This window comes from Natrix helvetica (genome assembly GCF_964273705.1).
Source record: "Natrix helvetica genome assembly, chromosome: Z".
In the NCBI taxonomy this organism is placed as follows: domain Eukaryota; kingdom Metazoa; phylum Chordata; class Lepidosauria; order Squamata; family Natricidae; genus Natrix; species Natrix helvetica.
This window is the reverse complement of record NC_138554.1, coordinates 18,139,544-18,283,722: the sequence shown is the minus strand read 5'-3', so window position 1 is coordinate 18,283,722 and position 144,179 is coordinate 18,139,544.

Here is a 144,179-nt window from a genome sequence, read left to right as displayed (position 1 = left end):
TCTCCGTTATCCGTGCAAGGTCCGGCTCCCCCTCTGAGATCAACTCATTAATGAGGGGGGCCTTGTTAACAACGGACCTTGCATTGCAAAGCATCAGCCTCAGGCCCTGGCTCTGTAGGTCCTGACCACCTAGGCTGCGAGGGTTGGTACAAGCGACCGGGCGTGTCCAACAGCCACGGTCTCCCAACCGACTACAAGATTTTATTCGGTCATCGCATCCACCTCTCCCCACGACCGTTGGAATAAAACAACCCTCTGTAGGAATGTCATTTCCCTTCCCCCTCCACACTCCGCTCACTTCCTCCTTGACCTCACCTGTTCGCCTGGCTACAGTTCTCCTCCTGGCCTGATCCCTCCCACCCACCCTGGAACCCCTTAAAAAGGATAAAAAGCATTTAGTTAAAAAAACCCTGAGTCTTCGCTTCCTCCACCTCTTGGGGTTAACAAACCCATCATTAAGGTGGGCCCTTGAGAGGGCGAAGGGCCAGATCTGCGAGAGGGGGGACTCCCGCGGCTGGAGCAAATCCGATCTCGAATATATGCTGGAATGTATGCTAAAAGCGATGCAATCAGGGCCAGGGTGCCATGGATGATAAAATGAGACAGCAGGCCAGGTTCCACATCAGATGGTAAATAAAGGAATAATGAGAAGACAGCAGGAAGATGGTAAAAAAGATGGAGGCCGGGAGGCAGTCCATGATGTAAGTAGGCAGACAAATTAAATAGATGTTTGATGGGTTTTTTTTCCTAGTGGGTTGATGAAAAAATGGTGGGGGTAATCACGCAGGCGCACACAGTAGTTGGCTCAGAGTCAGGTGTAAATAGTCACAAACAAAATGGCAAGTGGGCAGGTAGTTGTACAAAGATGTTGGTGGTTAACGAGGGGCACCTGGGCACAGTCTTAGTCTTAGTCTTAGGAGGCAGATAGCAGATGGCAGGGGTTGATGGCAGGGGTTGCTAAATCCTCTGCCTCCTAGCTCTATGTCCCCTGCCCCTAGTGCCACAGGTGCCACAGGTCTCCTCCCTCTGCCAAGCTCCAGGCTCTAGGCTCTAGGCTCCAAACTCTAGGCTCCAAACTCCATAGATCTTGTCGTGGCCTGCCCACCCCTTATTTCAGCAACCTCACCCTTCCATTCGGCCCTGCTGGCATCACTGATACCGCCGTCCAGCCGCCTGGGTTGCTGGGAGCCACCGCTGCCATTCTTTTCTCTTATTTCTCTTTTCTCTTATTCATTCTGCCTCGCTCTGCCTCGCTCCTCTCCTCCTCTCCTCCTCTCCTCCAGCCGGAGCTCCGATCATGGCTCCGCCTCCAACACCCATCTCTGCCGATCTCGGCTTCAGCTGGGGCAAGGTGGAACAAACTTCTTCTGCTCCTGCCTATATGACCACTCTGGAAAGCCAAATTAGGCTGTATGGAAAGCCAGGGTGGTCGCTGCTCTTAATCCTCAGCCCTCCAGGTGGAAAGAGGGCCGGGGGGCACCCCCCTGCATCTGCGAGCTGCAAGATGCAGAGCTCAGAGACCGGCAGCCATTCCCCTGGAAGCTCCTCCTCCTCCTCCTTGAAGAAATTATAATAAATTAAAAGGTTAACATAAGATGTAATAAGTAATGTCTAACATGTAATGTCTAACATGTAATGTCTAATAAAATCGGAGTGGGAGAGACGACGACGGAGTTGGTCAACATGCCTCCTCCAATTTCTACCATTCTCTAGCTCTAACAGATAAGAGTGAGGCCTGGTGATGCCTATCACCATGGCAGGAATCCACAGAGTCCATCCGGCGTAGTTGTGGGCATATATTGAGCCCTACGCTAAAGTTGCGAATCTTGCTTGTGGAGTCACGGGGCGATGTGGCAGAATAGTTTGTGTGAAACCGGTCTAAGTGGGACCTTAGCTGGCCACCCATCAGAAGCTCAGCGGGGCTTCTCCAAGTGGTGGCACTTGGCGTGATATGTTGGATTAACAAATAGTTATTAACCCGTGTATGCCAATCACCAGGGCCCATTCTGGCGAGGGCCTCTTTAGCAGATTGCACAATTCTCTCCACCTGACCATTGGAAGCCGGATGGAATGGCGCGACCAGGGTTTGTCTGATTCCTTGACTTGCTAAATAGGTCTCGAATTGCATGGCAATGAATTGGGGCCCATTATCTGAGACCAAGATGTCAGGCAGGCCATGTGTGGAGAAAAGTCTCCGTAGCACCTTGATGACTGCCTCTGCCGTGGTAGAGGTCATCAGGGCTACCTCTAACCATTTCAAATAGGCATCCATAACTATGAGGAATGTTTGGCCATGGATGGGGCCAGCAAAATCAATGTGCACCCTAGACCAGGGTGCTTGAGGGCACTCCCACTGCTTAGCGGGCGCCTCTGTGGAAGCTGGTCTGGATTCCTGGCACAGAGTGCAGGTAGCCACCCACTCTTCTATCTCCCTGTCAATGTTAGGCCCCCAGATGTAGCTCCTAGCCAAGGATTTCATCCTGACAATTCCAGGATGCCCCACATGTAATGCTTCCAATTCTGCATTTCGCAGTTTGCTTGGAACAACCACCCTGTCCCCCCACAGTAAACAGCCTTTGATTACCAACAAGTCATCGCGTTTAGTAAAAAAACATTTTAAATTCAGTCCGAACAGGCCCCTTGGGCCACCCCCTCGATACCCAGTTCAAAATCTACTTGATGGTAGAGTCCTTAGCAGAAAAATGGGCAATGTTATTGGACGAGACTGGTCCAGTGTCCAGGCAATCAATAAGTAGGACCGGTGTCTCGGGTGTGGGGTCAGCGAGCAGTTCAGGTAGGGGACAGTGGCTCAATGCGTCTGCATGTCCCAACGTGGAACCAGGGCAGTGAACCAGTTTTTAGGAGTAAGCAGCCAGGAAAACAGTCCACCTGGTCATACGAGGAGAAAAGGATACTGGGGTAGGTCGGTCCCCAGCCAGTAGCCCCAACAACGGCTTGTGATCCATCACAAGTTCGAAGTCCTGGCCGTAAAGGTACTCATGGAACCTTTTGACTCCTGCTACTGCAGCCAAAGCCTCTTGTTCCATTTGGCTGTAGTTTCTTTCAGCGGAAGATAAGGTTTGCGAGTAGAAAGCAATAGGGGCTTCTTGGCACAGCAGTGGCTGAGGACAGAGCCGACGCCGAAAGGGGATGCGTCGCAGGTTAACACCAATGGCAGGGTCTGGCTGTACTGGACTAGCAGGGAATCAGCTGTCAGAAAGCGCTTGATCACGGCAAATGTGGTGGCCTCGGCTCTGTCCCAGGATCACTTGGTGTTCTTCGACAGGAGGCAATGCAAAGGCTCAGCAACGGTAGCTTTCTGTTTGAGAAAAATGCTATAGAAATTATGGAGCCCGAGGAATGCCTGTAGCTCGGCCTGAGTGCGGGGGCGTCCTGGATAGCGATTATTTTTTGTGATGTCTGGTGGATCCCCAAGCCATCAATCATGTACCCGAGGAACTCAACCCTTGGCACATTAATTTTGCATTTTTCTTTTTTGAGCCGGAGGCCTATTTCGTCAATTCTGGTCAAAACAGCTCTAACTCTTTTTAAAGGTTGTGCCTCATTTGCAGCCGATACCAAGATGTCGTCGACATAGGGGATGACTCCTGGTATCCCTTGCAAAAGCTGTTCCATGATGCTTTGGAACAGTCCAGGGGCGATACTAAATCCAAATTGCAGGCGGTGGCATTTGAATGCACCCCTGTGCATCACAATGGTTTGAGCCTCCACTGTAGTGCCATCTACAGGCAACTTCTGGTATGCCTGCGCCATATCTAATTTTGCAAAAAAATTCCCTGAGCGTAGCAAATGTAGTAGGTGGTGTACAATGGGTACAGGGTAGGTGCTGTGTTGTTTATTGTGCATTTATAGTCTGCGCAGATGCGGATTGACCCACCTGGCTTGACCGACGTCACTATAGGGGTCTCCCAGCATGCATGGTCGACTGGTTCTATGATCCCCTGGCTCACAAACTTATCAATTTCCCTATTGATTTTAGGGTAGAGAGAGAAAGGTACTCTCCTGGGTTTAAGCCTGATAGGCGCTATGTTGGGGTCCAAGCTAAAAGAGATTGGCGTCCCCACATACTTACTGAGACCAGAGCCGAAGACATCCTCGAACTCCTTAAAAATTGCCTCGGTGCCGCCGTCCTTCACGGAGTTGATTCCGGTCACTTCCAACCCCAGGGCTTTAAACTAATCGAGCCCCAGGAGGCTCTGTAGTGGTGTGCTGGCCACGTTCACGGGAAGCTTGGCGCTGATGTCTTTGAAATGCACCCAGAAAGTGCCTTGGCCCACGATGGGGACTTGGTTCCCCTGGTAATCACGCAAGCTTATGTCTGGGGTGCAAAGGTGCCACTTTTTCATGCTCGGGATGGCTTGCTTCATGGTCAACCAGGATATGATCATTAGGAATGATCCAGTGTCAATTTCAAGCTCAAAGGGAGTGTCCTCAATGAGGACTGTGAACTTCAGCATTTTTGGCCGCCTTGTGCGTTCTTGCCCTATTGTAATTTGATATGTTACACTTCGTTCTCTCTCTGGGTGCCCTTGTGGTGTCTGCCAGGCCCTGGGCCTCTGTTGGCGGTTTGGATTTGTTTTGGGCTGCCAAGGTGGCAGGGAGTTCGCTCTGGCACACTTTGGCAATGTGCCCCTTCTTGTCGCAATGCTGACAGGTCACGTTGCGAAACTAACAGGTAGACTGGGCATGGTCTCCACCGCAGCTAGCACAGGGCGGCAAATGCGAGTTGAATTTTAGCGCCGGTTTCGTGCGGCTACTGCGCATGCGGTTGCTGTCGTCTTCTAGGCTGTCAGAGGGTTCTTGTTCAGCGGCCACGTGATGTACGCATGTTTGCTTCTGCGCAGTTTGTGGCATGTTATGTTGGCGCTGTAAGGCTTCTGTGGACTTGTCTGCAGATTCGGATGCCCTGGCCTCATCAAGTGCGATCTGCAGAGACATATTCGATCTGGCAAGCAAACGTCTCTGCAGATTAATGTCCTGCATGCCGCAGATTATGCGGTCCAATATGAGGTCATCCAGGTCACGGAATTCACAATACGTCGTTGCCTTTCGCAGGGCCACGACATGTTGGTTGATGGATTCTCCCTCCTTTTGATTTCACACGTTGAATTCCTGGCGACGAACCTGCCACAAGGGTTTGGGCTCATAGTGGGTTTTCAGAGTCTGTTGTAATGCCGCCCAAGGAACTGCTTGGATTGGAGTTGGCTCTGACAAGTCCTTCTTGGTTTCGAAAACCTCTCTACCACAGTAACTCAGAAAAAGTTTCAATTTTGGGGTGTCGGGGACTCCCATAAGGTCGTTTGCCTCGAGGAAGCATTCGAACAGTAACATGTAGGATTCCAGTGTTCTGCCACTGGGTCATACGGAGTTGGTGGGTTGTGCATGGCCATTCTTGGATGAGGTGATTCGAATTTGCTGCTCAAAATGGTAGCTTGATGCCACGCCGATCTCCGGGCTAGATTTACTTGCTGGATGTCTCGTTGTTCATTCTTTGCCTATCTGCCTCTCGATCCCACCTTCATCGCCAGTGTTAGATCGGGCAATGAGAGGACAGGCACAGGCTTAACGCAACAACAGCTCTTTATTATAGTTAGACAAGTATGTACAATCCAGCAACTGTTTGGTCTGACAGCAACCCTTTTATAGGGAGCTGTCAGACCTCTTAGCCAATCAGATTAGAGCTCCATCCCTGCCAGAACAGATGACCAGAGTGGAAACTCTGGTAGCTAATGTTAATATCTAACAGTTGGCATGAGCAAGCATGAAGATCTGATTGCAGTATGAATGTGAGTATGTGTTCCCGATGCCCCAGGGAGTGATAAGTGAAAGGATCCAGTGACCTGTGATTGCCTGCATGAATCTCCTCCCCCCTTTCTTCTGGGTCATTCTTTGGAGGGAAGCAGGAAGAGGGGAGACTGTGAGTGTCTGTTCATTTTTTACCATGAATGTGTGTATGAGATGCCCCCAGTGATACCTGTGAGTGCCTCTCTACATCCCCCTCCCTTCTTTCCCTCCTTCCTTTTGGGTAATTAAAGGCGGCTGCAGTTTTTCTGCTCACTTTAACCACTTTTTTCTCTCTCTTCTGAGACATTTTGAGTAAATGGGTGACCTGCTCCTGCACCTTTACCTTTCACTGTTATGATCTTTTCATATGCATATACAGTAAAAGTTATGCAGTTACAGTTCCTTGTACTGATTAATCAGTCAAAGTCCACATTCCTTTCCCTTAATCCTTTTTGCTTACAAGAAGGTACGTTGGAATTTACACGTAAACATATTCCATGCAGCAGTCAATCATTACATATGGGTCACGTATCTTCATCATGAAGTGTCCATGAGGTGTCCATGAGGAAAAGCATGCATCTATAAACCAATCAATAGTTGCCAAGTGTATTTTCTGTCCAATGAGCTTTTGCTATTCTGAGAAGCTTGACAAAAAAAGGAAACATTGGGGAGATACTCAAGGTGCCTTCCCATGACAATCTTACTCCTGTCTACGTTTGCTTTTCTACGTTACCAACATCTCTTATGATTAAACATTTGAGAGTTTGGTAATGGACTACCATATTTTTTGGAGTATAAGTTGCACTGGAATATAAGATGCAAGAAGGTTTTGAAGAGGCAAATAAAACAAAGTTTTTGCACTCTGCAAACCTCCCCAAAATGGTCCACATTTTGCAAAAACGGGCCTGGGTTTTTTTTTTTAAATAAGGGTATGAATAGCCCTTAGGAAGCTTGTAGAGTGCTACGGGGGGGGGTGCAAAATGAGCAAAAAATGGCCCATTTTTCACGAAAACGGGCCTGTTTTTTGTCAAAAAAAGAGGCATGGATAGCTTTTAGGAAGCTTATAGAAAGCTCCTGGGGCTCGGGGGGGTGGGCAAAATTGAGCAAGAAACAGCCTGTTTTCACACATTTCTGCCTTCCTCAGACCCCAGGAGCTCTTTGAAAGCCTTCTACAGGCTCTGCCTGGAGACTCCTCAGCGGTAGACTCAGGTCAGCGTGAGTCATGGTCCCCTTCGTGTTGGCTCAGGAAGGAGGGGAATGGCATCACGAGGACCTGAGTCTAGTGCTAAGGAGTCTCCTGTACAGCATGGCTCTTCTCTGCAGTGCAGCGGAAGGAGTTGCTGTCCCCGTCACCATGATCCTGGGGTATTTTGTTTGCAGGCGCAAGAAAGAGATGAAAGAGAAAAGAGGAGAAAGAGAGAGAGAGATAGAGAGAAATGAAAGAGCTGGAAGGAGAGAATGGGAGAGAGGGAAAAGAGAGGGAAACAAATTAGAGAGAGAAGGGGGAGAGGGAGAGAAATGAAAGAGAGGTGAAGGGAGAGAGAATGAGAGAGAGAGAACAGAGAGGGAAATATCAGGGGGAAAGAAAGGAAGAGAAAAGAAAGAAAGGAACTAACTTTCTCAGACCTATGACGAAAGCACATTTTTTTCTCCTTGATATTGTGTATATATGAAGTTTCTTACATTAAGAACCCAGGGGGCATAGTAAGAGCAAATTTGCCTCCAAACTATGCCCAAAGCTTTAACTTCTATCCTGAAAGCACTCAAAGTTGACCCAGTATTCCCTCCTTCCAACAATGGAAGGATGGACCCAGATTTTGGGTGCAGTATGCAAATAATGCTTACATAGTAAACCACCCAGACAATACTATAAAGCAGTATACACATCTAAATGTTATTGCTATTAAAATATGGGAGAAGACAACTATTCCTGAATGAAATTCTTTGGCCAATTATTGTCATGTTCCTTTTATAGCGTCATAGAATTCAGCCATCCTTCATGTTGCTCTTGAAATCACACCATTCTTTTTCCTAACTAGCTGCTCTCTCGTATTCAGCTCTGGCCTCAGTATGATAATGTAGCACTTGGGCAGGAAAATGCAACCTAGTAAACCACCAGTTGAGGCCAAGATAGAGAAGACCTCCACAGCCACCATGGATTTCCCCTTGGTGCTCAAGTACGTGGGCACAAAGGACACCCAAACACTGCAGAAGACCAGCATGCTGAAGGTGATGAGCTTGGCTTCATTGAAAGTGTCGGGCAACTTCCGGGCAAAGAAGGCCACTGTGAAGCTGATGAGGGCCAGAAGCCACATGTAGCCCAGCACAACGTAAAACATGATCTCCAAGCCTTCGTTGCATTGCACTAAGATCTCATCCAGCTGGGAATGCATGTCCAACTCTGGGAAAGGAGGAGAAATGGTCCACCAGGCAGCACAGATGCTTGTTTGAATAAGGGAGCAAAAAACAATGACTGAGACGGACAGCCTTTTCCCCACCCACCACCTCATGCGGTTCCCTGGCTTTGTGGCCATGAAGGCCAGAACCACAGTGAGGGTTTTGGCTAACACACAAGACACTGCAATGGAGAAGACAACTCCAAAAACTGCTTGCCGGAGCAGACATGTGACTTTCCCTGGACATCCGAGGAAGAGGAAGGAGCAAAGAAAACACAGCAGGAGCGAGACAAGCAGGGTGCAGGTGATATCCCAATTGTTGGCTTTGACGATGGGAGTGTTCTGGTGGAAGATGAATGTCCCCATCACCCCAATGGTGATGACAGCAAAAGAAACAGCAAAGCCAGTCAGGACTTCTCCCAGGACGTCTTTGTAGGATAAGTAGGTGATAATTTTGGGAATACATTGATGGTGTTTCTCATTTGGATATTGCTCTGCGGGACACCTCTCACATTGATCGGAATCTGAAAACCATAAATAAAATCTCTAAAAAAATCTACACATTGAATAGAATTAAGTTTTGAAAAATTATTCCACCCTGAAGCTGTTTTGGGAGAGAATAAACCTCTTAAAATTTTTGCTTTAAGAACATACTTTTAAATTTTATTTTGTATTCAATGGACTATGTTTCCTGAACAAGAGATTACACAATTAAATAAATAAATGCTTTTACATAAAAAAGAAGAAAAAGAAAAAGGCTGGTGAGAGATCCCAATCAATCCATGCTTTTCTTTAAAACCACCGTATTTTTTGGAGTATAAGATTTTGAAGAGGTAAACTAAAAAAAAATTTTTTTGCACTCTGGAGATCTCCCAAATCTCTGCACACCTCATTGTTTGTAAAAAAAAAATGAGGCATGCAGAGAGCTTGAGGGGCCTACAAAGTTCTCCTGGGGAGGGAGGGGGGGAACCAAGCAAAAAATGGCCTGGTATTTTTGCCAAAAAAAAAAGGGGGAGCATGCATAGCTTTTAGGTGTCTTGTAGAGTGCTCCTGGGGGCTGGTGGGGGGAAATGAGCAAAAACCAGCCCGTTTTTCTCTCGTGTTTGCCCTCCCCAGTCCCCAGGAGCATTTTGGAAGCCTCCCAAACCCTCTGCACATCCATTTTTGTGAAGGGGGGGTGGAGTTTCTGGGGGCCAAAAATGCTGTATTCAATGTATAAGACGGACCCAGATTTTCTCCCTCTTTTTTGGGGGAAAAAGGTGCATCTTATACTCTGAAAAATACGGCATTTTCAAGAATCCAAACTTTGTTAGAAGAAGATGTATTTTTAAAGAAACATAGATCTTTTTTTCTTACCTATCATGGTGGAAATGCTTCCCTCTGAACACTTGACACAGTCATAGCAGCAAACCTGTTTTCCCTCCTCAATTAATTTCCGGTACCCAGGATGGCAGCTTTCTACACAGGTGGCAGAAGGTGGTATCTAATGAGAATGGCCAGAGGAAGACATTAAAATGGATTATAATCAAGCTTTGAATCCATCAGTCAGCAGTCATTTTCTTTAAATAAATCCAAGCCTCCCCCCTTCAGATTCTTGTAATTTCTAATAATGCAAAATTTGGAATTCCTAGGACTGATTGCCAGAATCAGTCAGAGGAGCAGTTAAAATCTGAAAAATCTTTGAACTGCTATTGAAAATTTGAAGATCCAAATCCAGACACCTCTTCACATTACTTAAAGGAACTTGAGATGTCCTAAAGAGGATCATGAAAGAGTATATTTCTCATGACCTTAATGAGCTGTTTTAAATTTGAATAGTAATAAGAAAATCCAAAATAAATTTCTGATGTATGGGAAAGAGTGTTGAAACTGCTGAGCTGACAGCAAAAATATTTCTGTTTAGCATTTGGCATCCTTTTCCAATTATTCCTGTGTTATGTTGCCATTCAAGAGTGGTTCCCCAAATTTCATTGCACAGGATGGGTCAAGCAAAATAAACAGATTGTCCAGCTTCAGTTGCCTCACTTTTTCTGAACATACTCTATTATCAAAAAACCACCTGACAATTAAGACTGTGGCAAGAGTGGTGAGCACAGGACTTGGGTGATGGCCAACTTTGGTATATGTCCACAGTCCATCTGTAGTATTCTGTGACAAACAATAAAATGTGATAACACAATAGCCCAATCTTGCCTGTATTTCAAAATAGCTAAGCACTAGTGCCAGCTGAAAAGTTATTTAGTTTTCTGAGAAAAAGAAGAGGAAAAAAACCCACTGAATCTCTAAATAGCTAGAAGCTGCCCCAGATTTTTGAATTGGCTGTGGGAAGCAAAAGGAGATAGTGGCAAGAAAAATATTTCCTGTAAAACTCCAGGGAAATGAGATGTTTATGTTAGGCTGAAGTAGGAAATAGGTGTCATGATTTTTTCATGTCTCAGCTGATTCAAACATTGACTACAAAGTCAGATAAACTCATCAGTGGTAAGTCAGTCTGTCTGTCTGACTGCCTGCCTGTCTGTCTGTCTCTCTCAGTGGGAAAGTCTGTCTGTCTGTCTGTCTATCTATCATCTATCTTTCTATCTATTTTTCTATCTATCTATCTATCTATCTATCTATCTATCTATCTATCTATCTATCTATCTATCTATCTATCTGTTTATCTATCAATCATTTATCTATTGTCAGTTATCTATCAATCATCTATCTATCATCTATATCTATCTATCTATCTATCTATCTATCTATCTATCTATCTATCTTTCTGTCTATCAATCATCCATCCCTCCATTCCTCATCCCTCCCTCCATCCATCCATCCATCCATCCATCCATCTATCTATCTATCTTTCTTTCTTTCTTTCTTTCTTTCTTCCTATCTGTCAATCATCTATCTATCTATCTATCTATCTATCTATCTATCTATCTATCTATCTATCATCTACTATCTATCTATCTTCTCTCTCTATATATAAAATCTTTCCCTTTCTGTTTGTATTAATGTAACTATAATTTTTCATATATTTTTTTAAAGGAGAAAGGTAAATTGTCCATTCAGTGTTACCTTTCAAAAGTGGAATCCCCCACTTCACTCAGCTCTCAAGAAGCCTCTGAACCCAGAGGGTCCATAACCCCAGTGATCAGAGCTCCCTTTCCCTACAATCTGAAAGTGTAATGTAGAATTAAGAACTTCTTTATTTTTCCAGAATAGAAGAGTCTTCTAAAATCATTAAGAAGATATTGAATAATCTTGGAACTACTCTAAGATTAGTGGCTTAAAATTCTAGAAATTGAGAAAATATCCCCATGTTTTATTTGCTTTGTTTAACTCACCTGCTTAAATTTGGGATTCCATACAATGACAGTTGTATTTATGGTGAAGTCTTCCTTTTGAGAACTCTGAGGTTCAATATGTCCAACTTGGACCTTCTGAAAGGATTGATTGGAGAAAGTAATCAAGTTGATGATATCGTATTCTGCTGCCTGGTTTCCATTCTCATTGAAAGCTATTTCTTCCCCAGCACTATTGTTGAAATGGAGGTTTTTCAGAAATAAACGAAGCTAAAAGATAAGAGAGACAAGTGAGAAATTTGTGTCAACAACAGGCAATACAATATGGGATTTATCAAATGGTGATATTATCAAGGGAATAATTCTGTTTTGCAGGACTATATTCATATTTTTATGTTTAAATACTACTAATATATATATTTGTATATATATTGCTTATTTGCACTTCATGAGGGATAAAAACAATTGCTAAGAAATATAACAGAATAATAGAATAAAAGAGTTGGACGGGACCTTGGATATTTTGTACTCTTCTTCGCCAACTCCCTGCTTAAGTGGGAAACCTTGTACCATTTCAGAAAAATAGTTATCCAATCTCTTCTTAAAAACCTCCAGTGTTAACACACCCACAACTTCTTGAAGCAAGTCATTCCACTGATTTATTGTTCTAACTATCAAGAAATTTCTCCTTAGTTCTAGATTGGTTTTCTCCTTGATTATTTTCCATCCATTGCTTCTTGTCCTGTCTTCAGGTGCTTTGGGAAATACCTCGACTCCCTCTTCTTTGTGTCAAGCCCATTATATATAATGGATATCACAAGAAAAGTTATTTATTGGAGTTCTATTTCATAAAACATGATTAAGAAGTTCAATTATGACCTTGATATATTAAATCAACTTTTCTTCAGGCATGGTCAGAAAATGCCTACACCAAACATATCTTAGAGAAAGACAAGTATTGCCATTCTATCCTCCCCTTGCCTTCCATTTCATCAATTATTATTATTATTTTGCAATATTCTTCCTTCTGTCTGCTTTGGTGAAATTTTCTTCTGCTACTCCAAAATGTTGCAAAATTGTAGTATTTTATTGGATTTGAGAGTTTTTTGGGATTGAAGATTGGAAAGGAAGCAGAACGCCTCTGGAAAAAGATTACTTCCATGTATCTAACATAATATCTGTAAATAAAAATCTAAATTTTACAAGGAATAAGCACTTTCAGAGATTACCATGAAGCCTCTACAGAAATTAAAAATATACATTTGAAAGATAAAAAGAACAAGTATAAAAAGTGGAAAGCGGGGCACCCACTTAAGGCAGAATATCAACAAATAACCCAAGACTGCAAAGATGAAATCAGAAAAGCTAAGGCTCAAAATCTTGTGACAAAAAAACCCTCTTTTAACATGTAGAAAAAAGAAAAAAGTCAAGGAAACAATTGGTCCACCAGTGGGAGAAAATGGCAAGAAGATGATGAGCATCAAAGAGAAAGAAGAACTTCTTAAATCATTTTTTGCATCTGGCTTTACAAGAAAGGAACAAACAATCCAACCTATCAAAAACAGAACCATGAAAAACATATCAGGAATACAACTTAAAATAGACAAGAAAATGGTAAGAGAGCACTTGTCCACCCTAGATGAATTCTAATCATCAGAACCAGTTGGATTAAATCCCAAGATTCTGAAAGAACTGGCAGACATGATCTCACTGAATTATATCTTTCAAAGATACTGGAGTAGTGGGGAACTACTAGAGAACTGGAAAATAGCTGATGTAGTTCCCATCTTCAAAAAAAGGAGCAAAAGATAAATCCGGCAAACTACAGACCTATCAGCCTGACCTCAATACCTGGGAAGATTATGGAAAAGATAATCATGGAATGAATCTGCAAACACACGTTTACATATATAGAAAAAAATAAAATAAACAGCCCAAAGCATGTATTTCAGTAGAGAGAAATATCCTGAAGATGGGCTCCAGCAGGAGTCTAAAAGCTCGGATGAGTAACTCTCTCATCCCATTGACCGACCCAGATTCAATTTATCATCATTATCCTGGGACATGTATATTTGTCTTCATTCATTAAAGTATACTTAGTGAAGTTTGTAAAAATTAAAATAACTGTATTATTATGGCTATGTTCCCATTGAAAGGCAACGTAACTCACCTGCCAAGGTTGGACTTTCAGAAAATTCCACTTCTCTTCATTGCCTCTTGTCTTCTGCTTGGCTCTGGATGAATATATAGCATGGAGACCATGTGCTACAGCATACACAGCATTGTAAATACTGTAGCTCTGGCCAGACATCTCCATTTCAAAGACAGTTCCAGGGAGACTCCCCAAATCCTCTTTCCCAGTGCATTTTCTTTTGCCTGGTGCAAGTATACTGTTTATTGGAAATGAACAGATAAATGCGGTACTCCAGAACATAGGTAGGAAATGCACTTTAGAGTGATATGGATTTAGGTTCTCAAGGTACTCTTGAAAGCCCGGTACCCTGTTTGTGTGTAGGGCAAAGGACAAGCTGCCATTGAAGGACAATTTGGTGAATTTATTTGACTCAAAGACAGAAGTGACATCCCAGAGAGCACTTATGATCCAAACCCTTTCTATTGGGCACCTGCTACGAATTTCATAGCTTTCAAGAAGTATTCGTAAACCTTCTATAGATTCCATGTCCCCATAAACAAGTATTACATTGGTTTTACTAAACCACAGGCGATGTCCTAGGTTATTTAGATTACTCTTCCGTAAGACACTGGGGTTGTAAGTGGTCACTCTTGGAACAAATTGAATTAAAGAAATGCAAATGTCACTCTGGATGAATTTTGGTCTCAGAATTCTGAGAAATCTCTCTCCAGTGGCATCTTCTGGAATGAGAAGATCAATCCAATTCCATCCAAAATATTTCAAGAGCTGAATAATCCCAGCATACTGGAGGTTTTCATTTGGAGTCATCCAAAAGAAAGAAGGAAACTGCTGTTTATCACTCAATGCCAGGTCAAAAGTGCCAAAACTGAGCTGCAGAGAGGGAATAATAATGATGTGCTTTCAGACTAGGTACTGTTTTTGCAGATATGTCAACAAGAAGGAAGGAAGTACATTTCTTTTGGACCTTATTTCCATTAAAAAAATCCTGATGGGAGACATACATGTTAAATCTGGGGATCAACAATTCTTTCCTTATAGCTTTTGCTATAAGACCACCATTAGTATTCCATTCATCACATTTTAGACAAAGACATCTCAGTTTTTGATTGTTCTAAGCAGATATAGACAGCAGATAGGAAGGGGTAAAAAAGAGGCTTATTCATTAAGGATTGGACAGTATTGAGTTTGAGTTTGAGTTTATTAAATTTAGTTTGAGTTTATTAAATTTATAAACCGCCCCATCTCCCCGCAGGGACTCAGGGCGGTGCATAGACATCACATATATAAAAACAACTAAGCACAATATGAAAACCCAGACAAACAACGTAAACATACAGTCTGTATATTCCTAAACCTCCTCTTCCTCCACCTCTCTGGATTAATGTATCCGTCCTCGAGTATTAATTTCACATCGTGATACTCAAATACCTTTTTTTTCTTTACATTATAAGGGTAACGTATCTATTAATTTACTGATCAATATATTTAAAATTGTTATGGCATAAAGAACAAGAGGAAAAAGTGAAATAACAAGAGGCATGCCCAGAAGATTGAGAGACAATATCAGACACACTGCTACAATATCAGTTAATAATGTCTAAGCTTGACACTGAGGAGGAGGAGGAGGAGGAGGAGGAGGAGGAGGAGGAGGAGGAGAAGGAGAAGGAGAAGAATCAAGATAGGAAGAAGGACAGTTACACCATTTCTTACATACCAAATGTAATGTTTGTGTTATTAAGAATTACTCCTGTTGCAATAGTAATTGATGCATTGCATTTCTCTGACAAAATAAACAAATAAAAACTTTATCTACTTTTGAGAGATTACCCCCAGTTTTGGTCCTCCTATAGTTTTTTTTTAAACTACCACCTTTTCCTCTTCCTTCTTGAGCATCTATGTGAGCCCAGATATTTACCTGTGGAATTTTGTAGGCATTTAAGATGTTGGCTATCTGGATGGTGTTCTGGGAAGGAAGATCACCAATGACAGCCATGATGTTTTGGTCCTTTCCCTTTCTGTAATTGAAGGGGCAGTAGCTTTCAAGGAAGAAGAGAGCCAAGAGGTTCTCAGTGGCTTTCATTGCCTGAAAACCATTCTCATGTATCTTGGAGACCAAGGTGGTGTTGGGTAACAAGTCCTCATTCATGTTGATCTCCTGAATGGCAAAACTGAACGCTAGGACGTGCTGTAAGTTTTTAGGCAATGGCCTGCAACAAGAATTTCATTTAGTTCTACAATATTAAAGCTTTTCTCAACACTTAAAATCATGTATTTGTCTGCTTGAATGAGTGCAGGAAGTCCTCAGCTTACAACAGACCATGTAAAGTTACAACGGCACTGAAAAAAAGTGATTTATGACCATTTCTCACACTTAGAACCATTACAGCATCCCCTTGGTTACGTGATTTATATTTGGATGCCTGGCAACTGATTCACATTTATGGCAGTTGCAGTGATCTAGGATCACATGATCACAATGTGGGACCTTCTGACAAGCAAAGTTAATGGGGAAACCAGATTCACTTCACAAAATTGATTAATTTGAGAACTGCAGTGATTCACTTAACAAATGTGGCAAGAAAAGTAAAACGGGACAAAAGCTTTGATTCAGAAGCTAAGACATTCCAGAAGTGAGGAAGGCACAGAATGAGGAACTGAATTGGAGGGTTTGAATCTCACTTGAGGATCTGACAGCATTTGTGCATCACATTTTCAGAAGTTTAAAACAGAAGTTTAATGCCATCACAAGGATTGTTTCATGTATGTAGGGCAACAATGCAACTGGAGGGCAGAAACTGATGGATTGTGCCATCTATTAATGACAATCCAAATACTTAAGATATACTTGCCAAACTGGTAGGGACAGTTTGATGGCCATTCCCCTGAATCAGTTCCCGGTTGCTGCTGCCAGCTTGTTTTTCAGTCATTTTTTCATGTTCTGTGCATGAGCAGAATAATTGACAGCCGACAGTGTGCGAAGCATGTGCAAAGCGAACTGGCAGCAATGCCAGCAGCAGCCAATCCCTGCTTAAGATATATCATTTTTACACATTCCTATATTTAAATATGTCCCTTCTTTGTGTGCCTTAAAGTACCAAGGAGGCTTGCTGCATGATGTGTAGAAAACTCAAGCAACCACAATCTTTATAAAATAAAAGTCTTGGTCTATAGAAGTGTTTTCAAATAAGGAATAAGTGAAGAAAATCCTATCCGTGTCAATATATAGTATGGGAATCATAGATGTAGAGGACTTAGAACTTTTATTAAAATATTCACGCTAAATAGTTTTGATGTGGTTTCTTTTTCTTTCTGTATACTAAATAAAAAAAATAGAGGAACAGTGTAATTAAAATCAAATCTTCTTGTGAACAGATTAATTCATGTATAACAATACATGCAAAACCATGTCTCTAAGGCTACATTCAACAGCTATATTCCAGCACCTGAAACAACCAAGGCAAATGAATAAATAGAAAAATCCTTAAACCAGTTTTAATTCTCATCTAAAGTGGAAAAAATGTAATCAGAATATCTTGAATAGTAAAGTTAAAGGTTCCCCTCGTACATATGTTCGAGTCCTTCCTGACTCTAGTGGGTGATGCCCATCTCCGTTTCTAAGCCAAAGAATCCGAAGGCGTCTCCGTGGTCATGTGGCCACCATGACTAAATGCAGAGAGTGCACAGAACGGTGTTACCTTCCCACCAAAGGTAGTTCCTATTTTTCTACTTGCACTTACACCTGCTTTCAAACTGCTAGGTTGGCAGAAGCTGGGAGAAGTAATGGGAGCTCACTCCGCTACACAGCATTAGGGATTTGAACCACCGAATTGCTGAATTTTCTGATTGACAAGCTCAGTGTCTTATTCACTGAGCCTCTGTGTCCCTTATAACTTTAATACAATCCCCTTAAAAAAAAACCAACCATTGAAGGGCATATCATTTTCTTTCAAAGGAGTACTTGCCTTCCTCTCAAAGATCGTTCTGGAAATTCCATAAAGTGCAGTAAAGGCAATTCAGAATATACAGTAGACACAAATTCTCCAATGACTACATCACTGAAGTGAGCAGGGAAACTAAGCCGAAAAGGTAGTTTCTTTCTGCAAATGGGGTTAAAGGTCTTGTTGAAAGAAGCTTGGAGGATAAAAAGAGAGAGTAGAAACCCATGGCAAAGTATGTGAGTTTCTTTGAGTGCCAAAGTAATTTGGCTCCATTCATAGGAGTGCAGCCACATCTTTTTCACAACACTTTGCCTGGGACAATGAAATAGACACTCTATTGGTTTTATGCATATCTAAAGATGAAGATTACAATAATTATCATCTGAGTGATTCATAATGTCACCTACTGAGCCTCATGGAGTTGTTGCTAATGGTAAACGTAAACTGCACAGTCGCCCTAGATTCTGTGCTTGCCCAAAAAACAAGTTTAATTAATTTAATACTGATAATCATTAGGAAGGCAATTCTCTTTCCCAAAGCTATTCAAATATTTTTTCCAGTTGAATAAATTATAATAAAGTAAAAGGTTAACATAAGATGTAATAAGTAATGTCTAGCATGTAATGTCTAACATGTAATGTCTAATAAGATTGGAGTGGGAGAGACGACCACGGAGTTGGTCAACATGCCTCCTCCAATTTCTACCATCCTCTAGCTCTAACAGATAAGAGCGAGGCCCGGTGATGCCTATCACCATGGCAGGAATCCACAGAGTCCCCTGGGGTAGTTGTGGGCGTATACTGAGTCCCCTACACTAAAGTTACGAATCTTGCTTGTGGAGTCATAGGGCGATGTGGCAGAACAGTTTGGGTATAGCCGGTCTAAGTGGGACCTTAGCCGGCGACCCATCAGAAGCTCAGCGGGGCTTCTCCCAGTGGTGGCACTTGGTGTGATATGTTGGATTAACAAATAGTTATCAACCCATGTTTGCCAATCACCCGGGCCCATTCTGGCGAGGGCCTCTTGAGCAGATCGCGACCATTCTCTCCGCCTGACCATTGGAAGCCGGATGTAATGGCGCGACCAGGGCGTGTCTGATTCCCTGACTTGCAAAATAGGTCTCGAATTGCATGGCCATGAATTGGGGCCCATTGTCTGAGACCAAGACGTCAGGAAGGCCGTGCATGGTGAAAAGTATCCGTAGCACCTTGATGACCGCCGCTGCCATGGTAGAGGTCATCAAGGCTACCTCTAACTATTTCGAATATGCATCCACAACTATGAGGAATGTTTGGCCAATAACGGGCCAGCAAAATCAATGTGCACCCTAGACCATGGTGTTTGAGAGCGCTCCCACTCCTTAGCGGGCGCCCTTGGGGGAGCTGGTCTGGATTCCTGGCATGGAGTGCAGGTAGCCACCCACTCTTCTATCTCCCTGTCCATGTTAAGCCACCAGACGTAGCTCCTAGCCAAGGATTTCATCCCGACAATCCCAGTATGCCCCACATGTAATACTTCCAATTCTGCGTTTCGCAGTTTGCTTGGAACAACCACCTGTTCCCCCCACAATAAACAGCCTTTATTACCGACAACTCATCGTGTTTAATAAAAAAAAATTAAATTCAGCCCGAACAGGCCCCTTGGGCCACCCCCTCCACACCCAGTTCAAAATCTGCTTGATGGTTGAGTCCTTAGCAGAAGAATGGGCAACGTCATTGGACGAGACAGGTCCAGAGTCCAGGCAATCAATAAGTAGGACCGGTGTCTCAGGAGTGGGGTCAGCCAGTAGTTCAGGTAGGGGACAGTGGCTCAAAGCGTCTGCCTGTCCCAACGTGGAACCAGGGCGGTGAACCAATATTAGGAGTAAGCAGCCAGGAAGACAGTCCACCTGGTCATGCAAGGAGACAAGGATACCGGGGTAGGTCAGTCCCTAGCCAGTAGCCCCAACAATGGCTTGTGATCCATCACAAGTTTGAAGTCTCGCCGTAAAGGTACTCGTGGAACCTTTTGACTCCCGCTACTGCAGCCAAAGCCTCTTGTTCCATTTGGCTGTAGTTTCTTTCAGCAGAAGATAAGGTTCACTAGTAGAAAGCAATAGGGACTTCTGTGCCATTAGGCATGCAGTAGCTGAGGAGAGCGCCGATGCCGAAAGGTGATGCATCGCCTTGATAGCGTTTATTTTTTGTGATGTCGGGTGGATCCCAGAGCCATCAATCATGTACCCTAGGAACTCAACCCTTGGCACATTAATTTTGCATTTTTCTTTTTTGAGCCAGAGGCCTTTTTCACGAATTCTGGTCAAAACAGCTCTAACTCTTTTTAAAATTTGCACCTTGTTTGCAGCCGATACCAAGATGTCGTCAAAATAGGGGACGACTCCTGGTATCTCCTGCAAAAGCCGTTCCATGACGCTTTGGAACAGTCCAGAGGCGATACAAACTCAGAATTGCAGGTGGTGGCAATTGAATGCACCCCTGTGCGTTGCAATGGTTTGAGCCTCCGCTGTAGCACCATCTACAGGCAACTGCTGGTATGCCTGCACAATATCTAATTTTGCAAAAAAAAATCCTGAGCCTAGCGAATGTAGTAGGTGCTGTACAATGGGTACAGGGTAGGCACTTTGTTGTAGCGCGTTGTTAATTGTACATTTATAATCCACGCAGATGTGTACTGACCCATCTGGCTTGACCGGCATCACTATAGGGGTCTCGCAGCGTGCATGGTCGACTGGCTCTAGGATCCCCTGGCTCACAAGCTTATCAATTTCCCTATCGATTTTAGGACAGAGAGAGAAAGGTACTCTCCTGGGTTTAAGCCTGATAGGTGCTATGTTGGGGTCCAAGCTAAAAGAGATTGGCGTCCCCACATATTTACTGAGACTGGAGCCGAAGACATCCTCGAACTCCTCAAAATTGTCTCGGTGCCGCCGTCCTTCACGGAGTTTATTACGGTCACTTCCAACCCCAGGGCTTCAAACCAATCGAGCCCAAGGAGGCTCTGTAGTGGTGGGCTGGCCACGGTCATGGGAAGCTTGGCGCTGATGTCTTTGAACTGCACCCGGAAAGTGTCTCGTCTCACGATGGGGACTTGGTTCCCCTGCTAGTCATGCAAGCTGATGTCTGGGGTTCGAAGGTGCCACTTTTTCAGCCTCGGGATGGCTTGTTTCAGGGTCGACCAGTATATGATCATTGGAGATGATCCAGTGTCAATTTCAAGCTCACAGGGAGCGTCCTCAAAGAGGACTGTGACCTTCAGCTTTTTGGGCCACCTTTTGCGGACTTGCCCTATTGTAGTTTGATATGTTACACTTGGTTCTCTCTCTGGACGCCCTTGTGGTTTCTGCCAGGCTCCTGGGTTGAGCCTCTGTTGGCGGTTTGGAGTGGTTTTGGGCTGCCAAGGTGGCAGGGAGTTGCTCCCGCACACTTTGGCAATATGCCCCTTCTTGTCGCAACGCTGGCAGGTTGCGTCCCAAAACTAAAAGGTAGACTGGGCATGGTCTCCACCGCAGCTAGCACAGGGCGGCAAACGCAAGTTGAATTTTAGCGCCAGTTTCGTGCAGCTACTGCGCATGCGGTAGCTGTCATCTTCCAGGCTGTCAGAGGGTTCTTGTTCAGCAGCCTCGTGATGTACGCATGTTTGCTTCTGCGCAGTTTGTGGCATGTTATGTTGGCGCTGTAAGGCTTCCGTGGACTTATCTGCAGATTCGGATGCCCTGGCCTCATCAATTGCGATCTGCAGAGACATGTTCGATCTGGCAAGCAAACATCTCTGCAGATTAATGTCCTGCACGCCGCAGATTATGCGGTCCAATATGAGGTCATCCAGGTCACAGAATTCACAATACGTCGTTGCCTTTCGCAGGGCCACGACATGTTGGTTGATGGATTCTCCCTCCTTTTGATTTTGCATGTTGAATTCTTGGCGGCGAACGTGCCACAAGGGTTTGGGCGCACAGTGGGTTTTTAGATTCTATTGTAATGCCGCCAAAGGAACCGCTTGGATTGGAGTTGGCTCTGACAAGTCCTTCTCGGTTTTAAAAAATTCTCTACCACAGTAACTCAGAAAATTTTCAATTTTGGGGTGTCGGGGACTCCCATAAGGTCGTTTGCCTCGAGGAAGCATTCAAACAGTAACATGTAGGATTCCAGTGTTCTGCCACTGGGTCATACAGAGTTGGTGGGTTATGCATGGCCATTCTTCGATGAGGCGATTCAAATTTGCCGCTCAAAATGGTAGCTTGATGCCGCGCCGAACTCCGTGCTGGATTTCCTTGCTGGATGTCTCATTGTTCATTCTTTGCCTATCTGCCTCTCGATCCCACCTTCGTCGCCAGTGTTAGATCGGGCAATGAGAGGACAGACACAGGCTTAACGCAACAACAGCTCTTTATTATAGTTAGACAAGTCTGTACAATTCAGCAACAGTTTGGTCTGACAGCAACCCTTTTCTAGGGAGCTGCCAGGCCTCTTAGCCAATCAGATTAAAGCTCTGTTCCCGCTGGAACAGAGGACCAGAGTGGACATTCTGGTAGCTAATGTTAATATCTAACAGTTGGCATGAGCAAGCATGAAGATCTGATTGCAGTATGAATGTGAGTATGTGTCCCCGATGCCCCAGGGAGTGATAAGTGAAGGGATCCAGACATCTGTGATTGCCTGCGTGAATCTCCTCCACCCTTTCTTCTGGGCCATTCTTTGGAGGGAAGCAGGAAGGTGGGAGACTCTGTCTGTTCACTTTTTACCATGAATGTGTGTATGAGATGCCACCAGTGATACCTTTGAGTGCCTCTCTACATCCCCCTCCCTTCTTTCCCTCCTTCCTTTCACTGTTGTGATCTTTTCAAATGCATATAAAAGTTATGCAGTTACAGTTCCTTGTCTGCTCCGAATACAATTTTGATTTTTTCTTCTTCTGGAAATTTTTGGGGTTTAAAATGTTTAATTAAACCTATAAAAAGAAATGATTTTGAGATATTTTGCTTACATTTGTAAATGTTTTAACATACTTAATGAGATTTTGCTTCCATCTGAATGGAATCTGATATTTTGGAGTGTTGACTCATAGTACCTCTTTTTAAAACTGCAATATTTTTTAAAGCTGTTCTTCCCTCCCTCTTTTACGCTTGAGTGCATTTTAAAATACGTATGAGTCAAGGTGCTCTACCCTATGATATTTTGTTGTTTGTTTGCAACACAAGTAGTTGTCCCTTTTGGAAATTTACTCATCTTGCTGCAAAGGTGTTTCAATCATAGAGGCATTGGGAATGTCATGTTCCATGAAATTTACATTGTCTGCCTTCTGAAATAATGTTTGGACTTCCACACTTGGACAGAATGGGTGAGATTCAACAACATGAGACTAAAGATATGTCTGTAAAGAACTGTATTCTTGGCCTCTCTTTTTTTTAACCTCAAAAACAAAGGACTGCTAGCTCTCGAATTGGCTGCTGGTGATTTCATCCTGATAAAACCTGACATGAGGAAAAAAAACTTAGCCAAGCCTGGGACAGACTCTACCAAGCCTGACTGACCACTTACCAGCAAGCCAAGCCTAATGCCATCCAGCAGACATGAAAGAAAGAACCCTAAAATGGACAAGAAAGACCAAAAGACTCTCTTCTATCCCCAGTAGACAGCTGTGAAGACTATGGGAGAGGGTGGAAATTGATTGTAAAGTTTTCTTTCTTTGCTTTCTTCACAGAAATTCATTGTAAGGTTTTCTTTTTTGTGTCATTTATATTGTAATCAGTTTAATGTATTCATGTAAGAATTGTATTTGAGAATGGCTAGCACAGCAAGTTCTGAACACCTTAGATTTCTGTTTACTGGGAGGGAGGGAGGGAGGGAGGGAGGAGAGAGAGAGAGAGAGAGAGAGAGAGAGAGAGAGAGAGAGAGAGAGAGAGAGAGAGAGAGAGGAAGAATGTGTATTTAGGAGAATGATCAATATCCTGCCTAATAAAGTATAACAATCTGTAACAAACTGCCCTTCGGGGTTCAGACTCTGCTTGAGCTATCGCTGCTGAACCTTGCACAGTAAACCTTTCCCTTCGACAAAGAGCTGGTTTGGTCTCATTTCTGCAACAATATGACCCATCTCTTGACAGCTCCTCATCAGGGAAGAAAAAAAATGATCTTAGAATCATAACAGATTTTGAGTCTTGCTTTCTCAATCCAAGGAAAGCAATGCTGATTAAAAGAGCAAGACATTGATTCATAGCCAGATAAATTCTCCCCTTCTCATCTCACAATCTCCTAATTCAGTTAAATGCAGTTCTCTTCTGCCCCTCCACTTTGCTGTCACATTTTAAGACATGGTACATGTTGTACCAGTGCCCCCTCCAAAACTATAATGTAGTGCCTACATGATTAACATCCAGTCGCACTCACTTTTCTTATGATTAAACATTTGAGAGTTTGGTAATGGACTACTGTATTTTTCGGAGTATAGTATGCACCGGAATACAAGACGGCACCAAGGTTTTGAAGAGGCAAAAAAAAAAAGTTTTTGCACTCTGCAAACCTCCCCAAAACAGCCCACATTTTGCACAAAAGGGTCCGCTTTTTTGAAAATAAGGGCATGAATAGCCCTTAGGAGGCTTGTAGAGTGCTCCTGGGCGGGGAAGGGCAAAACGAGCAAAAAATGGCCCATTTTCCCTGAAAACGGGCCTCTTTTTTGTCAAAAAAAGAGGCATGGATTGTCAGGGGAAAAAACGCCTGATATCTGAGATCAATGGACCGTGGCTGATTCCCTTCCGCATATCTTTTGAGATATTGAGAAAAATAAAAGTCTTTAAAAGTATTCTAATTAATAAACAAACTTTAATAATAAAATAAAAAAATAAATGAAACAGAAATAACTAATTGGTTACATTTTGATAATGAAAGCTCCGTCTGCCAAGTTGGCAGCCGAACAAAAAAGAAGAAAGGAATTTTGGAATGTGTAACCGCATGCGCAATAAATCACTTTCAGATAAGAACCTTTTTTTGTTTTATGACTTGCGCAATAAAGCTTTCTTAGTTTAACTCTTGAGTGTCAATTCATTCAGTTCAGGCCTAGCAAACTTTTTAACATCGTGACACCCCTTCTTTTGCTAGTCTGGGCTGACGTCATCAAATCATCAATTAAGGCACATCTTCTTTCGCAGATACTCGTGTTGATTTGTGGCGAGTGGTTTGTTAAGCATGTCTGTGATCTGATCATGTGTAGAAACATATTGCAATTTAACAAAACCTTGCTTAACTAATTGCTTTGTGTTTTGATAACGAATGTCAATGTGTCTGGACCTAGAACCTGTGAAATGTGACTCAGAAATATAAACAACAGATACATTATCTTCCATCACGGTAATTGGTCTAATCGGACGTGTCCAGATATCTGTGATCAAAGCATCAAACCACGTTAGAGAATTACAAGCATCTGAAACACAAGCATATTCAGCTTCAGTAGATGAACATGAAACAAAACTCTGTTTTCTCACTTGCCAGTAAACAGGACAACCATTTAGGAACATCATGTAACCAGAAGTGCTTTTGCGTGACTTCTTGTAGCTCGCCCAGTCGGCGTCAGCAAAACAAATCAACTTTGGTTGATCAGTGTGTGTTGGTTCTAGCAATAACTTCATGTGCTTAGTGTGTTTCAGGTATTTCAACAACTTCTTAATGCATGACCAATGAAATTGTGTTGCCTTACCTACGTGTCGTGATAAAAGATTAACACTAAGTGCGATGTCAGGTCTGGTCCAACTACTAATGTATAATAGTGAACCAATGACTGAACGATAAAGTGTTTGATCCTCGAACTCAGGACTTGGTTCATGTGTTAAGTTGTGAAAATCTGTTTGCATGGGTGTCTTTGTTGTGCTAGCATCTTTCATGTTGCAATGATGTAGAATGTGGTCAATTTTCTCCTCTTGTGAAAGACTAAACCCCTTCTGTGTCTTTTCAATTTGAACACCTAAATAAGTGCTAATGTGTCCTAAAGATTTTAGTGTGAAGTATCTCTGCAAACTTTTGGCAAAAATCTCACTCATTTTCTTATTTGGACCAATATAAACAATATCATCAACATAAACAAGAATTATCTCATATGCATTGTTAGATCTTTTTGTGAACACGCATTCATCAGTTTCGGACTTAATAAAGCCCATTGAATTTAGTTTGTCAGTAAGACATAAATACCACATTAAACCTGACTGTTTCAGACCATAAAGACTTTTGTTCAGGAACCAGGTATCCCCTTCTTGCTTTCGGAATCCTGGAGGGCTTCTCACGTAGATCTCTTCATCTAGGTCTGCATGTAGATAAGCTGTGTCCACATCAAATTGAAAAACTTCTAAACCAAGAATAGTTGCAGTGGTTAAAGCAATTTTTACACTTTCAGTTCTGACTGTTGGTGAGTAAGTGTTTGTGTAGTCCTCAGGATAACGTTGAGCGAAACCCTGAGCTACAAGTCTGGCTTTGTATAAAGACTCACCATTTGGTTTCTTCTTGATTCTGTAGACCCATCGGGTGCCAATGACTTTCTTATTTGCTGGAGGTTTTGCAGGTGTGAATACATTAAGTTTCTTTAAACTGTCCATTTCATCCTGCATTGCATCATACCATTTGTCTTGTTCTGAATCAGGAAGCTGCTTGATTTGTGTGAATGTCTCTGGAGGAAGAGTAACGTTGCAAATCAAAGGTACGGGTGTTTTTGTCATGAATAACGTTGTGGAGGGATTCCTTTTGTGGCCCTCTTGGAGCGTCTAGGAACATCGGTCCAGTCTTCTTCTTCTTCTTCATCATCATCCTCGTCCTCACGTTCGTCGCTAGCATCAGCATCCGCGGCTTGCGAAGACGGAACATCAGGTTGTGAAGAACTGGTAGAAGGAATATCTGCCTGCGAATTGTCATCAGGCTGCGTGGCATCTGGAACACCATCTCTAGGAAAATAAACTTCAGGATCATTGGAATGAATCCTGGACCAGTCAATGTCTTCCTCAAAATTAGCAGATTGTGAAATGACAATCACATGTTTAGTATCAATGAATTTGTACCATTTTGAATTATCATCAATACCCATAAATCTCAGTCTCTTTGCTACTATACCTCCCTTTCTTCTTTGACTTAAGGGAGTGTTCACCATAGCATATGAACCAAAAATATGGAGGTTCTTGAGATCGGGCTTGTAGCCATACAGCATGTAGAAAGGAGTTTGATTAATTACACTGCTCCAAGTACGGTTAACAATGTAATTTGCATATTTGATTGCTTCACCCCAGTATGCGTTACTGAGATTGGCATCTTCTAGATGACAACGCATCATGGTTTGTAGAACCCCTTGTCTTCTTTCTACGACTCCGTTATGAGCCGGTGTATATGGAGCAGATGTCTGATGAAGAATTCCATTCTTACGCATCCAGTCCTGGAAACGCTGAGACATGAATTCTGCACCACGGTCACTCTGGATTCTGGCGATGCGAACTTGGTATTGTGTAGAAACAAACGCTGCAAAGTCTTTAAAGATCTGAAAGGTCTCAGATTTCTCTCTCATAGGATATACAAATCCATATCTAGAATGATTATCTACAATTGTTAAAAAATACTTTCTGCCACCAAGTGTTGGTGGGAAAGGACCCACTATGTCAGTGTGTACCAAATCAAAAATGCGTGTTGACCGGCGTGTAGCGTGTTTGGGAATTGCAGCCGCCTTGGATTTAGCCTTTTTGCAAACCGCACAATCCAAAAACACCTTACACCCCTTTAGATCCAAACCTTTTGCGAACTCCGGCATCTTTCTAAGAACACGGAAACTGGCATGCCCCAATCTTCTGTGCCACTTGTAAATACACCTGGAATGTAAAGGTTTACCAGTTAGTGAATTCTCAACATTAACAGTTTCATGAGGACCCTCAGGCTTGCTCTGAGCAATCCGTTTCTGTTTTCTCTGTTTGTTGGCTTTAGGAGCCTTTGGCACAATAACGTTTTCTCTCTCTGGGACAACTCTCTCTGGGTTCACGTTGTGCCTTTTTGGAGTTTGCATACTTGCCTGTGCTTGCCCTTTAGGCTTTGGCTTTAAGTAATAAACACCACCAATCAGCATAGTTTCAGCAACAATATCTCCATCTTTAACTAAGTAACTTGCTTTTTCGAGGTGGTGAACCTGGAACTTTAAATCTCTAGACAAGTGACTTTGACTAAGCAAATTATTGGTTGCTGAAGGTATGTAATAAACATCAGGGATGTGTGTATCGAGTTCTTCAATGTAAACAGTTCCTTTTCCCATAACCTTGCAAGTGTGGTTGGTGAAGGAATACAGTTCTCGATACTCGGGCTCTGGTTCGCCCATCTCTGTGAAAAGTTCCCTTCTGTGGGTAACTTGCACAGCTGCTCCACTATCTAAAGTCCACAAAAGACGTCTGTCGAACTTTGAATCAGGTTGTGGAACGTTGGTTATGGCCAGTGTCACAAGTGGAGCTTGTGAATCATGCCTTGGACCACGACGACCTTGTCTTCCGCCTCTACCTCTGCCTCTGTAATCTGTTCCTCTGGGCTGGTACGTGGCGGGAGCTGGAACTCGTTGGGGACAATCCCGGGTGTCATGTCCCACACGGTTGCAGGTGTAGCATTTTGGCATCCTTGGAGCGTAGCCTCTTCCTCGGAAGGGACGTCTGGCTGGAGCCTTTGATGCTGGAGGCCGTTGCAGATGTGGTGTAGCTAACCTGATAGCTTCGTCTTCCACTAAAAGTCTGCAAACGTGGTTAACTGTGCGTTGAGCAATAGGCACGTAGTTAATCTTTGCAACAGCATCTTTCCATTCATAATTCAATGAGTTAATGATGATGCTAATCATTTGGATATCATCGATTACATGGCCATTTTGTCTCAATTCACTTCTCATTCTTTTCAGTTTGGTCAAATGTCCACCAATTCGTTCACCAGGTTTCAACTTCGAACCATGGAACTCAGACATGAGCAAACATGAAGATTCAATTGAAACGGGCCTGTAGCAATCTTCCAAAATAGCCCAAATTTCTTGGGCAGTTGCATCAGGTGGAAAGATACCTTGGATCTCAATTTCCATTGACATGAGTAAAGTCGTGATTGCTCTGTTTTCGAGGTCTCTTATTGCAGGCGTCCAGGGCTGAGGGGGAGGATTAAAAATCATGGAATGTGTGCCTTCTCTTCGAAGCAAGAGCGCAATTTCACTGACCCAGGCTTTATAATTCTCTCCTGACTCCTTTAATTTGGACTCACCAGTCAAGGGGGTGACTGTGAGTACCTGCTGAGGAACAATTTGTTGCTCTGGTTGCAAATCTGGTTGTTGAACCAGGGGATGCTGGGGTTGCATCATTGGCCTTTGCGTGGCAACATCAAATTGGCTTCCTCGAATTCGCCTTTGGCTTTGCCTTTTTCCATCTAGGGAGGATTCGACACCGCCAGGAGGTGTTGAAGACTTAACCTTTGGGGGCAAAGTTTGGGCTTCTGTAAAACTCATAGACAGATCTCTAAAAATCTGGTCCAACTGCTTCATCTTTTGCTGTAATAATTTTTCTCCGCCAGCAGATGGCAGTGCAGCCTCACTTTTTGGCTGCAGTCATCTATACGTATGCGGAAGTTCAGTTGACTCAAAGGGACCACGTGACCTCGGTGACGTGTACATGTCTCTTTGTTCTAATTGACCAATGAACTCTGTGGGGTGTGTCTTAGGCTGTTGTTTTGAAGACAAGATGGCGTCCTCAGACATTTTGGGAGTGGGGGAGCTCCTCCTACTTCACTTTATTTCCTCAAAGCACATTCTCGCCTCCCTAGCATATCTTTCGAAACGTTCTATTTGATCAAGATAGCTTTGCATTTCTTGCTCATCATCTGGGGAGATTTCATAAAATCTGCTTTCTGCGTGGGAGGATTTTATTTGTGCCGGCAGTTGCCATTCATCAATTGTTTGATAATCTGCGAGGGTCTGGGAATGGAGTGGCTGTGGCAGAGTGGGAAGTTTTGGCTTGGCCCCCCAAAATTCATAATCTCCTGGAGATATTTTAGAAGGAGGAACCACTGACCTCGTTTCGTGGATGTCGCGTCCTGTAGCTCCTTCCCCCACATCTGGCTCGGCACTTTGTTGCTCCTGGAATACGTTTGAAGGTTCTTGCTTCTGTGTGTCCAAGGGAGCCTCCTTGTCAGAGGAAGCTGATTCATCTGTGCTCGCCCCATCTTTCCTTTTCTTTTTTTTCTTTTTCTCCGACATTGCTAATTAGGCTTAGTCGGTTATCTTTAGATAGCATGAAGGGAAAATACAGCCATAAATTGTAGCCATCTCAGCTGGTAAGTTGTCGACCATCCTCTGCATACCAAGTTGTCAGGGGAAAAAACGCCTGATATCTGAGATCAATGGACCGTGGCTGATTCCCTTCCGCATATCTTTTGAGATATTGAGAAAAATAAAAGTCTTTAAAAGTATTCTAATTAATAAACAAACTTTAATAATAAAATAAAAAAATAAATGAAACAGAAATAACTAATTGGTTACATTTTGATAATGAAAGCTCCGTCTGCCAAGTTGGCAGCCGAACAAAAAAGAAGAAAGGAATTTTGGAATGTGTAACCGCATGCGCAATAAATCACTTTCAGATAAGAACCTTTTTTTGTTTTATGACTTGCGCAATAAAGCTTTCTTAGTTTAACTCTTGAGTGTCAATTCATTCAGTTCAGGCCTAGCAAACTTTTTAACATCGTGACATCCTAGCCTTTAGGAAGCTTATAGAGTGCTCCTGGGGCTTGGGGGGGGCACAATTGAGCAAAAAAGAACCTGTTTTTCACTCATTTCTGCCTTCCCCAGCCCCCAGGAGCTCTTTGAAAGCCTTCTACAGGCTCTGCCTGACAGAAGGGGAGGAGGGAGAGAGAAATGAAAGAGAACTGAAGGGAGAGAATGAGAGAGAGAGAAAAGAGAGGGAAACAAATCAGGGGGAAAGAAAGGAAGAGAAAAGAAGAAAGAAACTAACTTTCTCAGACCTATGACAAAAGCAATGGCAAGCTAGATCTCTTGCCAAGAAAACTGCACTTTGTCAGAAGGCACAGATTGGAAGCAAGTCTGATTTTTTAAAAAGAAAATAACAGATGGCAAAAAAATGCATCTGAAAATAAGATTATTAATTAATATAAAGGTTTTTGATAATTAATTGTCATCATCATCATCTCTCTCTCTCCGTCACCTTGGAGGAACTGTCCTCCCTTTTCGAAACACAACAAGGAACTACTCGGCTCCTTGCTCCCCGCCATATCTCTTTTTTTGTTGTTGTTGGCCACGGGTGGTCACCACATATGGTCCTCGGCAATATGCTCTTGCCCACCACCCCTTCAAAATGGGCAAGGAACGGACAAAACAGCACGGATACTTTTATTAAAAACCCCTGTATTACAAAGGCATTTTAATAAAAAGATTGTGATGAAGTCAGTGCCTCAGCAGCCATAAACCTCACCGCACGTCACTGATCTAAATATAAATGAGATAAAATCTTACTTAATAAACAAGATCAGTTCTGGAAAACCCAAGCAGCTTATTTCTGAATAAAGAAGTCTTCATCTAGAAAAAGGTTGTGCACATTTTTTTCTCCTTGATATTGTATATATATGAAGTTTCTTACATTAAGAAACCAGGGGGCATAGTAAGAGCATATTTGCCTCCAAACTATGCCCAAAGCCTTAAGAATGGAAGGATGGACCCAGATTTTGGGTGCAGTATGCAAATAATGCTTACATAGTAAACCACCCAGACAATGCAATAAAGCAGTATACACATCTAAATGTTATTGCTATTAAAATATGGGAGAAGACAACTATTCCTGAATGAAATTCTTTGGCCAATTATTGTCATGTTCATTTTATAGCATCATATAATTCAGCCATCCTTCATGTTGCTCTTGAAATCACGCCATTCTTTTTCCTAACTAGCTGCTCTCTTGTATTCAGCTCTGGCCTCAGTATGATAATGTAGCACTTGGGCAGGAAAATGCAACCTAGTAAACCACCACTTGAGGCCAAGATAGAAAAGACTTCCACAGCCACCATGGATTTCCCCTTGGTGCTCAAGTACGTGGGCACAAAGGACACCCAAACACTGCAGAAGACCAGCATGCTGAAGGTGATGAGCTTGGCTTCATTGAAAGTGTCGGGCAACTTCCGGGCAAAGAAGGCCACTGTGAAGCTGATGAGGGCCAGAAGCCACATGTAGCCCAGCACAACGTAAAACATGATCTCTGAGCCTTCGTTGCATTGCACTAAGATCTCATCCAGCTGGGAATGCATGTCCAACTCTGGGAAAGGAGGAGAAATGGTCCACCAGGCAGCACAGATGCTTGTTTGAATAAGGGAGCAAAAAACAATGACTGAGACAGACAGCCTTTTCCCCACCCACCACCTCATGCGGTTCCCTGGCTTTGTGGCCATGAAGGCCAGAACCACAGTGAGGGTTTTGGCTAACACACAAGACACTGCAATGGAGAAGACAACTCCAAAAACTGCTTGCCGGAGCAGACATGTGACTTTCCCTGGACATCCGAGGAAGAGGAAGGAGCAAAGAAAACACAGCAGGAGCGAGACAAGCAGGGTGCAGGTGATATCCCAATTGTTGGCTTTGACGATGGGAGTGTTCTGGTGGAAGATGAATGTCCCCATCACCCCAATGGTGATGACAGCAAAAGAAACAGCAAAGCCAGTCAGGACTTCTCCCAGGACTTCTTTGTAGGATAAGTAGGTGATAATTTTGGGAATACATTGATGGTGTTTCTCATTTGGATATTGCTCTGCAGGACACCTCTCACATTGGTCGGAATCTGAAAACCATAAATAAAATCTCTTTAAAAATCTACACACTGAATAGAATTAAGTTTTTAAAAATTATTCCATCCTGAATATGTTTTGGGAGAGAATAAACCTCTTAAAATTTTTGCTTTAAGATAATCCTTTTAAAGCTTATTTTGTATTCAATAGACTACGTTTCCTGAACAAGAGATTACACAATTAAATAAAGAAATGTTTTTACTTAAAAAAAGAAGGAAGAGAAAAAGGCTGATGAGAGATCCCAATCAATCCATGCTTTTCTTTAAAACCACCGGATTTTTTGGAGTATAAAATTTTGAAGAGGTAAACTAAAAAAAAAATTTTTTTGCACTCTGCAGATCTCCCAAACCTCTGCACACCTCATTGTTTGTAAAAAAAATGAGGCATGCATAGAATTTGAGGGGCCTGCAAAGTTCTCCTGGGGGGGGGGGGGGGACCAAGCAAAAAATGGCCTGGTATATTTGCCAAAAAAGGGAGCATGCATAGCTTTTAGGAGTCTTGTAGAGTGCTCCTGGGGGCTGGTTTTTCACTCGTGTTTGCCCTCCCCAGTCCCCAGGTGCATTTTGCAAGCCTCCAAACCCTCTGCACATCCATTTTTGTGAAGGGGGGGTGGAGTTTCTGGGGGCCAAAAATGCTGTATTCAATGTAAGACGTATCCAGATTTTCACCCTCTTTTTGGGGGGGAAATGGTGCGTCTTATACTCTGAAAATACGATATATTCAAGAACCCAAACTTGGTGAGAACAATATGTATTTTTAAAGAAACATAGATCTTTTTTTCTTACCTATCATGGTGGAAATGCTTCCCTCTGAACACTTGACACAGTCATAGCAGCAAACCTGTTTTCCCTCCTCAATTAATTTCCGGTACCCAGGATGGCAGCTTTCTACACAGGTGGCAGAAGGTGGTGTCTAATGAGAATGGCCAGAGGAAGACATTAAAATGGATTATAATCAAGTTTTGAATCCATCAGTCAGCAGTCATTCTCTTTAAATAAATCCAACCCTCTCCACCCTCAGATTCTTGCAATTTCTAATAATGCAAAATTTGGAAGACAAATCTAAATCCTGACACCTCTTCACATTACTTAAAGGAACTTGAGATGTCCTAAAGAGGATCATGAAAGATTATGTTTCTCATGACCTTAATGAGCTGTTTTAAATTTGAATAGTAATAAGAAAATCCAAAATAAATTTGTGATGTATGGGAAAGAGTTTTGAAACTGCTGAGCTGACAGCAAAAATATTTCTGTTTAGCATTTGGTATCTGTTTCCAATTATTCCTGTGTTATGTTGCCACTCAAGAGTGGTTCCCCGGAGAGCCAGACGTCAAGATGACACAATGTGCGGTCCCAATAGTCCGAGACCGCCGTTGATTCTTTTACTGCTGTAACGGTCCATTTGGGTCCTAAGCTGTCCAGGAGAGACGGTGAAAGGGAGACAAATCCTTGCTGGTCACAGGGGCATCGCAAAGTCCCTGTTTGACCCAAGGGAAGCTCTCCAAAGCAGTGGTAAATTGACAAAGTCCAGGCTGACAAAGTTGGAGACGGCTCCTGAAGAAAGGCAGTGAAAGTGAGTCTATTTGGTGAGATTTTTTTTTCTTTTAGAATGATCACCCAAAGAAACTTTTTTAAAAGGATAAATTAGTCTTTTAAGCTAAGAATAAAGTGGTGAAATTTATTTCTATTGGACTGCCTTAGAAAGTTTTTTTCCCTTTTTTTCTATGTAACAACATTTTGTGGATTGAAGTGATTGTAATGCTTCCCGTTTCTCCTCTTAAGTGAATGAATTGATTTTTTCTTCTATTCCCTGTTACCTTATTTTTTGGCTGAATTAAAGCCTCTTTTTAATTTTAACAATCCTTCCACCTACTGTTTATTAAATTTTATTAAAGATACTTAGAGACTTTTGCTTTTTTTTTTAAAGCCTGAAACAAATAAGAGAAAGTTGAATCTGCCATTCGGAAGCCAGAACTTGGCTTTTCTTTTTCTTTTGAAACAATGTATCCTTTGTTCTACTTTCCTTGATTTTACTGAAGTTGGAGAGTTTGCAGCTTGTTTGTGGACTGATAACATTTCAAGGACAGGGACTGTTCCTTTGCAGGTGTCTGTGAGAAATACTTTGGGCAAGGGAAGGAAAAGATAAGATAGAACCTGTTAGATTGAGTAATGAAAGGCACAAAAGGCTAAGAAAACAACAGCTCTTTATTTGGTCAAGTACAGGCATCCACTGAGTGAGAGGTCTGGCAGCTCCCTTTTTAAAGGGGAGATGTCCAGCGCTTCAGCCTATCAGGTCTCTCTCTGTTTCTGCCTGAAAAGAGAGGACCTGACTGGAAACTACTATTGTCCTTGCAAGAACTAGAGGGGGGAGTATCTAACACCCCTCCCCTCTAGGGTGGAACATCCTAACGAGTGACGTAGTCACGCAGGTAGGCGGACCTCTGGATCGACTTGCTGGACCTGCGCAGTTCAGATGGTGGGGATTCCCTGTGCTGGGCCGTCGGACCAGTGGCTTCTTGGGACTCATCGGGTGGAAACTCCTGGAAGCTTTCAGAGGCCTCGGCTGGCACCATCGGCGGATGACTCGGCCGTGCCCCGTCGGAGTCAGATGAGTTTGCCCCCGGTGGATAGGGCGCGCAATTTGGGCGTCCTCCTAGATTCCCGGCTGTCGCTGGATGACCATGTGACGGCCGTGGCTGGGGGGGGGTTCCACCAGGTTCGCCTGGTGCGCCAATTGCGCCACCTACTAGAGCGGGATGCCCTTCGCACAGTCACTCATGCCTTGGTGACTTCTCGCCTTGATTACTGCAATGCTCTCTACATGGGGCTCCCCTTGAGATGCACCAGAAGGCTGCAGCTGGTCCAGAATGCAGCCGCGCAGACAATTATGGGGAGTACTAGGTACTCCCATGTAACACCGCTCCTGCGCGAGCTGCACTGGCTGCCTGTGGCTTTTCGGGTGCGTTTCAAGGTGTTGATTATCACCTTTAAAGCGCTCCATGGCTCAGGACCTAGTTATCTGCGGGATCGCATCCTACCCCACACATCCCTGCGACCAATCTGCTCTCACAGAGAGGGACTCCTCCGGGTACCATCCGCTAAGCAATGCAGGCGGGTGGTGCCCAGGAGTAGGGCCTTCTCTGTGATGGGCCCAACCCTCTGGAACGACCTCCCCCCCCCGATATTAGAACTACTGTTGATCTCCGCTCCTTCCATAAGAAACTCAAGACCCACTTGTTCCAATTAGCTGGCCTGGCCCAATCGCAATTATAAGTATAAGTATAATCTAATCCTGACCTTCCTGGATGGCATTTTAAATTTTTAAATTCTGGGGTATTTTAATTGATTTTAAATTGGTTTTTAATTATCACTTAGTTTATGGTCACTGTACAGACTGTGTGCTTAAGTTGTTTTGTCTGGGGTTTTTGTGCTTTGTTTTATTGTCTATTATATATTTATTGTCTGTACACTGCCCCGAGTCCCTTCGGGGAGAGGGGGCAGTTTATAAATTTAATAAACTAAACTAACTAAACTAAGTCCCTGGGTTCCTCCGTAGTGGTCTGTTGGTGGTGCGGCTCAGCCTGTGATGGTGTTGGTGGTGTTTGCCGGAGTGGGGAGTTCTCCACTCACCCCCGGAGTTGGTCGATGTGCCTCCTCCAATGTCGCCCATCCTCGAGCCTGATGGAGTAGGATCGGGGGCCTGAAACTCAAACTATGGTTGCAGGTAACCACAGGGTCCCCCCTGTGTAGTTGTGGGCATAGACTGGGTCGCCTGTGGTAAATGTCCGGATCTTTCCCGTGGAGTCGGGAGGCGTGTCGGAAGTGTAGTTGGGATGCAGCGGGTCTAAGTGGGACCTCAGTCGGCATCCCATGAGTAGCTCCACTGGGCTCCTGCCAGTGGTGGTGCTTGGCGTGATCTATTGGACCAGGAGGTAGTGGTCTATTCGCGTTTTCCAGTCTCCTGGGCCCATTCTGCTTAAGGCCTCCTTGGTAGACCTTACCATCTGTTCCGCCTGGCCATTGGACGCCAGGTGGAATGGGGCGACGAGAGCGTGCTGGATTCCCTGTGCCGCTAGGAACTCTTCAAATGATTTTGCCATGAACTGTGGGCCATTATCAGACACAAGCACGTCAGGGAACCCGTGGGTCGCAAACAGTCTCCGTAGTGCCCTGATGACCGTGTCTGTGGAGGTGGATGTCATCAGGACTACCTCCAACCACTTCGAGAACGTGTCCACAACTATGAAGGTTTGCCCATGCACTGGCCCTGCTAAGTCTCTGTGGACTCTGGACCACGGTGCTTGGGGTCGCTCCCATTCTTTTGCGGGTGCCTCTGGGAGAGCTGGCCTGGACTCTTGGCATGGTGTGCATGTGGCCACCCACTCCTGAATGTCTCTGTCCATATTGGGCCACCACACAAAGCTCCCTGCCAACGCTTTCATTCTCACTATCCCAGGGTGACCCTTGTGGAGAGCCTCCAGCACGGCTACTCGCAGCTGTTTCGGGATGACCACCCGGTCCCCCCACAATAGACAAGCCTGGATGGTGGACAATTGGTCGCGTTTCATGATGAAAGGGTTGAGTTCTGTTTCCACCGGTCCCTTGGGCCACCCCCTCTACACCTAGTTCAAAATCTGCTTGATGATAGGGTCTTTTTCGGAATGGTGTGCAACGTCTCTAGAGGAGATGGGACCCAAGTCTAGGCAGTCGATCAGGAGTACCACAGTCTCAGGTGTTGGGTCGGCAAGCAGCTCCGGTAGGGGGCATCGACTCAGTGTGTCTGTGTGCCCCAATGTGGTGCCCGGACGGTGGATGAGCTGGTATGAGTATGCTGCCAGGAAGATCGTCCAACGGGTCATGCGGGGGGAGAGTAACACCGGGGTCGGGCGGTCTCCAGCCAGTAGTCCCAGTAGCGGCTTGTGGTCCGTCACCAGGTCAAAGTCCCTGCCATACAGGTATTCATGGAACCGCTTGACACCCGCCATTGCAGCCAGCGCTTCCCGGTCCAACTGGCTGTAATTCCGTTCGGCGGTGGACAGCGTCCTTGAATAGAATGCGATGGGGGCTTCCGTGCCGTTCGGCATCTGGTGCCTTAGGACAGCGCCAACTCCAAAGGGGATGTGTCGCCGGTCAGCACCAGTGGCAGGGTTTGAAAGTATTGGACCAGGAAGGAGTCTGCTGATAAAAGTCCCTTCACCGCGGTGAACGCCTTAGCTTCGGCTTTCCCCCACATCCACTCCACGTTCTTCACTAGCAGGCGGTGTAGTAGCTCAGCAACTGTTGCTTTCTGCTTGAGGAACACGGAGTCCGAGGAACGCTTGGAGCTTGGTCTGATTTTTTGGAGTGGGGGCTTCCCTAATGGCCCGAATTTTCTGGTTGGTCAGGTGAATCCCAGAGACATCGATCATGTAGCCTAAGAACTCCACCCTGGCTAAGTTTATTTTGCACTTTTCCTTTTTTAAACGGAGGCCCGTCGATCAGATTCTGTCCAATACAGCGTGAACTCTTTGTAAAAGTTGCACTTTGTTTGTGGTGGATATCAATATGTTGTCAAAATAGGGGATGACTCCTGGTATCCCCTGCAACAGTCGTTCCATATTACTTTGGAACAGCCCCTGGGCAATACTAACTCCGAATTGTAAGCGGTTGCACTTGAATGCCCCCCTGTGCAATGGTCTGGGCCTCCGTGGTAGTGCCATCTACTGGCAGCTGCTGGTGCGCCTGCGCCAAGTCCAGTTTTGCAAATATTTTCCCACGGGCCGAGAGAATGCAACAGATGTTGGACTACAGGTACGGGGTACGCACTTTGCTGCAACCCCTTGTTGATTGTGCATTTGTAATCAGTACACAATCTGATAGACCTATCAGGCTTGACCGGAGTCACTATTGGTGTTTCCCAGCGGGCGTGATCAACTGGTTCGAGGATACCCTGGCTCACCAGTTTGCCTATTTCTTTGTCAATTTTTGGTCGGAGGGCGAAAGGCACTCTCCTGGGTTTGAGCCAAATTGGGGCCACATTGGTGTCTAGGCTAAACGATATGGCGTCCCCCTTGTACTCACCCAGACCGGAGGCAAAAACGTCCTCGAACTCCCTAAAAATGGTTTCTGCAGCGTTCCCGGGGGCGGCAGCGGTTTGTGCTTGGCTTGCTTCGTCTAGGGCGTTGACTTCGGCCACGACCATCCCTAGAGCCTGAAACCAGTCTAGTCTGAAAAGGCTCTGGAGGTTGTCCCGCACCACGATCACCTACAGATTCTTGGTGATCCACTTGTAGCGGACGGTGAATGTGCCTTGCCCCACGAGGGGAACCAGGTTTCCCTGATAGTTGGGGAGGCGGACATCGGGGCTCTTGAGGTCCTCCTTCCGCATTGTGGGGATCGTCCGTTTTAGCACTGCCCATGAGATGATCGTGAGAGATGACCCAGTGTCTATCTCCATCTCGCAGGGGGCACCCTCAAGGAAGACTGTGACTTTCAGCTTCCAGGGGCGGCTGATTTGGATGTGTCTTACTCGGACCGTGACATTCGGTTTCTGGTGGCGGCTCTGGTATTCCTGGGCAGATGTGGTGAGGTTGGCCACTTGGTCGTCAGCCTCTGACCGTTGGGGGTGACTCTGGCTGGGACGTTGTCTTCGGTTTGCCCCCTTCTCCGTTCTCTTGGGGCGACTGATTGTCGCCGGGAACTCACTGAGACACACTCTGGTGATGTGTCCCCTCCGCTCGCATCGCTGGCACGTTGCGTCCCAGAACTGGCAGGTTGCTCTTGCATGGTTGCCTCCGCAGCTGGCACAAGGCAGGCTGGGTGACTTGAATTTTCGCGCCGGCGCTGCGTGGGTACTGCGCATGCGGTGGCTGCTCTCTTCATCACTTTCAGAGCTCTCCTGCTCGATGGTCTCACGGTGGATGCGGGCACTCTTGGTTGCCTCAGCGGGTGCATAGAGGCGCTGGAGGGTCTCGACAGACTTCTGTGCTGACTCGGCTGCTCTTGCCTCATCGAGAGCGACCTGGAGGGAGAGGTTGCTTCTCACCAACAGTCTTGCCTGTAGGCTCCGGTCTCGGACCCCCATGATGATCTGATCCAAGATGACGTCGTCCAGCTCGCGGAACTCGCAATGGGCTGCGGCTTTCCGGAGCGTGGTGATGTACTCGTTTATTGTCTCGCCGTCCATCTGGTTCCTCATGTTGAAGTGATAGCGCCGAACGTACTTGGATGGCTTTGGAGCGTAGTGAGTCTTCAACGCTTGCTGGAGGGTTGTCCAGGAGACGGCGTGTAGCGGCATTGGCATGGACAGGTTCTTGGCGGTCTCTAGAACTTCAGGGCCGCAGTAACCCAAATACAGGTTCTTTCTCCTAGGTTCCGAAACGCCAACGAGATCATTCGCCACCAAGAAAATCTCGAACCGTAGCAATCCCACCTTCGTCGCCAGTGTTAGATTGGGTAATGAAAGGCACAAAAGGCTAAGAAAACAGCAGCTCTTTATTTGGTCAAGTACAGGCATCCACTGAGTGAGAGGTCTGGCAGCTCCCTTTTTAAAGGGGAGCTGGCCAGCACTTCAGCCAATCAGGTCTCTCTCTGTTTCCACCTGAAAATAGAGGACCTGACTGGAAACTACTATTGTCCTTGCAACAACTAGAGGGGGGAGTATCTAACAGAACCCCCCATCTCTGAAAAAATTAGAAGAAACTTGTGCATAAGTGAATTCAAAATATTTTTATACATCAAAGAGATATTGAAGGTGAGAGTGGCAGTGGAATTTAGATCTTTTTTTTTCTTTTTTTGGAAATATGTATCTATATACAGATGAGGAAGCCTTAAGCCTCCAAGATGTTTTGGATGGACTCCAAAATTTATTGGAAGGATCCAAGAGATTTGATAAGAAGTTGGATAAATTATTGTTATGCCTAGCTAAAGATGAAGGGGTTGGAGCTCCAAAAACTAATGAAGAGAATGAAGATATAGAAGACATAGAAGATAAAGGCAAGACAACAGATGAACTTACTAATGAAGCACCCTTGAGTGAAAGTGAAAAGATATTGAAAAATGAATGTGACTATCTGGAGCTCTACCTCTCTTGTCAAGATATGGATTTGATGTTGGAATTAAGAAGAGAAACAGCTTTAGAAAGACGTCTGATAATCAAAGACATGTTAATTTTAATACCAGCTGAAGGGCAACGAGACTATATGAGAGATCTTCTGAGCAAAAAAGAGCAGAGAGAACTTTTTAAGAACTCTATAAAGAAGCTAATAAGAGAATTGATGCAACAACTGGCTAAAGAGATAAGATTGTTTTATTACTGGAAAGACACAGGTGGACAATGAATGCTGATAATTAAAAACTTAGTTAATTTTTGGTGATTAATAAGCAGGATTTTGTAGATGCTTATAGAATGTTTTTATTTTTTAAATGTTTATTCTTTAACAGATAATCCATTATGATAATAATGGTGAAATAATAACTTTAATTATTGAAAACAATTTGGATATAAATCATAAATTAGGACCTGGGAAAAAGATTTAATTTCACTAATATTTTTTTTGTTTGGATTTTGTTATAAAAATATAATCTCTTTTGGGTACTTATAAATTCCACTAATAAATTTTTGTTTAGATTTATTATAAAGATGTTAGATAACTACAATAACAATAATGAAATGTTACTGGCTAAAGAGATAAGATTGTTTTGTTACTGGAAAGGTACAGGTTGACAAGGAGTGTTGATAATTAAAAACTTAGTTAATCCTTGGTGATTAATAAGTACAATTTTGTAGATGATTATAGAATGTCTTTGTTTTTAAAATGTTTATTCATTAAAAAATAATCCATTAAGATAATAATAATGAAATAATAACTTTAATTAGTAAAAAACAATTTGGATATAAACTATAACTTGGGACCTGGGAAAAGATTTATCAATTTTACTAAAACTTTTTTGTTTGGGATTTTGTTATAAAGATGTAATCTCTCCTGGGTACTTATAAATTCTATTAATAAATTTATGTCTAGATTTATTATAAAGATGTTAGATAACTACAATAACAATAACAAAAGGTTAATGGAAAATGTTTAATGATTTTATATGTGTTGGCATTGGTGAAAGCAATTGGGTATAAGCCTGAGGTTTACAGAAACAGCTAATGAATGCTAGTATCTGGTTGTGTCTTTAAATATAAATGATTCTAGATAAAAGCACGTTTAAACAATTATAGTTAAATGAGAATGATGGTACGTTGATGGTAAAATACATAAAGATCTTTGATTTAAAATGTACAATCCAGTATGAAGGAAGTATAAAGAATGATTGTGGTAGTAATGCACAACATTTATTTGTAACCAAACGACATGCTTTCTGGAAGATGTAATGAAGACTGATTTTTTTGGTGTGTTTTTTGTTTAATTAAAACAATAAAAAAAATTCAAAAAAAAAATAGAGTGGTTTCCCAAATTTCATTGCACAGGATGGGTCAAGCAAAACAAACAGATTGTCCAGCTTCAGTTGCCTCCCTTTTTCTGAACATACTCAATTATCAAAAAACCACCTGACAATTAAGACTGTGGCAAGAGTGGTGAGCACAGGACTTGGGGGGTGGCCAACTTTGGTATATGTCCACAGTCCATCTGTACTATTCTGTGACAAAAAATAAAATGGGATAACACAATAGTCCAATTTTGCCTGTATTTCAAAATAGATAAGCACTAGTGCCATCTGAAAAGTTATTTAGTTTTCTGAGAAAAAGAGGAGGAAAAAAACCCACTGAATCTCTAAATGGCTAGAAGTTGCCCCAGATTTTTGAATTGGCTAAGGGAAGCAAAAGGAGGTAGTGGCAAGAAAAATATTTCCTGTAAAACTCCAGGGAAATGAGATGTTTATGTTAGACTGAAGTAGAAAATAGGTCATGACTTTTTCATGCTTTGTGTCTCAGCTGATTCAAACACTGATTACAAAGTCAGATAAACTCATCAGTGGGAAAGTCTGTCTGTCTGACTCTCTCTCTCTCTTTCTCTCTCTCTCTCTCTCTCAGTGGGAAAGTCTGTCTGTCTGTCTGTGTATCTATCATCTATCTATCTATTTTTCTATCTATCTATCTATCTATCTATCTATCTATCTATCATCTATCTATCTATCTATCTATCATCTATCTATCTATCTATCTATCTATCTATCTATCTATCTATCATCTTCTCTCTCTATATATAAAATATTTCCCTTTTTGTTTTATATTAATGTAACTATAATTTTTCATATTTTTTTAAAAAGGAGAAAGGTAAATCGTCCATTCAGTGTTACCTTTCAAAAGGTGAATCTCCCACTTCACTCAGCTCTCAAGAAGCCACTGAACCCAGAGGGTCCATAACCCCAGTGATCAGAGCTCCCTTTCCCTACAATCCGAAAGTGTAATGTAGAATTAAGAACTTCTTTATTTTTCCAGAGTAGAAGAGTCTTCTAACATCATTAAGAAGATATTGAATAATCTTGGAACTACTCTAAGATTAGTGGCTTAAAATTCTAGAAATTGAGAAAATATCCCCATGTTTTATTTGGTTTGTTTAACTCACCTGCTTAAATTTGGGGTTCCATACAATGACAGTTGTATTTATGGTGAAGTCTTCCTTTTGAGAACTCTGAGGTTCAATATGTCCAACTTGGACCTTCTGAAAGGATTGATTGGAGAAAGTAATCAAGTTGATGATATCGTATTCTGCTGCCAGGTTTCCATACTCATTGAAAGCTATTTCATCCCCAGCACTATTGTTGAAATGGAGGTTTTTCAGAAATAAACGAAGCTAAAAGATAAGAGAGACATGTGAGAAATTTGTGTCAATAGCAGGCAATACAATATGGGATTTATCAAATGGTGCTCAACCAGTTTTTAATGAACAATCAAACATTTGAATTGATAGTATTTTTTAATGTTTCAATGGAATAATTCTGTTTTGCAGGACTACATTCATATTTTTATGTTTAAATACTACTAATATATACTTTTGTATATATATTGTTTATTTGCACTTCATAAGGGATAAAAAGAATTGCTAAGAAATATAACAGAATAATAGAATAAAAGAGTTGGACGGGACCTTGGATATTTTCTACTCTTCTTCGCCAATTCCCTGCTCAAGCGGGAAACCTTGTACCATTTCAGAAAAATAGTTATCCAATCTCTTCTTAAAAACCTTCAGTGTTGACACACCCACAACTTCTGGAAGCAAGTCGTTCCACTGATTAATTGTTCTAACTATCAAGAAATTTCTCCTTAGTTCTAGATTGGTTTTCTCCTTGATTATTTTCCATCCATTGCTTCTTGTCCTGTCTTCAGGTGCTTTGGAAAATACCTCGACTCCCTCTTCTTTGTGGCAAGCCCATTATACATAATGGATATCACAAAAAAAGTTATTTATTGGAGTTCTATTTCATTAAACATGATTAAGAAGTTCAATTATGACCTTGATATATTAAATCAACTTTTCTTCAGGCATTGTCAGAAAATTCCTAGACCAAACATATCTTAGAGAAAGACAAGTATTGCTATTCTATCCTCCCCTTGCCTTCCATTTCATCATTTATTATTATTTTGCAATAGTCTTCCTTCTGTCTGCTTTGGTGAAATTTTCTTCTGCTACTCCAAAATGTTGCAAAATTGTAGTCTTTCATTGGATTTGAGAGTTTTTTGGGATTGAAGATTGGAAAGGAAGCCGAATGCCTCTGGGAAAAGATTACTTCCATATATCTAAAATAATATCCGTAACTAAAAATCTAAATTTCCACAAGGAATAAGGACTTTCAGAAATTACCATGAAGCCTCTACACAACTAAAATGATACATTTGAAAGATAAAAAGAACAAGTATAAAAAGTGGAAAGCGGGGCACCCAATTAAGGCAGAATAACACCAAATAACTCAAGACCGCAAAGATGAAATCAGGAAAGCTAAGGCTCAAAATCTTGTAACAAAAAAACCTTTTTTAACATTTAAAAAACAAGAAAAAAGTCAAGGAAACAATTGGTCCACCAGTGGGAGAAAATGGCAAGAAGATGATGAGCATCAAAGAGAAAGAACTGCTTAATTTATTTTTTGCATCTGCCTTTACAAGAAAGGAAGAAACAATCCAACCTATCAAAAACAGAACTATGAAAAATATATCAGAAATACAACTTAAAATAGACAAAAAATGGTAAGAGAGTGTTATGTTCTGAGGTAATGAAATACGAGGAGGCTGCTGAACGATTAACCTTTTATTAGCAACAGTAACTTGACAGAACAGAGCAACAAAAACCCCGGCTGACAGCTATTTATACGGATAGCTGTCAGTGGGGGAACCAATGGATTAACTAGAATTCTCCCGCCGAATGGCAGGGCCAATCAGGGAAGACCGAGACAGCGTCACCTGCCTCAGTACACAACAGAGAGCACCTGTCCACCCTAGATGAATTCAAATCATCAGAACCAGATGGATTAAATCCCAAGATTCTGAAGGAACTGGCAGACATGATCTCACTGAATTATAACTTTCAAAGATCCTGGAGTAGTGGGGAACTACCAGAGAACTGGAAAATAGCTGATGTAGTTCCCATCTTCAAAAAAGGAGCAAAAGATAAATCCGGCAAACTACAGACCTATCAGTCTGACCTCAATACTTGGGAAGATTCTGGAAAAGATAATCAAGGAATGAATCTGCAAACACACGTTTTATATAGATATTGTATTTTTATGTTTTTAATTGTTAAAAAAATAAAAAAGATACAAAAAAATAAAATAAACAGCCCAAATCATGTATTTCAGTAGAGAGAAATATCCTGAAGATGGGCTCCAGCAGGAGTCTAAAAGCTCGGATGAGTAAATCTTTGGTCCAATTGACCGACCCTGATGCAATTTCTCATCATTATCCTGGGACATGTATATTTGTCTTCGTTCATTAAAGTATACTTAGTGAATTTTGAAAAAATTAAAATAACTGTATTATTATGGCTACGTTCCCATTGAAAGGCAACGTAACTCACCTGCCAAGGTTGGACTTTCAGAAAATTCCACGTCTCTTCATTGCATCTTGTCTTCTGCTTGGCTCTGGATGAATATATAGCATGGAGACCATGTGCTACAGCATACACAGCATTGTAAATACTGTAGCTCTGGCCAGACATCTCCATTTCAAAGACAGTTCCAGGGAGACTCCCCAAATCCTCTTTCCCAGTGCATTTTCTATTGCCTGGTACAATTATACTGTTTATTGGAAATGAACAGATAAATGCGGTACTCCAGAACATAGGTAGGAAATGCACTTTAGAGTGATATGGATTTAGGTTCTCAAGGTACTCTTGAAAGCCCGGTACCCTGTTTGTGTGTAGGGCAAAGGACAAGCTGCCATTGAAGGACAATTTGGTGAATTTCTTTGACTCAAAGACAGAAGTGACATCCCAGAGAGCACTTATGATCCAAACCCTTTCTATTGGGCACCTGCTACGAATTTCATAGCTTTGAAGAAGTATTCGTAAACCTTCTATAGATTCCATGTCCCCATAAACAAGAATTACATTGGTTTCACTATACCGCAGGAGATGTCCTAGGTTATTTATATTACTCTTCCATAAGACACTGGGGTTATAAGTGGTCACTCTTGGAACAAATTGAATTAAAGAAATGCAAATGTCACTCTGGATGAATTTTGGTCTCATTATTCTGAGAAATCTCTCTCCAGTGGCGTCTTCTGGAATGAGAAGATCAATCCAATTCCATCCAAAATATTTCAAGAGCTGAATAATCCCAGCATACTGGAGGTTTTCATTTGGAGTCATCCAAAAGAAAGAAGGAAACTGCTGTTTATCACTCAATGTCAGGTCAAAAGTGCCAAAACTGAGCTGCAGAGTGGGAATAATAATGATGTGCTTTCAGACTAGGTATTGTTTTTGCAGATATGACAACAAGAAGGAAGGAAGTACATTTCTTTTGGACCTTATTTCCATAAAAAATCCTGATGGGAGACATACATGTTAAATCTGGGGATCAGCAAGTCTTTCCTTATAGTTTTTGCTATAAGACCGCCATTAGTATTCCATTCATCACTTTTTAGACAAAGTTATCTCAGTTTTTGATTGTGCTAAGCAGGAATAGACAGCAGATAGGAATGGGCAAAAAAAGAGGAGGCTTATTCATTAAGGATTGGATAGTATGAATTTCCCATCGTGATACTCAAATAACCTTTTTTTCTTTATATTATAAGGGTAACGTATCTATTAATTTACTGATCAATATATTTAAAATTGTTATGGCAAAAAGAATAAGAGGAGAAAGTCAAATAACAAGAGGCATGCCCAGAAGAGACAATATCAGACACACTACTACAATGTCAGTTAATAATGGCTAAGCTTGACACTAAGAAGGAGGAGGAGGAGGAGGGGGGGGGAGGAGGAGGAGGAGGAGGAGGAGGAGGAGGAGGAGGAGGAGGAGAATCAAGGTAGGAAGAAGGACAGTTACACCATTTCTTACATACCAAATGTAATGTTTGTGTTATTAAGAATTACACCTGTTGCAATAGTAATTGATGCATTGCATTTCTCTGACAAAATAAAGAAATAAAAACTTTATCTGCTTTTGAGAGATTAGCCCCAATTTTGGTCCTCCTATAGTTTTTTTTAACCACCACCTTTTTCTCTTCCTTCTTGAGCATCTATCTGAGCCCAGATATTTATTTACCTGTGGAATTTTGTAGGCATTTAAGATGTTGGCTATCTGGATGGTGTTCTGGGAAGGAAGATCACCAATGACAGCCATGATGTTTTGGTCCTTTCCCTTTCTGTAATTGAAGGGGCAGTAGCTTTCAAGAAAGAAGAGAGCCAAAATGTTCTCAGTGGCTTTCATTGCCTGAAAACCATTCTCATGTATCTTGGAGACCAAGGTGATGTTGGGTAACAAGTCCTCATTCATGTTGATCTCCTGAATGGCAAAACTGAAGGCTAGGACATGCTGTACGTTTTTAGGCAATGACCTGCAAGAAGAATTTCATTTAGTTCTACAATATTAATGCTTTTCTCCACCCCTAAAATGATGTATTTGTCTGCTTGAGTGCAGGAAGTCCTCAGCTTACAACAGACCACTCAAAGGTACAACGGCACTGAAAAAAGTGATTTATGACCATTTCTCACACTTAGAACCATTACAGCATCCCCTTGGTCACGTGATTTATATTTGGAAGCCTGGCAACTGATTCACATTGATGGCAGTTGCAGTCTTCTGGGATCACATGATTACATTTTGGGACCTTCTGACAAGCAAAGTTAATGGGGAAACCAGATTCACTTCACAAAATTGACTAATTTGAGAACTGCACTGATTCACTTAACAAATGTGGCAAGAAAAGTAAAATGGGACAAAAGCTTTGATTCTTAAAATTCAGAAGTTAAGACATTCCAGAAGTGAGGAAGGCACAGAACGAAGAACTAAATTGGAGGTTTTGAATCTCACTTGAGGATCTGACAGCATTTGTGCATCACATTTTCAGAAGTTTAAAACAGAAGTTTAATGCCATCGCAAGGATTGTTTCATGTATGTATGGCAACAATGCAACTGGAGGGCAGAAACAGATGGATTGTGCCATCTATTAATGACAATCCAAATACTTAAGATATACTTGCCAAACTGGTAGGGACAGCTTGCTGGCCAATGCCCCTGAATCGGTTCCCGGTTGCTGCTGCCAGCTTGTTCTTCAGTCATTTTTTCATGTTCTGTGGATGCGCAGAACAATTGACAGCCGACAGTGTACGAAGCATGTGCAAAGCGAACTGGCAGCAATGCCAGCAGCAGCCAATCCCTGCTTAAGATATATCATTTTTACACATTCCTATATTTAAATATGTCCCTTCTTTGTGTGCCTTAAAGTACCAAGGAGGCTTGCTGCATGATGTGTAGAAAACTCAAGCAACCACAATCTTTACAAAATAAAAGTCTTGGTATATAGAAGTGTTTGCAAATAAGGAATAAGTGAAAAAATCCTATCCATGTCATTATATAGTATGGGAATCATAGATGTAAAGGACTTACAACTTTTATTAAAATATTCACGCTAAATAGTTTTGATGTGGTTTCTTTTTCTTTCTGTATACTAAATAAAAAAATAGAGGAACAGTGTAATTAAAATCAAATCTTCTTGTGAACATATTAATTCATGTATAACAACACATGCAAAACTATGTCTCTAAGGCTACATTCAACAGCTATATTCCAGCACCTGAAACATCATTAACCAAAGCAAATGAATAAATAAAAACCATGCTTAAACCAGTTTTAATTCTCATCTAAAGTGGAAAAAATGTAATCAGAATATCTTGAATAGTAAAGTTAAAGGTTCCCCTCGTACATATGTTCGAGTCCTTCCTGACTCTAGTGGGTGATGCTCATCTCCGTTTCTAAGCCAAAGAATCCGAAGGCGTCTCCGTGGTCATGTGGCCACCATGACTAAATGCAGAGAGTGCACCGAACGGTGTTACCTTCCCACCAAAGGTAGTTCCTATTTTTCTCCTTGCACTTATACCTGCTTTCAAACTGCTAGGTTGGCAGAAGCTGGGAGAAGTAATGGGAGCTCACTCCGCTACACAGCATTAGGGATTTGAACCACTGAACTGCTGAACTTTCTGATTGACAAGCTCAGTGTCTTAGTCACTGAGCCTCCGTGTCCCTTATAACCTGAATACAATCCCCTTAAAAAAAACCAACCATTGAAGGGCATATCATTTTCTTTCAAAGGAGTACTTGCCTTCCTCTCAAAGATTGTTCTGGAAATTCCATAAAGTGCAGTAAAGGCAATTCAGAATATACAGTAGACACAAATTCTCCAATGACTACATCACTGAAGTGAGCAGGGAAACTAAGCCGAAAAGATTGTGTCTTACTGCAAATGGGGTTAAAGGTCTTGTTGAAAGAAGCTTGGAGGACAAAAAAAGAGAGTAGAAACCCATGGCAAAGTATGTGAGTTTCTTTGATTGCCAAAATAATTTGGATCCATTCATAGGAGTGCAGCCACATCTTTTTCACAACACTTTGCCTGGGACAATGAAATAGATTCTCGATTGGTTTTATGCATATCTAAAGATGTAGATTACAATAATTATCATCTGAGTGATTCATAATGCCACCTACTGAGCCTCATGGAGTTGTTGCTAATGGTAAACCTAAACTGGCATAATTACAACTGTCCCTCCTGGCAAATGTATTAACTGGTTATTTTAGGGGTATTGTTTTTAACTTATTGTGTGTGTTTTAGGGGTTCAAAATCCTATATTTATATATATTGCTTTGTACAGTTCTTTTAATTCCATTTTTAACCTCCTCCATTCCAACTGTACATATTCAATTTTTATTGTATTTTGATATATTTTGCATGGACTGTACACCGCCCCGAGTCCCTTTTGGGAGAGGGGGCGGTCTAGAAGCATGAATAATAAATAAATAAATAAATAAATAAACTGCACAGTCCCCCCAGGTTCTGTGCTTGCCCCCAAAAAACAAGTTTAATTAATTTAATACTGATAATCATTAGGTAGGCAATTCTCTTTCCTAAAGCTATTCAAATATTTTTCCAGTTGAAGAAATTATATGACCCATCTCTTGACAGCTCCTCATCAGGGAAGAAAGAAATGATCTTGGGATCATAACAGATTTTGAGTCTTGCTTTCTCAATCCAAGGAAAGCAATGCTGAATAAAAGAGCAGGAGATTGATTAGTAGCCAGATAAATTCTCCCCTTCTCATCTCACAATCTCCTAATTCAGTTAAATGCATATCTCTTCTGACCCTCCACTTTGCTGTCACATTTTAAGACATGGTACATGTTGTACAATGACGTGCAGTGAGGTTTATGGCTGGTGAGGCACTGACATAGTGGTGGGTTTCAAATATTTTTAGACTTGTGGACTTCAACTCCCAGAATTTCACAGCCAGGCATGCTCAGTTCCAATTTAAAGAGCGCCCTCTACTATGAGGCAGGAGAACTGCATGCCTCACCTAGTCTGACTTTTTAGGCGTTTTATGATCGCTCAGCACAAGAAACACGTTCCACACATAGCGATCATAAAACGCCTAAAAAGTGAGACTAGGTGAAGCACACAGTAGTAGTATAGTAGAGGACGCTTTTTTAGAGGCTTTTTTTAAGTTAAGCAGAGTCATCCACAGTGAGGCAGCAACTAGCTCAGCTTTTTCCTTTTACATTTTTTTTTCTTTTCATGATGAGAGTGGTGAGGCTGTGCCTCACTTGCCTCACCTGACTGCACGTCACTGATGTTGTACCAGTGCCCCCTCCAAAACTATAATCACGTGCCTACATGATTACCATCCAGTCGCACTCACTTCTCTTATGATTAAACATTTGAGAGTTTGGTAATGGACTACCATATTTTTCAGAGTATAAGATGCACCGGAATATAAGAAGCACCAAGGTTTTGAAGAGGCAAATAAAAAAAAGTTTTTGCTCTCTGCAAACCTCCCCCAAACGGCCCACATTTTGCAAAAACGGGCCCGGGTTTGTTTGTTTTTTTAAAAAATAAGGGCATGAATAACCCTTAGGAGGCTTGTAGAGTGCTATGGGGGGGGGGGGAAATGAGCAAAAAATGTTTTTTGTCAAAAAAGGGCATGGATAGCTTTTAGGAAGCTTATAGAGTGCTCCTGGGGCTGGGGGGGGGGCAAAATTGAGCAAAAAATATTACGGTATATGGTTTCCTGCCTTCCCCCTACATTTGACTCATTACAGCTTGCCTATCGGAAGAGCTGCTCTATAGACCAGTGATGGCGAACCTATGGCACGCGTGCCACAAGTGGCATGCGGAGCCATTTGTCAGGGCACGCGAGGCGCTGCCTTGTCAGCTGGCCAGCGCGCATGCGCGCCTGGCCAGCTGAGTTCACCTTTTTAAAAGCTATTTTTCGCCTTCCCCAGGCTCCAGAGGCTTTATAGGAGCCTGGGGAGGGCGAAAAGAGCCTCCCCCGCCCCCCCGGAGGCTTCAGGGACCATCCCTGAAGCCTTCGGAACACTTAAAACCATCCTCCGAGTAAACTGGAAGTGGCTTCCGGGTTGCTCGGAGGGTCGTTTTAAGCGTTCCGTAGGCTTCAGGGACCGTCCGAGGCTTCCCTGATGCCTTCGGAGAGCTTAAAACGACCCTCCGAGCAACCCGGATGTCACTTCCGGGTTGCTCGGAGGGTGGTTTTAAGCGCTCCGAAGGCTTCAGGGAAGCCTCAGATGGTCCCTGAAGCCTCCGGAGGGCCTCCGGGGGAGGCTCTGTTCGCCCTCCCCAGGCTCCTATAAAGCTCCTGTAGCCTGGGGAGGGCGAAAAAAGCATGTAAAAATGGGGGGGGGAGGTCGCGCGTTGTGCACGCATGTGCACTGGGGGGGGTCGCACATTGCATTATGGGTGCGGCACGCCCGTACTCGACCCCCCTGCGCTCCCCCCACTTGTGGCACGCGAGCCAAAAAAGGTTCGCCATCACTGCTATAGACGATGCCCTTTTGTGTGTGCTTCATGTTAGTTTGGTGCACCTGGAGGAGAAGAATACACATGTGCCAATGCTGTTCGTTGGTTTTAGCTCAGCACTCAACACAATCATTCCTCAGCATTTGGTGAGCAAACTGGACCTATTAGGTTTTAATACGCCTTTATCAGTGGTGGGATTATTTTACTACTGGTTCTGTGGGCATGGCTTGGTGGGCATGGCAGTTGAAGGATACTGAAAAACCTCCATTTCTTCTCAATCAGCTGGAACTCGAGAGGCTGAGAATAGATGGGGGTGGAGCCAGTCAGTAGTATTTACCAGTTCTCTGAACTACTCAAAATTTCCATTACCAGTTCTGCAGAACTGGCCAGAACCTGCTGAATACCACCTCTGCCCTTTATGTAACTAGATACTTGATTTCCTTATTGATAGCCCCCAGTTTGTGCGAGTTGGAAGAAAAGTTTCCAACTCCATCTCCTTGAGTTCAGATTCCCCACAGGGCTGTGTCTTAAGTCCATTACTGTTCACATTGATGACCCACAACTGGTGTGCCATATCTAATATGAATCATATTGTGAAGTATGCGGATGACACAGCAGTTGTGTGTTTTATCTGGGATGACAATGAATATACCTATAGGGAAGAGGTGAAGGCTCTGGTGGTTTGGTGCAATAAAAGTAATCAGGTTCTAAATGTTAATAAAACAAAGGAGATCTTGCAGATTTTAGAAAGAACCAGCATTTCATACTCCACTCAGAATCAAGGATGCAGCCGTAGAGGTGATCAACAGTGTTAAGTATCTTATGGGTGCAGAGAAGAAAGGGTTTTTGGGGCAGGCTATACCCATTATGAAATTGTTTCCCCTAGAAGACCTTAACACAGATAAGACCTCTCCATCTGACCTCTGGAAATTGCTTCTGCTTTTTTTATTGGCTTTAACTCTTCTTCTACTTCTTGGGAATGCTTTTTTTTTTTGCAATTGTAATACCTATAATTATTATTATAACACTAAATGTTGTATTCCTAGCTAAGGCACCAGAAGCCAGACTTGCAAGGCAATGAGATGCATGTGCGTGAAGAACATGGTGGTGATGGCAGCAGCTTTTTCGGTGACCTCTGGTACTTCTTGGCGGCCTGCGGCCAGCCATCGCCTCTTTGAGAGCCACTTTGTGGCTGTGGACCAGCCGTCACGGAAGGTAAGCAGCCCAAACAAAGAGGCAGTGATGGAGGAGGAATCGGGGCTAGGGCCAGGGCCACTAAAGGAGGGGAAACAAGGGTGACTGTTGAAGGGAAGGTGTGGGAGATAGGTAGAAATTTTAAAAAATCCTACCTTTTCCTGTGGGCATGTCTTGGTGGGGGTGGGGGTGTCTTGTGACTCAGTGGTCATGGGCGTGAGTAATGTCAAGCTGGCCACACCCACTCCCACCCAGCCATGCCCACTGAACTGGTAGCAAAACCTTTTGAAACCCACCACTGCATAGTATATGTTTTAGTTGTTCAGACTATTATTGTAGACATTCTAGTCCACTTCACAGGCAGTTTGTGAGGAAATATGAAGAGAAAAGCACTATCCATCTTCATTCTCTGTTTCCTCAACAAACTCCCCTTTTGGAAGGGTGGTTGGATACCTCTCACCTCCTCTAAACAATGGTCTTTCGCTAAATAATGACAAGATAAATACTAAGTATATCTTCAAATTTACAGAAACATATCATGCGTAACAATAGAATACTGTATGTATAGATTACATCCTATTTATTCACTGAGGGATTCATTGAATAATAATGTTGCAACTACTAGTATTGCTTGCAAAATGAAACACTTTTTGCCTATTCACATTATCTGTTATTACAAATTTTTCCCCTTTTATTTCCCTTGTATCTTTTCTCTCCTCCCCTAATTTGTATGCCAGCCATTTCCCTTGTTTGTTTGCAAAATCAAAGTTTTGTTTGGTTTTGTGTAATTCACATTTATAAATAATTTTTGTGGTGGAAGCTTAATTTGTTGAAAAAATGATTTCTTCTCTAGAAACTTATTTTAATTGTTCTTCTTTTCTTTTTCTCTCATCTAAGACAGCTTGAGTTTTATCTAGATTCCTTTATAAGTTCATCATCATATCTTATATGTTTTATAAGATATCCTCTCATGAAAAAATATCTTCCTTGAATCCATTTACTATCTGTCCATTTGTCTCATTTAGCATAACAGTTCAAGGTTGGAATTTTGTTTAGCATTTAGAAAATATTTGCAAAGAATTTTAATTCCATCTTTCATATCTTTTCAGATGTCACGTTGCTTCTTGTCTCTTCTAACAGCTCACTGAAATCTTTTGTTAAGTTCTTTTTTTTAATCTTTTCGTGGCTTTTGCTTCTTTTCAGTTCTTAGAAACTGATACTGTTTGTGTAAATACTTTTATTTTATGTATAAAATAAATGTCTTTGCTAAGGATTAAGAAAACATTATTGTATAAGTAGAAGGGGATGTTATCAACGGGAATGATTTGTCTAAATTAATAAAATTTTCTAAATATTTGGAAATGAAAAGAGTGTGTACATTTCAGATACAAATCAATGTGAAAGATACCCTTTTGTTGTTCAGTTGTTAAGTGAGGTCTGGTACTCCCATCTCTTTAAAAACTTGCCAGAGTTTTTTGTGGTCCACCTGTAAGAATAGGGATGAAACCTAGTTATTTGAGTAAAGTGGTTGAGGTTATTTGAGGAACCTGATAAACTCCATTTTGAATAAAGGAATATTTATTCTGCTTAGACTGGGGGGAAAAAAACTGTTCATGTATTGCTGATAGCCTGGGTCACTTCTATCTAGCCAGGAATAGCCCGGAAGGGAATTAGGAAATCCTCTAGCAGGGGATATGACGAAGAATATGTTTTTTTTTAGGAAGCCGGTAATGATCTTGCTATTGTTTAGCTCTGGGAAACCTGGAGATAGAAAGGTTGTTTGGGGATACTTTGAAATGTCAAATGACACTTAACACGCATGTTCATTTTGTATGTATTCACTGAATGAGCGCCAACTGAGGTCAATTATTTCCAAGCATTGTTTTCGAACATGCAAATGTATTTCTGTATTTTTGTATGACGCATTTTGAAAATACCCATAAGTCTTCATTTCATGGAACAGATGAATGGAACTATCACCTATCCTTTACCACCATTTACCATTTACCACCTTTGCCTTTCCCCCCACCATCTGGGATATCTAATCATGGCTTGCTCTCCCCCCCCCTTTCTCTCCAAGTTCTAAGTACCACCTGGACATTGGAAAAAACCCTCCGCCCTCCATTGAGACTCTAGCCCACTGGTTTTTAACTATTAACTTTTATATCATCTGCACCCCTACCCTATCGGGATGGTCAACAACCTACCAATTTACTCGAGGACAGACCTGCTTCGCCTGCGGGAGGCCCCTCTCTCGCAGGTATGGCCCTTGGCTCTCTCAAGGGCCAGCCTTGATGACGGGTTCGTGAACCCCGAGAGGTGGAAGAAGAGGAAGCTGAGGGGCTTTTTAGCAAAATGTTTTATACTGTTTTTAGGGGGTCCCAGGGTGGGGGGGAGGGTTAATCAGACCGGGAGGAGGGCCAGAGCCGGACAGATGGGTGAGTCCAGGAAGGACGGGGATGCGGTGGAGGGGGGGAATATAAAGGTCACGAAAGCAGAGGGTTGTCCTATTACAACGATCGCGGGGAGGAGGGGATGCGAGGACAGGATAAGATCCCAAGGTCGGTTGGGAGACCGCGGCTGCTGGTTACGCCCGGTCGCTTGTACCAACCCCTGCAGCCTAGGTGGACAGGTGCTACAGAGCCAGGGCCTGCGGCTGATGCTTTGCAACACAAGGTCTGTCACCAACAAGGCCCCCCTCATTAATGAGTTGATCTCAGAGGGGGAGCTAGACCTTGCAGGGATAACGGAGACCTGGTTGGGCCACGAGGGTGGTTTACCCCTCGTGGAAATGTGCCCACCGGGTTTTCGAGCATTCCATCAGCCTCGGGCCCTGGGTAAGGGTGGTGGGGTGGCGGTGGTTATGCGGGAATGTTTAGAGCCGAGGGAGTTCACTGTTCCTCAGATACCCGGGTGTGAGTCCCTTGGTGTGAGTTGGGGCCCAGGGAGGCAGTGGGGCTTGCTGATTGTATACTTGGCGCCTCGCTATGCATCAGCAGCCCTGCCCGAGCTCCTCGAGCTAATCTCAGCGACGGCAGTTGAGACTCCCAGACTTTTGGTCATGGGGGACTTCAACTTGCCGTCAACGGGAGCGGCTTCCGAGGTGGCTCGGGAGTTCATGGCTTCCATGACGGCCATAGACCTGACCCAATTAGTGCAGGGCCCCACTCACGAAGGGGGCCACACACTGGACCTCATTTTTGTATCTGAACAGTGGACGAGTGATCTGGGAATAGGGGATTTAGTTATCACGCCCCTGTCATGGTCAGACCACTCATCCCTCCGGCTGGACTTCCCTGGCGCTATCCCCCACCGCGAGGAGGCGGAACCAGACTCTATAAACTGGTACCGCCCCAGGCACCTGATGGAATCTGATAGATTCCTGACGGAGCTTGGGCCAATACCTGTAGCCTTGTCCCGCTCCCGTTCCGAGGACCTAGTGACTGCCTGGAATAGGGCGACGACTGGGGCCTTGGACCGGGTTGCGCCATTGCGACCTCTCCTGCGGCATCGACCCACCCGGGCTCCTTGGTTTACTGAGGAGCTCAGGGTGATGAAGCGCCACAGGAGACGTCTAGAGAGCAGGTGGAGATCCTCGCGCTCCGAATCTGACCGAACACAGGTAAGAGCCTATTTGCGGACTTACCTTGTGGCAATAAGAGCGGCCAATCGTAGACATTGTGCTGCTCTTATTGCGTCCGCGGATAACCGCCCTGCTGCCCTGTTTAGGGTGACTCGCTCCCTCTTATCGCAGGGGGCGCGGGAGACACCCTTACAGGGTAGAGCAGAGGAGTTTGGGGAATATCTTCAGGACAAAATCGATCAGATCCGGAGCGGGTGGACCTCCGTCAGTGGACCAGACGAGCCGCCAACAGCGAGTCTTGAGAGACCATTCTGGGAGGAGTTTGACTCTGTTGCCCCTGAGGATTTGGACAGGCTGCGTGGACGGCTGCGACCCACCACTTGTTTAACGGACCCGTGCCCCTCCTGGCTGGTACTGGCAGCCTGGGAGGTGACACGAGGCTGGCTCCTGGGCCTGGTGAGCGCCTCACTGAGTGAGGGATACTTACCAACCGCCTTGAAAGAGGCGGTGGTGAGACCCTTGCTCAAGACCCAATGGAGCTAGCTAACTATCGTCCAGTCTCCAACCTCCCCTTCTTGGCGAAGGTTGTCGAGAATGTGGTGGCGCAGCAGCTCCCACGACACCTAGACGAATCCGACTATCTAGACCCACGCCAGTCCGGCTTCCGACCCGGGCACAGCACTGAGACAGCCTTGGTCGCGTTGGTTGATGATCTCTGGAGGGCCAGAGATAGGGGTTGCTCCTCTATCCTGGTCCTATTAGACCTCTCGGCGGCTTTTGATACCATCGACCATGGTATCCTATTGCGCCGGTTGGAGGGGATGGGAGTCGGAGGCACCGTTTTGCGGTGGTTCGGCTCCTACCTCTCCGACCGGAAGCAATGTGTGTTGACAGGGGGGCAGAGATCGTCCCTGAGGCCACTCACTTGTGGGGTGCCACAGGGGTCGGTCCTCTCGCCTCTCCTGTTCAACGCATATGTGAAGCCGCTGGGTGAGATCATCCGTGGTTTTGGGGTTGAGTACCATCTTTACGCTGATGATACTCAGCTGTATATTTCAACCCCAAACCACCCCAACGAGGCTGTCGAAGTGATGTCCCGGTGTTTGGAAGCCGTCGGGGTCTGGATGGGGGACAACAGACTCAAACTCAACCCCTCCAAGACCGAGTGGCTGTGGTTACCGGCACCTCGGTTCAGCCAGCTGACTCCATCGCTGGCCATAGGGGGCGAACAATTGTCCCCTGTGGAGCGGGCGCGCAATTTGGGCGTCCTCCTTGATGCCCGGCTGTCAATGGAGGACCATGTGACAGCCGTGGCAAGGGGGGCGTTCCACCAGGTTCGCCTGGTGCGCCAATTGCGCCCCCTACTGGACCGGAGTGCCCTGCGCACGGTCACTCATGCGCTGGTGACGTCTCGCCTGGACTACTGCAATGCTCTCTACATGGGGCTTCCCTTGGGACGCATCCGGAGACTGCAGCTAGTTCAGAACGCAGCCGCGCGGGTTATTATGGGAAGTACACGTTACTCCCACGTAACACCTCTCCTGCGCGAGCTGCACTGGCTACCTGTGGCCTTTCGGGTGCGTTTCAAGGTATTGATCACCATCTTTAAAGCGCTCCATGGCAGTGGACCTAGTTACCTGCAGGATCGCATCCTACCACACACGTCCCTGCGACCTATCCGCTCACACAGAGAGGGGCTCCTCCTGGTGCCGTCTGCTAGTCAATGCCAGCGGGCGACACCTAGGAGTAGATCCTTCTCTGTGATGGGCCCAACCCTCTGGAATGACCTCCCCCCAGACATTCGAACTACCACCGACCTCCGTTCCTTCCGGCAAAAGTTAAAGACTCACCTATTTCAATCAGCTGGCCTGGCACTTTCTTAGTTTTACCTCCCGGGGATTTATTCATTTTAATTGGGTTTGGGGTTTTAATAAGCTTTTAATGTACTATATTTATTATTCTATATACAGTCTTGCAACCTCCTCCACCTACGTATTTAATTATTTAACTGTTTTTGTATGTATTTTATAACGCATTTTAGTGACTGTACACCGCCCCGAGTCCCTTTCGGGAGAGGGGGCGGTCTATAAATATGAATAATAAATAAATAAATAAAATTTAAGGCGCACCTATGCACCTTGTAGTTATTCTCTCTCTCCTTTTGAGAATCCTGTCATGCGTATGGTAGTTATGAATAAAGCTTTTTGTTGTCTATAATATCTGGGATATTTTTCTCACAATTTGATGCCGAAACCCGGGAAAGGGCAACTCATCTGGTGAGCCTTTAGCATAGTCAATGAAGACTTCCGGTTCCGGCGGCTGACGGCGACGGGCAGAGACTGCTCACCCCGCGCATCCCCGGTGGGCTCCCCACCCCTTGGGGGGCACAGGATGCCCCGGAGAGGCGTTCTGCTGGAGGAGCGGCACGGCGGGAGGGCCCCTGCATCAGCGGCAGCCGTCGGGGGGCTCCCGCTTCGCTCCAGGCACCGAGGAGCGCGAAGAGGAGATGCGCTGAAGCGTCTTCGCTGCGAGGCTGTCCGGAAGAAAAAAAGAAAGTCAAAGGATGCGGCGGTGATGCGGTGAGGTGTAGACTCCCTTCATACCTATCACCAACTCTAAAACTTGTCAGTGGTGTTAATTGGAACTTTTGGTTAATTTGGAGAGGTGTGGCTGGAGGGGAGGGGGATTTCCCCCCCCCCCGGACAAGCGGCTAGAAATGAACGTGCTCGTAGCCCCAAGGGAAGGAGGAGGGGGAGAGCCAAACCAAAGAGGTCACACTCCAACCAAATGGATCTTCAGATTTAAACCTTTTAGGTTTTAAGACAATGCGATCTGGAAGCCTTGGAAACTTTGAACTTTGAAAACTTTATTTGTTGCCTCAGTACCCGAAGTTGGCAGGGCAAGATGGCACACTTCCGTTGTCTTCATGAAAGATGAACTTGACTCCACCTCTTAGCTTCAGGCTTCCGGTCTTTGTCTCCGTGTTATTTGGATAATTCTCTTGTGGATTGCTTGTTTTTGAACTTTCTGGAGTGAAAAACGTCTGTTCCCTGCCAGGGTGATTAGAGAGTTCCCTTGTGCCTGGTCTCTCTACCCCCCCGGACTCCCTTGGCTGCTCTACCACTCTGACTGATTCTTCTCTATACTAACTGGACTCTTTATTACTAACAATGACATCTAAAAGACCACCTCCTGGAAAGTCTGGCTTTGCTGCCTCTGCCCCGACATCTGCAACCTCAAGTCCGAGCACACAATCAACATTGACAGCCTTTAAACAAGCTAAAACTACGGACTTGGAGTTTCATCAAATGTTTCAGCAAATTCTACAGGGACAAGAGGAAATAAAGACACAACTGAAGGAGATGAAAGAAGAAATTAGAGGGAACCAGGAAAAAATTAATAAGAACTCACAGAGACTGGATCTCTTGGAGCAGGGGGCGGCTGAGATGGGGGGGTGGAGGGCGTGCAGAAGGGAAACAAAGAGCTTGACACCCAACAAATGAAAATAGAGTTTGAGAGAATGTCCTTTTATCTTAGGTTTCAGAATGTGATGGAGACAGATGATGAAAATATAAGGGACATCAGGACAACTATCTTGGCTGAGTATACCCAGAAAGAAAAACAACAGATGGGGTGGGAAATAGACCTGGTTTATAGAGTGAACTCCGCATATGCTAGAACACACAATGTCCCCAGGGAGGTACACATTAAATTTCTTAGGAAAAGCACAAGAGATGAAATTCTGAATACACAAAGGGGACAAGCCCTGACATACAAAGATAAGGAGATAACCATACTGAAACAGATCCCCAAGAAAGTGAGGGAGAAAAGAAAATATTATTCGCAATTGGCGAATAAATTATACCAGAAGGGGGTGTGGTTTTGTTGGTTGCTGCCTGAAGGTATGTTAATATTCTGGGAGGAGACAAGAGCCAGAATTAATACACCCATGGAGGCGCAGGCCTTTATGGAAAAAAATAAATTACTCCTAGAAGAACCAGAAGACATCCTAGTAGATGCACAAGACACGGGAGGGGCCGGAGCACTGCCAACGGGGGGAGATGGGGCGACATCAAGAAAGCTCAGATCACACAAATAAGTAAGAAAATCCACATGACACAAATTGATTGAAATTATTAATGAATTTACCACACTGACTATATGTTATTATGTAATATTTGAATGTTATGCAAATGTACACTATGAGTCTGGAGGGGGGGTATACCTACCGCAGTTTGCGGCTGCCACAATTTGTAACTTTCCCCATACCTTTTCCTTTTGTAAAACACCAAAAAACCTAGCATAGTCAATGAAGCAGAAGTAGATATTTTTCTGGAACTGCCTTGCTTTCTCCGTAATCCAGTGAAAGTTGGCAAAGCTGCCTCTTTGAAGCTCAGCTTGTACTTCTGGTTGTTCTCAGTTCATATATTACTGAAGCCTAGCTTTTAGGATTTTGAGCACAACCTTTTTAAGTGTAAAATGAGTGCAATTGTACAGGTAGTTCTCTACTTACAACAGTTCATTAAGTGTCTATTCAAAGTTACAACGGCACTGAAAAAAGTGACTTATGACCATTTTTCGCACTTATAACTACCCCAGCATCCCCTTGGTCACGTGATCAAATTTTAGATGCTCGGCAAGTGACTCATATTTATGATGGTTGCAGAGTCTGGGGGTCATGTGATCCCTTTCGCAACCTTCTGACAAGCAAAATCAATGGGGTAGCCAGAATCCCTTAACAATCAGGTCACTAACTTAACAACTGTAGTGATTCACTTAACTGGTTTCCTACTCCAATGGACCACATTTTGTCCCAAATTCTCTAATATGACCTCTACCAATGTATCTCATAGCTTCACTGAGCTGCACAAAACCCTTCACCATGAAGAGTCAGTGTTCCACGAAGATGAGAATCAGAAGGATTTCCCAGCATTAACTGAAGGACAATAAACAGTGGAAACTTTTATGAAAGCATTGGTCTTTTTATGCATTTGAATAGTGATCACTATTTAGTGATTCCTTCAGTTAACGCTTGGAAATCTTCTGCTTTTGACACTAACTATAAATAATAGGGACGTGGTGGCTCAGTGGTTAAGATACTGCTCTTGTTGATCAGAAAGGTCAGCAGTTCGGTGGTTCGAGCAGACTTCTAGAAATCCCCTGGCACTCTGGGATTGGGATGCTTTGAAGGGCTTTAGTTGTCTTTGCAAGAAAACAAGCTAGCTCAGAGGACCTCTCACTCTGGATACAATTTTATTGTTGTTAGTTGCGAAGTTGTGTTCAATCCATCATGACCCCATGGACAAAGTTCCTCTAGGCCTTCCTGTCCTCTACCACCCCCTGGAGTCCATTTAAGTTCACGTCGACTGCTTCGGTGACTCCATCCAGCCACCTCCTTCTCTGTCATCCCCTTCTTCTTTTTCCCCTCAATCTTTCCTAGCATTAGGCTCTTCTCCAGTGAATCCTTCCTTTACATTAGATGCTGGATACAATTATATTGGTCCAAACATATGGGATAAAAAGGATTAGAAAGGCTAAATTAAGTTTTTGAGATATCAAAATATTTAAGTAATATTTATTGAAGAAACTTATGGACTAAGTTTGAAAGAAATTCATCAAGGTTGTAATTAAGAAAGAAGAGAGCTATAGAAATATAGTTCCCCGTGCTTTTTACCATGGAGGAATAGAGATACAGTACTTTCCCATATTTATGTGGGACGGCCTCTTTCTTCCTATTATTTATTTAGGCTACAGTTGGAAAAAGAGATAATGGTTTGAGACCTCTGTCTTTTACAAAGAATGTTAAAATGTTAGAATGTTAAAATATTCCAAAGTGTCAAATGGGCTGTAGTATATGGGTTGAAGTGATATCTGAATCTATGCAGAATGGATTTCAGTTACAACTCTGATAAGCTTTACTACAGAAATTCTGTTGGGATTGTGAATGTGGCCAAATTTGAAGGAAGATTGAGATAGGTCTGGTTTGATCTTGCTTTATCTCTCCTTTCAATTCAGCTTCACTACTTTTAAAGAAATGCCCATTTTAATAACAGTGCAGGAGATGAAATCTTTTTTGGTGAAAGGAGAATTTTGATCCAGGATATGACATCTTCAATTTGGCCATCTTTTGGAACCAATCTTTTCAAAGAGTCCGTGTTGGTAAGATGGACTCAAGAGCTCCTGATGGGAAAAAGTTCACCCTCAATGAAAGTGTCATTGTGTGGAATCACAAGTTTCAACAGGTGGGACATTTAGAGATAACATAATTAAGTAGACTATTTTTGGAGAAGACAGTCTTCTCTGATGGCCTGAAAGTGTCCAAGTGAAGGACAGGGGTGATATTATGGAGTACATGGTTTTGCTGTATATTTAGATTGGTCTTTACAGAAATATCTACATGATTATTTTTTTATATGATGGATAAACAATAGTTCTACCTTGGATATATGCTTTGTATGCTTCTTATTTAAAAATTTAGGCACTTGATGTTTCTGAATTCAAATCAAAATATTATGAGATCTCTATCTGCATTTTTTGTACACATTGGTTACCACTGAAAAAGGAAACATTGAAATACCAATTTCTCAATACATTAATCAGTTTTTTAAAATAGCCATTTCAAGGTGATTACATTATGATCATGCTGGAAATATGGAACACTCTTCACAACCAAGAGAAACTTGTGACATCTCAACCTCAAAAGGTTTTGCAGAGTGCAAATTTATAACCAATCCCCTTCCTAACTTCCTCCCAAAAGTGAAGTGTTGGAATAAGTGGTTGGTGAATTCTATTCATAAACCATCCTGACCCTTATTTTTATGTCCCTTCTAAGGCCAGATGTATGGAGAGCTGCCATCAAGGCTACAGCAGGGTTGTTGAGCATGGATAAATGATATAAGGTGAAGTTCAAAAACTTTCAAATCAGGGGTGGGTTGCAATTTATTTTGCTACCAGTTCGTGCATGCGTGCAAGTGCAATAGTGCAATCGCGCAATCGTGTGATGTTTCTGCACATGTGCAGAAGCATCTGGGTGGGTGGGCAGAACCTCCCGGCACTGCCACTATCACTTCGCCCAATCCAGGGTGAACCGGCAGCAAACCACTTCTGTTTCAAACCTATACATTTTTCAATTTTTTCCCAAATGTGTTATTGTATGTAGAAGAATAGATTTATTCTCAGCTACACTGGAATAAGGCAAAGAGTGGTAATGTAGCTTTTTTGTTACTTTTAAAAGGAAATAATTTAAACACTTGTATGCATTTTTATATTATCCTTCATTATGCTGAGAGATGCAGTGGATTTCAGAGAAGAGAAAGTAGAAAATGGCCTTCAAATAGCATGGAAAATAAACTGTGTACATTGGAAAAGGCAAAAAAAAATGTTTGGAATTAAGAAAGTTTTATTTTTATACAAATAGTCTTTGACTTAACAACCATTTGTTTAGCATTCAAAGTAAAAAATAATACTGAAAACATGGACTTGTGACTGGGCCTCACACTTAAGGTTGTCCCATTGGAGAACAGAAGAAATAAGTGGCGGAATTAAATTTGGAATGTTTTTGGACAGTGGATTATCTTACTTTTTAAATGCTATCTTAATGGATGGAATTTATGCAAGCCTTTTAAAATGAATGGATTAAGTTTTCTTCTTCTATTTTTTTTTCTTTTATTATTCTTTGTAGCCTATGGACTAAAATTCTCCTCTTTCATTTCTGTGGGTATTCTTCTAACTCATTCAAGAATCGGACTTTCTTTTTAACTTGAAATACAAAAAAAGATAAAAAGAAACAAAGAAAATTGCAACGATAACATTGCTACTCGGAGGCTGGAGGTTTGTGTATTGGAAACGAAACACTTTTCTCACTGATTATCCTGGCTTGGCACTCCAAGGTCTCACTGCTTGCTTATAGAGAGTGATAAGAAGAAAAGCATACAGATGTCCCTTTGAAGTATATCTTTAACCAGAGAAAGGTGAAACTAAAACATTATTGTGAATCTATGCTTAATCTTGTTAAAACCTTCCAAGCTAGAGCAGCAGTGTTTGTTAGCTGGAGATAATGGCACAATTTCAACAGCAGAAAGAAATTTTAAGTCTGCAAAAGATATTCTCAGAAATACAGAAATTATCAAACACATATGAGAGGATAGAGAAGAAGTTGGAAGACTTAGAGCATCTAACAGCAAAATATGATTAAGAAATTGGAGATGTTTATCAAGTGTAAAATGTGGTGGTTAACATCCTAAAAATCGAAGAGGAAAATGAATATAAAGAAATTAAAATTGCTGATATTTATGGTGATTAGTTTGTCTCTGAAAATGGAAAGAGTGGAATACTGAAAGAGGAATTAAATGGAGGGGAAATCTACCCCAGATGGCAAGATACAGAAGAAGAGAAAACAAAAGAATTTATGTATTTAAAGAGAGAAATTTTATTAGCAATATCATTGATAACACTACCGACAATCAAAGATAAGCTGATTAAGGAAACAGAAGAAGGGCACTGAAATTACATGAGAGATTTTATAAGCAAGGAGTTGCTAAGAGGAGTCCATACAAAGTTGATTAAGGAGATGATTAGAGGACCGATACCACAAATGGCAGAAGATATGAGATTGTTTTGCTACTGGAAAGATACAGGTTGATAGATGGAAGAGTATAATTTAAAACTAGTGAAATTTATTGAAATTTAGTGACAATGGATATAGTTAAATAAATAATTGATAATGATAATAATGTATACAATGTGTAGTGTTATGATAAGTAATAATTGGATATGAATATTGAATGTTACCCATGAAAGGAAGATTAGAAATCCTTTTGGATTATATATAAAGGTTAATAAAAAAGAACTGTTAGATACAGTTAAGTCTTGATTATTAGGGGGAAAATGTTATTATGCAGGATATAGTTAAATAAAGGAGGGATAATGATAACAACGTATACACAGGTATAGGTACAACATAAGGAAACTGGATGTAAATTGTAAACAGTGATTTGGAAAGGAGGATTAGAAAACTTTGTTATTAAATATTATGGATGTTTAGCTAGAATAGGACATAAGGATTCAGTGTTATTGGAGGATTTTAGAAATAGTAAATGAAATGCCAGTATGTGGTTATGTATTAAATCTTGGTAAATTTTATGATGAAGGACATTTAAACAATTATAATCAAATGAAAATGGAGGTATGATGATGGTAACATGTATAAATATTTGAGTTAAAATACTTGAGTTAATATGAATTATGTTTGTTGACTGTGGAAGAGATGCACGAAAGCCTTTTTGTAACCAACTGATACACTTTCTACAGTATGTAAAGAAGGATGTGTTGTGTTTGTTTGAAAATAAAAAATAAATAAAAAATAAAAAAAGGTTGTCCCAGCATACCCAGGTTCATCTGATCAAAAGATGGGCATGTGGCAACGGCATGTATTTATAGTGGTTGCAGATTTCCTGAGTTGTGTGATCACTATTTGAGATCTTATCTGCTGGCTTTTGATAAGGAAAACCTTGTGCATTGATTTTCATAGCAACAATCTTGGTAAAAATGGATTAGTTGGGAAATATATGGTGGCTGTGGAGATCTTCTCCATCTTGGCTTCCACTGCAGGTCTTTTGGGTTGCATATTTCTCCCCAAGTGCTACATCATAATCTTGAATCCACATCTTTACACAAAACAATATCTGGCCAATAGATAATTTAATGGTCAAATCTAATTTGAATCTATTTTTATTTTTCAAAATTACCCTGATGACCCAGAATGTCTATAGGGTCAATCTGATTATTCAAGATATTCAGCCATAACCATACAATCAAATCATTTCTATTCTTCTGAGCTTTGACTGTGAAATGCATGTAGTATAATGTCCGGCCTTTGAGTTTCATTCACTTACATGGGTGCATCTATCTATGTTCCTTGTTTTGTTTTAGCATGTTCCATCCTAAAATTTGCAGACTAGTAAAAGGCATGTCAAATGTTGAAATGAACCCCCATCCAGAACTTTGGGACACAATGAGAAATTGGCGGGATAGTGAATATTTAGACAAAAATTTTTTTTTGCAGTTTCTATTATAATCCAGTCATAAGGACCTCTGAGCAATTTCCACTATAAATAAAGCAATCAGGTTAACAAGATAAAACAGGTGAAACTTGAAAAATTAGAATATCGTGCAAAAGTTCATTTATTTCAGAAATGCAACTTAAAAGCTGAAATTAATATACATGTAAAGCAATATAGTTCAAGCCGTGATTTGTCATAATTGTGATGATTAAGGCATACAGCTCATGAAAACCCCAAATTCACAATCTCAGAAATTAAAATAGAATATTAGAATATTGTATTGTACTGTATTAGATTATTATATTATATTATATTATATTATATTATATTGTATTGTATTGTATTGTATTGTATTAGATTATTATTATATTATTATATTATATTATATTATATTATATTATATTATATTATATTATTATTATTATTATTATTATTATTATTATTATTATTATTATAATTATAATTATAATATTATATTATTATTATATTATATTATATTATATTATTATTATATTATATTATTATTATATTATATTATATTATATTATATTATATTATATTATATTATATTATATTATATTATATTATATTATATTATATTATATTATATTATATTATATTATATTATATTATATTATATTATTATTATTATATTATATTATATTATATTATATTATATTATATTATATTATATTATTATATTATATTATTATTATATTATATTATATTATATTATATTATATTATATTATATTATATTATTATTATATTATTATTATATTATATTATTATTATATTATTTTATATTATTATAGCCTGCAGTATTGATTTCTAACCACTGTGCCATCATGGCTCTGTTATAATGATATAATCTGAGTCAGAACTTTTGTATTGTATTGTATTGTATTGTATTGTATTGTATTGTATTGTATTGCATTGCATTGCATTGCATTGCATTGCATTGTATTTTGGGGGAAGAGTGTTGTGTTCCCTGTCTTTGGACTGATATTCTCCAGCATCTGACATCAGGGAAGATGGAGAAGAAACAGGAATGTTGATGATAATCTTATGAGAAAAAAAAGATGAGTAAAAGGAAATGAATCAGAAGAGACAAACAAAACTCAGTCTTGGTGGAATGAAAAATTTGGTGGACACTAAGAAATTGCTAACTAGTTGGATCATGATGGGGTAGGTGGATTTAACAAAAAACATCACTGTAGGTACCTAATAATGAAGAGCAAACATTTCTGAACCTTTTTCTGTATGTAAATGCATGGCAAGAGAAAGGAAATTACACTTTCTTATTACACTAACTTTAATTCTTTATGTAGGGATGTGGTGGCTCAGTGGCTAAGATGCTGAGCTTGTTGATCAGAAAGGTCAGCAGTTTGGTGGTTCGAATCCCTAGTGCCACGTAACTGAGTGAGCTCCCATTACTTGTCCCAGCTTCTGCCAATCTAACAGTTCAAAAGCATGTAAAAATGCAAGTAGAAAAATAAGGACCACCTTTGATGGGAAGGTAGCAGTGTTCTGTGCACCTTCAGCATTTAGTCATGTCAGCCACATAACCACAGAGACATCTTCGGACAGCACTGGTTCTTCGGCTTTGAAACGGAGATGAGTATTGCCTCCTAGAGTCGGGAACGACTAGCACATATGTGTGAGGGGAACCTTTACCTTTACCTATAATTCTGTACACTAGCCAGCTCTAGATTTCACACAAACAAAATTTCTCTAAATCACCTGGGACTGGAGGATCTGGAGTAAATACATTATTTTCCCTCTAATTAATAAAACGAGTGTGTTCCAATTCTGTTTCTTTGGTAGTATCACAAATGCACAATGACTGCTGGGAGGAAAAAAGATCAGGACTGCTGTACTTTGAAAAGAACCCTCACAATTTGCCTTATGCCCCTGAAATCTTAGAAGTTAATGGAATCTCATTGTTTTATAATCCCACCCATTTATTTTTGTCTTTTTTTAAAAAAACATTCTTATTTTTCAGTGGATATTTCCTATTAGGTCCAGTCAAGGCAAATGTTCCTTGCGGAGATGACAACTATATGTTGTTGACCATGTACTTGAACAGATGGGAAGGTGGCTCAAGATTTCTGATGTTTAGAATTATTCTGCTCTTCTTCATCCTTCCTGACAGCATCAATGAAAGTTTGAAATCTATCTGCATCCAGCCTTCCAAAGCTCAAGGCAAAATTAGCACCTCCAAATCTGAAATGCTACTTGGGGGATTTATTTCCCTTCTATATACTAATGAAGTCATTGAGAATTTTAAAAAAGGTCCATACTCTTCTAGATTTAGATAGTAAGTACTTCTTTCATCTGTGAATGAAGAGCAATTCCACTTCAGAGAAAGGTGATAGAATGTAGGATGGAGGTAGATAATTTTGCATCAAATGTGGCATCACTCCCTCAACTGTCATATGTATTGATCTTAAGCATTTTGAGTATCTGCTAAACTGAGAGGTGGCCCTTAGAAAACATAAGGTGGGATTCTGTGCATGTTAAAATTAATCATCTTACAGATCAAGAAATGAAGAAAATGCATAAACTCTGAAAAAATTGAATTTTGAAACAACTCTCTAATGCTGTTCTCCTCTTCATCTCAACAATGAAAGTACCAAAGAATTAATGAAAAATTTGGTCATTTAATTCTCTTTCTTTTCTTTCTTTTTCAATATAGTAAGTACTGGGCACATTGATAACATTGATCTAATAAGGTTCAGAATTCACAAACTGAAGTTCAGGCAATCACAACTATTTCTAGTCACCAGAATTTTAAAGGAACACAATTCCAAGATCTCATACCATTCCCAACAAATTGTTTATTATTGCAAATTATAATGATCAAAATATTGATTGAAGTATGTAGTTACAAATTAACTTTTACAGCAATTCTAGAAAGAACTAGAGAAACTAATTCATTTAATATAATGTTCTGGGGAAGATTATTCCACAAGAATGCAGAAAAGGAAGCTGCAAAATGTGACCTACAAGTTTAATTCTTATACCTGGTGGTATAATTTATGGACCAGGAATAATGTAGATCCACCCAACGTTGACTAATGATTTTATATGCTGGTGTTCCTAGATAGGGTCTCTTAAGTAGATAAAGGTACAAAGTCATCTTTGTATCTGTCTGGAAAAGGACTTACAACCATCGTCTCCAAACCATTTGCCTGGAGATCTTGGCCTTGCTGAAAGTCTCTCCCTAAATGTTTGAATAGTTTTTACATTGCAAGATTAATATTAATCAAATAGTTTAGAGAAATTAATTTACAAATGCACCCAAACCAGGATGAAAAAGCAATTGCTTTTCATATGTGTCAAAATGTGACATGTAGAGCTTCATAGCTCTAAGAGTTCCAAATAAGTCACATAATGGGAAAGGCACACAATTCAACATGTGCTGATATGGACAGAAATAATTCATACTATCTTACAAATGCATGGCTCCTATTCTTTGGCTTATATATCAGTAAATTTGAGGATAATGTAAAAAATACAGAAAGTGTTTTTCACTGAAATCTAAATTTAATCGCCTCTGCAATAATTGATGAACTTATGCACATAGTTTACAACTACATGTAGTTCATTTGATGACATAATTATATGAACGTATGGACTTTTATTCTAGCATAATACTCAAAAACTTCCAGCACCGGTTTTCTATGTCTTTTGCTGTTCATGAGATCAACAGAAAGTTCCCCAACATTTCAGTAGTTCTGAGATTATATGAAAACAGTTTCAATGTCAGGCTGGCCAGTAAACATGTTCTAGGTCATCTGTTTCTGGACCAAGGGAGTCCTATCAACTTCAACTGTGCTGGAAGGAAGAAGACAGACTTCTTGCCCATCATTGGAGGCCTCCACTCTCAAAACTCTCTCCAGATGGCCCACATTTTGAACAGCTATAAGTTTCCACAGGTATGGCCATTTTTCACAAATCAGTTTCTTTAGCAAAAGTGCTCAAAGAAGATCTTGATAGGAAATTTGGGGTGTTTCTGATTCTGCCATGTTGCACTAGAATCCAAAATTCTAGGCAGAATGGAAAAGCTCCATGTTCTTCAAGATCCCCCAAAGATTCTCCATTTAAATTTCTATGTCTCTTTCTCACAAACAGCTTGGTTATGGCCACTTTGACCCAGTTCTGAATGATAAAGAACAGTTCCCTTATTTCTTCAGTATGGTTCCCAATGATAACATCCAATATGAGGGCATTATTCATTTACTGAAACATTTTGGATGGAACTGGATTGGCCTCCTAGCATCAGAGGATGAGAATGGGGAAGCCTTTCTTCAAAATATCCAGCCAAAGCTCTTCCAGAATGATATTTGTATTGCTTGGAAGCAATTGATCCCAGCTTTTAAAGGTGGAGATTTAGCTGAGGGAGCTCTTTTATCACATCTATCCAACATACAAGGCACTATCTTAGTGAAGGAAATCAGTGTGTTTCTTGCCTCTGGAACCATCCAATCTATGGAAGCTTTGCAATATATTCTACATGTTTCGGAAAGATCCAAGAAAAACAAAATATATCACAGAGTATGGATCATGACCTCTCAGTGGGATTTCACTTTTATGATATTTAAACCAGGGAGATTCCCAGCCCAAACTTTCAATGGGTCCTTATACTTTGCTTTGCACACAAAAACAGCACCAGGTTTTCATGAGTTTCTTGAGAGGATAAAATTTTCAAACTCCTCTTCTTCCATGAGGAGATTCTGGTGGACTATATTTGACTGTTCATTTTGTACAAATTCCAAAGGAACAAAATGCTGCACTGGGCAGGAAGATCTCAGCAGTGTGCCTGGTTCTTTGTTTGAAACGTCCATGTCTGGAGAGAGCTACAATATCTACAATGCGGTTTATTCTACAGCACACGCTCTGCAAGCAATGCATTCAAGAAGAAATAAACTGGCTTTGGGGAGAAACCAGGATGGAGCAAGTCTTTGGCATTTTCAACCATGGCAGGTATTACATCATTCTTCCTAGGTACATGTATATAATTCCTGAGAACATGAATCAGCAATATAAAAGCTCCGGAGTAGTTCCTCTGCAGAAACCAAATTAACTGTTAGCAATTCAGTTACTTATGCATTTCAATTTCATATCAAAAGTTGTCTCCAATTTAAAGTAGCTCCAGAAGGAATTTTTTGATGGAGATGTTTTCATTGAGTGCTGTGCCATGCTGTGAAGTTTCATTAATTTTATCAGTTGCAAACACATTGATCCTAAAATTTGAATGCTCAAAACTAAAATTATTGTAGTTCATTACCATACACTTCAATCTTTCTCAAGAGCTTCAGCTCATGGATAGACATCCTGGCACTATCTGGTTGAATTAGCTGGTACAAATCACAATTCATAGTTCCACCAATGATCAAACTGGTCAATAGATTATCTCAATTGCTAAGTGCTTCCACCCTAATTTACAAAATTTCCCTTTCCAATTTGGGGAATTCTATTTGCACGGTCACATTATGAAATCGTTAAATGCATTCAAATAGTCTGGGCATATGGATATGAAGGGTTGGAAATACTAAATTAAGTTCCCAAGATATATAAAAATGTTAGCTAATATTTATTGAAGGAAGGTGTGGACTCAGATTGAAATAAAATTCTACAAAGCTGTGATTCAACAGCAAGAGATATGTAGTGCTGCAGTGCCCTGTGCTTCGCTTTACTTTACATCATACACAATAGATACCAGGGGTGAAATGCTACCATTTCAAACTGGTTCACCCGAACTGGTAGTAAAAAAAATACCTCCAGTTCGAGCGAATCAGTAGTTCCAATGACTAGCTGTGCAACAATCAGCTGTGATGCACAATTAGAAATCTCGCAGCACAGCTGATTGTCACACAGCTGATCATTGGAACTGCCAGTTTGCCGAAACCAATAGCATTTTTTTAATACCGGTTTGGGCGAACCACCCGCATGCACATGCAAAGCAAACTGGTAGCAGACTTCAGAGCATTTCACCCCTGATGGATAACCTCCCCTATTTATGTAGGATGGCCTCTTTCCTTCTATTATAATATTTATTCAACAGTTAGGAAGAGGGCAGTTTGTGTGAGAATGCTATTTTATATGAAAAGAATGTTGACTTATAAATTAAAATATTCAAGGTAAGCATGAGAAAAATCCCATCTGATTTCTGAAATTTGCCTTCTACTGCTTGCTTGTTAGTCATCTTTGTTGTCCAAGGAATATGCAGGAGTCCTCTCTAGGACTACAGCTCAAATGAGTCATCTGCTTTTTTAAGGTCCAGGTTTCATAACCATACGTAGCTATGGGGAACACCATAGAGTGAACTAACCTACATTTGGTTGCCAGGCTCTGTTCTTGCCTTTCCATATTTAGCTCATGTTTATTATTGCTGTGCAATGCAGTACAAACTGATGCTTTATTTCTGTGCTGTATTCACCACTTTGAACCATCTGTATTCTAGGAAAGTGAATTTTTCCACACATTCTATCTCTTCACCATCAATTTCTGTTTTGATGTTTCACTTCCTTGCAGTGGTCATGAGCTTGGTCTTTTTGACGCTCAGAAAAAGACCAAAATTCTCATGTTCTTCTTTGATTTTGTTGATCAGATCTTCAAGGCCTTCTTTGATTTCTGAGAGGAGAGCTGTATCGTTAGCATATCAAAGACTGTTGATGTTTCTTCCACCAATCTTTACCCCAATTTTTCATTCTTCAAGATCTACCTTTGTCATTATCAATTCAGCATACAGATTGAATAAGGAAGGGAATCAGAGGTGGGTTCCTACCGATTTGGGCCAGTTTGGCCGAACTGGTAATGGTATAGTGGCCTTGGCTGCTGGAACTGGAAGCAAGCCAGGCCTGCCACACCCCTGAACTAGTTTTCTGGTCACCGCTGCCACTGCCGTCGTCTTGCTTTTGAGTTCTGCACATGCACAGAACAATTTTAATTAAACTGCACATGCACGCATAGTGCACACTTGCACGATCCGGCAATAAAGCCAGCCAGAACCGACCCTGAAGGGAATGAAATCTTGTTGCACTCCTTTTTCTATCTTAAACCAATCAATGTCTCCATATGGCATTCACATAGGGGCTTCCTGATTTGTGTACAGTGATCCCACCAATTTGATCAGTTGTGCTGCGTATCCCCAGATCTTGTAGGGCTCTCCATAGCTTTTCATGATCAACTCAGTCAAAGGCTTTCTTGTAGCTCATGAGGCACGTGTAAATGATATTTTGATATTCATGATATTTTTCCATTAACCAGTGCAGATTTGCAATATAGTCATGGGTGCCACCACCATTTCAGAAGCCATCTTGGACATCTGGTAATTTCCTTCCAATGGTTGATGCTAGACATTGTCTAATTTTAAATAGAATCTTGATGATATGAGGGATAAGAGCAATTGTGCAATAATCAGAGCAATTTTTAGAGTCACCCCTTTTCAGCAGTGGAATGAACACTGAACATTTCCAATCCTGTGGCCATGTCTTGGTTTCTCAAATTTTCTGACATAGTTCTCGATCAACTGTGGGTAGTACAGTCTCAATTTCTGCAAGGATAGTGTCAAAACCTGGAGTTTTGCTGTTTGACAGTTGGTTCATTGCACATTAGACTTCAGTTACAACTCTGATAACCTTCACTACAGAAACTCTGTTGGGATTCTGATCATTGCCAAATTTGGGGGACAATTGAGATAGTTCTGGTTTGATCTTACTTCTCCTCTCCCTCTAATCCAGCTTCACTACTTTTTGAGAAACATCCGTTTTAATAACAGTGTGGGAGAAGAAATCTTTTTTGATGAGAAGGAGGACTTTGACCCAGGATATGATATCTTCAACTTGGTAGTCTTTCAGAATAAATCTTTCCAGAGAGTCCATGTTGGAAGGATGGACTCCAGAGCTCCTGAGGGAAAAATGTTCACCCTCAATGAAAGTGCCATTGTGTGGAATCACAAATTTCAGCAGGTAGGACTATTTGTGGCATTGAATGTTAAGTAGGGTATAAACTTTGGAGGAAAATAATTTTGTTTGATGACCACTGTGGACCACTCTACAAGTAAAGAATAATGATATTCTGGAACCTCATTGTTTTGCTGGATATTTGATGGATCTTCTTGAAAATATCTTCATGAAAGTTTTTGTTTATTATATTCAGTTGTGTTTTGGAATGCATATGAAAGAATTATATTTCCATTTGTGTTTTTTTTTATTTTTCTGCTGCTAATTTTTAAAATTCATTCTTTTATTGATTTTAAAATAATGACAGAAATGGAAAAGCCCCCCCCCAAAAAAAACCTTTAAAAGAGAAAAAGAAAAGAAAGGTAAAAGAAAAAAAGTATAGTTGAATCTATATTGTTATCTAATGCAATTATTATTCAAGTACATGTAAATTTCTAATACATTTATTAAACTATTATCTTTAACTTATTATATTTTGTATAAATGAGTTCCATATTTCATTATTTTTGTCCATGCAAAAATCTATGCCTCTAGGTACCTCATTGTTAGTTGGGAAGTGAAATTAAGTTGTTTATCCACTATGTGAATGGAACCATACATGTCTTTTTCTAGTGCTGTAATATTACTTTTTGGCCATAAAAGGGGCATAAAGAATCAATTTATGTTGTCTGGTTATCTTCTGAAAAATATAGCTTTTGTTGCATGTATACCAATGCTTTCTGCTTAAACTTAAAGAGTGCAAAACAGGTTTAAAAGTATTTTGGAGAAGCATATCCTTTTTATCTCCCCAACAAAAAAAGTGTTTCTGAGAAATAAATGTAATACAGTCCAAAACAAATACAGAAAAAAAGTTTATTTCAGTATGTAAGGAACAAGAAAAAAACTCAAGGAAAAAGTTCACTCATAGAAGAAGATAGAACGAAGGTAATGGGCAGGAGGGTGAAAGCAGAACTGCTTAATTCCTTCTTTCCCTCTATCTTTAGACAAAAGGAAAAATTGCCCAACCTACCAAAGCAGCACTGTGAGAGACAGAACAGGAATTCAGGTGAAAAAAATGAGTCATTTTTAGAGAAATCGCAGCAAATATAGGATGCTAAGAAAATAGAAAATATTAGCAGAATATATTAACAGAGATAAACAACAGATTGGGTGGGATATTGACTTGATTTATAGGATTAACTCAGCCTATGCAAGAACACATAATGTTCCAAGGGAAGCTCATGTTAAATTTCTTAGAAAAACCACAAGAGATGAGGTTCTAGGAGCAAAAAGGGGAGGACCACTAAAATATAAGGATAAAGAAATAACAATTCTTAAGCAGATCCCAAAGAAAGTAAGAGATAAGAGAAGGAAATATACCTTCTTAGCAAAAAAACTATATAATAATGGGGTTTGGTTTAGGTGGTTGTTACCAGAAGGCATGTTGATTTTTTGGGAGAACAGTAGAATCAAAATTAACACAGTTGCGGAAGCAGAGGCTTTTATGAAAAAACATACTGCTCTCTTAGGTGATATGGGGGATGTTACACAAGAAACAGAGCAGGGAGGGGCTGAGGCTTTGCCAGTGGATGGGGGGGGGAGGTGACAACAAGAAGACTCAGATCACAAAAGTGAATTGAAACACTATTCCAAATGTTGTTACAATGTATTTTCAAGGAAGTGACAAAAGTAAAATGATTGAAACATACTTACGATTTGGTGTTAAACCTAAAACTGCTAATATCTATGTAAATGTTCATAGTTTTTTATTTTTCCTTTTTGTAAAAGTTGCGAGACCCGGGGGGGCTTCCCCCCCCCGCACGATGTAGCTGTCAAAATGTTCCATAACCTTTTAACCTTTTTCCCTTGTAAAACTTTTAAAACCAATAAAATTTAAAAAAAACAAAGAAAATAGAAAATATATTCTATATTTTTGGCCCCAGACAGCAGGCTTCAAATCAAACCCTTTTTATTTTCCCTTTTTAAAATACTTTCCCCCATTTTTTTGTTGATTGGGTAGTAGATATCATTCAGCAGAGTATTTACTTTTGTGAATGTACAACAATAAACAACAACAACAACAACCACCAAGCCAGTTTGGTCTAGTACTAGAAAGAGGAAGATCAAGAATTCAAATCTTGCCCAAGCAATGAAAGCTAGCTGGGTGACTTTGGGCCAGTGACTCTCTACCAGTCCAACTCACGTCACAGAGTTGTTGTTGTGGGCTTGTCAAGGAGGAAAGTTTGTTGCCTGGACTTATTTGTAAAAAAATAATAAAAGTGGGATATGAATAAACAAACAAAGAAATAAATAAATATAAGAAGAGATATTTTGATGAAATCTCAGAAGATGGGCTATTTTCTGAGAAACATAGAACATTCTCCCAACCAGGATGCTCCTGGGGCATCCTGACCTCAGAAAATTTTGCACTTCCCTTGAATTTATAACCAGTCTCTTTCCTAATGTCCCTGTCTCCAAATAAAGTTGGTGTTTGAAGAAGTGGTTGGCAAATTCTACTCATAAGCCTTCCCGATCCTTATTTTTAGGTACCTCCCCAAGCCAGATGTGTGGAGAGTTGCCATCAAGGCTACAGCAGGGTTGCTCAGGAGGGGAAACAAGTTTGTTGCTACAATTGCACAAAATGCCCCGAAGGAAGAATTTCAGTCCGAACAGGCAAGTAAAAGTTAGAATTATACATTCAGAAATTCATAAAATTGTCAAGCTTATATTTCTTTATTCTTACCAAATCTGTTAGAGTGAATAGTTTGATTCCAATCCACATCTGATTAGGGATAGGATATACTAAACTGAAGGAGTCCGTGCAGATTGAACTCCCCTAGTTGCAGCTGATGTTCATCACCGTTTCAAGGCCATTGAGCCAATGCTATCCAAAGTCATTTCCCTGCTCATGTGGCTAGTATGACATCATGGAGTGCTGTTACCTTCCCACTGAAGTGGTACCTATTTATCTACTTGCATTTGCATACTTTCACACTGCTAGGTTGGCAGGAATTGACCTTGTCATCATCAGTGCTAGTGTTACCTCGTTTGGGTTCTGAAATATCCACAAGAAAACAACCAAGAAATGAGAAAAATCATTTCAATCCTACTTTCAAGCTACAAATATTCTTCTTTATATGAAAAACATTCGTTGGAGTAATGTAGCATTTTTGTATACTGGTAGAGTTGGAGTTACGACCGTTTATTTAGTAACTGTTCAAGAATAAAACAATACTGATAAAAGGGACTTTTCAGACTCAGATCCTGATTCTTACATGATCAAAATCTGGGCACTTGGAAAGCAGCACAAAATTATGACAATTGCAACTTACCCAGATCATTTGTAACCTCCCCAGTCAGTTTCTAACAAGCAAAATCAATGGGGAAGCCAGATTCTCTTAGCAACCCCATGAGCCACTTAACAACTGCAGGATTTGCTAAATGGCAAAAAAAATAAATTGTAGTATCAGGAACAACAGACTTAAATATTCCCTTGCATAATAATGAAAATGTTGGTCCCAATTGTGATTGTATGTTTACGTGAAGAGTCATATCAAATGTGCTTTATCTATCTTAGCTCTTTATGTTACTGTGATTTTTTTCTGTTACACTGCATTCTCTAAATTTTCTTTCTATGCCAGAATTATCTTTCTTGATGTATTTCAGATGCAGATCAATGTGAGAAGTGTCCAGAAGATCAATATTCAAATACGGAAAGAGATCGGTGCTTTCTCAAAACTTTCAGTTACTTATCATATAATGAACCTTTAGGAATCATTCTGACTTCCTTGATTCTTTTCTTTTCAGCAACCCTCGTTTTGGTGGCATTGACTTTCTTTCTGCATTGGGACACCCCCATTGTCAAAGCCAACAACAGAAACGTCACATGTGTCCTTGTTTCTTCTCTCCTCCTTTGCTTTCTCTGCTCCTTTTTGTTCATTGGTTGGCCTGGGAAAGTGACTTGCATTCTCAGGCAAACAGTCTTTAGTATCATTTTCTCCATCTCAATTTCCTGTGTCTTGGCCAAAACCATCACAGTGGTTCTAGCTTTTCTGGCTACCAAGCCAGGAAACACAATGAGGAAGTGGCTAGGGAAAAGTCTGGCAGGATCAGCCATTGTCCTTGTCTCCTTCATTCAAGTTGTTATATGTGTGGTATGGTTGATCATATCTCCCCCCTTCCCAGAGTTTGACATGCATTCACAGATTGAGGAAGTTATTGTGCAATGTAATGAAGGTTCAGATGTCATGTTCTACATTGTCCTGGGCTACTTTGGACTGCAGGCCACCATTAGTTTCATTGTGGCTTTCTTTGCAAGGAACTTACCAGATACGTTCAATGAAGCCAAGCTAATCACCTTCAGCATGTTGGTGTTTTGCAGCATTTGGGTGTCTTTCATTCCAGCCTATTTGAGCACCAAGGGGAAATACATGGTGGCTGTGGAGGTCTTCTCCATCTTGGCTTCTGCTGCAGGTCTTTTGAGTTGCATCTTTCTCCCCAAGTGCTACATCATTCTCTTGAAACCCCATCTTAATACAAAACAACATTTAACCCGAAGATAATTTAATGGTAGAATCCAATTTTAATCTCTTTCTATTTTTCACCATTTTCCTGGTGACCCACAGTTTACACTGGTTTAATCTGACTATTCAAAATATTTAGCCATAAATCTGCAATCAAATGCTTTCCTTTGTTTTGATCTTTCCCTGTGTGATCTAGGACCAGAGGTTGGATTTTTGAGTGGCAAATACTACAATAGCACTTTAACTAATAATAATAATAATAATAATAATAATAATAATAATAATAATAATAATAATAATAATAATAATAATAATAATAATAATAATAATAATTTATTTCTTAGCCGCACCCTCTCCCGAAGGACTCGGGGCGGCGTACAACAAAACATAGGAAATAAATATATCGACATACATATAACAAAACATATACCAAGACATATACACGACATATACAAGGAGGAGGTGAACTGATAGATAAAAACAAGTAAAAACACAATGTTTAAAAACCCCTAAATAAATTGAATGCAATTAAAATACCCCCCAAAAAAAACCGTCAGGAGCGATATAGTTGGATCAAAGTTGAGCCAGGCCAGCAACTTGAAAAAGGTGGGTCTTGAGCTTTACACGAAAGGAGCGGAGGTCAGAGGTATTCCTAATATCCGGAGGGAGGTTATTCCACAGGGCTGGGCCCGCCACAGAGAAGGCTCTACTCCTAGGCGCCTCGACACTGTCTGGTGGACGGCACCTGGAGGAGGCCCTCTCTGTGCGAGCGGATTGGTCGCAGGGATGTATGGGGCAGAATACGATCCCGCAAGTAACTAGGTCCTGAGCCATGGAGCGCTTTAAAGATTGTTATCAAAACCTTGAAACGCACCCGATAGACCACAGGAAGCCAGTGCAGCTCGCGCAGGAACGGTGTCACATGGGAGTACCTAGTACTCCCCATAATTACCCACGCGGCTGCGTTCTGGACCAACTGTAGCCTCCGGGTGCATTTCAAGGGAAGCCCCATGTAGAGAGCGTTAGAGTAGTCCAAGCGAGACGTCACCAGCGCATGAGTGACTGTGCGTAAGGCGTCCCGGTCCAGTAGGGGGCGCAGTTGGCGCACCAGGCGAACCTGGTGGTACGCCCCCCTTGCCACGGCTGTCACATGGTCATCCATGGACAGCCGGGCATCCAGGAGGACGCCCAAATTGCGCGCCCGCTCCACGGGGGCAAGTTGAATGCCCCCGATGGCCAATGATGGAATTAATTGGCTGAACCGGGGAGCCGGTACCCACAGCCACTCCGTCTTGGAGGGGTTGAGTTTGAGTCGGTTGTCATCCATCCAGATCCGTACGGCTTCCACACACCGGGACATCACTTTGATGGCCTCGTTGGGGTGGTTCGGGGTGGAAAAGTACAGCTGAGTATCATCAGCGTACAGATGATATCCCACCCCAAAACCACGGATGATCTCACCCAGCGGCTTCATATATGTGTTGAACAGGAGTGGCGAGAGGACCGACCCCTGTGGCACCCCACAAGTAAGGAGGCGTAGGGTCGACCTCTCCTCCCCTGCCAACACACGCTGCGTCCGGCCAGAAAGGTAGGAGCCGAACCACCGCAAAACGGTGCCCCGGACCCCCAACCCCTCCAGCCGGCGCAGCAGGATACCATGGTCGATGGTATCAAAAGCCGCCGAGAGGTCTAATAGGACCAGGATAGAGGAACAACCTCTATCTCTGGCCCTCCAGAGATCATCCACCAACGCGACCAAGGCCGTCTCCGTGCTGTGACCGGGGCGGAAGCCGGACTGGCGCGGGTCTAGATAATCATTTTCCTCCAGATGCCGTGGAAACTGGTAGGCCACCACACTCTCTACAACCTTCGCCAAAAAGGGAAGGTTGGAGACAGGACAATAATTGGCCAGCTCCAAAGGATCCAGGGAAGGCTTCTTGAGCAAGGGTCTCACCACCGCCTCTTTCAAGGCGGCCGGGAGAGACCCCTCGCTCAGCGAAGCGTTCACTAGGTCCAGGAGCCAGTCTCGTGTAACCTCCCAGGATGCCAGTACAAGCCAGGAGGGGCACGGGTCCAATAAACATGTGGTGGGTCGCAGTCGTCCACGCATTCTGTCCAAATCCTCGATGGCAACCAAGTCAAACTCCTCACAGGTCAATTCCTCAAGACTCGCCACGGACGTCTCCATTGGACCACTAACAGGGACCCAATCCTTCCGGATTTGAGCGATTTTATCCTGCAGATATTTCCCAAATTCCTCTGCTCTGCCCTGTAGAGGGGCCTCCCGCGGCCTCTGAAACAAGAGGGAGCGGGACACCCGAAACAGGGCGGCAGGGCGGTTCTCTGCGGATGCAATGAGAGTGGCACAATATTGGTGTTTGGCCACTCTCAATGCCACAAGGTACGTCCTTAAATGGGCTCGTGCCTGTGTTCGATCAAGTTCGGAACGAGAGGATCTCCAACGACTCTCTAGACCTCTCTTGCGGCATTTCATCACCCTCAGCTCCTCGGTAAACCAAGGGGCCAGGGTGGATCGTTGCCGCCGGAGAGGCCGCAAAGGCGCCACCCGGTTCAAGGCCCCGGTAGTCGCATTATTCCACGCGACCACCAGGTCCTCTACCCGGGGGCGGGTCAAGGTTACAGGAGGTGGCCCAAGCTCCGTCTGGAACCTATCTGGTTCCATCAGGCGCCTGGGGCGGAACCATCTAGTGCTTTCCGGTTCCGCCTCCCCGCAGCGGGAGGTAGCACCAGGGAAGTCAAGACGAAGGAGTGAGTGATCTGACCATGACAGGGGAGTGATGGTTAAGTCCCCTCCTCCCAGATCACTCAACCACTGGCCAGAGACAAAAACGAGGTCCAGAGTGTGTCCTCCCTCGTGTGTCGGGCCCTAGGTAGAGTTAAGTGTTGTTTAGCCAAAGTATGTGTGTGTGTGCACGCGAGCATGTGCGTGTGTGTATATGTGTATATGTATATATGTATATAATATTTTGGTAACCTTATTGCTTTATATTGAAAAGAAATAGCGAAGAATTTCTTATAACTTGAAATAGCATGAAAACCACAAGAAATACATAGCCAAAATGTTTTGCAAGAGTAGATAGTTTATGTCTATGGACTTCTGTTTCTGCAATTTCTCACTACCTTTTATTTCCTTCTATCCTTCATACTATACAAGAAATCTGGGTGGATTAGGGTTAGATAATCATGAAGTAAGACAATGCCATTATTAGAAAGGCTACTAAAGAATTGAGGCCTTTGAACGATGGTGCTGGAGAAGTCTCCTGTGAATCCCTTGGACTGCAAGGTGATCAAACTGGTCAGTCCTAGAGGAGATCAATCCTGATTACTCTTTAGGAGGCCAGATTCTGAAGATGAAACTCAAGTACTTTGGCCACCTAATGCGAAAGAAGGAGTCACTGGAGAAGAGCCTAATGCTGGGAAAGATTGGGGGCAAAAGAAGAAGGGATGACAGAGAATGAGGTGGCTGAATGAAATTACTGAAGCGTGACTCTGAAGCATGAGCTTAAATGAACTCTGAGGACAGGAAGGCCTGGAGGAACGTTGTCCATGGGGTCACGATGGGCTGGACATGACTTTGCAACTAACAACAACAAAGCCAATGCCAAAAACTACTGTGGCCTTGTTCTGTAACTTTCTGTAACTTTCTTTACCATGTCTTTTAAATCCTGTACAATATATTTTATTCAGTTAGATTAAAACAACACATACCAGGAAATTGTGCTTGCATTATACTTATGACATAAAACATATTACTCTGGGAACTATTAAGCAGAAGCTGCCCTTCGCTACTTTGGAATGCACTCCCTCCTTGAAATCTGGACAACATTCTACCACAATGCCTCTGAGAACAAGGATTATAAACCGATGCAAAGAGGATAAATGTTCCTAAACAGGTATACATTTTAACAGCATGACCAACTGCATCTTAATAAATTTTCTTTATTTTCTTGCAAACTTATGTTACGCCCTGTTTCTGTATTGGCATGAAATCACTTTTCAGTCAATATTTTGTAGTAGAAATGTTGTTACACAGTAATTATAACCAGTAGTACAAGTCTACTTATAATTGGAAGGGGTTATATGAATGAGAATGATACATTAACGCATGTACTATGCTCATATGATACATGAATTAATGAATCATAAGATTTTTGGGCAGATATTTCCATATCACAGGAACTTTAAATATTCTTTTTCCTGGATCTTAGCAGAAATGCTTGCCAAATATACAAGTATTTCACATTTGTACATTGTATCACCATTACATTTTTCTGGTTTGTGATTCCTGGGCAATAGGACACTTTCCCATTGCCCGTTTCCCAAGTAGACTGTTAAACATTATATGATCTTTTCCCTCTGTATCAAAATCCTTGTTCAATCCATGATCACTGAATCTGATTGCTCTTTCTTATCATCGCAATTCAAGAGTTGTAGTGCACTAGATATATACTAACACCAGATCTCTACCACTTTCCTTTGTTGTACTTTGGTTCATGCAGTTCTGAAAATCTATATTATTGTTCTGACATTAAATATGGACTGATATGTTTGTTTTGCCATCTGTTGTTTAAACTTTCTCCCTTCAGTTTGGATGAAATAGCAGACTTCATTGATAACATTCTTAAAAACCCTGGTCCCATAAACGGATCATTAGAATCCATTTGAAAGAAACATGGATTGTAATTTTGTCATACTAAAGAGACTAAGTCGACTTTGAAATGCTGGCATAACACTTGCAACAGAAGTGTTAAATACTTTGAAAGTAAATGAAAATTATAAGGACAAAGTGGGTCTTCTACAGGTTCTTTATTGAAAACCTAATTTAGGATTTCTAACTTTTCCCTACTCTAATGTGCAAGATCAACCTATAACAGCAATCATGAAAACGTTCGTATCAGAGATTTTTCCACCACACCCAAACTAAATTTGAAACTAAAACTGATTATTATATGGTTTTATATTTTCTGGCTCAAAAACTGAAATTTGTGAGATTCATAGTATAAGGAATAGTTGATTGATAGAGGGATGGATTATTGGAAGAGTGAGAAAGAATTATATTGTTTTCTTTGGAATTTTTCATTTTTGGGAACACCAATATATTCTTGTAGACTTTTTCTATATACTTGAGCATTGTCAACATTATCCTTTCCTTTCCTGTAAATCTACTTTATGTGATTTTCCTGTATTTTCATTGGCCTCAATCAGTTTTTATATACCTTTTACAATTTTTTTTTTAGACAAAAAAATTGCCTTAAATGCCCAATCCTTTTTTTGTTCTCCTAAGAATCTCCACAACATAAGTTCAGGGTAAAGAGTTTTTCTTGGAAACAAAATATTATATTTTAAAGAATACTGTTCCTGCTTTCATATCAGAAGAAAGTGACTTTTGAGGGTAGAGTGTTGAGTCCCCCAGTCCTTGGCATAATATTCCCTAGCATCAGTAAAGATTTTTTTAAAAAAACAGGAATCCTAATAAAAATGTGAGGATAACAACAACAACAACAACAACAACAACAACAACAACAACAAAGGAGTAAAATGAAATCAGAAGATTAAAAAAAACATTCAACATTTCTTGGCTACCAAGAAATGACTAACTAGCTGGTATCATCATGGAGAGGTATATGTCAATGTAGATAACCTAATACTCAAAAGCAAAAATTTCTGAAACTTTTTCTGTACATAGGGACAAGGCAAGAGTAGGCACGGTTCCAAGGCAAGGGAAATAATTGAGAATTACTATATTATACCAACTACAACATGTAAATTAGATACGTACAGATTTCACATAAACAAAATTTCTATAAAACTCCAGGGACTGGTAGACTTGGAGGAAGAGTATTATTTGCCTGTTAATTAGCAAAATGACTCTATTCTAGTTCTGTTTCTTTAGCAGTAACACTGCTGTATAAAGATTAGTGCTGGAAAAGGAGACCACAAGTGCACCTCTTAGACCAGAGTCCTAACAATTCACCTTCTGCCCCTGAAATCTCAGAGATTAGCTGAATCAGAAAAAAGTTCTGCATTTAATAATCCAAACCTTTACCTTTATCTTTTTATTTATAAAAAGAATACTTTTTTTCCCTATTCTCATTTTCAGTGGATATTTCCCATTAGGTCTAGTTCCTTGCAAAGGTGACAGCTACATGTTGTTCACCAAATACTTGAACAGGTGGGATGGTGGCTCAAGACTGCTGGCGTTTAAAATTATTCTGCTCTTCTTCTTCCTTCCTGACTGTGTCAACGAGCGTTTGAAATCTATCTGCATTCATCCTTCCAAAGCTCGAAGCAAGACTAGCACCTCCAAATCTCAAATGATACTTGGAGGATTTATTTCCCTTATGTATATTGATGAAGTGATAGAGAGTTTAACAAAAGAGCCATACTCTGCCAAAACTAGACAGTAAGTACCCCTTTCATCTTTGAATAAAGTGCAATGTAATTTCAGAAAAAGGGGCTAGAATGTAGAAAAGGGCATGATTTTGGATCAAATGTGGCACTGTTCCCTTGGCTGTCACATTTTGGCATTTTCAGCATGACTTCAACTGAGAAGTCCTTCGGAAAATAGAAAGTGGGATTTCATGCCTATTATAAAGGACCATCTTAGAGATCTAGAATTATGAAGCTGCATTTTAACATAAACTATCAAAAATTGAATTTTGAAAAAAATCTCCAAGTCTTTTCCTTCTTATGCCACAAGAATGGAAGTAGCACTGGATTCATGAAAAATGTGATCTTTTGATTCTAAATCTTTTTCAATAGAGCAAATACCTGGCATATTTCTAAGATTGATCTATTTAGGATTCAAAAACTGAAATTCAGGCAGTTGCAACTCTTTCTAGTAATATATTTAGGAGCTGAATTTTAAAGGGAATACAATTCCAATTGCTCATATGCTCCATAAATTGTTCACAATTACAGATTATAGTAATCAAATTATTGATTGAAGTATGTAGTTACACATTAATTTTTATAACAGTTGTAGAATGAATTACATAGAGAGGTGATTCATTTCATTCAGTGTTCTTCGAAAAACCTTTCTACAAGAAAGAAAAAAACCTGCAAATTGAGACTCCAAATTGAAATTTTATATCTGATCATGTAATTTACTACACAAAAATAAGATAGACCCACCAATTTTTAACTGAGGAAGTTATACACTAGTATTCCTAAACTTTCAAAGACAAACCCAGGATCTTTTAATAGATGACTTTACTAAGTAAGTAGAGCATCTTTGTATCTGTTAGGAAAAGGATTTCCAATTTTTCTTTCCAAACCATTTGCCTGGGGGTTTACACCTTGCTGAATGTTTCCTCCTAAAGGATTTGAATAGTTTCTGCACAATTAATAAGAATACTAGTGATCAATTGGTTAAGAGAAATTAATTTATTTTGATACGTATCTTTTAAAAAAGAGTAAATCTGATCCAATCTTGTAAACTGCTTTTCACATGGTCAAACTGCAACAAAGCTTTATAATTGGTTAAGTTCAATTACACTCTCCTACTGGGAAAGGCATAAGAATCAAAGTGGACTGATTTGGACAGAAAGAATCCATACTATCTTACAAAGAACTGAAATCTATTGTGTGGGATTGAATTGGTTGTGCTCTTGGTCACGTACTCATGTCTGACAGGATATGTGGATTGTCTGTAAGGAACCTTGATTCTTTGAATGGTGATAATTAACTTCTTATGTGTACTTTTACGTGTAACTAATTATCTTTTGGTGCTTTAGACTTTCATGTGTATTGAATAAATAGAGTGTGCCGGGCTTTGCCCGGGGCTACTCATCCCTAGGACAATCCTTGTGTCCGTCTCTTTCATGGGTAACTGGGAAAATCACCACAAGTGGTGACCCCCGACGTGATTGGAAAGGGAAAATCCAACGGGATTCCCCCCAATGCGTCCGCCTTCCACCCTACTTTCGCCAGGACTTGGAACAGAGCTCTCCATCAGCTTGTCGCGGGTCGACTCTGATTCTACGTAAGTAAAAAATGGGTGGTGATCTCTCATCAGTTCAGTTAGAGCACGTCAAGGAGATAAAAGAGATAGCTAGGCGAAATTATTTTTATTTTCAGCTTAATGGGAAAGCAGGTCAGTTGACAGAGAAAGAAATAAAGAAATTGTTGCAGTATACCTGGGAAAACGTACCATCTTATCCTTCATCGGGTAGTATAAAAGCAAATACGTGGAGAAAATTGGGAGCTGTTCTTCATCAAACGCCCCGAGCTCCCCCCAATGTTTTGGCAGCTTGGTGTTCTGTAATGGAAGCCATAGAATCACAAGAGCGACCTTTGAACCCTCTTTTGCCTCTCCCTACGGAGGGGGCTCCTCCGTACTCAGAGGTAAAGTTTTACCCACAGGCACAATCAGGCTGTTCTCCTGAAGTTCATCTTAGTAATCATGGTCATCTTATTCCCTCTCTTGCCACTCCAGGGTCTGTTCCTTCTGCCCCCGTTATTAGTGACCCACAATTAGTTAAATCAGGAGCAAAAAATATTGTAGAAGAGACTTTGAGTGTTGCTTTGCAGCAGGGTGAATTAACCACAGAGGAAGCTATAAATTTGTCACCAAATGCTTATCCAATTAGTATTGAAATGGATGCTCAGTTAAATCCACGGCGGCAGTGGAAACCTTTGCCTCTGCGGACCTTGAGGGAGATTAAAACAGCAGTTAAAGAATATGGCCTTAAAAGTAAATATACTCAAGCCTTATAGGAAGCTACAGCTTTAGGAAATATGATGATACCGGAGGATTGGAAAGGTTTGATGAGGATGTTGTTGACTTCTGCTCAGTATTTGGTCTTTGATTTGCAGTGGCGTCATCAGGCGATTGCTAGGGGCACAGCCCAAATAATACCTGATCAGATTTATGGTTCAGGACAATTTTCTACAGTAGAGCAACAACGAGATGGCACTCCTGAGGAGGCTTTCCCTGTTATTGTGATGGCTGTTTTTGCAGCTTTGAGTAAGGTGGATGACACCCCCGGTGCAGGGAAAAGTTTCACCCTCATTAAGCAAGCTAATGGTGAATCCTATGGTAGTTTTATTGATAAGCTTAAGGTGGCAGTGGAAAGACAAATAGATAATCCTATAGCAGTGGAGGAAGTTTTGAAAAAATTGGCAGTTGAAAATGCTAATGAGGATTGTAAACGTGTTCTTCGCTCTCTTTTGGCTTCAGGCCCTAGGGAGTTGGCTGAGATGATACAGGCTTGTTCTGCTGTAGGTAGTCAGACCTTCCAGATGGAGGCATTGGCCGCCGCTATTCAAACTGGCGGTCAGAAAGGGACAATGGGTAATTGTTTTAATTGTGGAAAGCCTGGGCACTTTAAAGCTGATTGTCGAGCCCCTGGTGGTGGTCAACATCGAGGAAAACAGGGAGGTATTAATAAACCAAAATCTCTTTGTCCAAAATGTAAAAAAGGCTATCATTGGGCAAATCAGTGTAGGAGCAACTTTGTTTCAAAAAACTAGATAAGGGGGAGATGGTAGGGCCCCCGATAGATCGCAGAAGCGAACCCTACCGTAAACTAAAATGGCCAGAAAAATTTCCTGATATAGACTATCCTCTTCAGGTGGGAGACCCTGCTCTTACACCAGCGACTAAAGGGTCGGCTGGGGTAGATTTGCCTTTGGCTAATGATTGTGAGCTAAACTTTCCAGGAGCGGTAGAAATTTGTGAAACTCAATTAAAAGGTCCTTTACCTGAGGGCACTGTAGGAATAGTGTTGCCTCGATCATCAGCCTCAAAAAAGGGGGTATTTGTTTTACCAGGAGTGATTGATAGTGATTATTTTGGAGTTATAAAGGTGCAGCTTTATTCTAATCAGCCAAAATCTTTGAAGCAGGGAGATATGTTTGCACAATTAATTTTGTTGCCTTATGTCAGTCAGGGCGTTGGCAGTAAAGATAGAGGAACTGGTGGTTTTGGTTCCACAGATGTGCAGATTAGTGACATTAACATGACGGTTTTTACTATAGCTAGACAGTTGTTACCTGGAAAGCCATTGATCACATTTTTGGTAAACAACCGACCTTTTTCAGGTTTGGTGGACACTGGAGCGGACGTGTCAGTGATTCGGATAGCTGAGTGGCCTGACGAGTGGCCAGTGCACGATACGCCTGCTGTGCGCGGTGTTGGAGGACTGCAGTATGCTCAAATCAGCACTAGATGGCTCTCAGTGACTGCTAAGCAGGGAGGAAATCAGGCAAAGATTAAGCCTGTGGTGATGAATTTACATGTTAACCTTTGGGGAAGAGATTTATTGAGTCAGTTGAATGCGAAAATAATTATTGAAGATTAGAATGCACCAGTTAATGAAATTACAGTTGATCTCAACGACACCAATTTGGACAGAACAGTGGCCTTTATCAGCTCTGAAATTAGAACAGCTACAAATTTTAGTTAACGAACAATTGGAGGCCGGGCATATCGAACATACTACTAGTCCTTATAATAGTCCAGTTTTTGTTATTAAGAAGAAGTCAGGGAAGTACCGGTTTTTGCAGGATTTGAGAATTATCAATGGGCTTATTTTACCCATGGGACCTTTGCAATGTGGGTTACCCAATCCAAATCTGATTCCTGCACATTGGGACCTTATGATCATTGATTTAAAGGATGCTTTTTTTACCATTCCATTGCATCCTGAGGATAAGAAATTGTTTGCTTTCACTATTCCCAGTATTAATAATCATAAACCAGATTCACGTTTTCAATGGACAGTTTTACCACAGGGAATGTTAAATAGCCCTACCATGTGTCAGATGTATGTGGGTTGGGCTTTAGCTCCTTATCGAAAGTCACATCCCTCTTGGAAGATCTACCATTACATAGATGATATTTTAATCGCAGCTCCCGGCCCTAAGGGAACTGTATATGCTACCATGACAGAATTAGTATCCAACTTAAAGAGATATGGCCTTTTAATTAGTCCGGAAAAAATACAATTGAATACCCCAATGAATTATTTGGGACACAAAGTGGGCATGTCACACTCTGTTCCTCAATTGGCATATTTTAATTTAAAACCACAACATACTTTTGTTGAGTTACAAAAATGGTTGGGAAACATCAATTGGATCAGACCTTATTTAGGTCTTACAACCTCTGAATTAACACCATTATTTTCGGCTTTGAAGGATGGAAAAAATCCTGGGGATATAATCACTTTAAACGCAGAGCAATTGAAGTTAGTCAAGCTTATAGAATCAAGGCTTAATGAGAAATGGACTGATCGCTGTCTAGATAATGTTCCATTGGAATTCGTTGTTCTCATAGATAGGTTACCCACAGGAGTTATCATTCAACAACTTGATCGGAAAGTATATATCCTTGAATGGATACATTTAAGCCATACTCCTTCAAAGTCGATCAATACACCTAATCAATTGTTATTTAATTTGATAATCAAGGGTCGTAATCGGTGCCTTAAAATTGCGGGTATCGATCCCACAATGATCTATGTTCCTTTGTCTTTGAACACGTGGGAAATTCTTTATAGTCAAAATGAACATTTGCAATTGGCTTTGGAAAATTGGGTAGGTAAATTTTCTTGTCACCCACCAGCAGACCCTCGATTGGCTTTATTTAAAAATACCTCATTGTCTTTTTGTACTCTGGAATCTAAGCAGCCCTTATCTGCCCTTACAGTGTTTGCAGATGGGGGTAAGAAGTATGGTGCTTGTACATGGCTAGATCAGGAGACTTGGGTTACCAAGATTACACCCCCTCAAACCTCTGCACAACGTGCCGAATTGGCTGCCACAATTTTAGCTTTTCAATGTCATTGTGATTATCCATTTAATCTTATTGTAGACAGTTTATATGTTTTTAACCTCATCGCATCCTTACCCTGGGCTTACCTGTCCCCGGGTTTGGATCAGATTCTGTATGGAATGTTTTTAACCTTACAGGCTCTTTTGGAAAAAAGAGGTGCACCCTATTTTGTGGGGCACATGCGCAGTCATCAGCCTTTTCCAGGCCTCTTGTCAGAGGGGAATCAAAAGGCTGATGAAGGCACACAGGTAAGCATGGCTGAGGTAACTCCCTGGGACAGCCATAGTTATTTTCATCAAAATGCGAAAGCCCTCATGAAACAATTTGGCATTTCTATGGGAGAAGCAACTGCTATTGTTCAACAATGTGCTTCTTGCAGTCAGATTTCCACCTCTATACCTATGGGAGTTAATCCTCGAGGTACGGAGCGTAATTCAATTTGGCAAATGGATGTTACTCAATTTGCGTCCTTTGCTCCTTGGAAATATGTGCATGTTACCATTGATACTTATTCTGGATTTATCATGGCCAGCCCCCAGCGTGGGGAAACGACGAAGCATGTCATTACTCATTGTATTCGGACTTTTTCTGTATTGGGCAAACCCCATGAATTAAAAACTGATAATGGTCCTGCATATATTAGCAAAGGTTTTGCAGACTTTTGCCGTACATGGAACATTGTCCATAAATTCGGTTTACCTTATAATTCTCAGGGACAAGCAATCTGTGAACGTGCGAACGGCACTCTTAAGCGGATGCTTGAAAAAATTTATAAAACAGAAAGGGGAAATTGCCCTGGTTTGCCTGGTATTCAAAATACTATTAATTTTGCTCTTTTTACTCTTAATTTTTTAAATTTAACTGGAACTCCTGCAGTTACGGCAGCAGACCGGTTGTTTTCTTCTCCTTCTACAGGTCCACGGCCTTTAGTTTGGGTCCGTATATTGCCTGATCCCACTTGGACTGGTCCTCACAAGCTAATAACGTGGGGTCGCGGATACGCTGCAGTAGAAAAAGATGGCAAAGTTGTTTGGATCCCTGGGCGTTATGTGCGGCCTTATCATCCTAAGCCTGAACCTGAAGCCAACCATTGAACAATATATTGGCAAAGCAGGAGACCTTGGAGATGATCTTTGGAACAATAATAATTTCGTAAAGGATGTTGCTAAGACTGCTAAAAAATTGAATCTTACAAATTGTTGGATTTGTATGCATATGCCTGGGGATGCAAGGGGAGGGTTAACATTACATGGGTTGCCTTTTAATTTTAGTGGGTGGAAAACCTTTATGCCTGAGTTTGAGGACACATATAGTATATCAGCTAAGGTTCATTTAAAATTGAGAGAGAGTGCTTCTATTTGTTTCCAATCATTTGGGTTGTTTTCTAATGCCATTAGCATGGGGAATTGGTCCCACTGTAATAAGACTCATATTTGGAGTTCCTCTCAGAGATGTTCTGCTATAATGAATCAGTTGACTGCCAAAAGCGGAAGTACAAAGGGCTCCACGATCTACGAAAGTAATGAGAATATGACAGTGACCGAATATTGGGCTTGTAGCTTTATAGAAACCTTAATCACCATAGCTAACTCGTCTGGAAAAGTTGCCGTGCCAAATGGCATGTGGCTCCTGTGCGGAAACGAAGGATATCGTCAACTCCCTAAGGACTGGAAAGGAATTTGTACTTTTGGCTTGGTGATTCCTATGGTTTATGCTATTGATAAATTACCTAACACTCGACTTCGCAACAAAAGGGATAACATCGAATCTCCTCTTTCTTTGGGGGGTAATATAGAGACACAATTCAGTCGAGCAATTTTACCTCCATTAGGAGTTGCTATGAATTATAGAGATTTGCATATTTTGAATAATTGGACTGTTGCCATGTTTAATGAAACCATATTAAGTGTTAAACTTATTAATCAAGAATTGAAAGAGATAAGAGAAGTTACTTTGCAAAATCGATATGCTCTTGATATTATTTTGGCTGCTAAGGGAGGTGTGTGTGCTTTAATTCATTCTCATTGCTGTATGTATATACATGATAATTCACCTAATATCACTAAAACAGTGCAAGTTATGGAAGATATGATCAAGAATAATCCGCTCCAAGGGACTGGTTCGGGTGCCATAGACATATGGGGAGCCATGTGGTCCTGGTTGCCTGATGGGTCCTGGATTCGGAGCATAATTTCCACTGGAATCATGGTGGTTGTAGCCCTTGTGCTGTTTTGCTGTTGTATTCAATGTATTCCATCCTTGATGTCTGTATGTAGGAATATGGTATCTGGAAAAAGGACAATTATGTACTCAAGCAGCCAAGATGAGCTTATGAAAATCATAACATTTGCAAGTGAAGGAAAAAAAAAGGGGGAGTTGTGGGATTGAATTGGTTGTGCTCTTGGTCACGTACTCATGTCTGACAGGATATGTGGATTGTCTGTAAGGAACCTTGATTCTTTGAATGGTGATAATTAACTTCTTATGTGTACTTTTACGTGTAACTAATTATCTTTTGGTGCTTTAGACTTTCATGTGTATTGAATAAATAGAGTGTGCCGGGCTTTGCCCGGGGCTACTCATCCCTAGGACAATCCTTGTGTCCGTCTCTTTCATGGGTAGCCGGGAAAATCACCACACTATTGCTCTGTGTCTTTTGCTCAAATAACAGTGGCTATTGAGGTGGTGGGGTTAATGCACAAGGCAGAAAGTCATTGAAATCCAAAATTAGTTTCCTTTGCACTCAGTTCAGAACTGGATTTAATTCTTTTGGACATATGATTATATGTATTTATGCACTTTTATTTTAGCCTAATACCCAAGAACTTCCAGCACCGGTTTTCTATGTCTTTTGCTGTTCATGAGATCAACAGAAAGTTCCCCAACATTTCAGTAGTTCTGAGATTTTATGAGAACAGATTCAGTGTCAGGCAGGCCAGTAAACATGTTCTAGGACATCTGTTTATGGACCAAGGGAGTCCTATCAACTTCAACTGTGCTGAAAGGAAGAAGACAGACTTCTTGCCCATCATTGGAGGCCTCCACTCTCAAAACTCTCTCCAGATGGCCCACATTTTGAACAGCTATAAGTTTCCACAGGTATGGCCATTTTTCACAAATCAGCTTCTTTAGCAAAAGTGCTCAAAGAAGATCTTGATAGGAAATTTGGGGTATTTCTGATTCTGCCATGCTGTTGCAGTAGAATCAAAAATTCTAGACAGAATGGAAAAGCTCCATGTTCTTCAAGATCCCAAAAAGATTCTCCATTTAATTTTCTATGCCTCTTTCTTCCAAACAGATTGGGTTTGGTCAGTTTGACCCAGTCCTAAGTGATAAAGAGCAGTTCCCTTATTTCTTCAGTATGGTTCCCAATGATAACGTGCAATATGAGGGCATTATTCATTTACTGAAACATTTTGGATGGAACTGGATTGGCCTCCTAGCATCAGAGGATGAGAATGGGGAAGCATTTCTTCAAAATATCCAGCCAAAGCTCTTCCAGAATGGTATTTGCATTGCTTGGAAGCAATTGATCCCAGCTTTTAAAGGTGGAGAGTCTACTGCAGGAACAGTTACTTCACATATATCCAACATTCAAGGCATTATGCTAGAGAAGAAAATTGATGTATTCCTTGCTTCTGGGACCATCCAATCTATGGAGGCTTTACAAATAATGCTATATCTTTCTGAAAGGTCCAAGAAAAAGAAAGTATATCACAGAGTATGGATCATGACCTCTCAGTGGGATTTCACTGTGATGATATTTAAACCAGGGAGTTTCCCAGCCCAAACATTCAATGGCTCCTTATACTTTGCACTGCACACAAAAACGGTGCCAGGCTTTCATGGGTTTCTTGAGAGGAGAAAGCAATTTGCAAGCTCCTCTTCTCTCATTAGTAGGTTGTGGTGGACTATATTTGACTGTTCCTTCAATGCAAATTCCAAAGGAGTGAAACGCTGTACTGGGAAGGAAGACCTGGGCAAAGTCCCTGGTTCTGTGTTTGAAATGTCTATGTCTGGAGAGAGCTACAATATCTACAATGCAGTTTATTCTGTAGCACACGCTCTGCAAGCAATGCGTTCAAGCAGAGCAAAGCAAGCTGCATTGAGGAATCCGAAGGGAGCATATCCTGATATTCATTTTCAGCCATGGCAGGTATGTCTTTGCTCTTCCCAAAACATGTATGAAGTGGAAGGAATATGAATCTGTAGTATGAAGGCTGTGGGTAACTTCCTCTTCAGAATTAACTGTTAGCAATTACAGTCTGCAATTCAGTAATTCATCTGCAATTCAGTAATTCAGAACTCTTTTCTGGTAGGATGTTTATCAATTAGATTTGTACCACAAATAACTCATTGATTTTATAAATCAAAGTGAAGTTGATGGGAGGCACTAGCTTTCTCGGTTTTTTTCTTTTTGCCAATGTGTAAGACAGGGCATTTGCTGCTTGAGATTTGGAGTTGCTAATTGTTTGACCATTCTGACATATAGTCAAGGTCTTTTTGTAGAGTAGCAGCATTATCAATAGCGTTGAATAATTTTACATCATCAGCGAAGAGAACGCAGTTGCTTATAATATGATTGTAAAGGTCATTTATATAAAGTATAAAGAGTGTAGGTCCTAAAACACTACCTTGGGGGACGTCGCTGTTAATAGGTGCAGGGTTTGATGGGGGGTTTCCTATTTTGACTACTTGTTGCCTATTTGATAGGAACGCAGCTATCCACTTATGCAGGGAACCAGAGATGCCATAAGATTTTAGTTCTAGAAGTAGTTTGTCATGTACCACTAAATCAAAGGCTTTACAGAAGTCTATATAAATTGCGTCTATGGCTGTACTCTGACCGAGTTGTGAAATCCATATGTTTTTGCAGTGTAAGAGTTGCAGATTGCAGGATATTCTTTTTCTGAAGCCAAACTGTTTGTTAGAGAGTAGGTTGTTTGTATCTAAGTAGAGGGTTGGTTTATGATTGATTTCATGACTTTGCAGATGATGCAACATAATGAGATTGGTCTGTAATTTTCAACTAGGCTAGGTCACCCCTTTTTGAAGATAGGGATGACAGTGGCTAGAAACCGTAAGTTAGGCAAAGAGCTGGTTCTGAAGGATATTTCATAGATTCTGCTAAAAGATTCTGCTATGGTGGTTGAGAGCTTTTTTAAGAAGTAAGGACATAATCCATCAGGGCCAATAGATAGAGATGGTTTTCGGCTGCGTAGTGCCTTTTCAATGGCATCTTCTGTAAAATCGACATGTAGTAGATTGTTGTAATTGGTTGTGGTACGATTGGGAAATGTGGGGCATGAGCCATCGCCATTTACAAAGACTGAACCAAAGAAGACTGTCACCATCATCTTTCACAGATTGTCTATGGTTCTTGAGCAGGGATGCAATTGTTTGCTTTTTACCAATGTCATGCTTTTCCCTGAAGATAAAAAGTTTTATTTTGATCTTAGAAAACTTTCTGCAACTTTTTACTCACAGATAATTGTTCTGTTAGACTTCTGACTCATCACAAGTCTTTTGCGATCAATAATTTGGTATCAATGTTTTTCCTAGAGACTAGTAGCTTTATCCTTGAAACCTTGACACTCACCTAATTCTTCAGTTTTCTTCTCAGAGTACCATATGCCTTCCACTTGGTGAAAGTAGGGGTGAATTACCTCCACTTGTACAAGATTTGCCTGACAGTGTACAGGTGAAATTCAATATCTTTGGAAATAGTTTTGTAAACTTTTCTGGCCTGGTGAACACCAACAACTTAGAGGTTTTTATAGATCTTCTTTGTGCTAGCAATGACTTATTCCTCTATACTCCAGGGGTGGGTTTCTATGTGAACCGATACCAGTTCACTTTGGGCGCGCTTTCAATTCAAACTGAGGTTTGGAATGTGTTCTTTGTTTTGCTTTGTTTTTATAGGATTTATATGCCGCCCTTCTCCCAAAGGACTCAGGGCGGCGTACAACATTAAAAAACACACATCCCAAAAGTTAAAAAGAAATTAAATACATATCCCCCCCAAAAAAACAAATTTATAAGACAATACATTTAAAAATGAATTAAAATTAACAGGCCAGGCCGGCTTGCTGGACGAGCCAACTTTTTAGGGCGCGTCGGAAGGACCGGAGGTCAGGGAATATGCGAAGCTCCGGGGGCAGCTCATTCCAGAGGGAAGGCGCTCCCACAGAGAAGGCTCTCCCCCTGGGGGTCACCAGCCAACACTGTCTGGCCGACGGCACCCTGAGGAGGCCAACTCTGTGGGTTCATATTGGATGGTGGGAGGCTACTGGTGGCAGTAGGTGGTCTCGCAGGTACCCTGGGACTAAGCCATGGAGTGCTTTAAAGGTCATAATTAATACCTTGAATCGCACCCGGAAAACAACCGGCAACCAGTGCAGGCCGCCTAAAAGGGGTGTAACATGGGAACACCTAGGTACCCCCTTGACAACCCGCACGGCCGCATTCTGGACCAGCTGAAGCCCCCGGGTGCTATTTATGGGCAGCCCCATGTAGAGAGCATTGCAGTAGTCCAGGTGAGAAAAGACGAGGGCATGAGTGACTGTGCACAGAGGGGTGAGAGAACCGACCCCTGGGGCACCCAACAAGTGACATGCCTGGGGGTCGATCTCTGTCCTCCAGTCAACACAAACTGCGACCGATCCGACAGGTAGGAGGAGAACCGCCGTAAAACGGTATCCCCCACTCCCAACCCCCCGAGTCGTCGCAGTAGGATACCATGGTCGATGGTATCGAAAGTCGCTGAGAGGTCTAATAGGACCAGGACAAAGGAGCAGCCCCTGTCCCGGGCCCGCCAGAGATCATCGGCCAACATGACCAATGCCGTCTCCGTGCTGTACCCAGGCCTGAAACCCGACTGAAACGGATCAGGTAGACAGCTTCATCCAGGTACTGGGGAAGCTGACGTGCTACCACACTCTCAACAACCTTCGCTACAAAGCGAAGGTTGGAGACCGGACGATATTTGGCTAAAGAAGCTGGGTCCAGGGAAGGCTTCTTAAGGAGGGGCCTCACCACCGCTCCTTCAAGGCGGTGGCAAAGAACCCCTCTCTCAATGAAGTGTTGTTAATCACCTGGAGCCAGCCTCGTGTCACCTCCCCGGAAGCCGAAACTAACCAAGAGGGACACGGGTCCAGCACACAAGTGGCAGCACTCAGTCTCCCCATAATCCTGTCCATGCCTTCGGGGGTCACAGGGTCAAACTCATCCCAGATTGTCTCCTCAAGATTCATCCCCGTCAGCTCGCCCGAATCTACCCAGTCAGAGTAAAAGCCTGTCCGGATCTGAGCGATTTTATCCTGCAGATACTGAACAAATTCTTCAGCCCTACCCTGCAAGGGGTCTTCCCCAGTTCCTTGGTTAAGTAAGGAGCGGGTCACCCTAAACAGGGTGGCTGGGCGGTTATCTGCAGACGCGATAAGAGCGGAAAAATATTGCCGTTTTGCCGCTTCTATCGCCACTAAGTAGGATTTAATATGAATTCTTACTAGTGTTCGATCAGATTCGGACCGGCTGGCCCTCCAGCCACTCTCTAGGCGTCTTTTCTGGCGTATCATCTCCCGGAGCTCCTCGGTAAACCCCCACTGTGGGTTGATGAGATGTCCGAATCATACCGGAACAGATGTCAGTTACAATTGTAACAAACTGCACTACAGAAACTCTGTTGGGATTGTGAATATTACCAAATCTGGGGTAATATTGAGGCAATTCTAATTTGGTCTTACCTTTCTTCTCCCTTCAAACCAGCTTCACTACTTTTTGAGAAACACTCGCTTTAATAACAGTGTGGGAGAAGAAATATTTTTTGACGAGAAGGGGGATTTTGATCCAGGGTACGATATCTTCAACTTGGTCGTCTTTCAGAATACATCTTTCCAGAGAGTCCATGTTGGAAGGATGGACTCCAAAACTCCTGATGGGAAAATGTTCACTCTCAATGAAAGGGCCATTGTGTGGAATCACAAATTTCGGCAGGTAGGATTTTTTGAGGTAATATAGTTAAGCGATGACTCATCGATTAAAGATGCCCAGCTTGTCAGCTGAAAAGATGACACCCTAGGTTCAAGACCCAAATGCTGGTTTAATGAGTGAACTCCCGTTACTTGTCCCACCTTCTGCCAACCTAGCAGTTTGAATGCATGCAAATGTGAGTGGGAAAATATGTCTTCCATGCACTTCAGCATATACTGATGTCTGCCACTTGACAATGGAATTATCTTCAAACAACACTGGCTTCCTCAGCTAAGAAATAGAGATGAAAACTGCCTCCTAGGGTCAGGAATGACTGGACAGAGGAAACTTTTCCCTTTTCCTTTAGCTAAATAACCACAATCTTTGGAAGAAGATATTTTTGATTACTATTATGGACTACTATAGAAGTGAAGCACAGTGATGATATTCTGGATGCAACCGTAATATTTACACCTAAATGTATTAAAATGTATTGCATGCAGAATAAATATAAGTAGGATATTTTTTTTCTCTATTTCTATGAAAAAAGTAATTTTTTAACTGTTCTGACACTGGATGAAACAATAGGATAATTATTTAAACTGAATTTCTACCTGTTTTAATGTTAAAAACTAAAACCTTTCAACCTTTTCTCTCATTTCTTTTAAAAAAATAAACAATAGTATTTCTATTCATTTAAATGGACTCTATTTCAACTTTATCTTAGGCATTTCTCTGAATATGAAACTATGAATAGAGAAAGAGAGTAACACAGAGTTACTTTTTGAAAAGGAAAAGGTTTGTTATTGATGGATATCATCCCATGGTGTCATTTTTAGAAAAATTGCTGATTTCCTGATGGTTATTTCCAGGTACCTCCCAAGGCCAGATGTGTGGAGAGCTGCCTCCGGGGCTACAGCAGGGTTGTTCAGGAGGGGAAACAATCTTGTTGCTACAGTTGCAGAAAATGTCCTGAAGGAAGAATTTCAGTCCAAACTGGTAAATTAAAAATAGAATAATAAATGCAGAAATTCAGACGTTTTCAACATTGAATGCGTTTTTATGTTAAATTATCCTTCACTGTGTAAGATGTGCACTGATTTTAGAAAGAAGAAAGAGAATGAGAACTTTCAAATAGTGTGGAAATTAAATTTTATATTTTGGAAAAGAGAAAAGCATTGGTGTACATTGAGAGTCCTTAAGTCAACCATTCCTTTAGCAATCATTAAATGTCAAACCAAAATATTGAAAAAGTACCGTATTTTTCAGAGTATGAGACACACTTTTACCCTCCTAAAAGAGGGTGAAAATTTGGGTATGTCTTATACACCAAATGTAGGCCTGCTCACCATTTTGCCTCAGTCTCTCAGCAATTTGCCTCCTTAGCACAAACAGCTGATTGTCAGTTGGATCAGCCTCCCAACCATCAGCTGTTTCAGGCTGAAGGGATTGCCATTGCCAATTGCCACCTCCACAAGTCCCATTTTCAGCCTCTGCGTGCCCCATTTTTCGCCCATTCCGTTCTCCACTGCCTAGAACGGGTAGAGAATGGGGCTTGCAGAGGCTGAAAACGGGGGCTTGTGGAGGCGGCAATAGGCTATAGCAATCCTTGCAGCCTGAAACAGCTGATCACCGGGAGGCCCGTGCTGAAATTCAAACTGAAAAGGGCTATTTGCTGTTTGACCTACCAAGTATGCTTTCTCTACGTTTGCTCTTTACGTTAGCATACCATATTTATCGGCGTATAACACGCACTTTTCCCCCCGAAAAATAGGGGGCAAATGATGTATGCGTGTTATACGCCGATATAATGTTAAGAAGCCATGTTTTTACTATCTAAACGCCAGGCGCACAGAAAAGGATCGTGGAGCGCTTCGCCCCAAAAGCAGCTGCTTTTCTGTGCGCCTGGCGTTTAAAACATCCGGCTATCTATCTAAACGCCAGGCGCACAGAAAAGGATCGCGGAGCGCTTCGCCCAAACAGCAGCTGCTTTTCTGTGTGCCTGGCGTTTAAAACATCCGGCTATCAATCTAAACGCCAGATGCACAGAAAAGGATCACGGAGCGCTACTCAGCGGGGTGTGTGCAAGAGGAGGAGAGACTGGCTGAATATTCTCTCCTCTCCCTGGACACCCGACTAAAATGCTTTCTTTCGCCCGTGGAAGAGCTCATGCGGGCGAAAGGAAGCGCTTCACTCAGCGGGGTGTGGGCGAGAGGAGGAGAGAATGGATGAGCCGTCTCTCCTCTCCCCGACACCCGACTAAAATGCTTTCTTTCGCCTGCGGAAGAGCTCGGGCAGGCGAAAGGAAGCGCTTTAGACAGCGGGGTGTGGGCGAGAGGAGGAGAGAATGGATGAGCCGTCTCTCCTCTCCCCGACACCCGACTAAAACGCTTTCTTTCGCCCGCGGAAGAGCTCGGGCGGGGGAAAGGAAGCGCTTTAGACAGCGGGGTGTGGGTGAGAGGAGGAGAGAATGGATGAGCCGTCTCTCCTCTCCCCAGACTCCCGACTAAAATGCTTTCTTTCGCCCGCAGAAGAGCTTGGGCGGGCGAAAGGAAGCGCTTCACTCAGCGGGGTGTGGGCGAGAGGAGGAGAGAATGGATGAGCCATCTCTCCTCTCCCCGACACCCGACTAAAATGCTTTCTTTCGCCCGCGGAAGAGCTCGGGCGGGCGAAAGGAAGCGCTTTAGACAGCGGGGTGTGGGCGAGAGGAGGAGAGAATGGATGAGCCGTCTCTCCTCTCCCCGACACCCGACTAAAACGCTTTCTTTCGCCTGCGGAAGAGCTTGGGCGGGCGAAAGGAAGCGCTTTAGACAGCGGGGTGTGGGTGAGAGGAGGAGAGAATGGATGAGCCGTCTTTCTTCTCCCCGGACTCCCGACTAAAATGCTTTCTTTCGCCCGCGGAAGAGCTCGGGCGGGCGAAAGGAAGCACTTTAGACAGCGGGGTGTGGGTGAGAGGAGGAGAGAATGGATGAGCCGTCTCTCCTCTCCCTGGACTCCCGACTAAAATGCTTTCTTTCGCCCACGGAAGAGCTCGGGCGGGCGAAAGGAAGCGCTTTAGACAGCGGGGTGTGGGTGAGAGGAGGAGAGAATGGATGAGCCGTCTCTCCTCTCCCCGACACCCGACTAAAACGCTTTCTTTCGCCTGCGGAAGAGCTTGGGCGGGCGAAAGGAAGCGCTTTAGACAGCGGGGTGTGGGTGAGAGGAGGAGAGAATGGATGAGCCGTCTTTCTTCTCCCCGGACTCCCGACTAAAATGCTTTCTTTCGCCCGCGGAAGAGCTCGGGCGGGCGAAAGGAAGCACTTTAGACAGCGGGGTGTGGGTGAGAGGAGGAGAGAATGGATGAGCCGTCTCTCCTCTCCCCGACACCCGACTAAAACGCTTTCTTTTGCCCGCCGAAGAGCTCGAGCGGGCGAAAGGAAGCGCTTTAGACAGCGGGGTGTGGGTGAGAGGAGGAGAGAATGGATGAGCCGTCTCTCCTCTCCCCGGACTCCCGACTAAAAGTTAATTAAAAAAAGTTCTGAGCTACCCTTATTTTGCTTCAAAGTTCTTTATTTGAAATTTAAATTTTTTTCCTGAAATTTCCCTCTTAAAATGAAGGTGCGTGTTATACGCCTGTGGGTGTTATACGCCGATAAATACGGTAATTTCTCTACTTTAGACTAGACTCTGTATGGTAGCTCTATATTCTGTTTCTATTTGGAAATGACAAGAGTTTCTTCATGTCTTTCAGATGCAGATCAATGTGAGAGATGCCCAGAAGATCAATATTCAAATGCAGAAAGAGATCAGTGCCTTCCCAAACATTTCAGCTATTTATCTTTTAGTGAACCGTTAGGAATCATTCTGACTTCTTTGATTCTTTTCTTTTCGGCAAGCCTCATTTTGGTGGCATTGACTTTCTTTCTTCACTGGGACACCCCCATTGTCAAAGCCAACAACAGAAACATCACATGTGTCCTTGTTTCTTCTCTTCTCCTTTGTTTTCTCTGTTCCTTTTTGTTCATTGGTTGGCCTGGGAAAGTGACTTGCATTCTCAGACAAACAGTCTTTAGTATCATTTTCTCCATCTCAATTTCCTGTGTCTTGGCCAAAACCATTACAGTCGTCCTAGCCTTTTTGGCCACCAAGCCAGGAAACACAATGAGGAAGTGGCTAGGAAAAGGTCTGGAGAGATCAGCCATTGTCCTTGGCTCATTCATCCAAATTGTTATCTGTGTGGTATGGTTGATCGTATCTCCTCCTTTCCCAGAATTAGACAAGCATTCACAGGTTGAGGAAATTATTGTGCAGTGTAATGAAGGTTCAGATAATATGTTCTATATTGTCCTGAGCTACCTGGGATTGCTGGCCACCATCAGTTTCATTGTGGCATTCTTTGCAAGGAAATTACCAGACACTTTCAATGAAGCCAAACTGATCACATTCAGCATGCTTGTATTTTGCAGCATTTGGGTGTCCTTCATCCCAGCCTATCTGAGCACCAAGGGGAAATACATGGTGGCTGTGGAGATCTTCTCCATCTTGGCTTCTGCTGCAGGCCTACTGGGTTGCATGTTTCTCCCCAAGTGCTACATCATTATTTTGAAGCCACAACTTAACACAAAGCAACATTTGACCCGAAGATAATTTAATGGTTGAATTCAATTTGAATCCATATTCTATTTTTCAGCATTTTGGCACTGACCTCTAATTTGATCAATTTTGTTGATCATCAGAAACTGATAATATCAAGCTCAAGCTCAAGCCCAAAGATGACACCATGAAATCCAGTTTAGTGGAATTGTTTAAATGCTTACACCTAATAGATGGAATCTTGCCAAACTAGAGCTATAACTTTAAAAACTAATAGATAGATTCTAGGGTGTGACTACCCTAAACCTGTTCCTTCCTTTTCCATCCTGCTTGGGAATGTACAATCTCTTAATTGGACTTCCTTCTGTAAAGTATTGAATTCTCCCTAGCAAACTATGCTGCTGCTGAGTTCCTGCCCCAGTCCTTCTCCAAGTGCACATTCCATCACAAATAAGTAACATTTGGTATGAAAAGCATTTGTAAGTAAAGTAATTTTAACAGACACACACGCACACCCCTCACAAATTTGAGGCTTGAAGATTATGACCTTCCTTTTAAATCTTGATGGTAACCCAGTGGGTTTGGTAATCTAATCATAATGTCAGAGTCACACACAGCAATGGGAATGAAACAGCTCTATATTCTTTAGGACAAAAATATATATCTCAATTTAATTTTCAACGAATTTTCCTCCCAGAAAACTTATTTATGGCTTATTGGACCCAATCCGGAGTGATAAAAGGCAATTCCCTATCTTCTTCAACATGGTTCTGAATGAGAACTTACAATATTAGATATTGTTCGCTTACTGGAACATTTTCGATGACAACCATTTGCCCTTTGGGTATCAGAGGATGAGAGTGGATAAATCCAAATATCCAACCAAAGTTCCTTCAGAATGATTTCTCCAATGCTTAGATTTGTAGTGCTTAGTGTGGGGCCATCCTTGAAATTGCAAAGGACCAGCGCATGGTGCCTCTGCATGCACCCTCCATGCTCTGTTTTGCCCAGGGGGTCTGCTCATGGCCCTCCCTGACTCCTTTTTCACTGGCATTAGCAAAACAAATTAAAAACAAAATAAAAGGAGAAAGGTTTCCCCCTTTGCATTTGAGCATGCAAGGAGAACAGGAAAGAGAAAGGGAGAGAGGAAACACAAAGAAAAGGAAGGAAAGGTGGGAAGAGAGGAAGAAAAAATAAGGAAAGGGGAGTTCTAGTAGTACAGGTCAACATAATAGGAAGGGGTTACGTGAATGGTCATATGAGCATGATACATTAACTTGTGCACCATGCTCATATGGTACATGAATTAATGTACCATAAGATTTTGGGGTAAATATTTCTATATCATGATTTTTAAATATTCTTATCGCTGGATTTTGGGGAAAGTGTTTGCCAACTACACAAGTGTTTCACATTTGTATATTGTACCATCATTGTACTTTTCTGGTTTATGATTCTTGGGCAATAGAACACTTTCCCCCTACCCTTTTTCCAAGCAGAGAGTTAAACCTTATATTATCTTTCCCCTCATGCAGTCCTTGTTGCAATCACTGAATCTGATTGTTCTTTCTTATCACCCCAATTCAAGAGTTGTAGTTCACTAGATATATACTAACATCAGATCTCTGCTACTTTCCTCTCTTGTACTTTGGTTCATGCAGTTCTGAAAATTTATATTATTGTTCTGACAATAAATATGGACTGATGTGTTTATTTTGCCATCTGTTGTTTAAACTTTCTCTCTTCAGATTGTATGAAGTAGCAGACTTCATTTATTGTTGTTATTAATTACCAAGTCGTGTCTAACTCATCGCGACCCCATGGACAACATTCATGCAGGCCTTCCTGTCTTCTACCATCCTCTGGATCCATTTAAACTCACGCTGACTGCTTCAGTAACTTCATCCAGCCACCTCATTCTCTGTCATCCCCTTCTTCTTTTGCCCTCCATCTTTCTCAGAATTAGGCTCTTCTCCAGTGAGTCCTTCCTTCTCATTAGGTGGCCAAAGTATTTGAATTTCATCTTCAGGAACTTCTAAAGAGCAGTCAGGGTTGATCTCCTCAAGGACTGACTGGTTTGATCGCCTTGCTATCCAAGGGACTCGCAGGAATCTTCTCCAGCACCAGAGTTCAAAGGCCTCAATTCTTTGGCTCTCAGTCTCCTTATGGTCCAACTTTCACAGCAGGGCTGAAATGCTACCGGTTTGAGCAAGTTCACATGAACCTATAGTAAAAAATGCTTTAACAAGTAAAAAAAAAAAGTTCTGACGATCAGCTGTGTTGCCTGATGGTAGGAACTTTTTTTTTTTTACTTTTTCTTAGCATTTTGGGGTCCGTTTTTGCTCCCAGGAGACTTCCCTGAGGCCTGCTAGGCCAAAAATGGAGGGTGTGGGGATCCATTTTTGCTCCCAGGAGGCTTCCCTGAGGCCTGCTAGGCCAAAAATGGGAGGGGTGTTTGCTATAAAAGAGAGGGGGGGAGGGAGGGATAAATAAAGGAGAGGGAGGAAGGACCACAAATATTGGCACTAGACGCAGATTCAGCTGATTCCTTGAAAGAGCACAGCAATCCAGGGCTGGAAGGGACCTGGAGGTTATCTAGTCCAACCCCCTATTCCAGTAGGACATAGTGTTATGTCCTGGCAGCCAGCAACAGCCAAGCCGCACCTGATTGGCTAAGATGCGGCTTGGCTGAGCGCGGGCTGTCAGGAACAGCTGATTGGTTGTCCTGCCTGACAGCTCCATATAAATAGCTGTCAGGCAAGAAAGTGCTGAATCTTTTGCTATATATAGTTCTCTCGTTGTTGTTCATTAAAGCTGGTTGTTTTAGTACCTCAGACAGTGTCCTGCCTCTTCCTTCGGCCAATCTTTTACACTGGTGACGAGGGTGGGATACTGAGGCCACGCAGACACCGCTGAACAACAACCGCTACCTTAGCGGGAAAAAAGAATTTTTTTTCTCACTCTTTTTTCCTCCGACTGACCGATTGTTCAGCCGGCTATGGCATCCATGCCACCATTCGCTCCCTACGGAACCGCCGGCGAGTCATGGGCTGGGTTCCTGGAGCGATTTGAATGTTTTCTCATCGCCAACGGCAATCAAAACATCCCGATGGATGAGAAATGCAGTTTTTTTCTGAGTTGCTGCAGGCCAGCAATGTTCAACGCCGCTAGGGCACTGGCCGCCCCTCTGCCGGTCCACTCTTTAGACTGGGACACTCTTATCACTAAGCTGCGAAATCATTACGCACCTACGCCGTCTAAAATCGCTCGGTGTTACGCCTTCAGGCAATGTGTGCAAAAGCCAGAGGAATCTGTGAGCCAGTTCCTCCAATCTCTTCGCACCACAGCCATTCCCTGCGAATTCCTGGACCTGGACGACTCGCTGGTCGAGCAGTTTGTCTGCGGGCTGAAGGACCCTCGCCTCAAGAGGCACCTCCTAGCCCGGCCTGAGGTGACTTTGGCCGAAGCAATCGCCGAGGCTAGGGCTGCCGAGCTGTAAGAACAATTGACGGCCGAAATGTTTCGCCTCCAGGTCCCTCCACCTCCTGGCCATGCCTGCCTTATTGATGAGCTGGTTCCCATGACGGAGCAGGAGGAAGAGGAGCTGGTGGCCCGTTTGGCAGCTATTCTGAGGAGGCGACCCCAGCAGCAGCGTCCCCAGCAACCTGCAGTCCCTTGCCTTGGGTGTGGCGGCGACCACAGCTGCGCGGATTGCCCCTTTAAGGCGTCCGTTTGCTGCCGTTGCCAGAGGAAAGGGCATCTGGAGCAGGTTTGTCGGGCAACTTTGCCTTTCCCCCAACGCTCCACCACCAGTGGGCAATCCTCCAGCAGGCCATTCCAGCCACCCACCCCACAATAGCGCAGGCAACAAAGACCGCAGGACGCCTACTTCACCGCAGACCAGATCCAGATTCCTCCTGCCACCTCTGCAGAGCAGGTCTACACCGCAGCCGCAGGTGCGCCAAGGATCCGGGTCTCCGTCCTAATCGAGGGGTCACCGTGCACCATGGAGGTCGACTCTGGCTCGTCCCGTTCCCTCCTCTCCTGGGCTGATTTCCAGCGTCTCTGCCCAGACGTCCAGAAGAGCCAACTTTCGCCCCCGGACACTTCCCTGCGGGACTATCAGGGGGCTGTCATCCCTACCCTGGGGTGTTACGCAGTGGGGGTGGAGTACGGGAATTTCAAGGGCCGTTTATCTGCCCTTATAGTAGAAAAGCCCCTTCCAACCCTCCTGGGGTTGGACTGGTTTCCCACGTTGGGCCTCTATGTGCAAGGGGTTCACCTTACCTCAGACACCCCCCCCCTGACATTGCTAGCCTGCTTGCGTCATATGCTGACATGTTCAGCGGAGAGTTGGGGAGGTACAAGGGCACCCCCATCTCGCTCAATCTAGACCCCCAGGTTGCTCCCATTAGGCTGAAGGCCCGCAGGGTGCCTTTTGCCTTGAGGGCCAAGGTGGACGCCGAATTAGATAAACTGTTGGCGCAGGGCATGATAGAGCCCGTTGACCATTCCAGATGGGAGACCCCTATTGTGGTCCCTGTCAAGGCCGACGGGTCTATTCGCCTCTGCGCCAACTATAAGTCAACGATCAACCTTGCCCTCCAGGCAAACCCCTATCCAGTCCCTGTCGTGCGGCACCTGCTCCATTCCTTGGGGCAGGGCTGCATTTTCGCTAAACTGGATATGGCGCAGGCCTACCAGCAGCTCCCGGTGGATGACGAGGCGGCGGCTGCTCAAATTATCGTCACCCACCGAGGGGCCTTCCGTTGTTGCCGCCTCCAATTCGGCGTCTCCGTAGTCCCGGGGATCTTCCAGAGCCTCATGGAGCGCTTGCTCCATGGGCTCCCTGGCATGGTTCCATACTTCGATGACGTCCTGATCACTGCTAACAGTCGCTCAGGGCTCATCGAAGTACTAAGGAAGGTCCTCGATCGTTTTAGGGGCACGGGTCTCAAATTAAAGCCCAGCAAATGTGTTTTTGCTGTGCCTAGGGTGGAGTTCTTGGGTTTCCTGGTTGATGCCTAAGGCATCCACCCTACTCCTGCAAAGGTTTCTGCCATCAGGAACGCCCCCACGCCTGCCTCCAAGGCGGAGCTTCAGGCATTCCTGGGGCTCTTGAATTTCTATGCGCCATTTCTTCCCCATAAGGCGTCACTAGCTGAGCCACTTCATCGGTTGCTCGACCAATCCGCGGCCTGGCACTGGGGCAGCCGCAAAGCGCATGCATTCGTGGCTATCAAAGACATGCTTACGTCAGCGGCCGTCCTAGTCCAATATAGTGACAGGCTGCTGCTGACCCTGGCATGTGACGCCTCCCCCGTTGGTCTGGGGGCGGTTCTGAGCCATGTCCTCCCAAATGGTTCAGAAGCCCCCGTGGCTTTTTATTCCCAGACCCTCTCCCCGGCGGAGAGGAACTACAGCCAGATTGACAAGGAGGCTCTGGCTGCAGTGTCCGGGATTAAAAAATTCCACGACTATCTCTACGGTCGGCACTTTACGCTTTACACTGACCACAAGCCTCTCCTTGGACTTCTGGCTGGTGACCGACCTACCCCTCCCATCCTATCCCCCAGGATGACCCGCTGGACGGAATTCCTGGCAGCGTATTCTTATACAGTGTCATACCGTCTGGGCAAGCAGCTGGGGCATGCAGATGCCCTTAGCCGCTGCCCCCTGCTGGGCGCTGACCCCGCTCTGGTGCCCTCTACCTCCATCCTCTCCATTGCCTCCTTGAACCTGCCACTGACCGCTTCAGACGTGGCCACCCATACCAAGGCCGACCCTACCCTGTCCCAGGTGGTCTCCTGGGTTCTGAGGGGCTGGCCCCCAGGCAAGGTCCACGAGGATTTCCGACCCTTTAAATCCTGCCAGCTGGAGCTGGCCATCCACAGCGGATGCCTGCTGTGGGAAGACAGGGTCGTCATACCCCAACTGCTCCACCACCAGGTGCTAACTCATCTCCACGTGGGCCACCCCTGCATAGCGCGCATGAAGGCTTTGGCACGCAGCTATGTCTGGTGGCCCCATTTCGACGATGACATAGCCTCCTGGGTGGCCCGCTGTTCTCCCTGTCAGATGTCACGCCCAGCCCCGCCCGCGGTTCCTGCGAGGCATTGGGAGACACCGAGGCGGCCTTGGTCCCGGCTCCATGTGGATTTCGCGGGCCCCTTCCATGGCCAGGTTTTCCTGGTAGCCGTGGATGCCGTTGGGTAGATCTTTTGGCCAATCTTTTACACATTGTTAAAGTGAGTTTCTGTCTTTTGACACCCCCCCCCAAGTAACATGACTACATGGCCAAGCCCACTCAGTCACATTACACACCCACCCACCAAGCCACGCCCACAGAACCGGTAGGGAAAAAAATTAGACTTCACCACTGTTTCACAGCCATACATTTCAACTGGGAAAACCATAGCCTTGACTATACACACTTTTGTTGGCAGGGTGATGTCTCTAAATCACCAGGGACTAGTAGACTTAGAGGAAGAGTATTATTTGCCTGATAATTAGCAAAATGACACTATTCCAGTTCTGTTTCTTTAGCAGTAACACTGCTGTATAAAGATTAGTGCTGGAAAAGGAGACCACAAGTGCACCTCTTAGACCAGAGTCCTAACAATTCACCTTCTGCCCCGAAATCTCAGAGATTAGCTGAATCAGAGAAACGTTCTGCATTTAATAATCCAAACGTTTACCTTTTTTTTTTCTTTTGTATTTATAAAACGAACACTTTTCCTCCCTATTCTCATATTCAGTGGATATTTCCCATTAGGTCTAGTTCTTTGCAGAGGTGAGAGCTACATGTTGTTCACCAAATACTTGAACAGGTGGGATGGTGGCTCAAGACAGCTGGTAGTTAAAATTATTCTGCTCTTCTTCTTCCTTCCTGACTGTGTCAATGAGCGTTTGAAATCCATCTGCATCCAGCCTTCCAAAGCTCGGAGCAAGATTACTATCTCCAGATCTCAAATGATACTTGGAGCATTTATTTCACTTAGGTATATTGAAGATGTAATAGAGAGTTTAACAAAAGAGCCATACTCCTCCAGATATAGACAGTAAGTACCCTTTTCATATTTGAATAAAGTGCAATACAACTTCAGAAAAAGGGGATAGAATTTATAAAAGAGTATAATTTTGCATCAAATGTGGCACTGCTCCCTTGGCCGTCACATTTTGGCATTTTGAGCATGAGTTCAACTAAAAAGTAGTCCTTAGGAAAATTGAAAGTGGGATTGTGTGCATATTATAAACAGCCACCTTAGATATCTAGAATTATAAAGATGCTTTTTAAGATAAACTCTCAAAAATTGAATTTTGAAAAAAATACTCCAAGTCTGTTCCTCCCTTCACCACAAGAATGGAAGTAGCACTGGATTCATGAAAAATGTAGTCTTTTGATTCTAAATCTTTTTCAATAGAGCAAATGCTTGGCATATTTATAACATTGATCAATTTAGGATTCGCAAACTGAAATTCGGGCAGTTACAACTCTTTCTAGTAACATTTTAAAGGGAATAAAATTCCAATTGCTTATATCATACTCCATAAATTATTCATTATTACAGATTATAATAATCAAATTATTGATTGAAATGTTAATTATAAATTAACTTTTACAGCAGTTGTAGAAAAAATTACGTAGAGAGCTGATTCATTTCATTCAATGTTCTTGGAAAAACCTTTCCACAAGAATGAAGGGGAAAAAAACTGCAAATTGGGACCTCAAATTGAAATGTTATATCTGATCATATAATTTACTACCCAAGAATAACATAGGTCCACACAGTTGTAACAGAAGAAGTTATACACTGGTATTACTAGACACATCCAGGATCTTTTAATAGATGACTTTACTAAGTAATGCATTTTTGCATCTGTTAGCAAAAGGACTTCTAATTTTCCTCTCCAAACCATTTGCCTGGAGGTCTAAGCTTTGCTGAATGTTACCTCCTAAAAGATTTGGATAGTTTCTGCGTAATTAATAAGAATAGCAATAGTCAATTAGATAAGAAAAATTAATTTATTTAATACATATCTTTTAAAAAGCAGTAAATTTGATACAACCTTGTAAACTGCTTTTCACATGTATCAAATTGCAAGAAAGCTTCATAACTGGTTGAGTTTAATTATAGTCTCATAATGGGAAAGGTATAAGAATCAAAGTGTGCTGATTTGGACAGAAAGAATCTTCACTAGCTTACAAAGAACTGAAATCTATTGCTCCGCATCTTTTGCTCAAATAACAGGGGCTGTTTAGGTGATGGGGATAATGCACAAGGCAGACAGTCATTGAAATTCCAAATTAGTTTCCTTTGCATTCATAGCTCCCAACTGGATTTAATTCTTTTGGAGATATGATTATATGTATTTATGCACTTTTATTTTAGCCTAATACCCAAGAACTTCCAGCACCGGTTTTCTATGTCTTTTACCGTTCATGAGATCAACAGAAAGTTCCCCAACATTTCAGTAGTCCTGAGATTTTATGAAAACAGTTTCAATGTCAGGCAGGCCAGTAAACATGTTCTAGGTCATCTGTTTCTGGACCAAGGGAGCCCTATCAACTACAACTGTGCTGGAAGGAAGAAGACAGACTTCTTGCCCATCATTGGAGGCCTCCACTCTCAAAACTCTCTCCAGATCGCCCACATTTTGAACAGCTATAAGTTTCCACAGGTATGGCCATTTTTCACAGAACAGCTTCTTTAGCAAAACACTACCTCAGAATTACAGGGTTCTTTGTGTGTCACGACCATTTTTTGGGAAATGAGCATTAAACATTTGAAAAATTGTACCCATTTTTATGGTGTAACAGTGTGATAAGGTTGTACCCCTTTGTACGTAGAAGGAAAATAATTGGTATCTGAGCCTACCAACAAATAAACATGAGGCCGATGGTGACTCATCTTGGGGTCATACTAGAGGCTCCGAATATCAGATAGAACCTTGTCACACTAAGTTATACCATAAAAATGAGAATTGCAAAGTTTAATACATTTTTTTTTAAAAAGCACTGAATTCAACTTGATATTAACTCGAATTTGTTTTTGTGACCATAGAATGCTTGTAAATTACTATTTGAAGGTTCAGCATTAAATATAAAAATGTAAATGCCTGTCTTAATGCCGAGAATTACTATTTACACCCAGTTTTGTATAAGTTTCGTCAAAATGGTGCAGTAATAGTCATTATTGATTTTAGGCACTCCATTAGAGTATACTTTCTATGTCATCTTGTTTTGCTTCGGATAGTGTGTGTACCTGTAACTCTATCTTAGGCATAGGCAATGTAACAGATGTGGTAGGGGATGCTGGTGAAGCTGGTTTCCCACGAACACCCCTCGTCTTCTTTTCAAAGGCACAGATGGTGACTGTTTTCCAATTTCCCACAGTGAAATTTACTGTTGAATGGGTCTGGGGGAGTTTTAGTTGTGAAACCTTAGCATACGGCACCTTACTGTACTGAAACTGCTTTGAACACATGGAGTAATTTTTAAAATGTTCGGGCTTCATCTGGATGATTTTGAATGGCTGGTGTCGCTTGGCTTTTTTCAGCAATCTTAGAAAAGAAACTGGTGAAAATAATTCTGTTGGTAGCATAGCACGTTCAATTATGCTATGCATATTATCCACTTCTTGAATGCAAGTGTGGCCTGTTACAGAAAACTTCATTTCAATGCTTTCAATGTTTGGATGATTCTGAAGAAAATCTGTTATAGGATAACAAAATAGTTATCCTATTTTGTGGAATGTAGCTGTCAATAATGTTAGGTGCACTGCATGTGGTTGATTTTGCACTACATTTTCCAAAATTTGTCCCATGACACTAGCTATTTCGTTTACTTTACTTCCTCCCATTAATTCCGTCCAAATGGCACAGTATCCTTGTCTTATATGTGATGTGTGAGCAGTCATATTGTACAAGTTAAGTTTATACTTGTAAAAAAAACTGCTTGCACCAGATTTTGGCAAAGTGATGACCTTCTCCATGTCAAAACATGTTACCAGCCTATTTTTGTCTCCTCTTTCTTCCTGTCTGTGATCTCTCATTAAATTCTTCTGTTGGATATACAAATGATATTTCTTTAAACTTAATTTGCACCTAGAAGGTTTTGTTTTTGGTGTGGGATGATGCACTGATTCCCTGCGTGTAGTTTTGCCAATGTATTTATTTAATTTATTATTATTAATTCAATTTTTAGGCCGCTCCCTCTCCACAAAGGGACTCGGGGCGGCGTACAATCAAATATACAAACAAATGACAAGGAGGAGGTAGATACAAAAACATTTTACAATACATAAATAAATAATCATAAGTTAAAACAACACAGTAAGATTAAAACAATTAAAATACCCCAAAAATCAGAATTAATTTAAAATTGTCCAGGGGGATTGGAGAATGTAGTTATAATTCAAGCCAGGCCGGCTAGTTGGAACAGGTGGGTCTTGAGTTTCTTGCGGAAGGAGCGGAGGTCGGTAGTTGTCCTAATGTCGGGGGGGAGGTCATTCCAGAGGGCTGGGCCCATCACAGAGAAGGCCCTACCCCTCGGTGCCGCCCTCTGACATAGCTTAGTGGACAGCACCTGGAGGAGTCCCTCTCTGTGAGAGTGAATTGGTCGTAGGGATGTATGGGGCAGGATACGATCCCGCAAGTAACTAGGTCCTGTGCCATGGAGCGCTTTGAAGATGGTGATCAACACCTTGAAACGCACCCGGAAGACTATAGGGAACCAGTGCAGCTCGCGCAGGAGAGGTGTTATATGGGAGTACCTCGTACTCCCCATAATTGCCCGCGCGGCTGCGTTCTGGACCAGCTGCAGTCTCCGGGTGCATCTCAAGGGGAGCCCCATGTAGAGAGCATTACAGTAGTCCAGACGGGACGTCACCAGTGCATGAGTGACTGTGCGAAGGGCATCCCGGTCCAATAGGGGGCGCTACTGGCGCACCAGGCGAACCTGGTGGAACGCCCCCCTTGCCACGGCTGCCACATGGTCATCCATAGACAGCCGGGCATCTAGGAGGACGCCCAAATTGCGCGCCCGCTCCACGGGGGCCAATTGCTCACCCCCAATGGCCAGCGATGGGGTCCACTGGTTGAACCGGGGGGCCGGTAGCCACAGCCACTCCGTCTTGGAGGGGTTGAGTTTAAGTCTGTTGTCTCCCATCCAGATCCGTACGGCTTCCAAACACCGGGACATCACGTCGATGGCCTCGTTGGGGTGGTTCGGGGTGGAAATGTACAGCTGTGTGTCGTCAGCGTACAGATGGTATCCCACCCCAAAACCACGGATGATCTCACCCAGCAGCTTCATGTATGTGTTGAACAGGAGGGGCGAGAGGACCGACCCCTGCGGCACCCCACAAGTGAGCGGCCTCAGGGTCGACCTCTGCTCCCCTGCCAACACACATTGCGTCCGGTCGGAGAGGTAGGAGCAGAACCACCATAAAACGGTGCCCCTTACCCCCAGCCCCTCCAGCCGGCGCAATAGGATACCATGGTCGATGGTATCGAAAGCTGCTGAGAGGTCTAATAGGACCAGGATAGAGGAACAGCCCCTATCCCTGGCTCTCCAGAGATCATCTACCAACGCGACCAAGGCCGTCTCTGTGCTGTGCCTGGGTCGGAAGCCGGACTAGCGTGGGTCTAGATAATCAGTTTCCTCCAGGTGACGTGGGAACTGTATGGCCACCACACTCTCTACAACCTTCACTAAAAAGGGAAGGTTGGAGACGGGACGATAATTAGCTAGCTCAGTTGGGTCCAGAGAAGGCTTCTTGAGTAAGGGCCTCACAACCGCCTCTTTCAAGGTGGCTGGTAGGAACCCCTCGCTCAACGAAGCGTTCACTAGTCCCAAGAGCCAGCCTCGTGTGACCTCCCAGGATGCAAGTACAAGCCAGGAGGGACATGGGTCCAATAAACATGTGGTGGCTCGCAGTCGCCCACGCAACCTGTCCAAATCATCGGTGGCAACAGAGTCAAACTCCTCCCAGAATGGTCTCTCAAGACTAGCCTCGGACGTCCCCCCTGGATCACTGAGGGAGACCCATTCCCTCCGGATTTGAGCGATTTTATCCTGCAGATATTATCCAAATTCCTCTGCCCTGCCCTGCAAGGGGGCTTCCCCCTGCCTCTGTGACAGAAGGGAGCGGGTCACCTGAAACAGGGCAGTTATCTGCGGATGCAATGAGAGTGGCACAATATCGGCGTTTGGCCGCTCTTAATGCCACAAGGTATGTCCTTAAGTAGGTTCTTACCTGTGTTCGGTCAAATTTGGAACGAGAGGATCTCCATCTGCTCTCTAGGCGTCTCTTGTGGCATTTCATCACCCTCAGCTCCTCGGTGAACCAAGGGGCCAGGGTAGTTCTTTGCCACAGGAGAGGCCGCAAAGGTGCAACCCGGTCTAAGGCCCCGGCGGCCGCACTATTCCATGCGGCCACCAGGTCCTCCATCCGGGAGCGGGCCAGGTCAACAGGAAGTGGCCCAAGCTCCATCTGGAACCTATCCGGTTCCATCAGGCGCCTGGGGCGGAACCATCTAGGACATTCTGGTTCCGCCTCCCAGCGGTGGGGGGTAGTGCCAGGGAAATCAAGCCGGAGAAGTGAGTGATCTGACCATGACAGGGGTGTGATGACTAAGTCCCCTATTCCCAGATCACTCGTCCACTGGCCAGAGACAAAAACAAGATCCAGTGTGTGGCCTCCCTCGTGCGTGGGGCCCTGAATCAATTGAGTCAGGTCCATGGCTGTCATGGAAGCCATGAACTCCCGGACCACCTCGGATGCTTCTCCCATCGACGGCAGGTTGAAATCCCCCATCACTAACAATTTGGGGGTCTCAACTGCCATCTCTGCGATCAGCTCGAGGAGTTCGGGCAGGGCCGCTGATGTATAGCGAGGAGCCAAGTATACAATCAGCAGGCCCAACTGTCTCCCTGGGCCCTATCTCACGCCCAGAGACTCACACCCGGATGTCTGTGGCACAGTGAACTCTCTCGGTTCCAGACTCTCCCGTATAATCACCGCTACCCCACCACCCCTACCCTGGGCCCGTGGCTGGTGGAATACACAGTAGCCCGGTGGGCACATTTCCACGAGGAGCAAACCTCCCCTGTGGCCCAACCAGGTCTCCATTATTCCTGCAAGGTATTGTAATGTATTGTAACTTTTCATTAGGGCTCATAGCATTGTATGCTGTAAATATTGCTTCATGTTCCTCAGTTGTCACTGTTGTAAGCAAGCAAATGTGCAACTCTGCATACAGTCCTTTCATGATTTAATTTTTTAGCAGGTACAGTTTCCCCACATCTGCTTATATATTCTTCCACCCTCTGACACTTTTTATCCTAATATTGGCTGCCCAGGTTTCGAGTCATTTCTGTCTCTTCCTCGTACGTTTTTTCAATGTTACTACTGGTGTGTCCGTGTTTACATGATTCTCAGTAGACATAGGAGGATTGGCAACATCATCTATTTCTTGATGTTTCATCATCCACCATCTTACTTTTGCATTTTCGATGTTATTAATACCAAACAAAACGTACGTGTTAAGTCCTCGAGGCTATGATGCCATTGACTATCATTGCCGGCCCCTGATTGGTTGAGACATGAGCAGCCAGCTGGCGGGAGAATGCAGCCATTCTATTGGTTCAGCATCTGACAGCTCTAGTATAAAAAGGGTTGTTAGCTGTCAAATGCTGCTGTTTGCCAGGTTGAGGTTTGCCTAACATTTTGCCATGTTATACTGTTAATAAAGGTTGTGTTAGCTTCAACCTGCCTTGCCTCAGTTCCTGTCTGTAGTAGATTTAGAGCTAGATAAATTAATAGCACAAGGAGTGCTCAAAGCAGTAGACCACTCCCCCTGGGAGACCCCCATAGTAATACCTATTAAACAGGATGGTAGTATTAGAATTTGCGGGGATTTTAAATGCACCATTAATAAAGGTTTGCAAGCCAACCCTTACCCAGTGCCAGTGGTTCAACATCTGTTTCATTCCTTGGGCCAGGGAAACATTTTTGCCAAAGTAGACTTGGCACAAGCATACCAGCAGCTCCTGGTGGACGAAGCCACTGCCATGGCTCAAACCATCGTAATGCACCGGGGAGCTTTCAAATGTAAATGCTTGCAATTTGGGGTCAGTGTAGCCCAGGGTATTTTCCAGAGCCTAATGGAGCGAATGCTCCAGGGGCTGCCAGGGGTGGTACCCTATTTTGATGACCTGCTTATATCCACTTTGGACCAAGCTGAGCTCGTCGATAAATTAAGAGCAGTCCTGACCTGTTTCCGCCAACCGGAGCTGAAACTCAAACAAGAAAAGTGTAGGATGGGAGAATTTTTGGGGTATCTAGTTGATTCCAAAGGCATCCACCCTACTCCATCCAAGGTAGAGGCAATTAAGAAAGTCCCCATGCCCTCCTCTAAGGCTGAACTGCAAGCCTTTCTGGGGCTGCTTAATTTTTACTCCATTTTTTTACCCCATAAGGCGTCTTTGGCAGAGCCTCTTCATAGGCTCCTGGACTCCAAGACGCCCTGGCATTGGGGGTCAAAGGAAGCCCAAGCCTTTAGGGCAGTTAAGGATGTCCTTACATCCAAATCTTTATTAGTGCAATACAGTGATCGCCTCCCATTCACTTTGGCGTGCGATGCATCGCCTTATGGCATTGGGGCTGTTCTGAGTCACATCCTACCTAATGGCTCATAAGCCCCACATGCCTATTATTCGCACACGCTCTCAGCAGCTGAAAGAAATTACAGTCAGCTGGATAAGGAGGCCCTAGCTGCTGTAGCAGGGGTAAAATGGTTTCACGATTACATTTATGGTATTTTTTTTTCACTTAGTGACCGGTCATAAACCCCTCTTGGGTCTTCTGGCGGGAGATTGCCAGACTCCTCAGATTTTGTCTCCAAGAATGTCCAGATGGATAGTCTTTCTAGCGGCATATAATTATCAGTTACAATATAGGCCAGGAAAAAACTTGGGGCACGCTGATGCCCTCAGTCGCTGCCCTCTGCCAGCGCCTGTTTTGGACCCTGCTCCTACAGTTCCAGTCCTCTTAATTGAAGAGTTGACCATGCCAGTATCTTGCCGGGATATTGCCAGGCTCTCTGCCACAGACCCCATATTGGCCAAATTTTGGACTGGGTGTGCAGGGGGTGGCCACAGGGGCCAGTAAATCCTGAGTTTCACCCCTATTATATATATAGCAGCATGAGCTGTCCATCCTTAACGGGTGCCTGTTATGGGGCAATAGGGTGGTAGCTCCCCCAAAGCTCAGGTCACCAATTTTAAGTTGCCTACACACTGCTCACCCGGGCATTGTGCGCATGAAGGCTTTGGGCCGAAGCTATGTGAGGTGGCCCAAGATTGACCAGGAAATAGAAAACTGGGTAGCCACCTGCCAGCAGTGCCAGCAATATGGACTGATTCCCCCTTCTGTGCCCATCAGGGAATGAGACATGGCCCGGGCTCCATGGGCACAAGTCCATTTGGATTTCGCCGGCCCGGTCTTAGGGCAGAACTTCTTGGTCCTCGTAGATGCCTACTCGAAGTGCATGGAGCTGGCACTCATGCCATCCACCACTTCAGAGGCTGTAATTAGGGTGCTGAGGAGGATATTCATGACCCATGGGTTGCCTGACATGATGGTGACTGACAATGGGCCCCAGTTCACATCAGCACCCTTCCAGATGTTTTTAGGCCAGCATGGCATACGACACGCCCTGTTGGCCCCGTTCCACTCGGTGGGAAATGGCCTGGCAGAATGAACCGTCCGGTCGGCTAAGGAGGCATTGGGCCGCCTGGGGCCAGGGAATTGGCACGACAAACTGTCCCAATACCTCCTGGCACAGCATACAATCCCGTGCCCAATCGCCAAGCAAAGTCCCGCAGAACGGCTTATGGGTCATCGGCTCCGGACAACCCTGGACCGGCTACATCCCAGTTATGCAGCAGAGAAAAGCCTCCTAGCAGGTAACTCCACACAGGCCTTTAATGTGGTACGCCCAAAACTACGGGGCCAAACCAAGGTGGCTTTCCAGACAAATCACACAACTAACTGGACCCTACTCTTATAAGGTCCATTTCAGTGAAGGGCTAATGTGGCACCAACACATCAACTCAGATGGCAAGCCACCAGCGCAGTAAACCAACACCTGGTGCAGGCCCAATCCTGCCCCGGGGAACTAATATCAACAGAGGCTGCTCCAGCGCAGACAGAGCCACACGCAACACCCCCACCGATGCGTTCTTGTCGCCAGGCTTACCTGAGAATCCGGTCAGTCCCGCGGCGGTCAAGTTTTCTGCCAACTCAGCTACGCAGTCTCTTGATGTTCCACAGGACTCTCCACCAGCGGCTCCTCCTTTGGCCACCGCCCCTGAACTAAGGCGATCTGGGCGGAGCCGAAGCCGGCCGGCATATTTGGCTGACTACGCATGTGCTAACTGGGAGGAGAGGGGTGTTAAGTCCTTGAGGCTACGACGCCATTGACTATCATTGCCAGCCCCTGATTAGTTGAGACGCGAGCAGCCAGCTGGTGGGAGAATGCAGCCATTCTATTGGTTCAGCATCTGACAGCTCTGGTATAAAAAGAGCTGTCAGCTGTCAAATGCTGCTGTTTGCAGGGTCAAAGTTCACCTTACATTTTGCCGTGTTATACTGTTAATAAAGGTTGTGTGTTAGCTTCAACCTGCCTTGCCTCAGTTCCTGTCTGCCTCGTTCTCCCTACAGAACCTTTATTTACATTTCTTATATGGAAGCTATCCAGGTAAAGTGGCATTACCAAGAAGCAAAGTTTCTCACACAGTGGGCCTATAAGGCCTCGGCCTCCCTCACACAGTGGGCTCATAAGGCCTCAGTCTACCTCACACAGTGGGCATATAAGGCCTCGGCCTGCCTCACACTGTGGGCCTTTAAGGCCTAGGCCTCCCTCACACAGTGGGCCTTTAAGGCCTCGGCCTACCTCACACAGTGGGCCTTTAAGGCCTAGGCCTCCCTCATACAGTGGGCCTATAAGGCCTCGGCCTGCCTCACACAGTGGGCCTTTAAGGCCTAAGCCTCCCTCACACAGTGGGCCTTTAAGGCCTCGGCCTACCTCACACAGTGGGCCTTTAAGGCCTAAGCCTCCCTCACACAGTGGGCCTTTAAGGCCTAGGCCTCCCTCATACAGTGGGCCTATAAGGCCTCGGCCTGCCTCACACAGTGGGCCTTTAAGGCCTAGGCCTCCCTCATACAGTGGGCCTATAAGGCCTCGGCCTGCCTCACACAGTGGGCCTTTAAGGCCTAGGCCTCCCTCATACAGTGGGACTTTAAGGCCTAGCCCTCCCTCACACTGTGGGACTTTAAGGCCTAGACCTCACTCATACAGTGGGCCTATAAGGCCTCCACCTGCCCCACACAGTGGGCCTTTACACCTAGGCCTCCCTCACAAAGTGGGCCTATAAGGCCCACGCCTCCCTCACACAGTGAGACTTTAAGGCCTAGGCCTCTATTCTGCCAAACTCCCTCCTCCACACCTTCCTCACTAAAGGCTTATGCCTACTTAAGCTAATATGCTGGAATATACATACGTACATAATACATTCATCCATTCTTATATATAGATTACACAGTTCTAACTGCAGTGCCCTGAAACATGTATATTCAAGTGAGACTCACAGCCATAATTATTACTAGGATCAAAATGCTGGGTTCCGGACCTGCATTGCAATAGCGTTGGTGAAGGGTATAGATTTAAAGTACAGAATACTCACTCGTTTTCAATTGGAAGTTCCTTATCCGATTGGTCATCTTCAGTTTCTGGAACATACTCAGATCCACTCGGTTCATTTAAGTCTGAGCTTGCTTCCATATCATGGAAAAGAGACATTATTTTGGTATTCACGTGTTCAGAAACAGAGGCAACGCTAGGCGCTGCAGGCTCCATCCTTGCTTCACCCCATGGCCAAGTACGATCACTGGCTGCTGCAAATAGAACCCTGTAGTTCTGAGTTTTCGTGCAATAGTATAGATAGAACCTTGTAATTTTGCTATTTGTGGCAAATCTATTTTAAAAATGTATGTTGTTAAAAAATTAAGTTATGGTAAATAGAATCTTGCCACACTCAACTCATTTTTGACGAAAAATCCTGTAATTCTGAGGTAGCGGAAAGTGCTGAAAGAAGATCTTGATGGGAAACCTGGAGGGTTTCTGATTCTGCCATGCTGTTGCACTAGAATCCAAAATTCTAGGCAGAATGGAAAAGCTCCGTGTTCTTCAAGATCCCCAAAAGATTCTCCATTTAATTTTCTATGCCTCTTTCTTCCAAACAGATTGGTTTTGGTCAGTTTGACCCAGTCCTGAGTGATAAAGAGCAGTTCCCTTATTTCTTCAGTATGGTTCCCAATGATAACGTGCAATATGAGGGCATTATTCATTTACTGAAACATTTTGGATGGAACTGGATTGGCCTCCTAGCATCAGAGGATGAGAATGGGGAAGCATTTCTTCAAAATATCCAGCCAAAGCTCTTCCAGAATGGTATTTGCATTGCTTGGAAGCAATTGATCCCAGCTTTTAAAGGTGGAGAGTCTACTTCAGGAACACTTACTTCACATATATCCAACATACAAGACACTATGCTAGAGAAGAAAATTGATGTATTCCTTGCTTCTGGGACCATCCAATCTATGGAGGCTTTACAAATAATTCTGTATCTTTCTGAAAGGTCCAAGAAAAAGAAAGTATATCACAGAGTGTGGATCATGACCTCTCAGTGGGATTTCACTGTGATGATATTTAAACCAGGGAGTTTCCCAGCCCAAACTTTCAATGGGTCTTTATATTTTGCACTGCACACAAAAACGGTGCCAGGCTTTCAAGGGTTTCTTGAGAGGAGAAAGCAATTTGCAAGCTCCACTTCTCTCATGAGTAGATTCTGGTGGACTATATTTGATTGTTCCTTCCGTCCAAATTCCAAAGGAGTGAAACGCTGTACTGGGAAGGAAGACCTGAGCAAAGCCCCTGGTTCCGTGTTTGAAATGTCTATGTCTGGAGAGAGCTACAATATCTATAATGCGGTTTATTCTGTAGCACACGCTCTGCAAGCAATGCGTTCAAGAAGAGCAAAGGAAGCTGCATTAAGAAATCCAAAGGGAGCAAATCCTGGTTTTCATTTTCAGCCATGGCAGGTATGTTTTTGCTCCTCCCAGAAACATGTATGTAGCCTGAAGTGGAAGGAACATGAATCAGTAGTATAAAGGCTCTGGGTCACTTCCTCTTCAGAAATGAATTAATCCTTAGCAATTACTAGTCTGCAATTCAGTCATTCATGCTTTTGGTTATGCTGTGTCCCAATTCTAACCAACTCCAGAAGGAACTCTTTTCTGGTGGGATGTTTATCTATTAGTTTTTTACCATAAATAGCTCATTAATTTTACCAGTTCCTGTGCAAACATTTCCATCAAATCTCTCTTAAATTTGAATAGGCAACACTAAAATTGATGTCAACAATTTTCCTTATGGGATCTCCTTCTATTAAACAACTTGCATGTATCTATTATACCCTCTGATCTTACAGTGAGACTGTTTATACATACTGTACATTTATATGACAATCTTTCACATGTACAGTGATGTTATAAATTTGTCGACCCTATGAAATCATTGATATTTGTGCATGAATATGATCTAAAATGTGATTTATTCTCTGCAGAATTCCATGCATGTCTTAAGGCATAGTGTTGGGCTTCCTCACATGAACTGTCCACTTATGTCCTTCCACAATATTTCTGTGTGATTAAACTCATTTGTTTTACTTGTCCACTCCAAAACATTTATGTTCTTATGCTTTAAGCATACTTTGGTAGAACAACTTGTGTGTTTTTTGTCTTACTGCATGAGTTGTTTTCTCTTGACCTTCATTTCATGGAGAGATGCCCTGATATTTACTAGTAGAATTTGCAGGTACAATTCAGAATTCATCATTCCACTAATAAGCAAACTGTACCAAAACAGATGCAAACCATGATACTACCATCAATAACTGAGAAGTTTTTACAGATCTCCTTTGTGCTACCAATGACTTATTTCTCTATACTCCTATTATGAAGATATTAGGCTGGACCTCCCACATTCACAAATCATTCCATTCATTGAATCACCTGGCTCAAAAATTTTATTCAAAAAATCCTAGAAGCTTACACACTTATGAATACTACCTTTGGATAGTCTTTCTCAACATTTCTTTTAAAAAACAACAACAAGAAGGATATTGTTTTTCATCCATTACTTTATTTGGGTTCTCTTCCTCTAGTTTAAGGCTTGCATAGAGAACAGTCCATGCTTTAGATATTTTTGCAGAAATATTGAAAATTCAAATATATTTACAAAAACTGAAGCATCACCATGTAAAGTATTATGCTTCAATATCTATACTGGAAGTTATGAAAAGGATCATGGGTTTTTGCAGTGATTGATTGATGGAGGTGATACGCTCCCCCATTTCCATGGGATGTCCTCTTTCCTCCTGTTTTTTTATTTATGCAATAGGTGCATAAATAGGAAAGCGCTGATTATGTGAGAACTCTATTTTATAGAAAGAATTTCATTTATTTATTAAAACATTCAAGGTAAGTCTAAGAAAAATCTAAGGTTTGATTTCTAAAATTCAAACTGAGTTTTTGGAAAGTGACAAGATATCTGAATCATACTGGAATAGATGACAGTTACAAACGTGATAAGATGAACTACAGAAAATCTGTTGGGATTGTGAATGTTACCAAATTTGGAGGAATATTGAGGCAATTCTGATTTGGTCTTACTTTTCTTCTCTTTTCAAACCAGCTTCACTATTTTTTGAGAAACATCCGTTTTAATAACAGTGTGGGAGAAGAAATATTTTTTGATGAGAAGGGGGATTTTGATCCAGGGTACGACATCTTCAACTTGGTCGTCTTTCAGAATACATCTTTCCAGAGAGTCCATGTTGGAAGGATGGACTCCAGAATTTCTGATGGGAAAATGTTCGCTCTCAATGAAAGTGCCATTGTGTGGAATCACAAATTTCGGCAGGTAGGATTTTTTGAGGTGGTACAGTTAAGCAATGACTCATCGGTTAAAGATGCTGAGCTTGTTAGCTGAAAAGTTGACACCCTGGGTTCAAGACCCAAATGCTGGTTTAATGAGTGAACTCCCGTTACTTTTCCCACTTCCTGCCAAACTAGCATTTTGAATGTGTTCAAATGCGAGTAGATAAATAGGTATCACTTCAGTGGGAAAATAACAGTGTTCCATGTGCTTAGGCATATAGTGATGTCTGACACATGACTGGTTGGTGAATTCTACTTATAAACCTCCTGATGGTTATTTCCAGATACCTCCCAAGGCCAGATGTGTGGAGAGCTGTCTCCGGGGCTACAGCAGGGTTGTTGAGGAGGGGAAACCATCTTGTTGCTACAGTTGCAGAAAATGTCCTGAAGGAAGAATTTCAGTCCAAACCGGTAAGTTAAAAATAGAATTATAAATGCAGAAATTTAGACTTTTTCAACATTGAATGCATATTTATGTTAAACTATCCTTCACTGTACTAAGATGTGCAGTGTTTTTAGAAAGGAGAGAGAGAGAAATAATCTTCAAATATTGTGGAAATTAAATTTTATATTTTGGACAAGAGAAAATGTTGCTAGTTACGAAGTCGTGTCCGACCCATCAGGCACCATGGAAAACATTCCTCCAGGCGTTCCTGTCCTCTACCATCCCCTGAAATCCATTTAAGCTCACGCCGACTGCTTTGGTTACTCCATCAGCCACCTCATTCCCTGTTGTTCCCTTCTTTTGCCCTCAATCTTTCCCCGCATTAGGCTCTTTTCCAGTGAGTTCTTCCTTCTCATTAGGTGGCCAAAGTATTTGCATTTCATCTTCAGGATCTGGCCCACTAAAGAGCAGTCAGGGTTGATCTCTAGGATTGACCAGTTTGATCGCCTTGCAGTCCAAGGGATTCTCAGGAGTCTTCTCCAGCACCATAGTTCAAAAGCCTCCATTCTTTGGCGCTCAGCCTTCCTTATGGTCCAACTTTCACAGCCATCCATTGCAACTGGGAAAACCATAGCCTTGACTAGCCACACTTTTGTTGGCAAGGTGATGTCTCTGCTTTTTAGTATGCTGGCCAGATTTGCCACAGCTTTCCTCTCCAGGAGCAAGTGTCTTTTAATTTCTTGGGTGCAGTCCAGAGGTAGTTTCTTACCCATACGGTACAGTTCGGCTGAATAGGTAGTAACTCTGGAGACATGTGACTGTACCGGTTGTATCCTCAGTGGTGCCATCTTGGTTTTCTGTTCTACACATGCGCAGAACAATCTTCATTGAAACAATGTAATTGTTTCCCCCTTTTTAATGTTGCACGCATGCGCAGACCGTTTTGAGAGCAAATGCCCCACCCAGTCCCTCCTCACCTCCTGGGTGGCTTCCCTGCCTAAGCTGCCATGTGGTGCCTGCTCTGCGCCCCAACTAAACTGCCTCCTCCTCCTCCTGCCTACAGGTAAGTCTCGCTAACCCCTGCCCAGGAGCTTGATGTGCTCCACCACCATCCCCACCGGGCTCGCAATATCCCTCCCACTTCCAGGATCCCCACGAGCCCCTTTTTGGCTCCCAGCATGCTCCAGAGAGGCCTGCTAGGCCCAAAATAGAGCATGGGGGGGCCTAGCAAGCCTCCCTGCAGCCCCCTGGGAGCAAAAGCAAGGGGGGGGGCTTCAAGAGAGAAAGAAAGAAATCCTCACTGTTGGATATCCCCAAGTGCATTGAGCAGAGATATCTTCAAACTTGGCAACCTTAAGACTTGTGGACTTCAACTTCCAGAATTCAGCTCTGCTGGCTGGAGAATTCTGGGAGTTGAAGTCCACAAGTCTTAAAGTTGCCAGGTTTGAAGCCCTGGCATGGAGTTTGAATTGAAAGCTTATTGAAACTGCAGCTAGCTATCCTTGCTCATGCTAAGCTAATTAATAGTGGAGCTCTAAGAATGCCAGATGATCAATGGGCATCTTCTCAGTTTCAAAACAGCTGATTTTTCTTCCTCCTACCAAAGTCAGGAGATCTATATATCATCTTGGTTATTTTAGTGCCTCTAACACAGAGGAGAAATTCCCAGAAATCCCCAGGCATTGCCAACCTCTCCCCCCTAGTAAAAAAAAAAAACCCTAGAGCAAAGATTTCATACTATTAAAAATAATTTAAAAAGGGGGCTGCTGTGTATTGTTTAATGAACTGCTAAATTGGCACAATGGACGGCTAAATTGGCCACTCCTACCTAGTCACATGACCACCAAGCCACTCCCACTCAATCACATGACTGCCAAGCCACTCCCACCCAGTCATATGACTTCCAGGCTATGCCCGCAAAATAAGAAACACCCTAGAACCAGTAGTAAAAAAAATTGAAACCTACCACTGCTGCAGATTCCCCATCTGCAGTGATCTTGGAGCCAAGGAAAATAAAATGTGTCACTACCTCCATTTCTTCCCCATCTATTTGCCAGGAATTGAGAGGGCTGGATGCCATAATCTTAGTTTTCTTAATGTTGAGTTTCAAGCAAACTTTTGCTCTCTCATTCTTCACCTGCATCACCTTTCCACGTTCTGCCATTAGAATGGCATCATCTGCATATCTGAGGTTGTTCATATTTCTCCCAGCAATCTTAATTCCAATTTTTGATTCATCTAGATTCATCTGCATATAAGTTAAATAGGCAGGGTGACAGTATACAGCCTTGCTGGGTCCCTTTCCCAATTTTGAACCAATCAGTGGTTCCATCTCCAGTTCTCATTGTTGCTTCTTGACCCGCATATAGGTTTCTCAAGAGACAAATAAGATGGTCTGGTATTCCATCTCTTTAAGAACTTGCCACAATTTGTTCTGATCCACACAATCAAGGGCTTTAGTATAATCAATGAAGCAGGAGTAGATGTTTTTTCTGGAACTCCCTAGCTTTCTCCTTGATCCAGTGTATATTGGCAATTTGAACTGTTGTTCCTCTGCCTCTTCAATATCCTGCCTGTACCTCTGGTAGTTCTTGATCCACAAACTGCTGGAGCCTAGCTTGTAGGATTTTGAGCATAACTTTACTAACATGTGAAATTACTGCAATGGTGTGTTAGTTTGAACATTCTTTGGCATTGCCTTCTTTGTAATTGGAATGGAAACTGACTTTTTCCAATCCTATGGCCACTGTTGAGTTTTCCAAATTTGCTTGCAAATTGAGTGTAGCACTTTTACTGCATCGTCTTTTAAGATTTTGAATAGCTCAGCTGGAATACTGTCACCTTCCCTAGCTTTGCTGTTGCTCAGATTTCCATTTGACTTCACATTCTAAGATGTCTGGCTCAAGGTCAGTGACCACCTCATCATGGTTATCAGAGACATTCAGCTCATTCTTGTATAGTTCTTCTGTGTAATTTTGCCACCTCTTCTTAATCTCTTCTCTTCCCGCCACAGAGAGGGCCTCCTCCAGGTGCCGTCCACTAGACAGTGTCGGGGGGCGGCGCCTAGGAGTAGAGCCTTCTCTGTGGCGGGCCCAGCCCTGTGGAATGACCTCCCTCCGGATATTAGGAATACCTCTGACCTCCGCTCCTTTCGTATTAAGCTTAAGACCCACCTTTTCCAAGCAGCTGGCCTGGCTCAACTTTGATCTAACCATATTGCTCCTGACGGGTTTTTACTGGGTATTTTAATTATATTTAATTATCTAGGGGTTTTTAAATACTGTATTTTAATTGTTTATTTATCAGCCGACCTCCTCCTTGTGTATGTCTCGGCATATGTCTCTGTTATATGTTTGTTCTGTCCACATATTTATTTCATATGTTTCATTGTACGCCGCCCCGAGTCCTTCGGGAGAGGGTGCGGCTAAGAAATAAATATTTTTTATTATTATTATTATTATTATTATTATTATTATTATTATTATTATTATTATTATTATTATTATTATTATTATTATTATCTTCTGCCTGTTAGGTCCCTGCCGTTTTGGTCCTTTATCATGCCCGTCTTTGCATGAAACATTCCCTTCATATCTCCAATTTTCTTGAAGTAATCTCTGGTCCTCCCTATTCTATTGTTTTCTTCTATTTCTTTGCACTGTTCACTTAAGAAGGCATTCTTATCTCTTCTAGTGATTCTCTGGAATTCTGCATTCAATTGGGTGTATCTTTCTCTTTCTCCCTTGCCTTTTCCTCCCCTTCTTTTCTCAGCTATTTGCAAAGCTTCCTCAGACAGCCATTTTGCTTTATTGCATTTCTTTTTCTTTGGGACCATTAAGGGACCATTCCATTAGCAATCATTAAAAGTTAAATCAAAATATTGAAAAAGTAACTTTTTAGACTCAGAGCATCCTCGTGGTTCAAAATTTGGGCCCTTGGAGATCAGTATGAAGTCACAATGGTTGCATCTTCCAGGATCATATGATTGCCATTTATCATTATCCCAGCCAGCTTCTGGCAAATCAATGGGGCAAACCAGATTCTCTTAAAAACCTGATGTTTAATTTAACAACTGCAGTGATTCACTTAAAAACCATGAGAGAATAATATTGGGCATGAAAGACTTAACTACTCCCTTGTTTTGTGATCAAAATTTTGGTTTCAACTGTGGCCCTAATTCCACTTGTAAGTGGAATTGGTTATGTGAATTGACCTACCAAGTATGCTTTCTCTACGTTGGCTATTTACGTTAGCATAATTTCTCTACTTTAGACTAGACTCTGTATGTTAGCTCTATAGTCTCTTTCTATTTGGAAATGACAAGAGTTTCTTCATGTCTTTCAGATGCAGATCAATGTGAGAGATGCCCAGAAGATCAATATTCAAATGCAGAAAGAGATCAGTGCCTTCCCAAACATTTCAGCTATTTATCTTTTAGTGAACCGTTAGGAATCATTCTGACTTCTTTGATTCTTTTCTTTTCGGCAAGCCTCATTTTGGTGGCATTGACTTTCTTTCTTCACTGGGACACCCCTATTGTCAAAGCCAACAACAGAAACATCACATGTGTCCTTGTTTCTTCTCTTCTCCTTTGTTTTCTCTGCTCCTTTTTGTTCATTGGTTGGCCTGGGAAAGTGACTTGCATTCTCAGACAAACAGTCTTTAGTATCATTTTCTCCATCTCAATTTCCTGTGTCTTGGCCAAAACCATTACAGTCGTCCTAGCCTTTTTGGCCACCAAGCCAGGAAACACAATGAGGAAATGGCTAGGTAAAGGTCTGGAGAGATCAGCCATTGTCCTTGGCTCATTCATCCAAATTGTTATCTGTGTGGTATGGTTGATCGTATCTCCTCCTTTCCCAGAATTAGACAAGCATTCACAGGTTGAGGAAATTATTGTGCAGTGTAATGAAGGTTCGGATAACATGTTCTATATTGTCCTGAGCTACCTGGGATTGCTGGCCACCATCAGTTTCATTGTGGCATTCTTTGCAAGGAAATTACCTGACACTTTCAATGAAGCCAAGCTCATCACATTCAGCATGCTTGTATTTTGCAGCATTTGGGTGTCCTTCATCCCAGCCTATCTGAGCACCAAGGGGAAATACATGGTGGCTGTGGAGATCTTCTCCATCTTGGCTTCTGCTGCAGGCCTACTGGGTTGCATCTTTCTCCCCAAGTGCTACATCATTATTTTGAAGCCACAACTTAACACAAAGCAACATTTGACCCGAAGATAATTTAATGGTTGAATTCAATTTGAATCCATATTCTATTTTTCAGCCTTTTGCTAGTGAACCAGGGTATCCATGGGGAGAATCCGAATATTCAATATATTCAGTCATAACTCTGCAATCAAACCCTGTTTTGAATGAGTAGTTTATATCTATGGAGTTCTGTTACTGTGATTTCTCACTACCTTTTGTTCATTTCCATCACTCATATTTTTTCAGGAATCTGGTGGTGAACCCCCTTTCACTTTTCAGATATCTTTTGCTATCCTATAAATTTTAGCATATTATAAAATCAGCAAGGCACACACAAACAGACGTTCAATTGAATTTTAACCTTAATATGAAAAACATCAAATTTCACTTTGAATTATAAACTTAGCTGAGCACACCTCCCTGAAGCATGTTAATCTCCAAGAATATACTTCAGTTATGGGCAATCCTGACTACTGTGTTTCCCCCAAAATAAGGTAGGGCCTTATTTTCTTTTGAACCCTGAAATAAGCCCTTAGCCTTATTTCTGGGGAGGTCTTATTATTTTTGAGGTGCAGGAGGCAGCAAGCATGGTCACGTCATGGCTGCTGAATATTTTCAGGGAGGGCTTATTTTCAGGGGAGAGTTTTTTTTTAGTACATGATCTCAAAAGCCCGATTGGGCTTATTATCCGGTGAGGTCTTATTTTCGGGGAAACAGTGTACCATTTAACTAGATCATTTGCTCTCCAGTTAAGTTGACTCTAGGAGTCAACCTGGTAAGCAATGAAGTCACACATGATGTATTCAAAGAAGCCTTTTCCATTGAAAAATTGAATAAGAAGATATTTTACAAAGGCTTAACAGACCATTGCAGCTGTTGAAACACTTTTAATGCTTGTATCAACTGATGTCCCTGGTTTACACTCTTTTCTGGAAGTTAAGGAGCTAGTTGGAACTCAGTGAGTTTCTTCCCGACTGTAGGGGTATGTCAATTATAGGTACAGAAAAGGTTCTCGTGAACCCCCAAAGCACCTTTCCAGGGAGGATACTTCCAACCTTGCAAGGCTTCACCGATTTGGCACTGACTTCTATGAGCTATGGTGGTGCAATGGTTAGAGTGCAGTACTGCAGGCTACTTCTGCTGACTGCCGGTTGCCTGAAATTTGGCAGTTCAAATCTCACCAGGCTCAAGGTTGACTCAGCCTTCCATCCTTCCGATGTGGATAAAATGAGGATCGAGATTGTTGGGGGCAATACACTGACTCTGTAAACTACTTAGAGAGAACTGTAAAGAACTGTAAAGCTGTATACAAGTCTAAGTGCTATTGCTTGTAATCTGGATAATTCTGATAATGTCAGATCTAAACCCAATTCAATCAAGTCCAATTTTTAAGTGCCTATACCTAATAGACAGCATTTTTACACCCTAAAGCTATAGCTTTCTAACTTAATATATTGTGAAGTTTCTAGAATGTGATGACTCTGAATCTCTTTATCCCTTCTTCCTCCAATCAGGACTCTGTATTCTTTACATTTGGGCTTCTCTCTTTTGACTCTCAAGGATTCACCATAGGATAAATAGCTGAAAGCAAACCCACTCCTTACTTGCACTGATGATTTTACCTAATTAGGTAATGAACCATCTGCAAGAAAACAGCCAAACTCACCACCAAGAACCCATAGTATCCTGTATATAAAGGAATGACAGTTGTCTTCATCTATTTCAGATTCAGACCAATTTGAGAGATGCCTAGCAGATCACTATTCTAATGCAAAAAAGAACCAGTTCTTTCCCAAATATTTCATCTACTTATACTTTGATGAATATATGGGAATCATTTTGATTTCCTTTATTCTTTTTGTTTTGGCAATATTCATTTTAGCAGGAGTGACTTTCAGTCTGCACTGGGACACCCCCATTGTCAAAGCCAAAAGTAAAAATACCACAAGCACCCTTCTCTACTCACTGCTTTTTATTGATTGAACTTGGGAGGTGATTTGCTTTCTCAGGGAAACTATAATATCATTTTCTCTATCTTATTTTGTGTGTCTTGGCCAGACCCATCACCATCATTCTGTCTTTTCTGACTACTAAGCCAGGAATCCAGACAAGGAAATGATTAGGAAAAAGATTGGTAGGATCCAGCACTTTCTTCTGATTTGTAGTCAAGCTGTTACCTGTGTGGTATGGTTGGTCATGTCTCCTCCCTTCCCAAAGTTGGATATGTATTCACAAATTGATGAGATTATTGTGCAATGTATCAAAGTCTCAGATTCCATGCTCTACATTGTCCAAGGCTTCTGGGAACTAGTGGCCATTACCAGTTTCACTGTGGCTTTCTTTGCAAGGAAATTGCCTGATATCTTTAATGAAGCCAAGCTAATCACCTTTAGCACGCTTGTGTTTTTGTAGCATTTGGGTGTCCTTCATTCCTGCCTATCTGAGCACCAAGAAAAAATATATGGTAGTTGTCTTCTCCATATTGTTTCTACTGCTGGCCTACTGGGCTGAATTTTTCTCCATAAATTCTACATCATTTTCTTGAACTCACACCTCAACACAAAATATAATATAACAAGGAAGACAGTTCAATGGTTAAATCCAATGTATTATGCAGCCTTTACCTGGTGACTAAAAGCATCCATGGTTCAATTCAAATATTCAATGTGGCAACCCTAAACATGAAATTGATTCAATTCATATCTGTATTCTTTGTGTGTACAATGACATAATAAATTCCAGACTTTGACAGCTAAATCACAAATGTTATAGTGATTCTTTAAAAAAAAAATCTCTAGTAATGGTGATCAAGATTTTTCCAAAAGGATTCATGCCTTCAATTATGCGTTGAGAAACAGCATTCTTGCTTAAAAGCCAGAATCACTATGCTGTTAAATATGGTTCTCCATTAAATATCCAGCTTGTTTGGACCATAGCTATACATACCATATTTTTCAGAGTATAAGATGCACCAAGGTTTTGAAGAGGCATTTTTTTTTAAAAAAAGTAGGTAGGTAGATAGCGGGATAGACAGGAAGAGAAAGAGAGAGAAATAGAGAGGGAGAGAGAGGGAGAGAGGGAGAGTAAGTAAGTAGGTAGGTAGGTAGATAAAGGAATAGAGAAAGAGATAAATAGAGAGAGAGTGTGTGTAGGTAGGTAGGTAGAGGGATAGAGAGAGAGAAATAGAAAGAGAGAGAGAGAAATACAGTAGATAGGGAGAGAGAGAGAGAATGGGTAGGTAGGTAGGTAGGTAGGTAGGTGGGTGGGTGGGTAGGTAGATAAAGGGATAAAGAGAGAGAAATAGACAGAGAGAGAAATACAGTAGATAGGTAGGGAGAGAGGGAGTAGCTGGGTGGGTAGGTAGTTAAAGGGACAGAGAGAGAGAGAGATAAATAGAGAGAGACAGAGAGAGAATAATACAGTAGATAGGTAGGGAGAGAGGGTAGCTAGGTAGATAAAGGGATAGAGAGAGAGAGAGAAATACGGTAGGTAGATAGGGAGAGAGAGTGTGTGTGTAGGTAGGTAGGTAGAGGGATAGAGAGAGAGAAATAGAGAGAGAGAAATGCAGTAGATAGGTAGGTGTTTCTGCTGGCACAGCACTTGATCAATGTAATTCTCATCAATCAGTTAAAGAACTTTCCAAAAGGAAAAAAAAGTTTTTGCACTCATCAAACCTCCCCAAAACGGCTCGTTTTTCACGAACACGGGTCCATTTTTTTTTAAAAAAAGGCATGAATAGCCTTGGGGGAGGCTTGCAGAGTGCTCCTCGGGGTGTGGGGGACCAAAAACAAGCAAAAAACAGCCCATTTTTCATGAAAACAGGCCTGTTTTTTGTCCAAAGAATTGCATGCATAGCCTTATGGAAGCTTATAGAGTGCTGCTGGGGGCTGGGGGGCAAAAATGGCCTGTTGTTTGCTCATTTCTTCCCTCCCCAGCCCCCAGCAGCACTCTGAAAACCTCCATAAGGGCATGCACAGCCATTTTAGTGAAGGGGCAGGGCTTTGGGAGGCAAAAAATGCTGTATCCGGTGTATCAGACGCACCCAGATTTTCACCCTCTTTTTTGAGGAAAAAAGGTGTGTTTATACTCTGAAAAATACGGAAGCTATTGTTTTGTTGTTGGAGGAGCAAGATTGGGTCTTGTAAGGCCCTTTTATCATTGGGCTATATGGTTATTAGGAATCTGTGGAGAAGTGTGGAGAATCCTATGGTTGCCGTGGTGTAAAAAAGATGTTGAGACTCTAGAAAGAGTGCAGAGAAGAGCAACAAAGATGATTAGGGGACTGGGTATGTCTAGTTTAATGAAAAGAAGGACTAGGGAAAATGTGATAGAAGTGTTCCAATATCTCAGGGAATGCCACAAAGAAGAGGGATCCAAGCTATTCTCCAAAGCACCTGAGGGTAGGACAAGAAGCAATGGGTGGAAACTAATCAAGGAGAGAAGCAACTTAGAACTGAGGAGAAACTTCCTGACAGTTAGAACAATCAGTGGAACAACTTGCCTCCAGAAGTTGTGAATGCTCCAACACTGGAAGACTTTAAGCAGATGCTGGATAACCATTTGTCTGAAGTGGTGTAGGGTTTTCTGCCTGAGCAGGGGGTTGGACTAGAAGACCTCCAAGTTCCCTTCCAACTCTATTTATTCTATTCTATCTATTAGTTTTATATTTCACTATTTTACTAAACTAATTTCTGTGTACATAATTGAATGTCTTCATATTTTTGTATAATTGAGGCAACATAGAAATTACATCACATAAATAAATGAAAAGGGGCTTTGGCTAAGTAGATGGCTTATCTCTAATACTCTGTGACTGTGACTTTTCAATGCCTTTTTACACTATCAGAGCCTTATCCCCATTACTTCCTCCAAGGGGTGGGCTTCAAAAATTTTAGAAAGGGGTTCTCTGCCCGGTTGCTGGGTGGGCATGGCCTAGTTGGCCTCCTGCACCACAGCTGGAGAGGAGGGCATTTTTGTGAGCCTCCACGAGGGCAAAAATGGCTTCCCCAGGCTTCAGAGGCCCTCTGGAGGCTAGAAATGGGCCCATCTCCAGCCTTCCTTAACTCCCTGTAGGCCCATTTTTCACCTTCCCTGAGCCTCCATGCACCTTCCCTGAGCCTTACCTGCATCCAAAACAGACTGCGTGGGGACTCCTGAGAGGGGTGGGGTGGGCAGGGCCAGCCAGGAGTTGGATTTGGGGGTTCTACAAACTGCACAGAATCTTAGGTAGAGGTTCTCCCAAACCCCTGTGAACCCCAAGCAGCCCACCCCTGCTTCCTCAGAATATTCCACAGATCAGGGTATGAGCAACTTTAAATTTTTGAGAACTCATTTCCCATCCTACAAATATTAGCATGGTGACATGAGAAAAGAAGTATTCAGACACACATGTTCAAGCAAATGAATTCCAATTTAAGCAGGAACAAAAAATAAATTTTAATTTTGAGCTGGAGAGTTACCTAAATGGTTCCTCCAAGCAAAACAGCTTCCATGAACATACAGTATGTGAATTGTCAGTGTTCCTATCTCCCAGCTAATCTTGTCACTTGGTATCCCATCATTTGGTCAATCCAAGGAGTCAACCTAATATGCAATGAACTTAATCACGATGAAGTCAATAGAAGCACTATCAATTCCTTTGGCATTTTGCCAAAGTTGAGTAAGAAGATTCTACATTTCCCCCTCTGATGTAAATTCATGTTGAAATCATCTCGCATATCTGAATTCAAGCACAGAATAATAACAGAATAATAAGATTGGAAAGGACCTTGGAGGTCTTCCAGTTGAACCCCCTGCTCAGGCAAGAATCCTTATACCATTTCAGACAAATGGTCATCCAATCTCTGGTTAAAGACCTTCAGCCACAACTTTCAGAGGCAAGTCATTTCACTGATTAATTGTTCTGTCAGGAAATTGCTCCTTAGTTCTAGATTGGATCTCTCCTTGATTAGTTTCCACCCGTTGCTTCTTGTCCTGCCCTTGGGCAGTGGCGTAGCGTGGGTTGTCAGCACCCGGGGCAAGGCAAGTAATTTGCGCCCCCTAACCCGAGGGCGGCCCGACTGCAGCTGCCCCTGGGTCGGCATCAGTCAAGTGAGGCTCTCCATGCTGGCCTCCTGCCTTCCTCCCGAGGAGGAGCTCGAAGGGCAGCGGGAAAAGGCTCGACTGAAGGGAAGCAGGTGCCGCGGGGGTGGGAGGCGCACCGGGGGCTTCGGGAAGGCGCCGGCTCCCCGGGGCGCTCCAGGCGGAGCGGGAGGACGCGGTGGCATTGCAGCGGCGGGCAGATGGAGCGCAGAGCCGCTCTCCTTCGGCTCCCACGGGGGCGGCGCGGCAGGTCTTGGCGGCTCCGCTGGGAGGTAGGCTGTGCGCAGGAGGGGCCTGGGCGGGCCGGGGAGCTTAGTTCACAGGCCGAGCCGGGCGCGGAAAGAGGTGGCCACAGTCCGGCAAAGGGTGGCGCGGGGCGAGTCAGGGCGCCCCCCCAGATGTTGCGCCCGGTGCGGCCGGCCCCCCCTGCACCCCCCACGCTACGCCACTGCCCTTGGGTGCTCTGGAGAATAGCTTGACTCCCTCTTCTTTGCAGCAGCCACTGATATATTGGACCACTGCTATCATGTCTCCCCTAGTCCTTCTTTTCTTAAACTAAGCATACCCAGTTCCTGCCACCATGTTTCATAGAGGTGAAACATAGATGTTTTGATTACTATTGGACAAATAATGTCTTCCAGGAATTGCCCAAAGAACAGTTATGTTAGCAGAGATGCTACCAAAGTTGGAATCATGATTAGGTTGTGTACCTGATTCTGTGAAGTTTCTTGAGCAAAGAGGAAACCAAAAAGACTTGTGTTCTGGGTAACTGCTTCTCACGAGAAAGCCTGCATGAGTGGCGGAATTCAAAAAAAATTACTACTGGTTTTGTGGCCGTGGCTATGTGGCATGGCTTGGTAGGCATGTCAGGGGAAGGATACTGTAAAATCTCCATTCACTCCCGATGAGCTGGGACTCAGGAGGCAGAGAATAAATGGAGTCAGAGGTGGCATTTACTGGTTCTCCGAACTACTCAAAATTTCCATTATTGGTTCTTCAAAACTGGTCAGAGCCTGCTGAATACCACCTCTGCTGCAGGAACTGTAACAGGCTTTGTAGACACCATGTAAGGAAGAACACTGAGAAGCAAAGAAGGAAGATTGGACTTGCAGGCTCAGCAGGAAGGAAACAGGAAATGACCAAACGAAAATAAATTTGGATTTTACTTTATGTTTCTAGGAATTAAATAAATCAATTGTATATAAATTCCTGGGAAGATCTAGAGCAGCGATGGTGAAGCTTTTTTTGGCTCTTGTGCCACAAGTGGGGGGAGCGCAGGGGGGTCATGTGTGGGCGTACCACACCCATAATGCAATGCGCGAAATCCCCCAGTGTGCATGCGCACATGAGGCATGACCCCCCCATTTTTTGCATGCTTTATTCACCCTCCCCAGGCTCCAGAGGTTTTATAGGAACGTGGGGAGGGCGTAAACAGCCTCCCCCGCCCCCCAGAAGCCCTTCAGAGGCTTCAGGGACCTTCAGGAGGCTTCCCTGAAGCCTCTGGAGGATTAAAAATGACCCTACAAGCAAACTGGAAGTGACTTCCGATTTGCTCACAGGGTTGCTTTTAGTCCTCCGGAGGCTTCAGGGAAGCCTCTTGAAAGTTCCTGAAATCTCCGGAGCGCTTAAACCGACCCTACGAGCAAACCAGAAGTCTGTTCCTGAACTTCCGGTTTGCCCATAGGGCCATTTTGTTTGCGCTCCGGGGGCTTCAGGGAAGCTCCTGAAGCCTCTGGAGGGCCTCGGGGGAGGCAGGGGAGGCTCTTTTCACCCTCCCCAGGCTCCTATAAAGCCTCTGGAGCCTGGGGATGGGAAAAATGGCTTTAAAAAAGGCTGAATTTAGCTGGCCAGCGTGTGCATGCATGCTAGCTAGCTGACAGGGCAACGCCTCACGTACCCTGACAAATGGCTCCACATGTCACCGTGTGCCATAGGTTCGCCCTCCGAGTCTAGAGTTTAGGCTCTTTAAGGAAAATGTCTGGTGAAATAAATATGAAGCAATAATCAAATGATGCAGACATGGATGTAGTGGTATATCCATTTCAACATTAAAAGAGGAACAATTGAATAGTGTGCTTTCAATGAAGTTTAATCACCAGCAAAGGCATTTATTTATTTATTTGCTTTTTAAAGATGAAAATAGAAGTTGTGAGTGAGCGTTCAAAGTCCTGTACTTTATACAATGTACCACACATATGAAGCACACAATAAAGGCATAAAAGTTTTTATTTCATAGTTGTGGCTGCCATATTGAATTCTTCGGATTTCCCCTTTGGATGATTCAGGAGTCTGATGGAATGTGCATATAGAAATTAAACGGTTCTCTTGGACAAATGTTCTTTTGTGTTTAGATGTGGCTTCAGGAGAATAATGTAGCACTTGGGGAGAAAGATGCAACCCAGTAGACCTGCAGTAGAGGCCAAGATGGAGAAGATCTCCACAGCTACCATATATTTCCCTTTGGTGCTAAGATAAGCTGGGATGAAGGACACCCAAACACTGCAAAATACAAGCATACTGAAGGTGATCAGCTTGGCTTCATTAAAGGTATCTGGCAATTTCCTGGCAAAAAAAGCCACGGTGAAACTGATACTGGCCAGAAGTCCCAAATAGCTCAGCACAATATAAAACATGAAATCAGCACCTTCGTTACATTGCACAATGATCTTATCTATCTGGGATTGCATGTCAAACTCAGGGAAGGGAGGAAATGTGGTCCACCATACTACACAGATAACAACTTGAATGAAGGAGCAGATGACAATGATGGATCCTGCCAGTCTTCTTCCTAACCACTTCCTCATCTGGTTTCCTGGCTTAGAGGCCATGAAGGCCATAACCACCGTGATGGTTTTGGCCAAGATGCAGGAAATAGAAATGGAGAAAACTGTGCCAAATATTGTTTGCCTGAGAAAGCAAGTCACCTCCCCTGGACAGCCAATAAATAGCAGTGAGCAGAGAAAACAAAGCAGGAGAGAGGAAAGAAGGACGCATGTGATGTTCCTGTTGTTGGCTTTGACAATGGGAGTGTCCCAGTGCAGAATGAAAGTCACTGCCACTAAAATGAGGATTCCTGAAAAGAAAAGAGCCAAGGAAGTCAGTGTGAGTCCCAAGGTTTCACTGTAGGATAAATAACTGAAAGTTTTGGGAAGACACTGCACTCTTCCTGCATTTGAAAACTGATCTTCTGGGCATCTCTCACATTGGTCTGCATCTGAAATACATGGAGAAGGTTTTATCATTTCCAACAGTTTAAAGCATTTTGCAAATCTTATTTAGAGAAATCATTTCTGTTGAAGACATTCACACACCCCATTCCATTTACATAATAGTGCTAATCCTTAGCAATAAACTATTCCAGCGTACCTCGTGGCCCCTTCCAGGGTAGAATAGCAAAATCCATTCCCCCACCGTATAATTTTTTTTTTTACTTGCCAATTTGGATTGAAATTCTTCCTTCGGTGCACTTGGTGCAAGTATAGCAACAAATTTGTACCCCTTCTTGAACGATCTTCATGAATCCCTGGTGGCAGCTCTCAACACATTTGGAATGAGGAGGTACCTAGAAAAAATATGAATTTTTTGTGGAATTTAATAATAGTTTTTTGAAATATATAACCTTATTTGTAGTGTATTAGTTTATGAAGTTCAGGGAGTGAGCAATCTTTTTTTGTGCTCAAGAAATTTGAATATAGACATGTTTGTCTGAAATGTTTGAAGTTTGAGGCAAACTCTTATGCGATGCATCATACATTTTCCTCAAACCATGTCCAGGCTCATGTTTTTTACAAGATTTTTTGAATGTGTTTTAGTTAGTTGTTATATTACTACTATTATTCATGTTCAGTGCTTTTATTGATTTTTCAATAACCTGTTAAGAATTACTGAAATGATTCAGAAAGAATGGCAAAATGAATCTTATTTTATATATTTCATTAATTTTATAATCCAGGAAATAATGAAATTTAAATGTTATGACAATTATAAGCTCTCTCTTATTATACTGGTATTTTCTTCCCATTATGTCTTTTTGTTTTACATTGTTCTTAAGCAGCTAATGACTTTTACATATTCATGCCCAAATATTGCATTCTTATGCCCTATAAATTCTAAAACTACATTAAACAAATATTTCTGATGAATATCTTCCAAAAGAAAAATGCAAATATTCTCCAAACCATAAGATTCCAGGACGTAATCAATACTCTTCACTGGATTAAAAACCTGGCTAGGCAATAGAATTAGATAAATGGCAGAAGCTATGGGATAAAAATGTTAAACTGACTATGTCGACTGCCTATAAAGAAAAATTTATAAAATGTTTTATAGATGGCATTTTGCACTGGCAAGATTGGCTAAATGTACAAAGATAGATCTGCCAAATTCTGGAAGTTTGATCAACCATTGGGTTCATACTATCATATGTGCTAGACGTGCCCAAAAGCTAAAAAATATTGGATGAAAATAAACCCTTGGCTGGGAAAAATGATAAAGCAGCATATAAAGTTGAAACCAGAGATATTTTTGTTGGGCATGCTACCGGAAAAAATATATGATAAAAAGACTGTATATCTGGTTTTACATACACTAATTGCAGCCAGAATTGGTTTTTTTTAAAATTTGAGAATGTTTTTAATAAATAATGTGACAAAAAATACTTTTATGATTACTGATTTCTTGGTAAGAACAATTATACCAGAATTGTATTTGAACAACAATGGAAAAACAATGAGACTCCGCCAGATGGGAATGTAATTAAGAAAATACTAGAATACACAGAAATTGATAGATTAATGCTTATAGTTAAGGACAAAGAAGAAACTGAATATTTTGTGGAATGTATTTTATCCATGGTATAATAAATAAAAACAAGTTAGAAATGAGGAGATATTAAAAAAGGAAAAGTTAATGTGGAGAGAATTTGATGATGAAGATGTTAGGTATTATTGCCATAATATTAATATATATTTATATTATTAACATTATTGTGATATATAGTAACAAATATGTGGATACCCCAAATCACTCACTCTTTGATGGAAAGGGAAAGTAATATAAATAAAACAAATACAACATGAAAAAAAATACTCTTCACTTGTGGATTTTCTAGTCAAGAAACAAACATGTTTTCCTCCAAAAGGTGCATTCTGCCATATTAAAATATACACAAATGTCTCACCTTCTCAAATTTATGATGCCACCGAATGGCATCTTCATTAATGATGAACTTTTTCCCATCAGGAGCTCTGGAGTCCATTCTTCCAATTTGGGCTCTTTTGAAGGAATTATTATGGAATGTGACCAGGTTCTGGATATCGTATCCAGGGTCAAAGTTTCCCTTGTCATCAAAAAAGATTTCGTCACCGGCACTGTTATTAAAACGGACGTGTCTAAGAAAGTGATAAAGCTGGATTGAGGGAAGAATATAAGTAAGATTAGATCAGAAGCCGAAAGATGAGTTAATACTGTATTCCCTCAGTGAAGTGGAGATCATTTCTTGACCCTTAGACGGATGAAATTGAGTAGTAGCTATGCATATTTTTTGCAATGAACACAAATTTAAGTTTGAAAATAACGATTCTCAAAATGCAGTCCCCCCAAACTTTTGTTGATCATCACTGTTAGAAAAAGAATAGATTATATAGGACAATATCTAAAAACCTAAGCATTTATTAAGAGGATTCAATGCATACATTTTTACCTGCACTTCCCCTCCTTTTTAAGAAATGAAAAAAATATTAAAACAGCTGACATGATCTACATTTCTATGCAAGAGAAATGCAAAATTACAATAAAATTGGCCCATTTGTATGTTTTCTACATGCACATATATTTTCAATGAACTCAAATTTATGTTTGAAAGGAAAGGTTCTGATAAAGCAAACTCTCAAATTTCTCTTGATTATAAATGTGAGAAGAATATTGGGCAATACAGAACAATGGCTAAAAGTCCTGAGAAAGCTAAGAGGAAGGCCATGATTTATTAAAAAAAGATTCAGCAACATACATTTTCACCTACACTTCCCCACTTCTGTACAGTTCTTGTACTTCAATCGCAGCACTGCAGAACTCTCTCTTAAACTTCTTTGGACTGGTACTTTTTAAAATAAATATATGAACTCTTGAGTTTCTTGAAAGGAAAGTTATAAAGCATACATGTATCTAGATTGTAATAATTCAAATAGGAAATTGTGTAAATTAAGGCAAATCATAGGGCTTTAAGACTTAAAAAACAGCTTTCACAACATATACTGTAATCTGAAGCATACAATATATATCAGGGGTGGGTTCCTGCCAGTTCTAACCTCTTCTATAGAAGAGGTTCCACAAATCTACCATGCTATTTAAAACCAGTTCCAGCTCCCTCCCCCGCCCGTCCACACCACACTTGCTCCGCCCACTGCTCACTGATTGGCTGGCTCACCAATCGCTCCACCCGCCTCTAAGAATCCTATCTAAACCTTAAAGTCTTAAAGCTGTCAAGTTTGAACACCCCTGGGTTTTTTTCTAAAGGGTTAGGGGAGCAAGGATCTTGTAACTTGACAACTTTGCATACTTCAATGCCAGAGTTCCTGAGCCAACATGACTGGAGGAAGAATTTTGGGAGTTGAAGTCCACAAGTCTTAAAGTTGTCAAGTTTGAACACCCCTGGTTTTTTTTTCTAAAGGGTTAGTGGAGCAAGGGTCTTGTAACTTGACAACTTTAAGACTTGCACACTTCAATGCCAGAGTTCCTGAGCCAACACAACTGGAGGAAGAATTCTGGGAGTTGAAGTCCACAAGTCTTAAAGCTGTCAAGTTTGAACACCCCTGGGTTTTTTTTCTAAAGGGTTAGGGGTGCAAGGGTCTTGTAACTTGACAGCTTTAAGACTTGCATGCTTCAAATGCCAGAGTTTCTGAGCCAACATTTTGGTTGCTAAGCAAGAGCGTTGTTAAGTGAGTTTCACCACATTTTACAAGTTGGCAACGCCCACCATCACATGACTGCCAAGCCACACTCACTCGGTCACATGGCTGGCAAGCCACTCCCACCCGGTCACATGGCCAGCAAGCCACTCCCACAAAGCAGGCCACACCTACAGAAGAGGTTCTAAAAAAAATTGAAACCCACCACTGGTATATAGCCACTATTTTCAAGTAGAATATCAGGGATTGCTTTTAAGTCCTAAACTTCACTGATAGAGAAGCAACAATTTTATGGAATAAAATTTAGAGAAGTTGTTAACCCTCCTTAAGTCTTTAGGCTAGAAACTTGATGGAGAGGGAATTGTCTCTATCTGCCTGTTCCCTAAGCAGCATCTCTTGGCCCCATCTTCCCACATATTTTAGAATTATGTTGGCAAAGATTGTACCATTGTGTAGACCTGAACATCTTTAAACAAGTCATCATGGAGAGAAACTGTTCTTGGTGATTTCTAAGAGTCAGCATTGACCTGATAGCAAATGATGAGTCGATCAATTGACTAATTGCAATGTCTTCATATTGCTGCTTCCACCTCTTCCCCTTCGGTCCTTAAACAGGTGTACCTGAGAAGAGAAATAACCTACCTGCCAGGGCTGGACATCCCAGAGAGTTTCTCTATTCCAGTTTCTCAGAAAAGCTGAATTTTCTCTTGTGGAATACATGGCATGCAGGGCATGTGCTGCAGAATGCACCCCATTGTAAATATTGTAGCTCTCTCCAGACATGCTCATTTCAAACAAAGAGCCATGGAGTTTCCCCAATTCTTCTTTCCCAGTGCAGTATCTTCTTCCTTTGCTATAGGGAGGTATGGTGCAATCAAATGCAGTTGCCCAGAACCAATCAAGAAAAGGAAAGGAATCAAAATAAGGGTTCATTTTTTCAAAAAACTCCTGAAATCTTGGGACCGGTTTTGTGTGCAGTGAGAAAAATAAGGAACCATTCAAGATTTGTCCTGGGAATCTGTTCTGCCTCAAGTAAACAGCAGT